A 119059-nucleotide genomic window follows, 5' to 3' on the forward strand; every position below is an offset into this window, starting at 1 on the left:
GATACGCGAGTAAAATGTATCGAGAAATCCTGTTTTCAGATGAAAATTTTTTTACTGTGGAGGAGTGCTGCAACAAACAGAATTTCAAAGTGTAAACCCACAGTAATGAAGAAGCTTGTCAATGTGAATCTCGAGTCCAAAGTGGCCATCACCCCTTATCAGTAATGGTTTTCCGGGGAGTGTCTTATTTTAGCCTAACAGAGGTGTTTTGCTGTGAAAAGGGTGTGAAAATAAGTTCCAATGTTTACCAAAATATGGTTCTGACAAACCTCGTAAAACCTCCTTTTCAGAACATGTTAAAAAATCAACACTGGGTATTCCAGCAGGACTCAGCAACTGCCCACAAAGCCAAGAGTATCAAAAACTGGCTAGCCGCCCGTCAGATTGACATCATTCGTCATGAAGATTGGTCATCTTCTAGCCCGGACCTGAATCCTCCGGATTATAAAATCTGGTAATATTTAGAGGAGAGAACCTGTGCTAAATCCCACCCAAATTTGGAGTCACCCAAAGCATCCATTATTAAAGTAGCTGCTGAAATAAACATGGACATGGTGCGTGCTGCGATAAACAACTGGCCGCGGAGGTTGAAATCTTATATCGCAAAACATGGATGCTATTTTGAATAATTTTTATACGAAATTATTAAGTAATATGTAAGCTTTATTGCCACATATAAAACAATAAATATATAAAAGTAACTTTTTGTTTATTTAATAAAACATATTATGTGACAGAACTTATGACCAGACTAGGTATATACTTATGTAGGTATAAAGCATTTGAATGCGATATATAAAAAGCGAAATATTTGTCTTTTTCAAATCTATATCAAAATATTTTAGACATAAAAATATGCGCAAAGATCGAGATTTTTTGTATTAGGTTTCAACAGTCATTAATTGTTATCACAGATTAATAAATAGTTACTACGTAATTATTAAGAAAATCTAAGCGTAGAAAGATAGGTATAAATAATCAAAAATCCGTTAAACGTGTTTGTTTTATATCTAACACAACTTTCTTTTTTACATTAATATTATATTTTATAGTTGAGAGAGTACGATAAACTTCTAGTGTGTCTATTGCGTCAGACCGTTTCATTAACTGCCCCGTTGTTTAAACACGTTCAGGACAGCAAATACATATATTTACTTTATTTGGCCTATACAATAATATATGAATCTATACTATACAAAAATATTGAATTTTATTGTAAATCAAAACAATTTGATATAGAACATAAATTAGAATTTCCAAGCTTAGCTACGGGCACTCGAAGCTTCATTTAAATTCTTCTCTCAACTCCTCGTTCCGCTGACCGAGTCTCCTCTTGCCAAAATAATTATAACATTGATTTCTTTCGATTCTCTGTGCGCCACTATATTATTAAGTTTTGTAAAATATTACGCAATTTTGGTTTAGAATTACCTCAATGTTGATATGAAAACAATTTTTGAATGGTAAATAAATTGTGAAAATATGTATTAAATAATATATTACTGAACTTCACAACATCGAATGCTTACACATAATCTTTTTATAGCAATAAAAACGATTGGTAGATATTAACAATTGTTTAATACTTTAAGAATTCGTATTTTTCAGATTAAATATTTTCAGATTTGTTTTACTTAAGTATAGAATGTTGTTAAAGCAAAACGAATGAATAAGTCTCATTACACATTGAATCTGTTTAGATTTAAGTATTTGGAAACAGACTTCATTAATTAATCCCTCGTCACATTGTTATTATTCATTAGCTGCTTGGCGTCACTTTCATTTCTTTTAGATTTAAGGTTCCGTAGTTAAATTGACATAATTATTCTTAAATAACTTGCTTATCGTAACAACAATCAGCAAACGCTAGGAATAGTTTCTGCACTTAAACTCTCTAAATTGTTGCGAGAATTAGAGATTTCAAAGAAATGGCACAAGTTATTTTCAGAAAATAAAAACAAGTATTGTATTTATATGTATTGTATTCTGTATTCTAATCACCTGGTTAAATATTTTAAATTAGTTATAAAAAATAATCCAAAGTTATTGTAAATGCGAAAATCTCTCCGTACTTATTAATGCTTTCACGGCTCAATTGAACACCGATTTTAATGCAATTTGGTACTGGAAATAGTTTAAAACGGAGGATACTCATTTAAATTCTACCCCTAAAGAAATTAAACAATTATGTTATACTAGCTTTCCGCCCGCGTCTTCACCCGCGTTTTCAAAGAAAAACCCGCATAGTTCCCGTGGGATTTCTGGGAAAAAACCTATCCTGTGTGTTAATTCAAGTTAGCCTCTATATTATGTGTCCTAAATTTTATTGTAATATTTGCGTGAAAGAGTAACAAACATTCACATACATCCATCCTCACAAACTTTCGCATTTATAATATTATACGATAGGATAGGATAGATTCACATAAAACGCGTAAAATAATTCGAATTATTTCTAAGAACCAACGAAACACGCTTTGTTTGCACCCTTCAGAGTAGTACAGGTAGGTACAAGTATCAAAATGTGTACCTATTTAGTTCTATATAGTTCCTCCTTTCCTCCCCCCTTTTCAAAAAAAAATGTGGAACATTTTTAAACAAAATCAAATTAAATTATCTTTATTTAGATTACTAACTCGCACAACGAACCCTAACAATTCTGCTGACAGACAAAAAATAACAATGTGAAACATAATACAAGATTAGTTCAGGAGTCGGTGAAACATTTTTATAAACACACGAACATTTATTTTGAAAAAGATACTTAACATATAAAAATTACTAGTCTGCAGCCATGGTGTTTGATATAACGTTATGATGTCCTCTCTTGGCATCATTGCGGCCATTTGCCAGCAATACAATCTAATAAAGTCCTACGATCGAACAACATAACATTACATACACACAAACATTATAATGTAAAGTAACATTATTAATAAAAAAAAATACGCAATGTATAATATTAAGGTATCATGTACCTAGTACATTAACATGCAAATAAAATCATTCACAATTAATACGAAAATATAATTAAAATTGTTCCCGTCTCTTACACTATGACGATAGATACAATAACAATGCAATATATGAAACGTCATGACATTAAAATTTTAATAACACACAAAGAAATATAACTTACACGTTTGTTAATACACAACTTTATTTAATTCTCGTGTTCTTTCCACCTTGATTTCGGGAACAGATAAGCTAGTAGTACTCATAACTTCTTTTTTAAACCAATTACTAGCAACTTTAATACACTGTTGTTTCAAAACACAACAAACAAAAATAGTTAATATAACTGCAATGAAAATTATTATGATTCCAAATATAATATTAATTTATTTTCCAGCTTTGAAACATTGGAAATACTTTCGTTAATGACAACACTTTCCTTGGTTTGATTTAATCCCATAGTAAAATTGTAAAATATTGTATATAGAAAAATAATTGTATAAAATGTATATATTTAGTTGTATATAGTTTGAAAATAAAAATGTTGAATAAAATATTTAAATATAACCATTCTTTAAATTCAAAGAATTACGTGACCTAAAACAACAACATACAATTTGCAACTTTGCATGGTTGCAATAACAATGGCTATGTACATGATTAAAACATAAATTTACTTGGCGTTTTTCGTATTCGCCCTGATCGTGTAACATAATTTTTACAGCTGGATTTGTCTGTCTCAAACGTTACCTTTTTAATTACCTTTTTTGTATGTAGCGAATCATTAATTTTACTATCACTCATATTAACAGACTTACCTGTGAACTTAGTCACCATACTATTATCATCAGGTAAAACGTATGCAGGTTTTAACCTATCTACTGAAACGTTAAGTTGTCTGTCCATTAATTGAATTTTAAAAGTTTTATCCTTTCTACTAATGACACGATATGGCCCATCATACGGCGGTTGTAATGGTTTCCGTACGGTGTCATTTCTTAAAAATACATATTCGCAATCAATTAAATCTTTATGAATGAACATTTTACACGGTAATTTATTAATTCTAGGTACCGGTTTCATACTGTGTATAATCGACCTCAATTTATCAACATAACTATGTTCGTCACACGGTTTTATATTACTTGTGTCATAAAAATCACCAGGCAGCCTTATATTACTGCCATAAATCATTTGAGCTGCAGTTACGCCTGTGTCTAATTTAACAGTTGTGCGTAACCCTAACAATACTGTTGCTAGTTCATCAACCCATGAATTACAATTTAAACAAGCCATAAGCGCTGCTTTTAAAGATCTATGCCAACGCTCTACTGCACCGTTGCTCTGTGGATGATATGGGGTGGTCCGCAACTTTTGTATTCCCATTAATAACATAAGCTGCTTAAATAAATTACTTTCGAATTGTCGACCTTGGTCACTTGTAAGCCTAAGGGGACAACCGAACCTACAAATCCAACCCTCATACAACACCTTTGCCACAGTCTCCGCAGTAATTTCTTTTAAAGGAAAAGCCTCGGGCCACTTGGTGTACCTATCTATGATTGTTAGACAATATCTAAACCCTTCTGATGAAATTGGCAATGGCCCTACAATATCAATATGTATATGCTCAAAACGGTTCGAGCCTTGAAAACTTCCTAAATCGGATACAGTATGTTTTGAGACTTTAGCTCTTTGGCACTTGATACATGTTTTAGACCAAATTCCTATATCCTTATTCATTTCTGGCCAAAAATATCTATCTGTTACTAATTTTTTTGTGGCTCTAATACCCGGGTGACTTAAATTATGCACAGCATCAAAAGCTAAACGTCGAAATTGTTTAGGTAAATATGGTCGAATTCTATCTGTGGATGTTTCACAATAAATTTGTTTATTACAATCGAACATTGCAACACGCTTAAGTGTAAATTGACTGTTTACGTTTGACCGGTGTCGCATTTCTGCAAGTTGTTCATCCGTTTCCTGCGCTCGGGCGAGTTCTGCGAAATCTAACACGGTGGGACATGTTATTGTTTCAATTCTCGATAACGTGTCAGCGACTATATTTTCCCTACCTGTTACATGACGAATATCTGTACAAAACTCACTAATAAACATAATTTGCCTAGTTCTTCGAGCAGTTTCCCTATTTGTGCCTATTTTACTGAATGCAAAACAAAGCGGTTTATGATCTGTATAAACTATTAATTCGCGCCCTTCAACCATGTTGCGAAAATGAATAATTGATAAATATATCGCTAACAATTCTCTATCATAGGTACTATATTTACGCTGAGCTTCCGTAAGTTTACGTGAAAAATATCCTAAAGGTTGCCAAATATTGTTAATTTTTTGTTGTAAAACTGCACCTATACACGTATCTGAAGCGTCAGTCATAAGAGACAATGGAGAATCTAAGGAAGGATATGTCAACAAAACTGCATTTTTCAAATCGATCTTACATTGTTCAAAATTTTTTTCTGCTAATTTATTCCAATTAATTTTACTTTTGTCTTTCCGTTTCGCACTACCAAGATATTTATTTAACTCTGACTGATGTTCAGCCGAGTGAGGAATATGAGATCTATAAAAATTTAACATGCCTAAAAATCTTCTAAGTTCTTCTATGGGCTTAGGAAAATCTAAAATTGCTTTAACCTTGTCTTCGAGCGGCTTAATGCCCTCGGTAGAAACTTCATAACCTAAAAACTCTAATTTTTGCTGACCAAAACTACATTTTGAAAAATTGATAGTTATACCGAATTGATTAAAACGATCAAAAACTTGCTCTAAATGTTCTCTATGCTGACTTTCTGATTCTGAACTGATAATGACGTCATCGATATAAATAAATAAGAAATCTAAACCTTTTAAAACTGTTTCTTGCATGAAACGTTGGAAAGTTTGCGCAGCATTTCGCAAACCAAATGGCATACGCATAAATTCAAATAAACCAAAAGGTGTAATAACTGCTGTCTTTTTTATGTCATTTTCTGCAACAGGCACAGAATTATAGGCTCTATTAATATCTAATTTAGAGAAAATTTTCTTATTACCCAAAATATATGTAAAATCATGTAAACGTGGTACTGGATAACGATCTGGTTTCGTAATTGCATTTAAACGTCTATAATCACCGCAAGGCCTAATATTACCATCTTTTTTGGGAACTATATGTAGTGGACTTGCCCAAGGACTACTACTCGGTCTACAAATCCCTAACTCTTGCATAACAATAAATTCATTTTTAGCCTTTACGTACCTGTCAGGAGGAAGCTGCCTCGCTCTCGCATGCACCGGCGGTCCTGTCGTCTCGATATAGTGACAAACATCGTGTTTTGGCGTCTCTTTGTAAGAAATAGGTTTAGTTAAATCAGGGAATTTATTCAATAAATCGGAATATGGACATTCCATAATTGTTTTTAAAGTGGGCACAGTAGAATTTGAGATATTTCCCTTAGTACTCAAATTAGTTACTTGATCAATCAATCTACGTCCGTTTAAATCAATTAATAATTTATGATTAGCTAAGAAATCCGCACCAATAATTGGTTGCTTTACATCCGCTAATATAAAAATCCAACGGAACGGTCGTCTCAGACCCAAATCTAGAGACAAAAAATGAATACCATATGTTTTAATTTCCGTTCCATTAGCAGCAAATAATTTATATTTATTACCTTCTGCATAAACCTTACCATACACCACACTACGCGGGATGACGGACACATTTGCACCACTATCAACTAAAAAGTTTAGTCCTGAATTTCTGTCCAAAACACTGAGACGGTTATTTCTGTAGACTCGGTCGCAGGCACCCGTCGCTGGCTGCACCGATGCTAGTTTTCCGCTGGTTTCTCACGCTGACTAGGTTTCCAGTTGCACGGTTTCACACATTTCGTCGCTTTGTTTTTATATTTGTAATGGTATTTACAAAGCCAATTGGGATTATGCCTTTGATTATGTTGAAATCTACCTCTTGACCTGGATCGTGACCTCGTTCTAAAATTTGATGTATTATTTCTTATTTCCAATCTTCTCAGTCGATTATTTAATTTTTCTATTTCACCAATCAAATTATTTTCTGGACTGTTGCTTAAACTGGACTGTTGAACTGCTGATACCGAGTTTAAGGGTGTCATGCTCTCCATAACTTTATCTGCTATTGATGCCAAAATATCTTCACTTTTACTCTCGGATACGGCTAACACAGCTCTTATTGCCGGCGGTAATAAATTTTGCCATAAAACTAGAAGTGTTTCTGTTGTTACTCGTCCACGCGCCAAATCTTGCATTTTCCTCATTAATTGTGACGGTTTTTGATCACCCAATTCCATTTCGCCAATTAATTTTTTTATTTGTCGATCTTCCGATTCTTCAAAAATTTGTAATAATCTTTTTTTTTAATTTTTCATATTTTCCTGTCTCCGGCGGGCTAATTAAAATGTCCGTGACTTGCTCGATGACTTCTGGCGTTAATTTAGAAATTACTATTTGGTATTTCGCTTCATCTGACATTTTCTGTGGCGATAAAACTGCCTCCGTTTGAATAAACCATATTTTCGGCGATTTCTTCCAAAAATCTGGGATGCGGGACGTAATGGAGATTGACGATAAATTTGCAAATTCTTCTTTAACCGGTTCCATGGTGATATTTAATTTTTATATGTACTTTTATGTGTTATTAAATTTTATTTAGTTATTTAAATTTTACCGCTGCCACCGCCCTGTAGTTTCTTCTTGAGTTGTCCGTATATATATTTTTATATTAATTTTGAATATTTATTCTCCCTACTACACACTCACGTCGATATATCACGCCGGTCGAGATCACGTCGGGGTCACCAATTTAGTGTAGCTGTGTGTAGGGAGATGAAATTAAAGATAGCGGCCAATTAAATTTTATATTTCTTCTAAATTACACAAAAATATACTATTTATATTCACTAACTACAAAACGTGGGTCGGTGGCGCGAGCTATGGGACAACTGAGGGGCGACGCTATGTGACTGTGCGACGCGGCCGAAAATCCTGCGTCAGCACAGCACCTACAATATATTTAATTATCTAGATTAGTATAATAATTGAGATGAACTGATATTAAAAGCTTTTATCAGTCCAAATATAGAACGATTAAAACAATATGGACGTAAGAACTAAGAAGTGGTTTGACAATTAATATCCACTCGTGTCGGTGGTTGCGGCCGCTCCGACGCGTGACGCGACGAGACAATGTTGACATCACGGGACGTCAGCGACGCGCGCCCGTCGGCACAACAACTCTGTACAATGAGCTGTTTAATTACAGATTTTTAAATCAATCTAGGTATAGCAAATATAAAAACAAATTTTATAAATATGTTTGAGTTCGCCTCAAGGTGAGACAGGAGACTCAACAGCTGTGTGTGTTGTAATAGGTAACGTTCACAGTTGAAGTGAAATTCATAGGATTCAGCGACAGTAATAAATAATAATGCTTATAAGAGACATTCTGAATCAATAACTAAACTCACTACTTATGAAAATTTGGTAAATGCCCTAACTTAAGATATATTTAAAAATTAGATCAAAAAATTAATAAAATACAAAAGCATAAAATTACTAATTTATTCTTTGACAAAGTGCTTGTCGTTGCGTAGCCTCTACGTAGCCTCTACGCAATGTGCTCGTAGAACAACATTTACAATTCTTGTGTTTGCAAATTGCGCTTTCAAAACTTTGTTGTTAGAAATTTATTTATTTTGTATTCTTATATTTTCATGTTACAAATGCAAAAGTGTATTTCGTTTGTTTGTTTTATTTTTCTTTCACGTCACAACCACTCACAGCGATGCGATTTTATGGCATGATTTTTAGGGTAGGTGTTCTACGTGGATAATTTTTCAATTTTTTAAATTGACTTATTTGGTATTATTTTACTAGTTATGTATTTTTATTTGTTTGTTTTGTTACTGTGCGTGTTGAGCTTTCCCTGAACATGTGTAAGTTTTTTTTTATTTTATTTCAAACAATGTAGCTACTTATAGTATCAATTACATATAGTATATATATAATTGTAGTATATGTCGCGATATTCATTTCATACTTGCTTTACTGTAGCACCGATACTTGTAGCATCGAACATTTAATTGGTTCGATTTAATTGGACTCATCATATTGAACGAAACCAAAGTCCTAAAAAAATGCAATTAAACAAGCTTTATTAAAAAATTTCAAAATCGTCATAATAATGCTATAAGGCTTCAAACCGTATCATAAAATCATTATCTGATATTTTTTGTAATTAATCGATTGGACGTTTTTGAAATAACACTTAATCTAATTTTTAAGATAAACAAACAAAATACAAAATATCAAGTTATATACTAATTAAAACACATTATATAATATTTAAGTATCAGAATTATATTGAGCATTGAGTATATAAATCTGAAAAACTTTAAATTTCACAGGCTGCTCACACGTCAAATTTTACGCTGTAGAAAATAAACGGCTCTCACTTTAATATTATTATTGAAATATTTAGTCATATACATTTTTTAAACTAATATACATATATGTTTTACAAACGTAATCACGGTGATATCAGAACAAAAGCAATGGGATGAACGGGCTTGTCTTTCCTACACTGTGGGTACACGGAGCATTGTGTGGGCAGCGGGCTGGCGCGTGTTTAGCGAGTCAATATGATTAGTTCCGTTTATTATGATGAGACGGGTCAAGCGATCAATGGTTATCGGTCTCTTTATCTTACGATCTTGTATGTTTGTTCACAATATTCAATACTTATGAACATACAGCTTACAGATAATAACGTAATTCGAAGATAAAACTACAAGGACCATACATATTATGTAATGAAAAACATTTATTGCAGAAAAACGTCTAGTCCGTTTAACACACAGTTAGAAAGCTGTGTCGTGGAGTCTGAGATCGGTCTTGAATAACATAAATAATTTTTTAGTTAGATAAAAATGGTTTCATTCTAAATACGCTTAATGTGGCACTTAACAAATTAATAAAATTTTACTATTTTCAAAATATAAAATATTTTTCAAATTAGAAAATCACGAAGGTCAAAATATATAAGAATATATAAAAAGGAGGATGGTTAAAAATAATATTTTTATTAGCTCTCATCGCAATTGCTATATACGTGAATGAAATAAGTGTGCTTTATCGAGAGCCCTTCACTATACAAACATAATTTGGAGGCAGACTTTAATTTAAAAAATACAAAGAAATGTTCGAAAGCAGCTTATATGGCCTGCAGACGAGTAGAGTTCCAGCGAGCAGTGAGCGTGAAGCGACTAGCGAGGAGTGAGCGTGGAGTGAGCGTGGAGCGTGGTGGAGCTTTCAGTCGAAGCTCGTCGGAGCGAGCGCGACCACGTGCCGACTGCGCAGTGCGCTGCTCCAACTCGCAACTTTGCGATGTCGTACGGCGGAGCGAACTATCTCGATTGTGGTTTTTGCGAACAAACACAAACACGCGCGGTTTGATCAATTGCTGTAAGCTGAAACTAGTAAAATTAAGTTTTTAATTGTATAAAAATACTATTAATACCTATAATAACCATTACAAAAAATTTTTGCTCGGTTTATTTCCTTTATAACAAAATTTATCATATTTTTTTATATGTAACTGATTTTCTTTAAATTTTCATTTAAAAAGAAACAAAAAAATGTAATAACTTTTCAGTTCATAGGGCAGAATTTATTCGTGAATACAGTAATGATACAGTACTTCTTTCGATATAATATTTAAGAAGTATAGCAGTGGCGAACGTTTTATAGAAAATCAACACAATAAATAATACACAGGTTTCTGATTACATTTTTTATTGTATTACAATACATATATAGTTTCTATGTAAATTATTTGTTTCGATAACTTTAGTCGCAGTCCTTAAATTATCCGCTCGGTTGAGTTCACCCACAGCAGTCGTTCAAGTTTCACATTTAATTTGCTGTGCGATTCCAAACATTTTAGTTTTTAGTTTCGAGACTATTCACTAAAGACCAATATTGAATTTGATAATTTCAGGTGAATTCGCACCTGTACTTTTGTGAGTTAATACGTAGATATTGGCGACACCAACTTTCAGTAATTCTGGAATTACAAAATATAAATAATTATAAGAAAATGATTTGAGTCGAGATTTTTTGTTATACTAAGTGAAAAAAAAAACGAATTTAGAAATTCTTGGAACAAAAGATTGATATTAGGTTCAATATAATATTTAAACTAAAGCAATAAATAAGAAGCTAAAGCTAAATGAAATAAAATTTATATTTACAAATTACGCACGAACCGCTCTACCATGATTTATTATGAATCTTTCCTATTGTGAACGTTATTTATATTTATTTAGTGCTGAGTTTTACAAATTTCGCAGCTCGTGTAAAAGATGCTTTCGTATTTTATATGAGCTTATCCACAGCCGAGAAAATATAAAGCAAATCAAAACGAATCTCTCGCTATACGCTGTACGTTTATATTTGTCACGAAAACGGAAATTTAAATAATTTAATTCTATGAATAATTGGGAGTACGTTACTAAATTAATTTATAAGTTATTTACTGATTTTTTTCGATTATAATATTCATACGTAAATTTACGATAATTAATTATACGAGGATTATTTCCCACTAATAAGAAATATAAATTTGATATTAATCATCTATATTTTTTTAATGGCCGTAATCTTAAACATTTAGCAGAAATAATTGTCATTTAACTCCATACGAAAACATTATTAAAGATGAGAAGCGAAACAGTGTCGAGTTAACACGTTTTGATTTGCTTTGTATTTTCTCGGTTGTGGATAAGCTCATATAAAATACGAAAGCATTTTATACACGAGCTGCGAAATTTGTAAAACTCAGCACAAAATAAAAATAAATAACTTTCACAATAGGAAAGATTCATAATAAATCATGGTAGAGCAGTTCGTGATGCAACTAAAAGCTTTTAAAATGGAATTTAGCCTTTTTATTTCGTTTTTATGTTTGTTTTTATGATCGAAATACTTCCGTACAAGGATTATAGATCCTAATGACATTTTTATGTTCAAAACATTATAGGGTTTTTAAAGCCAACTCTTAGAATTATTTTTATTTTTGTATCAAATAAGATGAGTGGCTTATAAGTAAACAAAACATTAAAACATTTATATATTGACATAATATGAAGTTGGCACCCTTTTAGGTATAAAAGTATAAATCAGCTTTTAACATCGAAACTTTCCATGTAACATTTCCACATGAAATGAAGTTTATTGTTAATAATGTCATGTCAAATGTATTCACAGCTTCGACGATTATAATTCAGCGAATAGATTTAAATTTTAATTCATAAACGAATATTAATTCTATGATGGTAACTCGTAAGGTGCTGATGAATTGAGAACATTTTGAATTTGTCTGATTTTTTACTTTCGCTATTCGTTGTGTGCGCGATGACAGTGCCCCTAGTGGCCGCAACTATTCAGGACTTGTCATCTGTCAAATCATTTCAACTGATGTCAACTAGATGATAAGATATTTTTGTGATATTGATTTTCGACTAGTTTTTCAACGAAATTGAAAAAAATAGTGTAAAAGTGAGTGTGTATATTATACCTAGCGATTTTCTTCCTGGTGAAAAATAATTTTTTCTCTTCACAGCAGCTATCCATTTTTGTCTTTACTGTAATGTCCACTTTGAGGTTGGAAACGAATTAAACTTGCCATTGTTTTTACAATTTACGACACAGCATGTACCTACTATGACCCATATCGCTAATTTTTATGTTTTTACTTAAAATTATAAAGGAAGTTATGAAAATAAAGCAATTTGACAAATTACAGCCCAGAATTAATTCACATTTCTGCCACGTCGTGCGCTACGGTCGATTTGCCGTTCCCTACCACCCACTTCGCACATAGCCAATAGGGGTGAGAGTGGGTGAGAGTGTACGAGTAATGAGGATATATTGTGTTCAATGTATTTATTCAATATCCATATTTCATTTGTTGCAAAGATGTCATAAAATAAACATAATTTCTAGTAATATTTCCTAGCAGCTTTCTATCTCGCTAGTTTTAAAAACTGTTTTTATGTCGACGGGTAAGTTATAACTGATAAGTATTAAGGCAGTGTTAAGTCTGTGGTTAAACTTATGTAAAGTTTCCTTAATGAATGTAATCTCGCGTCGTAGCGTTTGATTAACCCAGCGCGGGTGGCTGCGTGACGTCACCAGCTATTGTTCACCAATCTGCTGAAAATATCATCTCACTCGCGTGAGATTTCGCTTCATTGAGTCAAATATGTTCTGTATATTCTTCGTAGGTATTATAATTTGATGCGACTAAGGGAGAGAGATGTAAAGATGTAAAGATTGTATATTAAAGAGGATTGGATAGGGGTTGATTTCATTTGGTTATTACTCCATATTGTTTTGAGTTGACTGTCCATTTAATAGTGGAAAAGGAAAGCTAGAAAAGTATCGTACAAGCTATACGGGAACAAAGCCAAAGAGAAGTTAACATAGTAGAAGTACATATAGGTACTTTATTCATATAATTATTAACTCTGTTAAATTATATACTTTTAAAAGCTGAGAAAAGCTATATCGTTTCATTTTAAAAGCGTTTACAATTTATTAATTATTAATTACTTAGTAAATGATACTTTATAAATAAGACTATTTATGTACACTAATTTGAAGTTTCAGACATACATGACCACTCGTATTTATTTCAGATTATCCAAAGATCAAAAACTAAACGTAATTAGCACCTTTTTAAAAGTTGGTTGTTCTTGTTGTTGGTAATTTACCAATGGATATGATCGCTTAATCTAAATGGACAATGGTTCATGTTTTATTACAATTTGTTAATCATGAGTTCGCGAGTCGAGCAATGTATAGCTTTAACATACAGTTTGCCGAGGGAAAATATGCGTCTACGAGAGACATGAACGCTCAAAGTATGCAGAGAAATTAAATTACATCATTTTATATTCAAATAAAAATCTCTTTGAACTAAATCACATCAAAGTTGCAATGAAATGTAGTATATACAAATGCCAGCAACCGAGGCTACGTGCGATTCGGAGCTCTCTGCTCTCACGGCTAAGGCATATGCGTTCGAATGAGATTTTATTTTTGTAAGCATCTTTTATTAACACGACTTTAAGATATTTTCAATATTTGTAGATGTAGCGATTTGCGCTAATTTGTTTGACGAGAAATCTTATAAACGTTCCTTCTTTACGAGTGGTTTCAATTACGGTCGAGCGCCGGTCAAAGGCAGAAGTAGTAAATATTCATTTACAATCTTTGCTACCTATGTATATTTATAAATTTTTAATGAATGCCTTTCACTTAAGTTTGAGACGGTGAAGTTGTATGAAGCTTTAGCTTAAGTCTATAGTCAATACATTTTCTCAGCTGTAACTTCAATGATCATTGAATTAATTAACGACCGCGACGTAGTATCGTTAGCGGCTTGAACATCCGAATAGATCTATTTGTAGAGATCTTCGGCATTTATTTCAACTCAATTAGACAAGGATTTATGTTAAACGGCTATTTAAGTGAATCCTGTACAAATACGGGTTACTTGTTTAAATAATCTCTCCTGAAAGGCATGCAGGCGAGACTTGCGGAATATTCTCAAACTTTTTATTACTACTCAAGTTTTATTAAGACGTTGAACTGCAGTTTAGTGATAAGTAAAAAGAAAATTTCAACTTCATCGCATTAAGCAGCAAAAGATCTTTAATGTTAGTTCATAAAGTTAACTGTTGAATCGATGTCGTAAATTCAGTCGTGTCGTCTACGATGATCAGTAGAGTATCTAGATAATAAATAATTATTTTCTTTATAATTTATAAGTTTAAGTAATAGTACTCTTATATTGAGTAAGCGCGGCATACCTATAGAAGTTTGAATTCAAGCTCTGATCGGACGCCATAGTTTCTGGTATTTTCAGTATCGCAAAAATTTGATTATGAAATTTCTTAAGAAAACTTTCGCAGGTCTTAGTCGAATTTTAATAAATTTCAGTAAATCATTTAGTTCGAAACCTTTCAATTCTAGGCCTCGTCATGAAAAACAGTGACTAGTGCTCGTGTCCCCAATGTTTGAATTATAGTTGAAAAGGATAGAACATTGTTAACATAATGACTCGAGTCGACACCGTTCTGAAGACACGACGACGATACGAGTAACTTCGACATGAATTTTTAACAGTGCTCATTGTTCGCTCACTCTACAAATAAACATTTGACAAAAGTTCGTTGGCTACATAGTGTATGGTTCGTTTATACTCTGCGCTATATTTATGAACTAATTCGAAATTGATGAATACTCTGTGAGTAATCATGAACGATGCGGTTATGTTCGAAGCGTACATGAAGTGTAGGGTGACGGCCAGATCGTACTATGGACCATATTCGGTGGTAACTCGGGAGCAGTGAACTGTCTAGTGTACGGCGATGTCGCTGGACGCGTTGGGCGCGCACGCGTCGGGCGGGAACGCGTCGGGCGGGAACGCGTCGGGCGCGCACGCGGGCGGCGGGAACGCGACGGCGCCGCTGTGGGAGGTGGCGCCCATGGTGCTGGACGTGTTCTACCGGCCCGACGTGCCGCTCATCGTGCTGTACGTGCTCGTGCTCACCGCCTCGCTGCTCGCCAACACGCTGCTCATCTTCATCGTCATCAAGTTTCAGTACATGCGCAGGTGAGTGCCATTACGATACTGAAACGTATACTGATATAGGTATTGATATTATTATATTAAGGTTCACTGTCTTTGTCGATAAGTAGTACATTAATAAATAATAGTAATAATGAATACGTATAGTAAAAAACATACTTTAATAAGATAAAGTCATTAAAATATTGTATTGTCACCGATCCTTGATAAATGTACTAAGTTTGAATTAAAAATTTCTGCGTTAAGTGGTTCAAAATCGAGTCCAAATAAGTTGATTCAATTCAAGAAGCTATTAAAAATTGTTTATTTGATTGTGAATTTTAATGGTTGTTGAGACAGAAAAACATGTTTGAGTATACTAACTCAAACATGACAACCTACAGACTAGTGTGTTAAAGTTAACACTCCTCCCTTTAGTACTAGACACTATGAAATTAAAAAAAAAAAGCTGTATTTAAATTCATCGTACCTACTTTGGGAACTACCACTGAACAGACAAAATAAAAAGTTGTATAAAACAAAGGATATTTTAAAACGACCGCCAGATTACATTACCGATGTGCAGGTGAGCAAACATATGGACAGAAAGCAACTTGATAATTAGCGGTTGCTCTGCGAAGTTTTTACTTTTTACAACAGAATTTGCACATTATTATTGATAATGGACTTCACCGAGTGGCGAGACGTCAGATGTTCTAAAACTTTTTAAATTGCAGATTAGATTAAACGTTTTCTTTTATTCGATAAATGTTTTTTGGTAATGGAAAACTTTAAGGTGAAAGAAAACGTTTGAAGGATTTAAAGCGCGGTTTACATATTATAATTATTTTACCTGACGTTTGGAGCACCCTGTAGTGATCTTGACCACTGGCAATTGGACTGTATGATCAATTAATCGAGTTTGGAGTTCGCTGAAAGGTTTGCAATTTATAAACTCACGCAACTCGCGTAAATAAAAAAAAAAAACAGATACACAACGGATACCTGTGAAGGTCAAGTTTACTAAAAAAAGTTCATCTTTAGTTTTACAAAATGAAGTTTCGTTGAATTGAAACAAAGTCTACAGTGAGAACATAGTCAGGCCCGTCTTTAATTATAAAATCCTTCAATAGATGTTCAAAGGAGTTCAAATACGTTAAACTAGTTTGAGCGCCAGACATTTAAAATATACAATTAATTTTCAAAGGCTGAATGACCGTTAATTTTGTTTGTTAACAATGTCTAATGAAGTCGTGAACTGCGAAACTCATTAAAGGCAGCTGAATAACGTCCCTCCGTTTCACAATTATTTATCGTCACAGTCGAAGTCGCGATCGGATTGCGATCCGTCAACGTGATTAACTCGAACACGGCAGTCACTTAGCGCGGCTCCTGTGATGCCAATTACCGCCCCAACAATAATGCCTACTTACCGGAATACAGCATTTTCTTCACTTAACCTTCATCTAAACTTAGAATAATTATAAAAAAAAACTGAACTTCTAACAAGAAAAGAAAATCCAACTTTAAGTTTTCGTCAATAGCGATACAATCATAAGCATTGTAAACTATTTACATAAATTATTGTGACTGTCGTTCTGTCACATAATATGAAAGATCAGAAACCAAGAAAGCACTCTACGTAATATTGTTTTTGAAATTTAAGTAAGAAAATCGTATAATTTTCAGTACTTACCGATGGTATGTGATTCCATTCGACTTAAAGTTACTGGTTTCACTTCGGTTTTACAAACTTTACCGGAACAACACGGCATTGTCAAATAATACCCGGCCGACGGTCGAACGTCAATTGAATGCAACAAACAGCATGTGTTCATGTGTTTCTGTGAACTGTGGATACAATGGACTCCTCCTTTCCTCTTCCTTCATTGTATCGATTTTTTGTTTCATTTATGGTCACCCGTAGTAGATAAACATTTATTCAGACCTAGGAAATAATAAAGTAATATCAATTATTGTTTACCAAAAAAATCTATGTATAAAATAAAAGATAAATAGAACTAATTGAAAATTAAAATGTTAAAATAACCAGGCGCTTAATTTGGCGCTATTTAAAATGCTGTATCATACCAACACTCCTCCTACTCTATAGACAGACTCATGTTCCAATATTAGAATTCGAATATGTAATAAATACCAGTGTCTCTAGTATCTTAATGTTTTTGTGTGAATTTATTATATTGTAGCAGAAAGATTTAGTATGCGGTGAAAAAATGTCTGGCAAATTGTGTTTATTATTTTAAGTTATTGCTATATGAATTACCTGAGGGGCTGCGAACATTATAAGAAATCACATTTTGTTTAGAATAGTAATTTATAAAGAAATAATATAAAATATGTATGTTACTTAAATATAAAGTTTTTCTAGCAGAAAGAACTATGTGACTAGTGTATAGATTCAACGATATCATTGAATATGAAGTATGCACTGTAATAGGAGAAAACAAGAATTATAATTAAATTTCGTTTATTTTAAGTAAAAGGCAATGATACCTACTGCTTACCGAATCGGTGGTAAATGTTAAAAATATGTAATGACGATTCAAAAATGCTTCTAGACGAAGTCTAATTGAATACATAAATGTTTGAGAATGAGTTTCAGTTTTATGTTTTATTGAGAGCGAATTAATAAATACATCTATAATACCATAATAGTATTTTTATGTCAAATCCTTTTTAATGATTATTAATAATTATTACATATTTGCTAGATAACAGGTTTTATCTGTAGGTGAGCACGAGTATACATACAAAACAAAAACACATATGATTAAATTTAATTATGTCATGATAATGATGGCTAATATAATTTTATTTAATTTATATCGGTTTGAAAAGCAGAGTCACTGCAAAAACTCACATTTTTTCCACGTCTATTGGATTATTTCAAAGATCCTACTAGGTAATCACGTAGATGTGGATCACTTGCATGATTGCGTCAACGTAGAGGTTGTTCCCTAATAACCGAGGTTGGCACGCGGCCATAGTTTCTTGATGCAAGCGCAGTTAGCGGATTGGTTCTGTACACAATTACGGTGCAATGAAATGCAATGCAGCTCCACTCGTGGCGAGGCTCTCAACTCATTTTTCGCTCGAATGGTCTAGGATTGCTTTGAATATTTCTTCTACAACGATTGAGAAAAGGTTTTATATATCTTAGTCTTAGAAAATTTATAGTATTCTAAAGTAAACATAGGAATACAAAAATTAACTTATACTACTTTGAACTGATGCCGTAATTAAAATATACAAAAATCGCTACATAACGTGGAATTAGCAATTAATAACAGTTAACTTCAATTTTTTATACTGTACTTGAATATAATAAACATACGTGTAAAATTGATAATTTAATAAATATCGAATGATCAAACATCATAAGTGAACACATTCTGGATAATAAATATAAAAACTTAATAGTTTACTGTTACGTTAAAACATAATATTTTCCGACATTCGAATATCACAATATTAATTATTATCGTTCAGTCTATCGTAAAATCAAATATGCCTAAAACGATAATGTAGAGTCTATGTGGCGGTCGTGGCGGCTCACTTCATAAAGCATTATGCTAAAAAAGCTTTTGATATTATGTAAATATGTACTAGACAATGAATTATGGAATCAAAGTCATGTATAATACAAGTAGCACCCCGCGGTTTTACATTAGGGATTATACGTTACGTAGGTACACTGCTATGTTAAGATGATTTATAATACAAAAAAAATCTTAAATGTATAAGTACAATATAGTGCGATATTTAGGTATAAAAATACATATATTATGTACTTGAAATAAACTATATAGGATGTCATCTGATATGTTTCGTCAAAAATAATAATGTTACAAAAATTTCAAAGATGAAGATTAATTACGTAACTCTTTTTGTTATAATAAACTATGATTGTTAAATATGTTAAATAACTATTATGTTATATAACTATTATGTTGATAGTTGCTACTATCAACATAAAACCTATCAAGTATTTAACGGTATTCAAAAATATAACAAAGTAAATAAATATAGCCCACCTCTCTGGTTGTGGTTAGCGAATCGTTAGTTTGGACAAGCCTTTCTGTCTGATGCTGTGGTGGTCTGTGGAGGGCACATTAGCATGCAAATTGTCCTGTCGCTGCAGAGTTCAGATGATGTGTCACTCTAATGCTATTCAGCGATGATGTCTGTACTTAATGATAATGTTATTAATAGAGGTCGTATTACAAGCGTCTGGTAGACTCGTTTTGTGTACATTTGGTTTATTGCATTTGATACTCTAGAGCCTAGGCATATGAATCATGTGCTATATACCTAATAATAATAATTAATAATATGTTTTGCGAATTAACAATATTTTTGTAAGTAACTATTTAATTTTACATTGTAGTAATATGTAACAGTAAATAGATACATATAGTAACAAATCAAGTAATTTCAGTTTATGAAATTACAAATCAATTAGCATCAGAACTTTTCAACGTCATCAAATTAATAATTTGAAAGAAAAACACAAACTTTAGTAATCAGGGGTATCTCCAAACAGAACAGATTTGTTTAAAGGTCGAGTGATCAATTCCACTCGTAGGTCCGGAACTGGACATTCCAAACCGAAGTTATGTAATTAAATTGATGCGTTAACCCGGAAATCCAATTACATGCAATACAAAATGATGAGTGCAAAAATTTTAGTTGTAATTTGTCTCGATATTCACATAGTTATTTCTATTGAAAAAAATTGTAGTTACGGATTCGATTGTTTTTCAAATTAAGCCAAGTCAATATACCTTACCTATTCTAAATAAAACAAATCATAAATTCGTTAAAATGTTTATACGCAGTTCTAAAATAACCTATTAGGACTAGTAAAAAGTTTCATTTCCTATAAAATAAGTGATGGCGGCGTCGTAAATGTGGATGTATTTCATTTGTAGCGACTATAAAGTGTCCAATAAACGCGTGCTGAGATTCGATCACCAGACGGCAGACACCAACCAACAACCAGGCGGGGTTATTTAAATCCATCGTCTGCTTCATGCTGTGCGGTGTACGGTCACAGAATATATTATAATAAATAGTACTACGGTACGGTGGCTATGTATTGCTAGCCGCACTATTTCGTCAACTATTTGCTAACTAATTCCTTTCATAAATTCATTAATAAATGCTGATGTGTTAATTGTTTTTAATGTATTTGTTCATCGTCTTTAAATTTATATCTTCTTAGATAGAATAATGGAAGAGTCTTTAATGACTTGTTCAATTAAGACACGTTTCACTTGTCTCTAAACGAGCGAAAATGTATAACTAAACATGTAAAATACGAGTTAATAACAACGTTACTGGAGCTGAAAATGAGGAGTATCACTGATAAGGGCAAATTTCCTGACGAGGCGGCGTCACCCGCCAAATTGCTGCGTCACTGCTCTGCGGCGCCGGAGTCATCACTCCGATAGCTGGCTACAATCACACCTGACTGGCACACGCAATTCAATTTGTATTCAGCGACATTTAAAGCAATTAGAGCAAAGCAGAAACCATTGTATCGTTAGTAATTAATTTCACCAGTAAGGACGAGACCAAAAATGAAATGCGAGCAAATAAAAATAAAAATAATAATTTACCTACTAAAAATTTAAGGAAGAAAGAGTACGGGAATTTTGGGATTTCGTCTAAAAGGACAATGTAACATTTGAAATGCATTTTACGGCTGGGTAAATCCGAGTCATACTTTATGCTACAGCGTGACTTGACTACCAACCTGTCTCCTTATTGTCCCTCAGTACTGCAAATTTTATTTATATTATTATTTTGTCCTGTTCATGCTAGCCATGTGCAAATGTGATTCAGTATAGAAACGAAAAATGTGAGATTCAAGCTTTATTACATTCAAATCTATCAGAATACAAGATTATTTTGAACATATTATAGCAGATAAATTAAAAGTGCGTGCTCGTTGAATTTCTATACTTTAATAAACTATATTTCATGAAGTCTAACCATACGATACCCAATAAAAGTAATACAATTGAAGAAGATGGTCCTTAAAAAAATGTTGCAGAAAATTTATGAAATATTCCCTCTATTACACTGATCTCGTTACGTGGACTACAAAGAGAATAATAATAGAAATTGGATTTTAAAATGTTGGTATAAAGAATAAGGGTGCGCAGCGATAAATCATTTGGGCCTTGCAAAGTGATTTTAGCGAAATAATAAATTCTAAATGTATATTATTCTCAGTTATTCCGAAATAGTATTATTGTCCATTGGCTGGTTTGATTAATATCACTGATTACAATTTTGTACATTAAGGCCAAAATCACTTAGGAATTGACTAGGCCCAAATGTTTTTCTATATTCTACAAACGATATTGACTCTATTGAGAAGAACAATTTTGTATGCGTTTAAAAAGCTCGAATAAATAAATATATGATTGGTGTTGAATCTAGACTCTAGATTCTTCCAATAATATATTTCTATAATGATAGATTGTAGAATGATAAAGGATATAAACAGAATAATTTACAAAGAATGTAGAAGCGCCCTGCATTAAAGTTGTATGATATGCGTAACTTTTCTTGTTAAAACTCGAAGCTTAAAGGATAGGATTAGTTTACATCTCGTCAAAAAAACTATCGTGAAAGCGACAAATGTAAGAATGGGCAGGTAGACCGCTCTTTAACTGTAAGCAATATTACCAAACCATAAGTTTGCTTATGGAATTTTGTTCATTAATATATTCTACATTGCAAAACACACGTTATCCTCTTCAAAATATTTGCGGATATTGGTAAATAAATCTTCAATACATTACTGGCACATCGAATTTAGGAATTTGCGAAAATTTCCGTTGTTTGTGACATCCCCATTTCCCATCGCCAACAATGTGGGTTCGAGAGTAGGCCACGTTCAAAGCTTATCATATTTGTTAAATATATCGCACGATACTGTCTAGTACGTTATTTTTGATTCGTTACAAGTAAATATTATGATACTGATGTTTTTTTGGTATTTACTCTTAATTTTTGTTTTATATAATGAACTTATGTGTTAAATTGTAATTTAGAGGAATTTTTCGGGGCTTGCTATTCTTCTTATTTATTGGTAAATCTTATCTTATTAAATAACATTCAAAATCTACTTTATAAGCTTAGGCAAATTAATTAACTAGCGGTACATCCACTAGATAATTCCATTAATTTTCTTAATAAAAACTCTCTTGGCACAGGAGTGAAGTAAACCCAATCATAAAATCCCTCGGTAAATGAAAAAAAAAAAAAAATAGTTTCAGAACCTGAGGTAAAATCTAGAAGAAAGTTTATTAATCTTTTGATAGATTATTACCTCGCAAGAGTTGGCGTGAGAAATAATAAAGATAACTTAAGTTTCACATCTCTGATTTTAATGAGCAATGTTCGTGCCTTAAATTCCTTCTCGGTTACACGTTAGTTTTACAATGTATCTGGGAAAATACTGCAGTTTATAGAAAACATTTTGTCAAGGTGTATGCCATCATATGATTTTAAAAACTCGCATGTAATATGTAGGTATCTTTTCTATATAGATATCCAGGCAATTCAAGAATAATGCAAGTGCAGGATTACGGTTAGGCGATTACCGTTTACCGATGCGTTACACAAATACACACAATGAATAACGCGTCTGTTTGTTGAGAGAGAGCAGCCGGCTGCGTGAATTACACGTTTTGGCAATAACTTTGTTTATTCTGACGAAGAAGTGTTCGTATTTCGATTGTCTACATTCTGCGGCTTCAATGAAAACCATTTTATTGACACGATATCTATAAAAAGAGATCCACAACAATGCCGTAATTTGGTGATTATGTTGATTACGATGCATAAAAATAACATATTATGAAAATAAACTTTCTTCTTTATGGGAGACCAGTTTTTATATACCTATGGTTCCGACGATCTTGCACTCGTAATTTTTATTGTATTTCATTACTATTGTTTAATTTCGGGACTGTTTTGAATCTAAGTTATTTATATTTGTGTTTTAAATAGTACGTCTGTTTCGGACTCTTTCACAATAATATTAAGAAATATGTAATAATAATTTGTCTATTTTTATAGAAGGTACAAAAAGACAATTAAACAAAAACCTATAAAAGGGGAATTTACCCGTTATAAAGCTTTTTGTTTGTATTTGTATTGAAAATATAAAATTATAATAAGAAGAAGAACCATTATCATGAATATAAAAGAGAATTTTATTTTAATTTTAAGAATAAATTACTTTATAATTATTGGTATTAAGTATCAAAGATGAATATTAAACTTTTATTTTGAAAGTTCGAGACTCATTACGATTGAGTAAATATTACTTTGATGGATTCCATCGGATCAAATAGTTGCACAGAGAGTCTACAGTCTACAGGTCATCGTGACTACAGCGCGGTATTTTTACATTTGCGACAATTGAACTTCTAAAAGGGATAACTAAGATGTACGTGCGTGTACCTAACTAATATTTTAATTTTTTTTGTAAGGTATTTAATAATTTGTAGAAAACGTTCACGTTGACATGTGAATGCGGTTTCATATAATATTTTGCATTCAGTATAGAAATTATTATTATTGGAACGAAATGGAAATGGTAATGACCAAAAGCCGATTCTATAAATACAATATGAATATGAAATTACATCGCGCGTTGCCTTTTATTTTTAATTACGTACAGAAAAGTTAGTTTAATATTGTATTTCCATTTTAAATAATCTTAGAGCTCGTGGTATATTATAATTGTACACGCAAAACGTAAGGTGTCATCCACAATGAAGCATATTTTCCATTTAAGTGTACCTATTTTCATAACTGCTAAGATGCGTTTTAACCTGTGTTTTAAAAAAAAAGAAGAAACTTGAATATGAGCGAAAAACGAGAATATTAAGCAATTAAATTAAGCATTATTAATGTTTTCATGAAATTTTCATTGCAATATTTTTGGACGAGATTAAATTTTTCATATTTTTTCTTATTTGTTTCTTTGACACCAATTTGTATCCACTTGATTTCACAGATTATACTTTAGTATACTTGTAGTTAGATTGATCAGTGCTGATAGGATCACTTATAAGCGAGTTAGCGCTGTCGACTGTAAGCTGATTAAATTAACATTAAATCGTTTTGGGATAAGTCGGTGCTGAGAATCTTATCTATAATCCGAGAAATCGGGGCTGCTGTAAATACTGTGCCTAGAATTAGACATTCAATTTTAGAACTCGATACAATAATTCCCTCGTGGACAATCTTCACTTTAATTTTAAAAGATTTTCAAATCCTTGAAGTAAATTTTGTGAAGATCGAAGCTGTATTATTATATAGTCCATTATAATATTAAATTGCTCTACGCAAATTCTTCATAGATATAAAAAAGTTTTCAGGTTTCAGTTTCCTAATATGAATCCATCAACACATTTACATAATATACATATCTGCCTATAGAGTATATTACTATTATTATAGAATACAATATTTATATTCGTATCTGCGTATAAACAAAACGAATGATGTGACTATAATATAGTTTAAATTGCGTGATCACTCGCAAACAAACGAGAGGGTAAATAAAAGCAAATCAATAAACAATTGAAAACCTTTTAAATGCCCCCAGGCAGCCCCCGGGCTCAGTGATCGGGCTGGATGTCCACTCAAACAGTTCCAAGGAGCTTTATTTGGGATCATTCAGAGGACTAACGGGCTCTTAAATGTTCTTATCACTGCGGACTGCGGTGAAACAATCACTTTCACAATGCGACGGATATAACGAAATAATTTGGTTTGATAGGAAGTATATAAATAATAAATATATTATGTAGCTTTTGATTTAATCCTTTCATATAAATAAAACTTTGAGACGATTGGTAATCGTTTAAACCATTTTAAATGTAATACAGCTTGGTCCGTCCGTAATGATAATTGTATATTAAATTCAATAAAAGTCTTAATTTGTTGCAACAATGTATTCCTGTTGAAATTTTATAAAATTTTTCAATTAAAATAATTTGTGTAAAAGAATAAACTGTCTATAAATAAATTGAGTCTATCAAGTTCTACTTCATTACACACTTTAAAGTATTTGTGTGATAAAATAAATGTTCTTTTTAAACCTGAAGATAAGGTAATATAAACATGGAATTATATATTTTTTTGGCACAAAAACAAAAAATATGGATTTAAAACACCTAATCTGTACGGGGGTGTTACCGCACCGCCCACGCCTGCCTCCGGGCTGCTATTGAGATTACAAAATCGCCAACAAGACCAAGAAGCTAGCTTAAGCTTTCGTGAATAAGCTATTTATAGTGTCTTTGCGTGTGATTTTACTTGAGTATTTAAAGATGATAGGCATAATAATAAATCTTACTCCAAAAAGGGAGTCAATAAATGGTTAAATATATTACACGGATATATAATAAAAAAAATAAAATAACGAGCGCTAAAATATTATGCAAATACGAGCATTGAACATAATATTACATAAGTCTATTATTTGACCTCGCTGGCAACGTAAAGGTTCACTGTAGTGAGATTAACTTAATGCAAGAGAACGTTCACGGTTAAGCAGTTTCACAAGTTATTTCTGAGACTTAACTTTACGCTTACTTAGCGTGGAATTTAATTTAACTTAATTGAAAGCGTTATTCATAACCTGACTAATTGAGGGTAACTTTCGTCATGTTATGAGGTACTTATCATAGCTTCCTGATACGTATTGTTATACATTATATTTTCTAAATTATTTCAAAATAACCTTAACTGTTAATAAGTTTATAAAAATATCTATGTATTAAGTAAAGTACGGGACAACAATATTATTATTATATATAATTCAATTTTTTTTGTTTTTCTGTCAGAGTTTTCCGATTAATTTCCTAAACAGCTATGTTGAATAATGACAACGATAGAATTAATATATAATACATAACATTATTGATCGGGCTGGATATTTTTACTTCTTATTATCAACCGGATCATTTTTTATAATTTCTTATTGTTATAAATTTAATTAAGTTGGACCTTAAAATGTGGACACTGAGATATGTTGCTAAATAAATACACTTGAGAAGGGTCTGAAACCGTAACATAGGTAACGTCATGACATATTAAACCTAATAGGTACTCGCCATTAATATTAATAAGACAAGGACTGGGATATAATTGTGTGCGATTTTATGGGGAAGTCGAGTGTAGATAATAATTCATACCTAGGTACATAGTATTTTAAACTGACTGATGATCATGAAAGCAGAATTCAAGAACTTTTAAACATAACTTAAACTTCACTCTGTGTGCGCCTAAGGATTTGTACGAAGTTTTAAGCCATCATCCAATGTAGTCGGTTGCACGGTAAAGTGAAACTTTTTTAATTTTTCACAGACAACTATGTGATTAAAAAATCTGGAGTTTCTTTTATTGTTCGAGCCTGCTGAGCCACAACTGATCTAGCTTCATGTACATGTACAGAATAAATATATATAAATATCCCTGGCATGGCCACATAATATTTTTCAGGAAAATACCCAATTTTGAATTATTTAACGAGTAGCTTTACGAGGCAATAAATAGAGTAAAGCATCACCTTCATAAAATAACAGGAAATAATATCCGTGTCAAAACACGAACGAATTTGAAAGGACAAAAGCCTTTCGTTTGGAAACATGGAAAAGTTCAAAGAAGGCCATTGTGATTGTCATTCGAAGTTTGCGAATGTTTGCTGTCACCAAATGATTAGTCATTTTGTATTTTTACCCGCGACTTGAAACCTTATATCTAATTCTTAATTGACAGTTTAATGCTTTTCCATGAAAACTCTCTTCATTATCTCTTTAGTTACAAGCAATTAGAACCCCATTTCCGTTTGATTCAAATGTTTCTATCGTTTCTATAATCCGTTTATGGAAAACGAAACTGTTGAATATTTTTTCATCTCCGTTTGCATAAGCAGTGCAAAACAAAATAAAAATCAAAAGTAATAGCAGATAAAAAGATATTGACATAGCGTCGACGTTGTTATAGAAACCAAAAAGCACCGTGTCTACTTCTTCTGAAGCGTAAAACGTGTAAACCTCTTTAAACAAGTATATTTTGTGATTTCGGTATTAGCTTAAACTTTGTTCTAATGTTGTTTCATCGACGTGGGTTCATTAAAACCCTTCCGTGACGTATTCTTATATACATGTAATGAAACCTGTCCTTCAAATTGTGCGTAGCCCGACTTGTAAAAGTTTTAATTAATTTTCCCGTAATTTGTGCTCACGGAAATAAAGTAAACAACCAAATTATGGTTATTAATTTAACCCTTTCGCTTAAGCCTTTTCTGCAACTTTTTTTCGTTTTAAAAATAGCATTTAAAAAATTAATCAAAGTGAAGGGCCGCATAAATAGAGTACTTGCGGGTTACGAGCCTGCATCATTTAATTAACATTTATATCCGGATCGTATAAAATCAATCTAACGTAAAAACAAAATTGTCGTTACTTGATTGTATTAGTTAATGGAATAATTAACTACACACTCTAGTTCAGGATGTGATTTGTAATCGAATTCCTTTAATATTTTATTAATTTGATAGCTACTTTAACAAAATAAAATGTTATTGGATTTCTGTGCCTGTAGGCATGTTGAAAAAATTAATACTTTACATTACCTACGTTAAAAGGTGAATGGCCTGATCCCTGAAGGGTGATCACATTATAAGCAAATCAGAGCCAATGCGGAGGTTTTGAGAACCGCTCAAGTCGTGATTGTAGCAACACAATGCTTCTCTTGAGAAGTCAAAGCTCTCGCAAATGTTAAACTCAATTGGGTTGGAAATAGATTAACAAAATAGAAGTCAGAGGTTTTATACTTCTACATAACATACAATTTAACTAAAAGCAAACTTTTTTTTGGTTGCAATTTCAGAAGTAAGTGATGGCAATAAAGCTGAAGCAATTGGTAATGCTCTAACGTTACACGTTTAAATTGGGCATTAATTTTTTAAGAAGGGAAAGTAAATTTATTAATTATTATTCAACCCTACGTTACAAACTTAACAGGGAGTTTACAGATATCAAGTTTAATTATCAATATATAGGTATATAAAAAAGTTCAGCTGACCAAATATTTTTTTATAAAATAGGTAGTAAAGAGCGAAACCATAAGAAAATAAGTACCTATATAAAGCGGCTCTATTAGCAGATAAAACTAATTTTCCCATCGAAGGTAATGAACGCCCAAAGTAAAGTAAATATACATTTAAGTGTAAATAATACGATAATGGATTCCACTCAACTGTTTGTCAAGCTCTGCTAGGCTTTATATTGTTATTCATTATCTTACAATCGTATTATAATTAGTAGATACGACAGAAGTACTGAGCATAACACATAATTATTCTGGATTATAATTATGGAAATAATAAGTAGATTATATATTTTCTTACATATTTACATGATTCTCAGCTCTCAGTCTCAGCCTGACAAAGATTTTATATCGAAAAGAATAAAAAGATAAAGTAAAATTGTATTAGCAAGTTCAAATTAATCGGAACTTGGAAATAAAACGCAATAAAATAATCGTATTTTACAATTAATTATTTTCAAAGAGCGTGGCTAAAAGCTTTCTCTGGGATTTTGATTTTATCGACTTCGGTCCCGCACTTAATTGTATCCAATTCTCTTGAGATTTTTATGGTATCTTTGTAAAAATAATATTTTGCGATTGAAATTTGATATTTTTGCATACATTGAATTTGTTATTGTAAATAAACCGATTTGAATGTATGTGTTTAAGAAAACAGACAATATGGCCGTTTGTCGTATATAATATTATGTTTTCACATTAAACTCCTTGTTCACAGTCAGTTGCTTATGCTTGCAAACCTGAGACTAAATCAAATCAAGGTATGCAATGCATTTGAAACTAGTGGTAGGTTCTGATTGTACTTCGATTCCATGTTTCTCACATTTGTTGTTCTCTGATCATATTATTGATTTTGTGTTTGAAATGCACATTGAACATCGCTGTTAATATTTTGTGTTTTTTTTATTCCTCATCAAAAAGTTAGCTTTTAGCAGAAAGCTTTTAAAATGAATACCGGTCGTGGATTACGAACAGTTGTTTGTTGGACTCACGCTGCTCTTCGCGAAGGTTAACGAGTTGCTTTGGAACTTATTTTTAGAGCTTAATTTAGAGTGTTTTGCGTGAGTTAAATCTGTATGCGAATATATTAGTGGTTGACTTTTACAGCCAGAAATTATTTTTTTAATCACAAGCTTATTAACTCAAAGCGATTTATGAGCTCGTGATTAAAGTAAAAATAAAAGAAGAAGTTAAGAGTTATTTTTATCAAAATATGTATGTCAACGTGTAGAAATACATATCAGCCGACTACATTTAGACAGAGGATGGAGGTATTAAGTATAATTTCCAAGTGTATGTGATGCATTTGCTCATAAAAGCCAATAAATATGAATTTTATTTATCCATAATATTCTTTCGCTTAATTTCGAGCACACATTATTATCGTCGTAACGTAGCAGATTCCGAAAGATGACGCAGTTAGACGTTACTCTTTATGTTGCCGTTAATTTTATGTGAAAATAAAGCGGAATACTACATCATTATTGTATTAAGGTGCCATCTGCAAGCGTCGTTCATATTGTAGACGGTGGTTTCAGATCATGTAGACTTTGTGCAAGCTAGTTTATGTTGAGTTGCATACAATGCAGGTGCGTTGGGGATTTGAAGGAAAATTTAATGACGTGAATGTTGGTGAACGAATTTTATGATTTGATATTTATAGTTTATAATGTAGCTTGTTTACTTTGCCCAAGTAAAAGTTCCAGTGTACTCTGTTCTCGCATAAAAGTTTAGTGCAAAATTTTCTTTCGGATTTGGGAACCTTTTGCGCGTAATATCGAGGGAATTTTTTTATCAATGCTTCGATGCGGCTTCAGGGAGTGATAAATGATAAGCAGGATTAACGACCTCCAGCGATTGAGACAAGCGATTTCTTCAAAACTCTTGGGGTTCAGAAGTTTTTTATTACAGTATGGTTTATTGATATTTTTTCAGACATATATGTAGTTTTTATCTGTGATAAATTCCTTTCCATTAAATGAAAGGTGAAGATCATTTTTTTGAGTATTTCTAACATACATTTTAGGCAGAAAAATATGTTAGTTCTGTAAGTTACCTGATAATATCTACCCGAGCGGATTTTCAAATAATAGATCCACCTATATAACTTGAAAAGTATGTTGTAGCTGAATAGTTATCATCGTATTCATATTTTTATCGACAAATTTAAATAACCATAATGTGATACGAGATCGGCAATAAATAACGAAGTGGCATGTGAGTGCGCGCAGAGAATATACGATATAAAATGCAATTTATGACTTACAATTAACCTCGGATGTTTACATACTTATTTTAATAGAGGAATTTTATCAATTGACTATCATTAGTATTATTTGGATGTCCCAACAATAATTCCAATACAACAGTATAATATGGTACCGCCTGTGATCTTGTTTCTTGATATAAAATGTGGTGATTGCGAATATCCTCCCATGTTTATTGCGTCTTAATTGTAAATTCGTGTGCTACACATGGTCGCTCTCGCTGCTCCAATTATGAAGGCCACCTTAAACTTAACAGGAAGCTACTCCACCGGCAAACGCACCGCACCGCACAAATTAGACAAATTAGACCGCTTTCCATTCAATATTTATAGCATGTCCTGCGTAACTTCGCCATTAATTGAAAAGAAACAAAACTTTTATCACCTTTAATTTTAACAGAAATCTGAAAATATATATTAGCAGGCTCTTTTTTCATAAAAAGGTCGAAAATGCGTGTTCCGTCTGTTAGTATCTCTACGGAGGTGAATTTAGAACATGCTTTATTAATACATACTGAAAAAAGTTGCAAAACGCAAGCTTTTATTTCTAATGATTTTCATACAAAAATGAACTCGAGAATTGTACAAGTTTATTTGAAAACAGTTTGGAACAAAATAAAAAACTATAAAAAGTTTAGTACGTAGTTAATACTCACTAGTAAAATTTAACCTTCAGATTGTATGAGAGTGTACATGCAAGTAAGGAACTACATGCATTTCATGTGTTGAATTTGAAATGTAATTAGCAGGATATTCAGATATTAAAGAAACTTAAAATATAATAAATTAACTCGAAATAAATTATCTAAAAATCTGTGGTTAGATAAAAAATCTATATTGTGTACAATCATTTGTTACAATAAACATGTAATACAAAATGTAGATAAAAACTGTGAGATAATCGAATGAAATTGTTATAAAGTATTCGTTTGTCTTTTTCTCTGAATAATATTTGTGAGAATTGATGAGAGAGATCACGCGCTCATCTGTCACTGAACTTCGCTCGTTGTCGATCGCTTTGTTCGCTCATCCAAGGGTCTAAACGCTTAACCACTATTAGGTATTATTAGGTTTTGCGAAGGTGCTAGAGAAATGATAAGCTTATGGTTACTATGTTTATAAAACATTTACATTTTCAGGCTAGGCTAGTGCTAAAGCTATAAACTATAATTGAAAATCAAACGAACTTACCAAGTGAAGTTCGATGACAATTATGTGAGCAGCTTCATTCGAAGCGATTTATATTGACGTGGTGTAGTAGCGTTCCTAGCCTGAGCCTTGCACGGGTTTTTTAAAGGTATAAGTATTATTGATTTAAATTTATACTTTTATAATTTTTAAATTATACTTTTTTTTTTTTTTTTGTGGCAACACTTTTTACCCCTACCATTTACCCCCATCATTTCTCAAACGGTTCGTTACGATGTGTAGGTCATTTGTTGAGAGATATTTCACATTTTGTATTTATATAGGGCAGGGAATATATTAAGATGTTATGTAATACGTTTGTTGTCGAATTAACCGTAATCTTAGGGTGGGTATCTATAAATCGCTTCGAATGAAGCTGCTCACATAATTGTCATCGAACTTCACTTGGTAAGTTCGTTTGATTTTCAATTATGTTTCGCAGCTTCATTCTTTGCGATTTATATTGACGTGGTGTAGATGTTTAGAGTAAATAAAATGTGAAATGGTGATAAAAATTGAAAAACTTATGGTAAGTTTCATATTTTTATTTGCAATAATCAATTAACTATAAATATTATAAATCACACATTATTTTCATAATTTAACCATTAATTATTTTTCTTGCAGGTTACAATCATTATTAGATAACAATGTTTTAGCGAAGCTGGTAGGATCAGTAATTACATGTCTATTGTAAAACTTAGCAAATACTGCAGAAGAATCAGACCATCCCGCAGTTTTGCGTATAACATCAATGTTGACCCCAAGTCTATTGGCAGTGGATGTGGACGCATGGCGAGTACTATGAGCACTAAATATAGAAGTATCTACTCCGCTGTTATGAAGCGTGTCCTTTATCCATTTACTGAGCGTCTGGGAGGTAACTTTTGAGTATGGTTTTTTAAAACTAATAAATAAATGATCATTATGTCGAAGTGTTGATGTTTTATTTATGTACGATTCTAGACATTTGGCTGGACAGATTTCCGAGCGACTATTGAAGTAAGGAATTCTTAAAAGAGGCTGTAACGAGTACGGCTTAGAAGTTTTAATTAAATCTGAAATCATTATTATTATTTCACTTGTGCCTCTTATATCAAGGTCCTTTAATTTAATAAGAGCAAGTGTTTGTACTCGATGCGCTGTTACCAAAGCCAATAGAGTTGCAGTCTTTTTGGAAAGAGTTTCCAAACTGAGTTCATTATTTGGCCACTGTTGGGCTAAATGTTCGAGAACTATACTCGGATCCCAGGTTATATGATATTTAGGATTTGTTGGCCTCGATTTGAAAACTCCTTTCATAAAGCGTTTTACCCTATCATCTTCTAAATTAGATAAAATTAATGATAAGGCAGACTTATAGGAGTTAATGGTACCGTATTTAGCACCTTTATTAAATAAATCGGTAAGAAAATGTAAAACTACAGGGACAGATGCAGAGATGTAGCTATAGTTGTGGGTACTGCAGTAGTTTATCCATGTCTTTATGCAGCCATCGTATTGTTTGTAGGTAGAATCAGATAACGATGATAACATTATCTGTACCGTACTTGGTGACAAGCCTTTCCTTAGTAAAGCTTGCCTGAAAGCTTCGCGGCAACCAACTTCAGAGTTCTGTGTAGGTTGTGGTTGATCCTGAAGGGAGAAGTTAATAAATTAATATCAGGTGCAAAATATATGGGCTTGGTTGTCATTAATTTCTGAAAAATTGGGAACCAGGGTCGCGTAGGCCAATACGGTACCACAACTATACCCTCTGCCTTTTCTTTTATAATCTTTTGCATTACCTTTGTTATTAAACAAAAGGGGGGAAATGCGTAAAAGAACTTATTTTTCCATGAAACCGTAAATGCATCTATCGCCCATGCATCAGGATCGTTTTTCCAAGTTACATAGGTATGACACTTTGCATTACATCTACTTGCAAACAAATCTATTTTAGGGACACCAAAATTAATAGTTATCTCATCGTATGCATTTTGGTTTAGTTCCCATTCTGTATCGTGAAATTTCTTCCGCGATAATTGGTCTGCTTCACAATTATCCTTTGTATTTATATAGGATGCAAAAATAGTTATTTTACGCATTTCACACCACTGCCAGATTTCTCTGGTAACCACATTAAGGTGATCATATTGAATACTACCCATTCTATTTATACAAGAAATTGCGGTGACATTATCAATTCTTAGCAAGATTCGAGAAGAACATAAATTCTTCGCGAAGGATTTAAGGGCAAGAAAAGCTGCCTTTAATTCTAACTCATTAATATGCAATGTTTTTTCACATTCTTTCCAGTAGCCAAAACATTTATTGTTATTACAATAGGCGCCCCAACCGGTGTTAGATGCATCTGAATAAATCTCTAAATTAAAATCTTCAATCCCGAGAGGACAATTACCTATATCTATATTACGGATCCACCAAAGCATATCCGATTTTAAATTATCTGGAATTTTAATTATCTGTTCGTAGCTAGCGTTTTTAAGCAAACACATATATTTATACTGTTCGAAAATTTTAGTATATAACCAAGCATATTGAATTGCGGGACAAGCTGAAATTAATAAACCGATAAATTGAGCAAATTCTCGTAATTTGCATTTTTTAGTATTTAAGACGGTGGAAACTTTTTCTTTAATTTTTAACTTCTTATCGTCGGGTAGTTTTAATAACATATTATTGGAGTCGAATACAAAACCTAAAAATTTGCATTGCATCTTTGGTACTAACGAACTTTTCTCTAAGTTAATCAAAAAACCTAGTCTTTCAAAAAGTGTTTTGGTCAAAGTTATGTTTTCTTGGCATTCTAATAGTGTTCTACCAATACAAAAGACATCATCAAGATAAACGACTGATATCATACGATGAGTTTTTCTTAAAAATTCAAATATAGGTTTTAGAAGTTTTGTAAACACGAACGGTGCGGTGCATAAACCAAATGGCAAACAATTAAATTCGTAAAGGACTCCATCATATTCAAACCGTAAGTACTTTCTGTGCATTTTATTTACTGGTACTAAAAAATAAGCATCTTTTAAATCGATAGTTGCCATGAAACAGTTTGGAGTTATCAACTTTGACGCAGTACGATAATCCTCCATTTTGAAATGTTTAGTTTCAATGAACTTGTTAAGGCATTTTAAATTAAGAATAAATCTCTTGTCACCATTTGGTTTAGACACTAGGAAAATAGAGGATAAAAACTCGCCCGGTTCATGGTTACAATGCGATATGGCATTTATAGATAATAATTTCGACAGACACGTATCAAAATCTTGTCGTTCTTGTTCCGTTTTAGGATACACACTAGGCTTATCGGTTCCAAACGGATAAGACTTAAAAGGTATAGAATAACCTTTAACCCACGATAAAATGATTTGATCATTAGTTATATTACGCCAGTTATTAAAATAATGCTGGAGTCTTCCAGCATATCGCACCTGGTCGATTATTGCCTCCGCTGCGGAGCTGGTGTCTTCGAAGGCGGGTACGTCCGGTCGGGGGGTCGTCGTGCACTGTTGCTCGGAGGTGGACGCGACGCTATGTTGGGCACACGAGCGAAACGGTTGTCGTGGCGTTTGTTGTCCGCCTGGCGCTGCTGAGGAACATAGTTCAAACGGCCCTTGTTGGCTTGATTAGTCGCCACAGATACACTAGGTCTATTTTTAGGTTTTTGTATATTCTTTAAAGATTCACCTGACTGTTGGATAGACTTGGCCGCTTTAAGTTTGTCCGAGATATTCTCACCGAACAGTAACGCATCTCGTTTCGTTTCTATTAGGGCATCTTTTAATTTGGTGTTAATCGAGGATATTACAAATTTTCTTCGTGTCCTCGTTTCAGCATGATGGCTGTCACACAGTAAACGACACGCATCACTTAAAGGCTTTAAAATTTTTTGTTTTGACGTCTCATTCGCTATGACCATTTGGGTGACTGTTGCAAGAGCCGACAGTGCAACCCCAAGTTGTTTTTGCCTGTAGCTGAGCGAAGTCTCTTTTAATTAAAGCTTCAGGCAGTGCAGCCTTTACCTCCGGGTTGAGAGCAGGGGCCAGCAACAAATCGCAATTATTGGGAACTAGATATTCTTTGTAAAGGATATCTTTTATTTCCTTAGGAAGTCCTTTGGAAAGGATGTCCTGCCATCTGCTGGCTACATCCTTATGGATCGCAGGGCCGAGCGAGGTGTCGGTTTTTGGAGCGTCTCCTAACAATTGAAGGACGTCTTCATCCAGCTCCAGCTCTTCATTTTGTTTATCATTGTCCACCGATGTTCCCGGTTGCGGTTCAACAACCTCATCAGGTCGTGGCGAGTCGGGACGTGGCGCGATTTCTTGAGGTGACAAAGGCGGACATGGTGATAACGGTCGAGGTGCCTCATCAGTTTGGTGGTCCCTCAGTGGCGACTGGCAGTATAAAGACCCAGGGGATGGCACATCCAATGGTTCGCCTGCAAAAACATTTCTATATAGCAAATGTTTTTTAAAAACAGCGACAGTATCAGCCCAAGTATAGCAGTACGCGTCGCTTTATTTGTGATAGAAGAAACCCAAGTATGGTATCCTCTCATCACTAAGCATTGATTAATGTTGATGATAGTAACAGCCCAATTTTAGCAGTACGCATCACTAATTAATCAAAACAAAAAACCGTTGTATTTTTTAAAAATTACCAACTTACTTATCATATTTTCTTCCGACGAATCGCTTGTAGATTGATTTGCTCTTTTGGCAAGCCGATTTTCTAGTTTTTTAATCTTTCGTCTAATTTCTTCGTCCGTCTTTTCATGTTTCCTTTTCTTCCCCATATTGAGCACTAATTATTTTAATTTTTTAAAATTCAAAAATTATTTTATCGGAGACGTGCGAAGGCTTGAGCACGGAAACGCAGAATGACCTACACATCGTAACGAACCGTTTGAGAAATGATGGGGGTAAATGGTAGGGGTAAAAAGTGTTGCCACAAAAAAAAAAAAAAAGTATAATTTAAAAATTATAAAAGTATAAATTTAAATCAATAATACTTATACCTTTAAAAAACCCGTGCAAGGCTCAGGCTAGGAACGCTACTACACCACGTCAATATAAATCGCAAAGAATGAAGCTGCGAAACATAATATGCAGTACGTATAGATTTAACAGAACCTACTGTTAAGAGAAAGGGGAAACCTAATGGTAAATAAGGTAGTGCTTGAGCGTAATACCTGCGGCTCAAATCGAAGCCAATAGCGTGCATATTTTTTTTTTTTTTTTTTTTAAAGTTAGGATTAGGCAAGCATTTGACCATCGCTTCGCCTGATGGAAAGCGACAAGCGTGGTCTAGGATGGAGCATGTTTGCCTAATAAGTGTCTATTCACATTTCTCTTGAATAAATCCAGATTGTAGTTTCTGGGAAAAACGGAAGCCGGAAGATTGTTCCACTCCTTACCAGTACGCATAAGAAAGGAAGAAGCGAAACGCTTAGTGCGTATGGGTGGGATGTCGATGACATAAGGGTGGAGACCGGCCCAGCGTCGAGTCCCTCGATGATAAAAAGGAGCAGCTGGCAACAGGTTATGCAGTTCTTCAGCACATTCGCCGTGAAAGATTCTGTAGAAAACCGCCAAACTGGCTACGTTCCGACGATGTTCTAGACTATGCAGTTTGCATGCGGTTAAGGATTCGTTTCCAATGAGTCTAATCGCTCGTTTTTCGATGGAGTCCAAAGCGTTGAGTTGATATTTAGCTGCCCCTGCCCAAAGATGAGAGCAGTACTCCACACCGGAGCGAACCTGGGCTTTGTATAGGTTTAAGAGCTGTTCCGGTGTGAAGAACTACGGAGCATACCAAAATCCATGACGTGACGGTATTGCCATGACGCGGATAAGGATTTGAACATGAGAAGGGCTGCCACGAAAACAAAAGTTTGAAATGTATTTTATATGGGGAATTTAATTTCCGCTGCTGACAGATCTCTCATAGCATCCCTTCGGACAATATGAGTGATGGAATACGGCACCCTTGTTGTCGAGTTCATTATAATATTACATTCTATACCTCTGCTCATGTTTTATATCTCCTTCGCAGTTGATTAGTCTCCGTCTAAAAAAGCACAGAAATTCGGTTCTTTGGATTTTATACGTCATTTTCATATCAAAAACTACCCACTAAACTCGACAAAAGATGCTTAATGGTTTGCTTTATAAAAAATGTCACGCGAAATTAAATTTCTATTTTCATAACAATTTTCTCTCGCGGGATTTAAGTTGGAATTGTGATTTGAATAGTTATAATATGATGTTGGCGAGATGAAGAAATTTCTCATATAATTTATTCCAGGTAACTAATCATTCTTACTGAAAATACGGGTACATTTGGGACGTTTAACCTACTCCTTTCTCTAAGCCGATATCAAGAAATTGATTTAACGTAATTGATAGAGCGCTACAATCTCTATAGTATTATATAATATTATAACCATTATAAAACATAATTGAATTTTCCATTCTGTACGGGCTAGCCGTACATCCTGACTCAGCGCTTTACACGATCCTATTTCATTACGGTGACAAGAACATCTTCACCCAGTCAGTCTGCGCTCGCGGCTCGTGTAAAGCGCTCGGGGTGTATGCGCTATATCAACTATCAATTAATATCATCAACTATCAAATATCATTAATCATTTATATCATCATTAGTTTAGAGTATCAATCAACAAAAAAGTACCTAGTGATCAAAAGCTAACTGGTTTTACATCATCCTATCAAACTATCAATCTATCAATTTATCAACTAAAGGAGTGTATGGGATATCATACCATATCAACTCAGCAGCCCATACACATTCTGTCATAAATGTAATACTAAAACTCACTCCTTGTATTATTAATTTGAATTTTTTACGCTACGCCTTATAGTAGCTGTAAAAGCTGTTGGTCCAGATTGTATCGGGATTAAAAGTGTGTCTTAATAGTCGAATTAAAATTAAATACAAATAATTAAAGTACATAAGAGTCAACATCTTAAATAACACCTTATGTTTATCAACACGGTGACCTAATTACAGGATGTGATGTAACGACGCAGGTACTTAATGTTCGGCTGTTTAGATGCGTTACAGGTTTACGAGGAAGATTCGGGGATCACGAAGTATTAAACGTTTGTACGGTTCACGAATTAAGATTTTGTAAAATTAACAATATATTTAAAGCAATATTTTTTAAACAGAGTTGCAGAGGGAGCAGCCAAAAAGCTTAAAAATGTCTGTAAAACAAATCACTTGATTATTTGACGAATGTTGTCTGATTTTAGCGAGAATTGTATATTTTCCGTCATCTGTTTTGTCGAAGTAAATGAAAAATGAAGTCTATTTGAATTCAAGTAATTCGAAAAGCAATTGAAAATCATGTTCACAGCTGAATGAATGAAAGATAGATCTCTTGACACAGCTTCGTTAGTATGCTGGAGGCTGGAGGCTGGAGAGCGTCGCGGCAGATTGTATTCATCTTTGGAAATTGGGAGCGCCACCGTACGGCGTACATCACTCTCGCCACTGGGAAATCAAATGGGTTAGCTTACTTTCAATCTTTCAAGCATTGGCCTTGAAATTTTGTCTCATTAATTAGTGATATCGGTTAGACATGATCCTTACCTTTCATTCCTTTTATGTGAATATGTTACAGGAAATGTATGTAATCCGTCATTGTATACAATTCCTAGGAAATGTATACAATTCCTAAAATCGTACGGAAGTGTGTGAAATAAATTATTTTATACACATTTCCTAGGAAATCTATACATTTCCTAAATAGCTATCGGAAATGTAAAACATTTAAGATATTGATATGTCGCAGGCAAGGGTTGGACTAAAGCAAAGGGGGCGCAGGACTTAAATTTTTGATGGTGTTGGTGTCATTATAACACCTATTTATTATTGTTTTATCGTAAAGATTAGGCTTATATAAGCATGTTTTATAGGAACAACTTTTCTCTAAAATCAAAAATAGCCGAGATATTCGCCCTCAAAGTTAGGTTAGCTTTAGGTTAGGTTAGCCGTTAGGTTAGGTTAGGTTAGGTTTGTTAAAAAAAAAACTACACAGAAATAGGAGCCCCGCGAAGCGGGGCTCCGTCGACGAAGATCGAACGATCGAAGATAATAATATGAACATAATATTATTACAATTTTACGGTATGACTGTTACCCGATTGTATCAATAAGAGCTATAATAAAAAAAATAACAACGTGTTTTATTAAACTCAAACTCAAACTCATTTCATTTATTTGGCACCAAAATTTTTACAGGAGGGGAATTAAAACAAACAAAAAGGATAAATACAACATTAAAGAACAAAATTAAAAAACAACAAAATTAAAAAGACAAAATTAAAGAAAAAAAAAATTAAAACTAAAAAGAAAAAAAAAATTAAATATAATTAATGATGCCAAAAGGGTCCCCACGTCAGCAAAAGTCACAGAGTGTTTCTGCAACGCTGGTTTTCAGTGAGGACCAGTCTACAGATGACTTTCGGCTCAAATAACAGAGCACGACTGCCAGTCAATATAACCTGAACGAATATAAATACATATTTATATAATACATATATTATACAACAAATAATCGTTTATACATAATACATATACACATACATACACACAACATATACACATATATACATACACATATACACAAATATATGAATTAGACATAGAATAGATACTTAATATATATATTGTATATACAACAAGCACAATTTACCACCATCAATTGCACAAGAAACAAATAAATAAATACGCCCTACCATAGACACTGATGAAGCAAGCAGGTGCAGCAGTTATGTAATATACGCCGTGTAAGTGGGAAGAACGCGTGAGCCAGGAGGAAACTGTTTTTGGTGATGAATTAGTTTAATTTTTAAGTGTTTTTTAAATGTAAGAACAGATCCTAAATTACGAATGGGAGGTGGAATGTTATTCCAACACTTACACGAAACGTATTTAAAACTACCTCGAAAAGCCGCCGTGCTATACCGCTGTAAGCGCAGTGCCGGGTTGCTCACCAGACGAGTGTTAACAATACCGCTGCACCATTCCAGTTTTTCGTAGAGGTAAGTTGGTTTTTTACTGGTCACAACACCGAAGAGCAATGTGGCAATGTGGAGTTCTCTTCTGAGAGACATCTTTAAAATGTTTCTCTCGTTGAGGTAAGGTGTCACGTGAGTGCGAGGAGGAATGTCGAAACAGTATCTTGCACAAGCATTTTGCACTCGCTGCACTATTCGCTCTGTTCTTGCAAGAAGTCGAGGCCCGTATACACAGTCAGCATAATTAAATTTAGAAAGTACAAGAGCCTCGCATAACCTAGTTCGAATATCAGTGCTAAGAAAGCTACGAATTTGATATAGAATTTTTAAACGATATAAACAGTTCCTGACTAAATTTTGTATGTAAGTTTCGAATCGAAGCTCTTGATCAAAAATAAGTCCTAAATTACGAACCTCTAAAACTCTTTCCACTGGAACACCTTGTACCTTTATGTCCAAATTATTACAAACAATATCTTTTATTTGTTTTTTAGATCCCAATACCATGAACTTTGTTTTACTAGGATTTAACGCTAAAGATACCGAATCTGCCCAGGCTGCTATCCTATCCAGGTCTTCATTAATTTTTACCACGGCCCTTTACAGGCATTACAGAAAGCATTAATTACTTTACACATTTCCTAATACGATATAGGAATTGTATACAATTCCTAGGAAGATTATACATTTCCTAGGATATGCATGCATTAAATAGTTTTTTAAACAATATTTTATACATATCCTAAATGGTATCGGAATTGTACACATTTCCTAGGAATTGTATACAATTCCTTGATTTCATACATTTCCGGTAACAAATATACCTAATACTTAAACAAAATATTCAATATCAATAGAGATATTGTGTATCAAACATACAAAATACGAAAAATAATTCGGGTTCAAAGGTTATTTTTCACCTCATTAGTTCGAAACCGTAATGACCATAAAAGCTGCAGTGAGCCAGCAAGTTCATTGCATTCAATTGAACAATATCGGTGAGGTGTCCTAACATAACATAGTTTGACCCTGAGAAAATAACTTTCCAATTCATATGTTAAAAATACTTTCTTATTTCAGGCGATATTTTGCCGACATAAACAAGAAAAGTGTTTATTTGTCGCGAGTAATCCAAAGAAAATATATTATGAAAATCCCCTCAAAGTAATATATTCTATAGTGTAACCTCGGTAATGTATATCTGTTTTCAAAGAAAAATATGTTTTTCAGTTTAATATTCATACATACTTACTATAAAACAAAGTCACTTCCCGCCATCTGAGTGTCCCATGTATGCTCAGATGAGATAGAGTGAGTTAATTAGTATTAATTTAGATAGAGTTTCGAGAAAGGTGTAGTATATATTTAGCAATGCGGGCGAAGCCGCGTGCGAAAAGCTAGTAATAATAATATAGAAAACTCTACAAATTTTGAATGTAATTCGTATTGGAAGTGAAATTGTGCGACATTGATCTTTATCAGGTGATTCGACTATACAAAACAGGAACTACGAAGTAATGAATATGATCTCACAGCTAACAGTCTTTTAGAATATGAGGAAGAAGCGCATAAAATTTCATGTCGCCAATTTCATACCCTGAGTACTTGAGATAATCGAAAACGTGCAGATGCATACTCTTGCCTGTTTTTGGACCCACATGTAGTCTAATAACGTCATATTAGCTTTGCTATTAAACTTTTTCTTCACGCGATTTCTTTGAAGTAAGTTTGATATACAGATTCCATCAAAGCGTTGAACTGAACTGAATATTAAAGTAATATGATCGAAAACAACTTAATGTTATATTTATTATAGGTTAAAATATAATAGATTTAATTCAAGGTGCTCTATCGGGAAACTTCAGGCTGTATAAAATTAGGACAATGGTATTATTTTAGGATGTGTTCGAACTTATAAAATAAATACTTCCCTACTACGTAAATATACAAGAAGCAAACACGCAATATATGTGTCGTATCAATCTTTCGCGTTTCGCGCTCGGATCCTCTGTCGCATGAAACAAGAATTGAGAAGCAATCTAAAGAAGGCGGCATTTCGCAATCGTACAACATAGCGCCGATACAGAACGATCGATTCGCTCCGACGGATTCGCGGGACATTGTTCCGATGTCAATGAAGGCGCGAAATTCAGTTATTGGAATGAATTCAATCATCAGTCTAGGAATTGAGACGACTAATGAGATTTATATAGGTGTATATTATATATTCGGTTATTAAAATAAAATTAAAACTTGATTTTTAAGGTTGGTGATATGATTTAGGTACCGGTATATTATTATTTCTGACGACATACACATATTATATAGTCCGTGTACAAAAAGGGTAACTGAGAACGTTGATGATAAATAAACTCCTTCTTGAATTCATCAGGTAAGTGAAAAAGAAACCCTGTTAAATAATCTAAAACATTCTTGAACTTCAATTCCTAATAGTTTTTTCCATGAACCGATGTGGAACTTCCTAATAACTTAAGTGAAAACAAGTTGAAAAGTTTATCTTTATACAGTTTTGATTTCAAGGAACTTTCAGACTGTGTTATTAAATTTATAATGTTTGCGATGAAAAATTTGTAAACTTTTATTTGAGTGAAAGCAGTATGTAGCACTCCTTGTGAATATTGTCTTGTAACTTATCAAATAGAAGCAATAATGTAGAGAGAAATATGGGGTATCTAACACCACTTCAAATTTTACAACTACATATTTCCGACCCGTCCCAAAAAAAGGACACGGCCCATTGTTACATGCATGCAAATCCTGTTTCTGTGATCTGTGATGCAAATAATATTATTTGTATTTGGCCGTGACAATTCTTCTTACAAGAGTTATTCATAGCTTTGATGTCACTACTAACAAGCTATTTAATACAGAAAATGATTAAGGGTTATCTAAACTGTAGGAAGAAGTAAAAAAAGAAGTGCTCTGAGTATGGGAAAGTTTTAATGGCTTCATATTTCAAACCTTTCGTTTTTTTCAACATGTAGCTAAATCTGGAAGTAATGTTTCATTACCAACGATAAGGCGGTTGTATGCTTTTCCTTTATGAATAATTGGAATATTACCATTTCTGTTTGCTGTCTACATATTTATGGTAATGTTGGACTACATATCTTGTTACATACATACCCATATCTACCCATATCTTGTTGATCGCTCACAAAGGATCTAGTGGTTCAAATCATAAGAATGGATTAAAGAAACATGTTTGCTAATACCCGCCTCAATTTATCGCGACAAAAATCAATTTACTAATCTCATTAAAACAGATGAAGACTGCAGATGTAGAACGAAAATTAATTAGCTACAATTTTTTTTATTTCTTTTAAACCTTTTAAACAATTGTACATAGATACATTATACCTAAATTTATACGGGTGAATAAATTTAAGCATATTACTAGATTATAAAACAAATTAAATCCCTACCTGATGTACAAATGTGGTGATTTGAATGCAGGCAATTTGTTTAGGAATCAACAACAACCTTCCTGTTCGTATCCAGTAATCCTATCTCGCTCCCAATCGTTGCTGCCAACACTTCGCAACGTCCCGGTTTACGGACCCTTGCCGTCTGCTATCAGATCACGTCTGCCTATTTATTACGAACCTTTTCGCTGGGAAAAAGCTCAAAAATCGTATGATTCGTTGTTTTAAAGTTGTGTAGATTGGTATTGGTGATAACCTTTTGATAGTTGTGTTTTATATGTTTATTTCACTGTTACAGAAAAACGATAAATGCAATAGTTATTGCATCCTTGATTTTTTCTAGCAATTAAGGAACGCTGTATCTCATTAACAGTAACGTTCTTTATGGACTAATAATAACAATAATTATTAAATAGGTGGGTCCATACAGAGCGAGCAGCCTCGCTAAGCAATAGCTCAACGAATCTGCTCGATAACTGTGGACGTGGCTCGGTCCGCGGCTGAGGAAAATTCGCAAAATGCGAGGCTGCTCGCTCTGTGCAGAACCCGCTATTTACGTTTTTTGCAAACTAATAATGACTGTAAGAAAAAATGTAAAGTAAAACATTATTTTATTCTTTTATGTTGCTCATTTCAATTTTAATTTTTTTCACTTTGTGACATGTGTGTTATAAATTTACGGGTAGGTACGTAGGTTTATAACGAGAACGATGCAAATTTTTATTTCAGACATTTGCCGTGATTGATTTACGATGTAATGAAAAAGTTTGTAACACATGTTTTGACGGCTTTAACGAAGATTTGAGGGAACGGCGGCATTAAATTTAATATTTCTCAATTTTGTAGGAGCACATGGTTTAATAATTAAAAATGATATTGCACATTTCTGGATACATGGGTATTGAAAGGGAATATTATGTTTTGTTTTCAAGAATATGAATTATTTCGAATTCTTGGCTTGGATTAATCACAGAAAATACTTATTTTAAAAACTTTAATAAAATTAATAGATACGAAATAAAAGGCTTTCTTACACAGACCATCCCTTATCTCTAATAATATATAAAAATGAATCGCAAAATGTAAGCGCATAACTCGAGAACGGCTGAACCGATTTCGATAACTCTTTTTTTATTATATTTCTTGAAGTACGAGGATGGATCTTATGTAGAGAAAACGTAAACTAGTTACTACTTGTTAGTTAGTTAGTTAGTAGCTAGTTACCCAATAAAGATCAATTTCTTTCAAATTCCACAGACGTCACAGGCATTTTGTGCTGACACAGAAAGAAGCTTAAAGATTTGAATATTTCAAATCGGCTCAATCGAGCCTTTGACAAAAGTATAGATTGTCGACGTCGTCTTATCGGTTTCGCTTGCTTCTATTCTTGACGTTGAGGAATTTCAATGTGACATTATAATGTGTTCGTTAAATGCACAGTTATATGCTATATTTTTACGTATTAGATACTTTGTATACATTTGCCTAAAAGCAATCTTATAAAGAGGTACATCATATTTTTCACTAAGTAAGCAATATGAGTACACACAGCGGTTGCAGCGATATACAGTATTGAAGCTTTTAAGGATTATGCGGATTGTAAAAGGCCTGCAATACGCCCACTGCTCGTTGTGCTTTTGGGAGCTAACGGCTCAACCTTTGTATCCATTGAATACTTATAATGGATTTTGTACACTAACAACTCTTGACTCTATATTTTCTATTTGTCTATTCGTTATTGCATTTGCTATTTGGACACGAAATGTATTATTGTGCATCACGATCAAATTATAAAATGTGTGCTAATACGGGTAAGTCGTACATAACGTACACAGTTTATAAGTTTTAACATGATTAAAAGAGCACCCCAAAATTAAATTTCTATTATTAAATTTTCTATCAATTTTAATGATTCTGCTATATTAATTATTTTGTAATAATTTACCATTCGGAAAAAATGAATAAAATACGAAAGTATTTTACGCAAAACAAATTTTAATAAAAAAAACAACAAATTTAGATAATCGTAGTTACTTTAATGTCCAGTAATCTAAAATGATTTGTTTAAGTTGACCTCTACTTGTAAGTGACTCGCGAGCAGCTGTACGTGCGACATCTGCACCAAAAGTTTTAACAAGTCGCGACTTGTTATTCTGATGTTTTAATCTTTTGTTTGTTTTCTGAAAACTTTTGCGTAGCTAGAACTTAAAAGCTGTTTCTTAAATTAACAGAATATTTTTTTTTATAAACGTAATAAGAGGATAAATAGAGCATATATATATTAGCATTGTGTGGTATCTAAAAAAAATACATTCAGTAGAAGCGATACATTTGATCTTCATTTGATAGCAGATAGCTGCTGATTTATCATAAGTTATTATGCATTGTATGATTTTCATTTTATGATTTTTTATTATTATGATTTCTTATAAAAATGAAAATATAAAAAAAAATAAGCGTTGATGCGTATTCCCTAAAATCTTTACATAATATTAATGTCGTCTATTTCAGAATCCTCAAATTTGAATTTGAATCCTTGAATTTGATGCAAAAAAATCTCGAAAAGGAAGATAGAAGCAAACAGTTTTAAAAATACTTACACGAATAGTTGGACGAAGTTTCTGATCAATATACTCTTTGGTATTCGATTTAGCCACAAGCCATGTCCAAATCTCACTTTGTTTATTTTCCGGATACGTACAACTTTTGCGGAATTCAGTTTTGAATCCAATAGATTGTCATGTTGAAATATTCAAATTCGATTTGAAAAAACTGTCGGATTTTTAGAAAATGTCCAGATATAGATCTAGATGTTGATAGATTTTACCCCCTTTTAAATTATTTTTAGACGTCTGCTTCTCCATGAGTTTATTCATCGTCTATTTTGGATTGAAAAGAAAAAAAAAATCACATTTGCGATAAATTTTGAACTTTATAACATTTTTCTTAATTTTTTGGTAATTTAGTTGCAATAATAGATAAGCTGTTCCAATAATCCCCAATATAAATTACAAACAATGTAACTAATAGGAAAAGGGTTGTTTTTATTAAGGGTTATGAAATACTAGTTATTACAGTTTCCGTATTGACATAGGGTCGGCTCGAAGCATGGCGCGTGTCACTGTAAAAACATTTTTCCTGATATCATGCTTCCTGAGGATTAACCCTAATATACTTTATTCACATCATTTTCTATAACACTATAGCTGACCCGGTGAACTTCGTATTACCTAACAGTCAATAAATGTCTTGTTACCTTTCAGCTTAACTAATTTAGGCTCCTATTTCTATGTAGTTAAAAAAACACGAACCTAACCTAACCCATCTCCTTATATCCTAACCAATTGACTATACAATGACGTTCAGTAAAAATGATGATCAGACAAGAGGTGGAACGTTACATTCAACAACTTGACGAGTTCTTTTAGTCATTCAATTTAATGTCGTCATACAATGAAGGCGCTAGTCATTCAATCAAATAGCAAATTCAACCAGATGACTGCGAAACATACCTACATAATATGAAGTAGGTAGGTATGGATTGCACTTAGAAACTACTGAACCGATTACAATAAAATTTCCTATTCTGGGTCTTGTGCTACCTACATTCTACATACTAAATTTCATTGGTATTTCCAATATTTTATAATTAATACAATCACCTACGTCATCAAAATTCTGCAGTATTAGTATCTCGAAGGCAGTCGATTAGCTTAAAATATAACAAGCAAATTAATGATGTTTATATTTGAAGCATATTGTTTGCAGACATTTAATATCTCTAAGGCGAAGAACATGCAGGTCTTCGTTAATAGCTGGTTGGGTTTCGTTAGTTACATTATATAACAGATTAGTGAAATTCAAGATTTAAAGCAATATTTGTTAATCGACATTTCTAACCAGCATAAGGTACTAAATAACTGCCTTTTTTCTATCAATAATTCTTCGTGTGTGAATATTAATTTTATGTTACGATTTGTTTTTATGTTAATTCGAGACAATTGATAACATAATCTTATCCTTTTTTAGTGGATATAATGGCATGTATTTTCTGATCCACCTATTAAGTTGATACATTGAAAAACATATCTTTCAACAGCTATGCAACAAGGCTACCATATATCTGCTACTTTTTACTATAAGTAATAAATTATACAATTAAAATTTAAATAGTGCAAACCGAACCTAAACCAACTAATATTATGAGAGTGTTCGGAGCAAACAGGCGCGGGTGTAAATATTAGTTATTAATCAATCGCCACGTGTAAACCTCTAGCAATTATATTATAATCCAGTAATTAGATTTTAAACGGTCTTCATCTCAAATGTTCTTAACCGATGAGAAGCTCTTGTTCTAGAAGCTTCTGTTGATCACGAGGCGCGATTTAATTTCTTCAGCCAAAGACATATTTTCAGTGATAGCCTTTAAATAGATTTTATGAAATCCTGTTTAGAGCCCTTCCGAAGGGAATATCGTCATTACGGGTAACGGGAGTCGACAACTTGGTGTCATCCTTTAATAATTCACGTCCAATCTAATATTACAGACGGTGAATGTTTCGCTTGAATTACTTCAGTGGAAAGAAGATACAGATCGGCTCTTTATTTAGCTTATTTCCTCATGGTCATGACAACCTTTCTCGGTCTATCTCTTAAGAATATACAATATAAGAGATTAAATATCTTATCTATGTATAACTATTACACGAAGAGTCCGATGTTTAAGGTCGTTGTAATCAACGGAATTCTACAATTTTTAGTCCCGATCCAGATTGGCCGATATAATAGAATCTGATAGGAGAAACCTAATCTTCATTAGCTTTACAATTAAATCTACAATACCTACGCTTATTTAGTAGAACCATTATTATTATACTTTTTGTTAAAAAAATAAATTTATTTTATTAATTTAATCTTGTTGCTCAAACCATTTATGTCGGATGCTAAACAATACGATGTAGCAAAATTCTATTCTGTAAAGTAATGTATACCGTAGAGATAATTTATGATAATATTTAATGTTAAAATATTTTCAGTGACCGGAAAGTTAAAAACGACGTAAATAAAGTGACCTAATATTAAAGATAAACAAGGCAAAACAACGGCAAACATCCCTGACTTTCGTGGTTAATCAACCGCTTGATTGAAAAATAACGTAAAAAATTATTATTTAAAGCATTTGAAACTTCCATCGCTTTTTGTACAATGTAAATATGGATTAATAATAAGGATAACATAGGTAATGGATTTTCTATTTAAGTAAAGCAAGAAAAAGATAAGATAAGATTATCGTTTTGGGACGAATTATTTAAATTTAATAGATATTGTGATATTGTTGTATTGCCCTGACGTTGCTTTTGTACATTTTAATATTTTTATCCAGCGTCGTAAAAAAGAAAACATCGCATGAAATCGTAAAGTTCACTTCAATTGAGACGATTATATTATTATGCTCTCAAATCTCAATATGCGAGGTAATAGCGACAACCTTTTCCTTTTGTCATTGGGCCGCCGGCCGTGTCCCGCGAAGTGTGGAGTGGACGGTAATGACTTGCGGAAGTCAACGGAACTCTCAAATATAGCCATAAGTCTTTGTTTCGCAGTCTCCGGGGAATTAAGAGCTTTTCAATGACTTTGTGAATTCCGTCCCGGAGAGTTTTTAATCAATTCTTTGATAATTCAATAAATCTTCTTTGCATCCAATTATTTTAAATTGATGATTTGTATACTTTGTATTAAGTTAAAAAAAAAACAATTAAATAGATTATCTGACCCGATTCTTTTAGGCCAAGATCACGTAAATGTATATTGTGTACATGTCGAGTGTAGACGAACATCAAACAAATAATACCTACTTACTTTATGAACATAAAATAAAATACATTTAATCCAATCTTACGTTACATCTATAGGAGGTATATTTTCCAGACTGATCTTTCAGTCTGCTATAATAGATATCAGCATTGAGCACAAAGCCAGACTCATTGATAGTTTTATATACTGTACTCTATGAAAATATAATCTAACGAGTATACAATAAGATGATCAATATTCTGTTCGCTAACATATTACCAGCTGCAATTCAATGAAAGCAGACAATTTGGCGCGAAAGTATATCGCTCTCCATCAAGCGTGTTAGTTCCGACTTGACTGATGTGTCGGCGATGCGATACTCCTCACCCTGGAAACTATTCACTAAAGCCATTCATTAAGAAAACACTTTGTTACTATGTGCTGTTGTATGGTGTTAAAATGTTTCTGGTCAGCTTCGATGTTGTGTGTGAACTGTGACTTTTTCAATTCTTAAAAATTCTTACAATAAAATTTATAATAAACTACATAAGCGATTATTAAATTAATAATTTCATTCTGTGATTCACAATGTTTGTTTCATTGATATTATAGTCAAGTATCAATCATCTCTCATAACTTTGGTCAATTAAGGATATGTTAATCGAAGAACTCAAAGCTGTCTAAAAATATTGTTACCAAACAAAGATATGAACTATAAACAACAACCCTATTCAGATTCCACAAGCGAATTTCACATTAAATATATTCATTGCTTAAGATTATTATCCGGTAATTACCTCAGATTAATAAGTGTACGTGAAACGGCGCCTTAAATTACATTGTAAATTTTATCGCTACAATTATCTGTATGTAAGTGGTGTATATGCTTTACAAATTGCTTCATTCAACAAACGAAGGGAATGGTGTAATTATAAGCTAATATAACACGATGAACGTAAATTAGGTGGAAATTGAAACTGTTTACCGACGCGATGTAGCTGCTGGCGACAGCTTGCCTATAATCGTTGGATAATGTGTACACTATACTTGTCGTCTATTATAATGGATAACTGTGTCTGTGAACTATACGTAAATATGCTTGACATTTTTTTTTGGTAAGATGTATTAATATGATATGATTACTATATATTTCAATACCGAAGAGCACGAATAAAGCTTTAATCTAAATGCAACCAAAAATAAATAATAATGAATTAATCTCTACCAGATTAAAAAAAGCTAAAATTATATATCAGTGAAAATAACATTGATACTGCAGAACATATTTTTGGTTTGTGCAAATATGTAACGCTTTATCATATCACAGTTCCACATGTAATTTATTTTCAATTCCGACTTTTCAATTATAAAATACATATGTACGTATAGAAGTATCGTAATTTTGTTTAATTGGCAATCCCACATAGGTAGATCAAAACCAGTTGTTTGCCCTTTGGAGTCAATTTAATATCGGAATTCCCTCCGCGGCGCCCCGGTCGTGGTCCCGGACCCGCGTCACTCGCTTCAGATGACGGTCGAATCTTATTAAGCTCTTAGCTCTGCATTAAATTGTATGTAAATAATCCAAATAAAAGTATAACAAACTGAAAAGTTTATTTATTCAGCTGGACTTATTATAGTAGCGATATTGAATCATCATTATAATGCGTGATAAATGTTTAATTTAATTTAATTTATTTAATTATAGAACATGTGGCTTACAGACATGCCAAAGCACCACAATGCTATACAGTACAAAAAATTATTATACACACATTACAATAATTATACGTGATAAAAAACACAAGAACATTGAAAGGAAAATACTTATAACTACACTTCATTTAACATTATGAGAATACAAACAATAATAATACACGAATACGATAGATAGCTCAACAATAAGAAAATTAATAGAAATCAATAGAAATATAAGAAATAAGACAAATAACAAATACATTTAATTAGATTACTAATAAGAATTACCATCAAGATAATAAATGGCGTAACGAATAAATACAGTCAAATTATCTGCGAAAATGTCAAAATGTTGGTACTGGGCAAGCATGTCTCCAAGCAACTTTCGTGCTCGCGCAGTGGGCGCGTTCCTAGCGCGGTGCGTTCGCGTGAGCGGCTGTGCCAAGAGGCGGTGTGGCCGGCGCGCGCTAAGCGTACCGTCCCCACCACCCCTTGGCAGACTGAAGATCATTTGCTCAAGCACATCGCGGTTATCAATTTTGTTATTGATTATCATATAATAATGCACCACCAAAAGAATCTTTCTCCTAAGTGCCAATGTATTGAATCCCACCATACCCAATACATACATCGATGGATAGAGATGTGGGTAATATCCATAGCGACGTTTGTATATCCATCGCGCAAATTTACGTTGGATCCTCTCAATCATTAAGGAGTATGTCGTTTCATAAGGGTCCCAGATCATAGCACCGTACTCCAATTTGCTACGCACATAGGCATTAAATAGAAGCATGGCAACTCTATTGTCAGTAAATTCTGAAGAAACTCGAATAATAAAGCCAAGCGTTTTATTAGCTTTCTTGCAAATATCCGTCATATGTGAGTGAAAGTCAAGTCTACTATCTACGATTAATCCTAGGTCACGTATTTCATAAATTTTTTCCAGTGGAATGTCAAATAAATTATAGGTCATATAAAAAGGGGAACGGGATCGCGAGAAAGTCATCACTTTACATTTGTCGGTGTTGAAGGGCAGGTGATTTGTACTGCTCCACTGAGCTATAGCGTCGATGTCCTCCTGGAGAACTTCAGCGTCAGAAGGATTGCGAACCCTCAAAAAGAGCTTTAGATCATCCGCAAACATAAGGCACCTCGCAGCTCGTACGGTACTGGGCAGATCGTTTATCATAAGCAGAAACAATGTTGGACCCAACGTACTTCCCTGACTTACTCCAGAACGCGTATAGTAATTATCTGATTCATGACCAGAAATACGCACAAACTGGCTACGGTCCCTCAGGTAGCTTGAGAAAAATTTTAGAAGCTTAGGACTGAAACCTGCTGCAGCCAGCTTCTGGAGTAAAATGTCGTTATCAACCAGGTCAAAGGCTTTTTTAAAATCAAAATAGACCGTATCAACTTGGTTACCAAGGTCCATTTCAGAGGCAACATAGTCAATAAAGTTGATATGGTTGGTGTTGGTAGACCGGTTTTTACGAAAGCCATGTTGACAGTCATCCAGGAAGTTAGCTACCTGTTGACTAATTTGGTTATCCAACATTGATTCAAAGATCTTAGCAAATACAGAAAGCACTGCAATGGGCCTGAAGTTAGAGACATCGATGCTTTTATCCGTTTTAGGAACAGGCGTGACTCTAGAATTCTTCCAACGCTGAGGATATATGGCTTTTTCGAGGGACAAATTATATATGTGTAAAAGCGGCTCTTTTAACACAGATATGCAATCTTTGACAAGAAAGGTAGGAACACCGTCAGGTCCTATCGAAGAGCGGAGTTTGAGCCTTTTCACTGCAGCATCTATATCCTTTTCGCGAAGACATTCAATGGTAATCCGCGTTGAGTCTGGTGAGTAAAAACTCTTTGCTGTTTCAGGATCAAGCCGCGGAATACTGGGCTGGAAGACTGACTCAAAGTAACGAGCAAATGCAGCGGCAGCTTCTGCCCCTTCTACCTTTATTCCATCAGACATGAAGGATTCACACTTGCGTCCGCTCTTCCTCTTATCTTTTACGTATTCCCAGAACTTGGCAGGGTCGTCTTTGATACTATCCTGTGTTTTTTTAATATGCAATGAATACGCATTATCAATTAACATTTTAACATGTCCCCTATAGTATTTAAAGAGTTCCTTATTAAAAATTTTACCCTCAGCTTTGTATTTAGTAAAATGAAAATATTTATGTCTGATATTTTGAATGATCTCTGGAGTAAACCACGATGGATAAACGTATCGGTCACGTAAACGGGGCTGTTTTTTAAGAGGCACGTAAGTACTAATGCATTCATACATTACCTGGTAGAAAGTTTCAACAGCACAGTCAACATCTGTAGTATCTTTTAATTTCGACCAGTTTAATTGGCTTTTGGCCGAGTAGAGTGCACTAAGATCGGCTTTACGAAAGTTCCAGTTTGGTGGTGCATTAAGACGGGATGTCGAAGGAGCTGACTGTACAGATGGTAATTCACAACGCAAAAAAGATATTTGAACTAATAACGGTGGATGATATGCGTCTGGTTGAACCAAAGGTTCAATATTTCCTGAAACCGAAATATAATTAGACCCGAGCCCGCTCAGTACCAAATCCAATAATCCGTCATACTTATTACATACATTATTAAATTGAGTCAATTCACAAAATTCACAGAAGAAGTCAAAATGATTTTTTACATTTACACTACATGAGTTAAGATTAAAATCTCCAACTATTATAATTTCAAGGTCAGGATATTGACATACAACGTTTTCTATACAATTCAGGATACTTAAATATTGGTGATCATTATAGTTGGGTGGAAGATAAACAACACATAACAAAAACTTTACATTTTTCCAACCAACAATAGCAAATATTATCTCCATTTCCGACGTAAGCCCATCAACATTTGTAAGTCTGTGTAAAGTATAACAGTTGCGTACGGCCACTAACACACCACCCCAGCCTACGTCACCAGCACGGTCCGCGCGCAACACTTCGTATCCAGGGGGAAATAGCTCACCGGAAAGTACGGAACTGGTTAAGAATGTTTCCGTGAGAGCTATTATATCACAATCACTCATCAACATATTTCTATTAAACATTGTCGTTTTTGACCGCAAACCACGCACATTTTGGTAAAACACCTGTATAATTTTAGTTTGCTTCGGATTTTTGCTTGACACGAAAGTTCTGTCTCCAAGGTTTGATACAAATGTCCTGCGCCCAATTTGATGGGGCCATTACAGACTCAGCCAGTTTAGATGGGACGTCTAGTTTAAACGACGCATAGTGGCCGCGAGCTTTAAGTGCCTCTACGGTACAAACATCTTCTCTACATATGTTCACGAGATGAGCACGCACCTGTTCCTCAGTAGTACCCTCACGCACATAAAACAAATGAAGGTACCTTCGACGCTCAGCAGCGTGCAACATTGTTGCACCAGGTGCTGCCGTACCTCTAAGCACGTCCCTAGATAGTCGGGATGAACGCTGGCTACTTTTGTGACCTACTTTGACCCAATCGGTAGTTTGCAGATCTTCAACGGCGGTCGAGCGCTCCAAATTGACTATTGTCTCATTATGGGGTGGAGGTGAAACCGTCAGTTTCGATCGGGTAGGTAGTGAGCGTTTAGCGACATCCTTATTCGGACTTGGTTTGTCCTGCAGAGGTGTAGATGGTGACACCGGTGGTACCGCCTTCGATTTTTGTTTAGAGGCCGATTTAAGAGTTTGTTGTTCGGTTTGTGCCGCTTTAATGCTGCTATCGTTCTGTTTTGCTGACAAGTTGCAATTCGATTTGTCAATTGGTTTTTGAATTGTCAATTTTGAGACATTCATTTGTTGAACTACTTCACTGATAAATGAATTAACAAATGGACCACTAAAAAAACTTTGCAACTCCTCCCTTATAATATTTCTTATTTCATTTTGATCAATACAATTACATTTATTTGTTGTACTCGGCTCCTGTATTTTTGTTTTTGGTTGTTGAATATATGATTCCGGATTATAGTTATTAACAATTTCAGAATTTATTGAATTTATTTGGGCTCTGGCGCGACTACCACGGGTCATATTTATAGTGTCCTTCGGTGTAAAAGTAGCATTTAACCCAGAACCACTAGTCGATCTAACCGGGGTACTACTGTTGTCACCCTTAGGTAGAGGGCACAATGGACACAACCATCGATCCTTAAAGTGGGTATCATAGCTACTGAAGGTTGTGTGCGTTAAATTTAGACACGCCAGGTCATATAATTTCTTGCATTTACAACATTCCATAAATTCAAGTGTAACAATTCGCTTACCGCATCCACTGCACGAAGCGGACGCCGACATCGTTGTATTATTTAAATGTACGTTGCGATTGAATCGAGTCCAAAGTTCACCGCGCAAGCGATAGGCGCACGCGGGGCGGGACGCTCGGGCGGCGAGACTCAGCTTAGCGGAACGTTGTGCTAGCGATGAATCACCTCGGCTGCTTACCGCGTATTGCAGTGATGAATTGGCCGTTACGAGTTTGGAGCGATTGTTTATTTTCTTTGTAGTTTAAATATGTCTTGACAATTATGTGAAAAATTTGCACTGTTCGTTAGCCAGAAAAGTTTACTTTATAAATTAAATAATTAATGTTAAACATTTCTATCATAGGTTTTTAAGTCCCACTGATAAAATAAGTAATATCAGACAAAAAGAAAAAGACCTGAATTTCAACATCTCGAATAATAATAAGCAAGCGGCATACTCATAAGATCAGAAATTTCAAAGAAAACATTTTTATGTAAAAGAGAAACGCTTTGTTGTTCAAGAGATGTATCATAATAAATTAGATCGGGCGGCGAATTGGTATGTTACGTTTATCGCATTTATTCAATAAAAATCTCGTGTCTCAATGTTTGACTATGCTAAATAATTTTGTGTATTATGTATTTCGAATATGATTTGATGAATATGATTTTTTTATGGCTTCAACAACACTTTTTATTTCAACTAAAAATAAAGAGAAGAGAAGGTAGATTATACTAAAAAATATTATTTTGTCGACATACACCGGTGCATCATAACATACAATTACATCGGACATTCACAGACATCTTGCTGTAGCAATACCACTCGTCCCGCGCTGTCCCCGCGTACCTTCCAATATCTTAAATGTTTTACATTTCCGATTGCTATTTAGGAAATGTATAGATTTCCTAGGAAATGTGTATAAAATAATTTATTTCACACATTTCCGTGCAAATTTATATAGACTCGACAATATAGACTCGTTTGTTATAATGTACCTGAAATATATTTCATTAGTTTCTGACTGATAACAGTCTCAGTCTATAATAATGAACATTGTTAACCAGAACAAAGGAATACTAAATAAAAGAAATAGATATGTATAAAAGTGGAAAAGGTATCATATTTATATATAATTTGACAATTCTAAGAAATCATTAACAGGTGTTCGTGCCATAGATATTTTTATGTTTTTCTTATTTCTCTGACTCGTAATAAATGTAGCAAATAATGAGAATTGTTTTAAAAAAGAGTATGCAAAGGATATTATGTAGCCGCTCATAGCAGTAAACGTGACCAGAAAAACTTTGTCATTGTGAGGACATTATCCTTGTAGTTTTATAAAGTTTGTTTGCGGGTAGGAAAGTTGCAAATTATATGGATCTTTGACATCACATAAGTATGTCATATTTTTAAACAGGGCATCGTTAAAAACTTTTACCCTAGTTTCGGTTTGCCGTAGGTAGCTAATTATATCATGTTTTCATATAAAGCGCTAAATATCGATTAGCCTGAAGAACATAATTTTAACGTTTATATAAATATATATTAAGTACGCCATACTCAGATTACTACCACTAGTTTCCTTAAGATTAAAGGTACTTAAACAACTTGCGTGCAAGTAATAATCGTATATAGTAAAAGTTTACGTTTATAGTTTTACGCTAACGGCAGTTTGATTAATTTTCTTGTTCTTGTTGGTCTAAAATATATTACCAAAGTATATATTTCGATCACGAAGCACGAATGTTCGTTTTCGGATGTATATCACGAATTAAGTAGTATATAGGTTATTAGGGAACTCTCCTCCTAGGTGATCTGAGGGCTTAGTTAGGACAGCTGGACGCAGATGGATGGGTAAAGTTAAACAGTGGTCTTATTTCGTCTCGATGGATGGATGGAGCTACTTAAATATCGACTTCTTATGGAAATAGTTTATCCTACGTAGAACGTAGCTGGTATTAAGCATGCAATTTTCTAAAACGTAAACGTTAATATTAATATGTTGTTATAACGCTATGTTTTCTATTATATCTGGTGGTAAATGTTAAAAATCTAGAACAAGTCTAATTGAATAAATAAATGCTTAAGTTTTGAGGTAATCCACTTTTGTAATTATGAACATCGAAAAACAAAACTGTACTTACAATAATCAAATGTTCAAATAATACGGGAACAAGTGTTGATAATTATTAAAAAAACAAAATACCCGACTGCACACTAAAAAAAGAGTAAAAATCCTATATTAATTACTCCCGTGATTGAAATGAATCTAATGATACCGCATACATATTTTTTTAAAGGGAAATTTAGAAAAAATATTATTATGTCTTTATCCCGTGGGACTTTTAGGATAAAATGTATCCTATGACACTCCCGTAATCAAGACAAATCTAACGATACCTCATACATCAAAATCCATCAAGCCGTTTAGGCTACAGGTGGTCACAAAGGAAAAGACATACATACATACTTACATACACTCGAAAAACATTACCCTCCTTCTTTGGCAGTCGGGTAAAAAAGGAAAATGGAGTAAAAACACTTTACAACTTATTATTCTTAATACGCCCTGATTATCACTAAGTTTTCCTCCTTGTTTTGAACGTTTTGAATAACAACGACTACCCGCAACAATATTATAGTACTCTTTGACAACAACACGGAACAGTGAAGACAGAAAATGGCCGCTGATTATAAAAGCCGCGCTCGTATCACTTCGCTTTGTTGAATATCTGTCCTAATTTTTTTTAATATTCAATTGTCCATAATTATGCATATCTTTTTTAAATGTCAGCATACAGCATTAAAAAATTGGTTGTCTGTAAAATCGGTTTACTGACGATAGTTGAACGTGACAACGTCCGATTGTGCTTCTTTGTCGCTCGTTCCGCGCTCTCGCTCGCACTTCAAGCCTATATGGAACGCCTCAGATTAGGCCTCAGATGAGTCAGAGCGAGGTAACGCCGCATGAGTCATGTCTTTTCGCGCGTGCAGCCGGCTTTATCGAATTATAAGACGTTGTCACGTCAAAAAAATAAAATTATTTTGCATATTTTAATACATAATGCCACCTGGTAATTTAAACAATAAACTTAGGATCTTATTTTAATTCAGTCACTTCATACAAGCTTCATATATTATTATATCGAAAATAAATTAATTTACAAATTGCTAAAAATTGCTTTATTATAAGGTTTTATATTTTTTTGTTAATACATTTAACTTATCTGTGGTGACAATGTGCCTCATCTTATCTATATTTTGTACGGACCAATGAGCAGCTCGGAATCCCTGGCGGCAAATGGAAAAAAAAGATAAAATTTGAAATTGGAACGGGTGGAACAAACCTCGCCAAGAGATGTCGTGTGATTGATTAGATTGTGATATTGATTAGAATAAAATAATTTAAAAACTATATTAATTAATATTATTTAGAAAATGTTTAAATGCATGTGTGTGTTATGTGTATTATCATAATGAATCGTAGCGTTGAAGTCCCTAACTACGTTGAATTTTTCATCGAGAATACGAACGTGAAGGTATGTTTTTCTGAGGTTTTAAATGTTATTAGTAAGCGTTTTTTATTTCGAACCAGCCGATTATTGTAACAACAATATTAATACTAACATCTATGAATATTTAAAACGTGTTATATTTTATAATGGATGGATGTGTACCTTTCTGTCTGATTTTTTGTCTGTGGATTTCCCACTTGGGTGAGATAAAATGTTGTCATAATATTATTATCATCAAATAGAGTACCTAACCAATATTTTATTCGAATTTGAAAACAAGCGCTCAATATAATACAATATCCTGTAAATCACAATAATGTATAAATATTAAATATGGAGTCCATTTCTCGATTGGCGGAGTTGTAGCAAGTTTGGTGTAGTTCCGTGTAATCAGGGAATTCGGATTGTTGACCGCAGGGCTCGGCGGTATTGTTCCTCGTGCCACAGATAATAGCTGTGTTTTACCTGAAATAAAACACATATTAAATACTTACCTATATTTGAAGCTTACTTATTGAGAAGGTACCTAGCTTTTTCCGCCTATTTTCCCTCTCTTTCTCGTTGTATATATGCTATCTCTCTCGCACACGGCACACCTCCCACCAGGTGGCGCGGCCGGCGCACGATAATGTGCAGGCGCTAGATCTTCTTCATTGAGTCGAAATACTCAACAGGTGGACGTTAAGTGTAAGCTTCAAATATAGGTAAGTATTTAATATGTGTTTTATTTCAGGTAAAACACAGCTATTAAACACTTGACCGTAATTTGAAGCTTACTTATTGAGACCTGTTTGTTACCCACCTGGTGTACAATATATGGACGCCAATGTGAATTTGAATAGGTACATAAGTAATTACTTATTTCTTTATTTGAAAGAGTAAGGTGTGCAGATAGTATACCAATAAATCACACAAATTTTTAAATTTTTATATTATTTATATTAACAATAAAAAGTTAATCAAATAAGAACCAAAAAGTAAATCATAATGATTAAAAGTATTAGAACTTATGAGATTGGTTTAAGCGTACCTTAGTTAACCTTTTGGGCTTGAAAAGTTAAAGTTACTACAATTTCCACTATCTTTAGCGTAAATCTGCGAAAGAGCAAGTAACGACTTTTAATTACGCATTTAGATGTTACTTACAAAATTAAGCAACAGCTCATCACCGACGAGGCAAGAATACCTCAAACTCAAACCTTTATTTATTCAATTAGACTTCTGTAGAAGCACCATTGAATCCTCATAACATAGATTTACCAGCTGTCTCAACTCACACAGTTCTAACCCAACCTGCTACTAGCGGACAAGTAGAGACCTTGGTCTTTACTTTTAGGGTCAAATAAATTAAAAGGTCATCCCTTGGATAAGGTAATAAAATAAACCAGGTAAGTGGTTTAAATTATAATACAGATAATATGTAACATCCAACCAAAGCGTGCGGTGTCTATTAATGTTTAGAGCCAACGCCACCGATCATAATATAAACATGGCTGGTACTTTCAGTGCAATGCATGAATTATTTATTTAAAACTGATAGGTTTTAAACTCTGTACTGGAAACATATAATGAACTCAAGAAGTTAGAGACTAAAATGATAAGAGCTTATCTGTGTCCCAAACCTGCAATTACTACAGCTAAGTACGTTAAGTTTTAATCAAATTAATTTTAAGGTATAGTTATGGTTTACATCAGAACTTATATACCAAAAGTCTCGGGACTACATAACGTGACTTATTTATAATGAAAGTGTTTGTGCATAACATCTAGGCCATCAACAGCTATATGAACGTCAGATAGGAAATGAGCCAAATTTATCCAGTAAGTAACAAAGGTTTTTAATTATACTTATTCTAATTCAACCAACTTCTACTAGCTACTCCGTATGTCTTTTGGGTAGACGGAGGCAAATAGGATTTTTCTTCCGACTATAACATTTGATATTTGGAAAATGTATACATTTCTGTATACCTTCAGAGTCAGATTCTAGTGGTGCAGCACTAAACACTGTCTATTAGGTGAATGGTGCTGCTGACCGGGCCTTCAGTTCTGCTTTCCAGAATACCTTCGCCCTTCTCGGTGCTACTACTACTGAAATAGCAGTACTCTTACACGTCGTTCAGGCCTCGAACTGACTAGGATTTCTCATATTATCGTTACAACCCTCGCTCGCTCTAACGAGAACAAATTATCGCTAAGGAATTCTGCTGCAGGACAATGGCAACAGATTAATATGCATTATTATGTTCAGGAATATGGTGCGTTCTGAATACTATCGTCGTCTGAAGGTATCTCCTTTCGATTAACTGCATTAAGGGTGCAGATCTGATCCCATTTTTGTTCCGTAGGAATGCTACGACTGCCTAAACGTTAAACTGGACAAAGAAAGTTGCCCTGAATATGGTCGGTTGTTCCAACATCCCTAATATGGCTAGCTTACCTTAGTTACCCCTTGATTGTAACTGCTACCAATGGAGGCACTGCTCGTGGGTTGTCCACAGTTTTTCGAGTGCAAAAATGAAGAACTGAACTCGTGGGGATCTATGTCGAATGAATCTGTTTTAAGATTATGAAAGGACAGTTGGTTGTGGATGCGAAGACAGGACGTTACTTTAGTCATCTGTAACCACCACGAGAGGCAGCCACGGACAGTGATATAGTAAGAACTAAACTAGCAAAGTTTAGTTGGCTTACTAGACTTTGTCATGTTTAAAATGCAGTATATCATCTGTATAGAATTGCATTTATGACCATTGATAAACTTAATTCAACCGCAACCACGAGAAGCAGGCACGGATATCGATATAGCAAGAACTAAACCAGAAAGGTTTAGTTCGCTTATCTGGTATATTTATAATGTTTCAAAAGCCGTATAGTCTGTATTGCATTGCATTTATTGCCCCCCCCCCCCCCTTCAAATCAAAGAAATGTGAAGTCATCTGGCAGAGCTTTCTCGTGAAGGGTAGGGGTTCCAAGTAATATCTAATAATACGAGGCTTTTGTTTGGAAGGATTGACCTTCCGTTATTAATTATCCTCTATCCTAAGTAACTCAATAGTCAGAATTCACAGCACTCGTTGAGTACTTAAACGTTTTACGTTAATAGTTGCATATAAGTTTATTATATGTATAATATAATAATCCTGAAGGGATGACAAGAAACTTGTCTAAGCAAATGATTATCCTAATCCCTCAGCGATTTATTGTTTGAGCCCTGAAGAAAAACTCATGGGTGCCATAATGAGGCTAAATGGGTTGATAAACAAGTCGAATAAATTGCCTACAAGACCGGGCAACTAAAGTAGGCCTATGAGAGGTCAACTATACATAACCAATCGTAATTTGTTACATTCAATCGCTTTGCGATTAAAAAATCTCTTCAGGTGATTTTATGTGAAAATTGGTCGGCTAGTGCCATGGAATTACGATAACAAATATACCATTGACACAAGGCTTGGTGACAATCCTGGAAACCACCGCCACAAATCATCTGCGAGATGATATTTGATCCGACTCGCCTCCCTTTGTTGTGATTCTCTGCATTGTGAGGCTCTGCATTGGTAAATACAATTTGTTCAAGTCGCAATTTCCATAATTGATAAACCAATGGTGGTTTCCTGATTAAATAAGCGTAAGCTAACCTTTTAGGATACAAAGTATTCATTTCATGCGTCCATTATTTAACGTCTCTTACCTATTTTATTGTATTTATTAGGTTATATTACTATACTTATATTGTATAGATGGCCCACTGTGAATTAGATTTCAAAACCTTTTTCTACCTACCTTAGAAGAGTGAAGATCCGTTACTGTCATCTCTAACATTTTCGTGGGTCCTCGTTGACGAAAGCAAATATCTATGATCATTTTAATGATCAATCCTTTGTATATTTGCACCAACCGCAATCAAAGCCCCGCGAGGGCCGATATATATTTGCACCATTTCCCCGTGAGGGACGGTCGTAATCAAAGCCCCGCGAGGGCTGATATATATTTCCACCATTTCTCCTTGAGGGCGGTTGTAATCAAAGCCCCGCGAGGGCTGATATATTTGCACCTATTTCCCTGCGAGCGACAGCTGCGCGAGGGATGTTTGTAATTTGAAATAAGTAGGGCCTTCCCAAAAATACTTAATAGTCACCCTGCGAGGGTGCAGGGTTTAACCTGGCTAACGAACCTAACCTGCGAGGAGTAGCGGTTAAACCTAGCGGCCACATTTATGTAATCTGCTTCGAGCAAGATTTAAGGTGCTAATATAAAATTAGAAGTTAATAATCATTTAAAGTAATAATATAGTAACAAGGTACTTTAACTTATTTTCCAATGCTAGCAACAGCTGTCCAGGATGAAATAAGAATTGATTTGACAATGGTAATTAATTGTTATGTATATATAAAAAGAAGTCTTTAACTATTTAATAAAGTCAAAATTCAAATCATTTACACAAAATTTTAAAATGAACTTCGATTCATATTTAATTTAGTTCATACAATCGATGTCACATTCAGTTGCTTTATATCCGTTAACATTCCTTACGAACGCAGCCATACGTGGCCATACCATCGTAGGACGGTTTTATTGCACAAAATAATCTCCGCTCACCCGCAATTTTTTACTTTTTGTCAAGGTGTACAAGTTTATAATATTATTCTAAAACGTTAGAATATGTGAATAGTAAATCCTTTGAAATGTCTCTAAATTTAATTTCTAATTAAGGTATCTCGATAACTATACGATAACGTCTCTTTCCAAACTAGAAAATTTAAATGTAAAATTTTGGCACTTACTCGTTTTAACCAAAAAGTTGCATCATTTGAAACATAGGAAACGTAATATAAATAAAAGTAATTTTCAAACCAAAATTGCTGTGTGTAATACCTATGTCTATTTTCGCTTATATACGGATCAGATTAATACTCATAAAAGGACACGTATAGACTACGGATACTTTTTAATGTGTGGTACGTTCATGGTACCTACTGAACATGTGCATTGTGCGTATTCCATCATTATTCAGATGAGCGGCTAACTCCCGGACGATTTATAACATATCTCGACATGTTCGGACACGTTGTGATTCGTGCAATTACGCTAACATCAATTTGTTCCTGTTATAGGTAATACCTATATAATTTGTTCTTTGAGCTGACTCATCTCGTTCGATAATTTTTAGTAATAAACTATACTCCGAACCGTTCCTAGTGATAACGACAATGTAATAAAGTCGTAGCAATGGATTGCATGCCTGTTAAGCTTTGAGTTGGCTAATAGGATTAGCCTTGGATTTATCCATACATACTATTAATATTCACTTGTAACCTTGTAATAAAAACACATTAAAAATGAAATAAAATAAAAATATCTATATAAAAGAGAGGGTATTTGATATATTTAGTCAATATCAAATAATCACAAAAGTAATATTAACGATACGAGTAAAGCCGAACGGTAAATCCGTTAAAATCTGCTTTACTCACAGTATTAGAAATTCAAATATTCATTAGTATATATTGCATTACTTATAAAATATTTCAAAAGAAAAGTTACTATTTCACGTAAAATGTAACGGTTGTATCGTTAATTTTAAATATCTAACATGCTATTAAGTATTTAAAGCATATTGAAAAATAAACTATTGCTGAAGGATTCACTAAAAGACCTCAGCATTTTAAATAAAGTCCAACGGATATACCGTCGATTTAAAAGATTTTTGCTCATTTTTAAGTAAAATGTCATTACAATAGATGTAAAAATAACTCACTGTACCGATCCGACGGGATACACTTTTTCACACTTTTAGCACTTGCAATATGCAATACTTAATACCTAATAGCACCAAGGTTGTAGTCTTGTAGACAACCTTCTCGCGGCGGAAGCTAGACGCCAATGAAGAAGATCTAGCGCCTGCACATTATCGTGCGCCGGCCGCGCCACCTGGTGGGAGGTGTGCCGTGTGCGAGAGAGATAGCATATATACAACGAGAAAGAGAGGGAAAATAGGCGGAAAAAGCTAGGTACCTTCTCAATAAGTAAGCTTCAAATTACGGTCAAGTGTTTAATATTATAATACTCGTGCGAACAAACTTTGGGCGGGAAAACGCTGATTTTGTTAACGCCGTTCCTTATTAGGGTCTTTTTTGTATGAACCGTTCGTTGTATGTTTGCATAGGATTAGAAACAACCAATAATAATATGTTAACCATAGTTGAGTAGACGTTGGTATGGTAGGTATAACATTGGTGAACATATTATTGCATATTATTTGCACATTAACTTTTAATTGCATATAAAATCATTATTAGGTATTAAGATATACTATATAGCATATAACCGAATATAATTCAATGTATATTAAGGAGCAATCTTCTTTTTAACAAGAGTAAATAAAGGAATTTATTTACTTTACAAAGTAAACAAAAAATGAGTTCAACATTCACCTTCCAATAAACATAAAAATATATCAAAATGTTGGCTGTCATTAAGAATTTCTTATCTTCAAATTCGAGATAAACTATTGGTTGCAAACACATTTATATGTTTTGTTCTGAATAATTGAGCACTAAAAGCGCTGGTTTGTGACTGAATAGCTGCTCTCGTGCTGAAATTTTTATTAATTCATTGAGTATTCAGTATTCACTTAGAATCCATAAAAAATTGCAAACAAATTATTTTGACTGGAGACATAAATATTAATTTAATTAACAAAGATAATGAAAGTTTTCATGATAAAACTAATCGACTTAGATATTTAAATATGTTGTCAACACATGGTTTACTTCCGGGACACATAATACCCACGAGAGATAAGAACTGTCTCGACCATTCTATGTTGAAAATTGATCCTAAAAATAAAGCTTCTATTGCGGTGATAAAAACAAGTACCTCGGATCATTATACAATTTTGTAAAAACAAATATAAAAGTTCTTTGGATTATGACAATGCATTAAAAAGCCTTCAAAATTCTAACATTAATGATTTATTTTTATGTCTTGAGCTAATATTTTGGCTCAAAAATTAATAAATTTAATACAAAAACATATAATTGACAATCTTTGGTAAAAATTATTCCGAATGTGCAACGTACTATAAAACCGTGGATGACTCAAGGGGTATTACGATGTAGGTATTCGCAATAGAAATTATTTACAAATAAAGCTACGATCTGACCCACAAAATCATGTATTGCAAATCACATACAGACGTTATAGGAATTATTGTACTAGTCTCATTAAAAAGCTAAAGCGTAGATATGAACAAGAACAAATAGCTAATGCTGCCGGAAACCCTAAGATGTTCTGGAGAACCATAAATAATATCACACAAATGGAAGACATTGCATAACAAAAATGTTGAGCTACTATCTATACAGACAACCCCTCGTAAATGTGTTAACCTCGTCAATGATTTCTTTGCCAATGTTGGAAAATCACTTGCAGAGGAGATTCTATCCCGCCCAAGTTATAGTACTAATTCGGCCACATATTTGACTTCGAGTTCCCATGGTTCATCTTTTGTTTTGTTAGAGGCAGATGATGATGAGGTTAAATCTGTGTTAATGAGTCTTAAAACAGATAGCGCACCAGGTTACGATAATATCACTACTAAATTTTTAAAGCAGGCCGGGGAAATAATTGTGCCTATAATGACTCATCTGATAAACCTCTGCTTTACAACAGGAGTCTTTCCGGACGCTCTGAAATTGGCCTTAATAACGCCTGTGCACAAGGGTGGGAATAAAGACGATCCCAATAATTACAGACCTATCTCAGTCCTCCCAGTAATGGCAAAAATTCTAGAGAAATTATTAAATAACCGTTTAACTTCTTACCTACAAAAATTAAATTTACTATCTCACTCGCAATTTGGTTTTAGACATGGTATAAACACTGAAGACGCTGTTACAGCTCTGACTTCTGTAATAGTTAATCAAGTAGATGTAGGAAACAAATGTTTAACTGTATTTCTAGATATAAAAAAAGCATTTGATAGTGTCTCTATCCCCATCCTTGTGCAGAAGCTAGAGCAAATCGGTATACGAGGTACTGCTTTAAACCTATTTCAGAGTTACCTCACTGATCGTAGACAAAGGGTCAAGATAGCAGAGTATTGTAGTGACGAATCTAAGGTATATTATGGTGTTCCGCAGGGGAGTGTATTGGGACCCACCCTCTTTTTGCTATGACAAATGGATGTGTGTTTTCTTATGCGAACGATACAGCTGTTGTATTTTGTGGAAGAGATTGGGAAGAAGTACAAAATAGTGCTGAAATGGGTCTGGCTAAAATCGCACACTGGTTAGAAATGCATCTCTTGACTCTTAATATAGCTAAAAAGTAAAACTAACTATATCTGCTTTGCAAATTATATTAGAAATCAACCTTATATTAATATAAAAATTCATTCTTGCCCTAACCTTAATAAATTAAATTGTTCATGTCACCAAATTAATAAATTATCTAGCACAAAATATCTCGAAGTAATCATAGACGAACGTTTGTCGTGTCATCTCCATCTAGAACTCCTCATGACAAGGACTAGAAAGTTTATATGGTTCTTCAAGGCTTTAAGACATGTTGCAACGACAGATTTGCTGAAAATTGTATATGTGTCACTTGTTCAATCGGTGCTAACATGGTGCTAACATATTGTATTACCGTATGGGGAGGGGCCAACAAAACAAAATTCCTAGATCTAGAGAGGGCACAAAGATCTTTACTTAAGGTTATCCATTTTAAACCTTATAGATTTCCGACTCAAGAATTATATTCGGTGTGTGATGTTCTTACAGTTCGTAAGCTGTACATATTAAATATTGTTCTGAAACAACACAAAAGTTTAAAATATGATCCTAACCTTGATAATAGAAGGAGGAAAACATGTGTGGTTCCCAATGTATATGTTAAAACCGCATATGCTCGAAGACAACAGGCTAAGCAATCTTCTTGCCTATATAACCTAATAAATAAAGCCTTAAATATATATCCTAAAACAGCGAAGGAGTGTAAATTACAACTCATTAAATGGTAAAAATATAAAAATTATGAGGAAATAGAGGAATTATTAAAATTAAATAAAATATTTTTTAAATAAAGCAACATATATAATATATAGTATATACACATTACACACACACACACACACACACACACACACACAGATACACACCCGTTCTGTTCCATATAGTAAGTATATCTGAATAGTTATCTTTATATCACTTTTTACTTTATTGAACAAAATGTTATTCGTGTAACAATAAATGGTAATATTGTACTCTAGGAAGAGCGAGATGTTCTATATATAAGAATTTAAATGCTTAAAAGGATGTCTCAATGACTGGTATAATTGTAAACATATTTGTTACTGAATAAATATTTTTGATTTTGATTTTTGATTTTGATTTTGAATACTATGACTGCAAGGCTATAGCAAAATAAATAAATTTAAATTAAATTAATTTATTTTCTCATCACAAATGCACAATCAACACATACATTGTTAATCTATATATCTTAACACTAATATTTGTGAGAGACTGGTGCCCGCGATAAGTATAAAATACGTCTTGCGTTACAAATAAAAAATTTATACTTAAAAAAATATGTACGTAAGTTTTTATTTTGTATAGATGTATGTTTTTGAATTTTGGTTTTGAGAAATAAAGCATATGGCGGATGTGTTTTTAATTTGTGTCACTGATTGATTGTCTACACTGTAGACTCTACAGAAGCAGTAGGTGATGATATTTTGTTATTATTATCTCCAATTTGGAGCAAAACCAGAATCTATTCGTTTCAACATACGTACCGTACGCTACCGCGAAATTAGTAATCGTGAAAAACCACTTCCAACGCGGTTCTATTTCCTAATGGGGATTATACAAGCAGCTGCTGTGCTGCGCGCTTTTACTCGCGTAGGAACCCGCAGGCAAAAGCAAGAATTTGTGCCAAGTATCACCACAAAATATCATCAAAATCCTTCTAGCTAGTAGTATTTATATGAAATACTTAGTAACAAACATAACAGTCATTACATACATATCCTCACAAACTTTCGCATTTATAATATTAGTAGGATATTGTGACACGTTGTTAATATGAGTAAACATGTCGGCAGCGTGACGAACATCTTCCTGGTGAACCTGTCGGTGGCGGACCTGCTGGTGACGCTGTTCTGCATGCCCGTGCAGATCTCCAAGTCGGTGACGCTGCTCTGGTACTTCGGCGAGGTCATGTGCAAGACGGTCAACTTTCTGCAAGGTGAGGAAGGAATTGTGTATATCAATGAGTGTACTAGTAGTGTATCAATATAGTGTATGGCAGTATCAACACTGGAGAAATTGGAAGTTCTAATTGATATTATGTATGACGTTTTCTTATACATAAATTGTGAGAGGATTTTATAAATGGGCTGACGAGGTAAGAAAATATCCAATTTGATGAAAATCGGTTCAGCAGTTTTTGCGTGAAGGGAAGCAAGCAAACATACAAACTTTTTCATTTATAATATCAGCAGGATTTATCTCTGCATAATAATGCTTTTATTTTTTCGAAATGAAGTAAATTTACATAAGTTGTAAGCTGTGGTTGTAAGATGGTGGTACAGTGGAACATAGAATGGCTTTCTTTTTGAAGTTATCTAAAAAACTACTATTAATATATAAATAAACTAGCTTACCGCCCACGGCTTCGCCCGCTTTCTCTAACACGATTTGAGATTTAAACTATCCTATCTCTCAAGTTGGATCGAACTGCACATGGTGTGCGAATTTTATTATAATCGGTTAAGTATAAACCGTCACAACTTTCCGGTTAAAATATAGGCAATTTGTTTTGAAACAACAAGTTCCACAGCTTTCGATGCGTCTGTAACGAATAAACTAATAGTAGATATCCATTTTGATTATTTATATTAATTCATAATATATATTAATTCATATTATCTTTTATCACATATTACATATCCATTCATATCTTTTATTACATGTAAGTTTATTTATTAAAATATTAGCGTATTCATTCAAGTATTATGGTATCTTATTTGTGTACTCGAATTACATATATTTATTTATTTATCACTTTGTCCTTATTTATTATTATTATCCAGTAAACCAGCTGACAATCTGGATGTCGTAAGGGGTCACTGAAAATCAGTGCTGAGGTATTATGCCTGTATCCTGAGTGGCTTCCTTTTTTAGCGCATGCAACCACACGTATATTTATGTTTTCTATTACATATTATTTATAATTTAAAATGCTATTTTATATGTGTGTTGTGTGTGTTGGAATAAATGGTTTTTCTTTCTTTCTTCTTTCTTTCTTAAGTGGTTTAGGAGTCCATTGAGGACAAACATTGTGACACGAGATTTATATATTAAGATAGATAGGATTCGAAATTTCACACATAAATTGGCCCATTAAAGGGGAATTATGCGAGCACGTGAGGTTTCCTTGACAATAGAATATTCTAGTATTGTTCACATTAATATATGTATGTATGGATGCTTGAATTTATATTTTTTTTGTTTTTATGGCATTCAAATGCTTTATAAATATAAATTTATAAAGAATAGAAAAAATTTATATTTAATTATTAACGAATTTTTTCTATTCTTTATAAATTTATATGTATGGATGCTTGTCACAATATAGCTTGGTAACAGAATTGTTATTGACAAATGCTACAATACTGCATGTATTAAATAAGTAACTGTCAAAACCATGACTACCACCTTGACTACCACAAACAAAGAGCAAACAATCCTACGACTAATCAAATTTTCAAAATAATAAACGTTAGTAATTTGCTTACAGATTATAGGAATTTAGATGTATTCAGAAGTAATTTCGAAAAATTATGACCTAACTTATGAGTTAGAATTTAAAATTAATTAAATAGACCCAAAATTTGTTCATTAAATTACTTCATAAAAGTTTCGAAATATAAATGATTTTTCCCAAATGTTTTAATTAACCATCTCGCCAATATTTAATTCCGACCACTGGATCATAAAAACTCCAATCAAATATTTGACTTCCAAGTAATTTGAAATGAAACAGACACCAATGACCTTTGGAAAATATTTCTGGCCGGAGAAGTAAACGAGTTAGCGCCAAAACAGGAGTTGTAAAGAATTGTAAAACTGTCGCGCTCACAGTCGCAGCGAATTAAATATATATTTTACCATTGTTTCCCATTTTTTGACCTTTTGCTTGCGAGTTGCGAAGTAATGAAATTATTGTTACTTTGCCTCTTGTTATTCTCGGAGAGATTTATTTCTAGCGAATGTGATATTTGGCGCAATGATATAAAGACCAGTGAAAGATAAAATAGCCGTGCTATTTGGTGAAACATTTATAATGTATTTATAGTGATCTTAACGCGATGAGAGGCGATAAATTGATACAATCTCATGTTCGTAAAGCAATTAATGTCGGTTTTAACGGTTTTTATAGTTATCATCGATATTCATGTCGACGTTATACGAGGTCAAAGCGAACTATTTCGTGCCATCCAATTTGTAAAGACTTTAGAATTCCGTAAAAATCCGCCGAATAAATTGGGTGAGCGGGTAACAGATCAAAGACTAAGTTTTCTTGTGGAAAAAGGCGGCACTTAAAGTAATCCTTGTATAAATATAAAGTATTTATATTTACACTTTTCCTCCTACATTCAATACGGGAAATTATTACAATATTTTGGCCGCCTAAAGTGGGGTCGGAATGCGAAGAAAAGTAATAGAAATACGCAATAAATATATTAGAAAAATTTCATTTTTGAAAACATTTTCACACTTACGGATCATGCACACTACCTATTCAGCCGTTTTGATTAGTTATTATTATTTCTGTCATGATATTGCTGATACTTTGTGATTGATTGTTTTTCAAGGTGTGCTTATGTGCGGGCAACTAAAATTGCTCAATTCCAGTCAAGATTCGTCCACTAAGCGCAACTTGAGGCAAAAGTATCATTAGGTGCGCTTACATGAGGGCAATAATTGCTCGGCAACACGAATTGAGCGATATTGAGAAATTTCAGTAAATTATAGCGATATTGCTTCTCCCCGCAGAAGTAAGACCGCAAGCCACAAAGCAAACAAGTGCAAGAAAGATAGATAAAAAAATTGCCTGGAATTTCTAAGCACAATGGATATTCGGCAATTCGAATCTGCGACATTGAGCAATATGAATATCTGGAGCAATTATAAGCAATATCGCTGAAATAGTTGTTGTAATATATTGAAATTTCTCCATATCGCTCCACTTATTTCACTAGATCGGTCAAATCATGTTGCCGAGCAATTAATTATTCGCTCCTTTAAAGAGTTTTCCGTGAAATTCCCCGATCTATTAAAATACGAAATACAATGGCAATTTTTTCTTATTCAAACTCAAACATTCTCAAACATTTATTTATTCAATTAGACTACTTTAAGTAGCACTTTCGAATCGTCATTACATAAGTATTTTTAACATTTACCACCGATTCGATATTAAAAACATAATATGATGGAATATTTTTAAATTTCCACAAATAGTGAGTCAAAAATGATCATCATCATCATGCTTAGTTTTTTGATCAGGAAAATTAAGGAAATCGCGGAGGAAACAAAATAAACGATGTAATGACCCAGATTCATTATAAAGGTTTTGATAACGACCAAAATGTGGCTAATTTCCAAATCACGAGGCAAATTGCTTTTTGATTGCAATATTGAACAAAAAAACCTCATGAATATTGAATTATAAATCTTTTATAATTTTTATTATACCTTCAACTTAACTGTGTAACTGTAATTTAAAGGTACGACTTAATTAAGAAATTACACCGTGAATGTAACGTAATGTATGTTAAATAATAAACGTGGTTCAGGCGTGGCGGTGTCGTCGAGCGTGTTCACGATAACGGCGATGTCGGTGGACCGGTACCTGGCCATCACGCAATCGCTGCGCGCGCCGTGGCTGCCGTCGCGGCGCGGCGCCGTGGCGCTGCTGGCGGCGCTGTGGCTCGTGGCGCTGGCCGTGTTCGCGCCGCTGCTGGCCGTCGCCGCCGTGCAGCGCGAGCGCGTGCCCGTGCTGCTCGCCACGCCCAACGGCTCGGTGAGTGCGTGCTATACCCGCGCTGTAGGTGGCGCTGCTGGCGGCGCTGTGGCTCGTGGCGCTGGCCGTGTTCGCGCCGCTGCTGGCCGTCGCCGCCGTGCAGCGCGAGCGCGTGCCCGTGCTGCTCGCCACGCCCAACGGCTCGGTGAGTGCGTGCTATACCCGCGCTGTAGGTGGCGCTGCTGGCGGCGCTGTGGCTCGTGGCGCTGGCCGTGTTCGCGCCGCTGCTGGCCGTCGCCGCCGTGCAGCGCGAGCGCGTGCCCGTGCTGCTCGCCACGCCCAACGGCTCGGTGAGTGCGTGCTATACCCGCGCTGTAGGTGGCGCTGCTGGCGGCGCTGTGGCTCGTGGCGCTGGCCGTGTTCGCGCCGCTGCTGGCCGTCGCCGCCGTGCAGTGCGAGCGCGTGCCCGTGCTGCTCGCCACGCCCAACGGCTCGGTGAGTGCGTGCTATAAGCTGCTCTACCCATTGAGATATAGGTACATAATATATCGCCGCTTTCCTCGGCCGAGTCACGTCCACACGTTATGTTCTATCTTACGAGATTATAAAGTAAAATACAGTACTCCAAAGGTAATAATGCGCATAGAAATCTTCGTCACTGTTCGGCAACTGTCATATTCTCGGAGCGTCCGAAGATGATATCTATATAGAGCGGTTAAATGCATTTTCTTCATGCATAATTAAATCAAAATATATGTTTTGTGCTAAAATAGATTAATATGTATTTGTAGGTAAGTAACGATTTTGTTTCGATAATTCCTTGTAAGTAAATAGCGAGTATAACCCCACGATTGCGAATATATTATCTTTGTTGGATTGATTTACTTGGAAAATTTTATAGTACCCCTAAAGTGTCTTACTGAAGCTGGTGTAATGATGGAAGAAAAGAAGGTTAAAATAACACAAAATTTATATTGTATAAAGTATGGTTTTCAAACACAGGTTTATGTAAATCTTATCATTAAAATCTCAGTTCAAATGTATTTACAGTACTGATCATTCTTAAATATTATGACAATTACAAAAAAAAAAACAATCAAAAACAGGGATTATCTTTATTTCTGACATTTTAGATACATCGGAACTCTTCTTCATTTTCACTTTCCCTACTACCATCACCTGTGTAAATCATTTCATCGATTAATTCAATTCACCTTTAAAAACAAAACCAAGAAGGGTACGTAATAGCAGCTCTATATAATTCCACACAGAGAGAACACGTGCAGTCACCACCAATATTTTAAAGACATCTGACGGATTTTTGAGTTTTTTGACTGACAGGCTATCGTCACCTACCGCCCGATTTGTTTTTGATTGTGTATGACCGTGAATTGGCTATTTCTTTTGAACAAGGTGTAAAATGCAAGTTCGTTGTTTAGGGCTCTTACGATTCAATGATTCGAGTGTCTTCGGAAATACGACAATTAGCGAAGATTTGCATGCGCATTATTAATTTTGGATTACTGTATATGTAATAAATAAAATATAATTAATAATATATCTTAAAAAACATTATGTAAAAAAAGATTATGTAGATTGTAAGTATATTCACTAAGTACGCCTATACCTACTGGTATGGGCATACAACTAGATTATTAAAAACTAAATAGTAAATAGTATTAATTATTACTTTTAATCAGTTTGGATGACAAAATCTGAAGCTGGATAAACCATCATACATATAATAAGAACATGAATTTAATCTTTATATTGTTTTCTAAATAAACTAAAGACCCAGACGAGAGCTTGTATCAAGTTAACCTTCGATTTAAAAGTCGCCATTGTTCGGGCAGCTAAGTGAATAGCAACTGTCTCGCTTTTATTGTCACTAATTTACTATTGGACTCTGTTTGAAAGAGAATTTGTCTAGCTCTTAGTGTTTGTTGATTCTATTATAGGTCACAAAGTATATGATTCTTTTCAAATTAAATTAAATAAAAAATAAAGCACAAATCGGCGCCAAAACAGATATCACAGTGAGGAGTCAAATATTTGTAAACATAAATCAAAGCAATTTATAGAATTTGTAGTCAAATTTCAAACTTAATTAATAGATCCGTTATTTTAAATATTTAATTAAATTGTACAGAGGACCTTCAGATAAGTGGACGCTTTGGATTTATAAACTTAGCTTGATAAATTGCTTTTACTTATTTTTAAACTTGTTAATACAAATTTCTACGGATACAAATGAGATAAGTTCTCGAATCAGTGAATAGTATTTACTTAGAGAACAATTTCAAAGGTTATTATTACGCTTAAAGTACAGATTAAGTTTTTCAGGAAGTTAAAAGTAATTTAGCGTAGTTTGAATAAGAAAGATCTTTCGTTCCAAAGCTTTTGCTTTGCTTTTGTTTGAGAGAGATCAATTTGACGTACTGTGTCACTCATTTTTCTATAAAAATTCTTCATTTTTACTAATTTTGCTGTGTTACTTATGCATTAAAATGTTATAAAACTGATAGCTTCCATTTTAGTGGTGGAAAATGCTGACCTTTTCGTGGATATAGAAAGCTTTAAAGCTCTTCGTCCTTCTTCGTTGCTAATCGTGAAGACATCTAATTAATTATAGCTTAAACTCAAACTCAAACTCAAACATTCATTTATTCAATTAGACTACTATTTAGTAGCACTTTCGAATCGTCATTACATAGATAAGTATTTTTAACATTTACCATATAAAAGCATAAGAGTACTGTCGTTAGTATTTTGTATCACGAGAATAGAATGGCATAAGGAAATCTAGATTACATTGCTCTTATTAGTTTTTTTCAATATTATGGAACAAAATAAATATAAAGTATAATATTTATAATTAAACAATTAACAAAAACCTGAAAAAATTCTTGCGCAGACTTGAAATCAAAAAGAACTCGGCGACTTCACTTTCACTTAAAATTGTATTCGCGTTTAGATCTGAATAAAAATAAGTTGATTACATTTATTATCTAACCGAATCGATACTGTTGCCACAGATTACTAAATAGTCACTTCTTTAGTTCGATAGCAATTCATTAATTCCATAAACCGTTACCTGTTATTGATATGCAAAATTTTCAAAGTAAATCATTTTGTCAAATGTCAATTAATAAAAGGTCATTGACATAATCTTAGTTGGAACGCAATAAATGGGTTTATAATATTAATATGAATGGAATGAGCAAAAAAAGGAAATGAAATATCCTAGCGCAATTCTGAATTTCATTGTGGCATTTATGAGTTGCCCGGGAGATTTTAAAGCAATTTATAATTGAGACTGTCGGTTAATTAATTTATATCAATTTAAAATAGAATTCAATGAACGATTTTATAGATAGTTCGAGTTCGTTTGCTTTTAATTTCATATTTGCTATTGGTTGCAAACATTTTTAGACTTTTTATTATCGTTTTTTGTAGTTTACTGTTTAAGTATTTAATATAATCTGCGAATTAGATCATAATATAATAACTATATTACATTAGCTAATTTACAGATTTAATGTATTTTTATATTATTTATGTTGGTGAGATTCAAGCATATTATGAAGAAAAAATAAACAGAGCATCTGGTACCACGAAAATAATCCCCATAGCGCAGATAAATAAAGGAATTGAACCCCACATATTCAGTACCGTAATAAATGCCTATGTCAGTCTCTGAGGTCCTAAAATAATGTATAGAGCGATTTAGCCCATTCTCCATTCTCCGAATTCTAAGAATACATTTATGTGAAATAATGTTTTGTTCGTATTTGTAGACCCTATTTTTTCAGTTGGAAATGATATTATGAGGTCCTAGAAAACTTAAGATTTTAGTAGTTTAATACTGTATTATAATCCACGTATTATAATAATAATTGATATGCTTACAACGTAAACAACAACAACGTTACATAATATGTTCAATCTGAAGTAACAATAATTCCATTGTACATAAGACAATCTAGAGCCCGCGCGTAGATTGAGTCACAAATTGTAACGTTTGATATCCGATCCATAAGGGTACAGGGTACAAACTACACAATACGAATATTCAGAGGTCGTAACATGAACTTCAAACCCTGTAATATACACATACGTATATAGATATTATAAATTTGAAACAAAAGGGTTGTAGATAAATTCGCGTCAACGTACTATTTTGAACTTTATTAGTATTTGAGTCCTTACCTTTTATTTTTTATTAGTGGGGTAACTTGTTCCTTTGTGGTTTCAGTCGAGTATATATCATTGGTCTTTACTAGATTTTACAAGTTCAAAAGCAATTATGACAGAAAAATGTATGTCCTTCAATAATTCCATTCACAGGATCGAAAGTTTATATTTTGTACAACAATATTGTCTACACTCTACAGAATAAAATCGATTCCACATTCAACATGACAAGCTTCTGATGAAATTTCCCGCCGTAGCTGTTAGAGAATGTATAAAATGAACGATTTCATTCCACACACTTATGTGTGTTACTTTATATGACTTTATTACTTTAGTAATGAGAATATGATCTGTATGATGAATGTGTAATAAGGTTAGGTACATTTTTAAATGGCGTTGCGATCCCAAAAGCGAGGGGGCTTTTTAGTTAGAAGAGTATACCGTTCCCTTTTGATTAACGTTTTTAATGATGAATCATGTCAAGTCAGTTTACAGCAAATAAGATTTATTTTCGTAACTCACGTCAGTTTTGCAGTAATGAGACAACTCTCGGTTAAAATTAAATCTTTATTTGTAACTCGAGTGCTATTTAAACAAGGCACTTGTGATAAAATTCATTAGAAAGTTAAAATGTAACTTTGTATATTTATAATGAAATTAGTTTGACGCTGGGCTTTCTTATTCAAATTTAAATTATTAACAAGTGAATATCGCTACTCGAGAACATTAATTTATTTAAATTTATGATGTTAATAATATGACACTGTTCAGTTCAGGGTTCTTGCGTGATTTAATGATATTTACCAAACTTATAATGAAGTTAATTTTCGAGCACAACAAGTTTGTGTTTCTTCTATAACATTTAGTGAACTTGAACTTCAGTTTTGTTAGCCTGTTCTATAAGAATTTATTTTACCAAATGTCGTCGAAGTGTCGAGCATAGAAAGTTATCTTTTTATCTATAATTATTTCGCTAAAAGATCTAAAAATAAATAAAAATAATACGCATAAATAATTTTTGAACAATGATCATCTTGAAACTTGGGCGTTTTTATGGAAAATGTGAGAAATATATATTAATTTCGAGATCGTGTTTCATTCGAACGAAGAACTCTTAAGCCATAAAAATATGCGGTAAATAGAAAACTCGAATACTTAAAGATGAGAAATTGCTTGTCTTGAGATATAAATTTTGTAGATTACAACTTACGTTTAGAACTTTTACTGAATATTAAAGTATCAAAGTAGAATATTGAATACCTATTGGCTATTACCTATATTCATATATCAAAGGGTTCAACGACCATTTGTAAGTAAAAAAAAAATATATTTAATGTAAATTACAATTAGATTTTATGTTAAAGTTTCGAATAGTATTTGTATGGAAGCAATCAATGTTAGGAAAATGAAGGTATAATTAGGGTTCCAAGCTTGCTATAATAACTTTTGGAACCCTTTTTGTAAGTAAAAGGTGAGATTAAATTTATTATTCTTTTAATCTTTATATATTTTGATGGCATAGGGTCACAAGGGTCTCATCAATCATAATCAGCGTGTTGTGCTTCTTTATCTACTATAAATGTTTTGAGTAATATCGCGAAATTTTGTGAAAAATTGTTTACTCGAAATCAATTTAAGATTAAAATGCTGCCCTTCCGAATTTCAAACTTTATTTATTAGAAAGAAACGGAAATTATGCAACAGTGGCCATTCGTCGTGCGTAACATTTTTTTAATTCATTGATACAGCCGCCACATCACTTACTCATAATTTATTATTTTATAAAATGTTTCTAGAAATTAAAAATGATTTTGTCCTAGAAAAGAAACTCGACTAAAATGTATTTTGTATCTTGAAATAGGTACTAGGTAATTTATTAGCATGAATGTAGAAATAATGTAGACTACAATGTAATGTTGAGATGAAACTCACCCGCTCGTCGAGTTGAACTAGATTTATTATAAGCTTTACATGATTTCGCATTTCATAAGAAAATGTGACATTTTTATATGATTTTTTTCCTGAAATATAATATTTTATTATAACAGTAAGTTTTAAAAATTCAAAAATTTAAATTCATAATATTTCCAAGTAGAGAAAACTGATAAGAAAAACAGCCATTTCCTATAGTCATAACAATAATATTTTAAAAACAAATGCAGAGTACTAAAGTATAGATGTTACTGTAAATACGAATTAGTTAGTGAAGATGTGTGTGTCCAACTGTTAGCTCGACAAACAGGCAAACCTCGTGAGCACGTGTTTGCGTTGGAATCAACTCGATTGCATTCTGAGCTAATTAATCATGCGACTTTGTGCCTGGAGATTATCTAGTTATACTGATATCATTCATGCGAAAATAAATCTTTCTCTAACGTTTTTACGTTACAAATTTGATGGAATAATCGAGCCTTGTAAAAGAACATAACCTTTTGCCTTTGTGAAAATAGATAGGAAGGCTATCGTATGATAATGTTGCTGTGGGCGATGATACGCGAAAATTTGTTATTTTATTTCCAATTTCACGTATGTAATAAAAAAGATTAGAATAAACACAATAAGAACATATTGTTTAGACTGCAGGTAATAAAACAAGTTTCACAGATATAATATTATCTTAGTAAGTGTAGTGAGCAATCTCTGTAAGGGCGGCGACTGGCGAGTGTTTACTTCAAATATTTTCAAGATTTTTATAGTGTTCTCGATTTTGATATAATATTAACATCATACATTGTATTTTTCTTTACAAGAGTATTGTATGTTTTGAACTCATATATAGGATACATTTTTCAATAAACAATACTTTGATATATTGTAATTTCTGTTTGCCAATCCAATCTGCCTATGTCGATATCCGAAAAAAAAAAAAACAATTCAACCAGGCTAACTTTTGCACAGGTAACCATCGTCGAGCAGCCATTTACGAAATTTGCCATGCCATACTTTTCAGACAATTCCAATTCGGGCTATCGGTAAATTCTATAAAATTGTTGTGTTACAAATCGTTTGACTTTCGCTATTTATCCGACGAGTTCGACTAACGCCCACGCGACCAAGCCGCCGGTACCAGCGTTCTGACCATCTACTGGTTTGCTAGTTTGATATAAATGACTGACCGGATACGCACATTACTGATTCTGCTTCTTTTTGACCATTGTAAATTATGATTACCTAAGCATATTTTGATATACGCCTTTTACAATAAGATTTTTATGTCAATATGTACAACAAACTTATCAAATTGCTTATTACTTTCGAAGCTCAACTCAAGTGCCTTAGAAAATCAGTCACTTGGAATAATTGAATGAAACGAATGAAATTCAAGTGACAATCAGAATTTGTGTATCTATTCGTGCGCAAAATATCCATTCTTTAAAAGTAGGCAGTGACATGGAAACTTCCCAGCCTTAAAGCCCGCACAGAATGAAGCCTAGATCATTTATCGTCTGAGATTTTTTACAATCAATTTAAACAAAAACTTATTCAGTATTGATAAAATAAATCTATATCCAGAAATTTACATACCAAGTATGTATATTTTGTCCAGTTCGTATTAGTTCTGTAATATGTCGCTAGTTGGTTATAATTAGCTTTTTAATCGAAATTAAATAATAAGAGGACGTAGCTCTACTTTACTCTAGTGTTCTTTTTGTAAAGATTATATCAATCACAGCAACCAGTATAACTTTTGTCGCAACGTGACCACTTGTGAAGTTGGAGTTTTATGTAGAAAGTTCCATGTCATCCAGTGCCTATTTACTGGTATAAAGTTTAATGACAAAAATTGTAACGTAATAGCCGAGCCTTTGACCTCGATAAAAGCCTCGTTGAGTGAAGCTTAAGTAGTTTAGCGAGGAAATATGTCCTTACATTGTGAACATTTGTGTTAATGTTTGTTTTTTTTTTCAAATTCAAATAAGTATCAGTACATAATTATGTGATTTTATGCGAATAGTTTTTTTCACCATGCAAATCTATAATATCATTAAATTGTTAAATAACAAGAATTGTAATCATCATAAATACCGATAGTGCCGATAGTCAGTTCCCTATTTCAATTTCATAAAATCTTATACTGAAATGTGTGCTATAATCTAAATTAATTGTAGATGTTTCATATTTTAATCTCATAAATGCCAATACCATACTTGTTTACGTCTTCAGTCGCTTCATACTATTATTAGTTTAATAGATGAGACACTATAGGTACTACTATACTACGGCCATAAAACGATCCAATACAATGATATAACTGAGTTAACATCTACTGTATTGTACTTTATGTTATTTCAAAGTTGTTAAGGAAGTAATAATAATCTGTAGCTCAAAGTTTGTGCTGAGTTCTAATTGTATAATTGTGTATCGACAACTGAAAACGGCTTCCAAATACTCTCTCCCTATTGGGACCCGTTTTTAACCGACTTCAAAAAAAAAGGAGGAGGTTATCAATTCGGCCGGTATGTTTTTTTTTATGTATGTACACCGATTACTCCGAGGTTTCTGAACCGATTTACGTGATTCTTTTTTTGTTCGATGCGGGATGGTGTCGAATTGGTCCCTATTGTTAGTGGATTTGAATTGATTCTCTTTATATATAAATTTATGTTTTAATTTGACGGTAAAACAACTATAGGTCAGCATACACTCTGATAACCGCACGTATGGAGCGAATAATATAACAACACGTACCAAAGAGATTATATTCTAGTTTATATATTTTTAAAGCTGCGGTTTGTATGTTTAAATATCTAATCCAAAGTTACTTTGAACTGCCAGAATATCATGGTTATCATGGTTAGTTATTGCGAAGGATTACTAAGATATTATATTAGTTAGTGAAGATAACAATTTTTATCCAAATCGCATGGTATGAAGTAAATAAAGTTATTTTTAAACATAATGAAGAGAATACTACGTTTATTAATTATTGATACATTAATAAACGTAGCCGCAAAATTTTTCTCAAATACATCTTGTTTTTCGTGCTGTGAATAAAATTTAAATAAAAAGAGGAAGGAAGGTGGGATGTAGCCTCGTAACGAAAAACAACATAGCTATGTGGATTAAATGTCTTTCATTAAGATAAGACGACATTACGGGCCATTCGAATGGATTTTATTTGAGACTGATTGTTCGTCGCCATTTTCTCACTACAGTATTGAGATAAAAATATTGTATTTCAATGTTTGACAATTTTCATGCAAATTTCTTCAGCTTCTTTGACGTTGTTAAGAAATATAATATAGAGACATTTTTGTATTACGATAAGTAAGAAGAAAATATCGAGGTTAACGAGCTTATGTTATATTCGATTACATTTTTTCAAACAATATTCACGAAGTGAGGTTTTACTTAAATAATATATTAAACTAGCTGTTTCCCGCAGCTTCGCCTGCGTGGAAAAGAAAAATTTTCATGGTAATTATTTTCATCCCCTATTTTATCCCCTTGGGGTAGAATTGATCAAAATCCTTTCTTAGGGGACGCCTACGTTATGACATCTACCTGCATGCCAAATTTCAGCCCGATACGTCCAGTGGTTTGGGCTGTGCATTGATAGATCACTATATCAGTCACCTTTGAGTTTTATATATATAGATTAATTCCGTATTTTGCTACAATTGTAAAATTTGAAGAGGTATGAATGATAAGTATTTTCGCACACAGAGCATGTGTACAATGAACAATAGGATTTAGGAAATCCGGCGCGGTGCACGCTGCTAATGAACGACAAACACGTTGCCCAGTGATGGCTTATGTGACTGGCATGAGTTATCGCAGCACGGCTTATTGGACAGTGCAGATTTAATAGGCATGCAGCGCTGATATGTTCGAGTTTCGTTGTAAAAGACCAATGCATATAACAGCGGTATTGGGACCCTCGTATACTTTAACGATTACCAATAAGATTACGGCCACATTACGACTTAGGACTTAACGTTTCTATTTCAACGTTTTTGGAAAAATTCCACTTGTTTACGTTTCTTGGAAATAAGTAACCAGTTTAATATTTACGTAGTACCTAAATATTTAGAAATCTGTGGTAAAATTAACAAAATTAATAACCAAAATACAATCGTGGTTTACGGTTTTTATTCAACTCAATCACTAAGTGAGTCTGAACGTTTTTGATAAATGCTTCATGCACATTGCACACTTACAAATTTCCCAGGTTTAGAAAAACAAAGTTGCTTGTCACTAACTGCTACTTAGTACTAAAACTAGCTAAAGAGCAGTTTCTAACCAACATAGGTTCACGTTTTGCTAAACTTTTCCAATTACAGTTGAAGAAGAGAAAAAAAAGAAGCTTGATTGTTTACGTTTAACTAATGGACTGAAATGCACTTTTGATAAATGAACGAAGTTGGATATCTTAGTCATGTTTCGCATTTCTGTAAGTGATAATAATCATTAACGATTACAATTTTAAATTATATGATTTCTGCACAAAAGACCGTGACGAATCATTTTGATTTTATCATTAAAATGTTTATTTTAAATACTCATATTTTATTAATACAATTCATAGAAATCAATTTCTAAGCTACAGATAAGAATTATTGTATTGGACATAGAAGTAAAAACATCTTGTAAAATTTGTAATCTCTGGAACTACTGGTCCGATTTGAACAATTCTTTCAGTGTTAGATAGCCCATTTATCGAGGAAGGTTATAGGCTATATCACAGCTATATATTATCACGCTACGGCCAACAGGAGTGGAGCTACGGGGGTGAAAGCGCGCGGAGCAGCTAGTCGTACATAAAACTGTTAAATAAATAAATAACTATCTCCGCGTTAGAGGATTTACTTTTAATTGGGCTGAGGAGATTAGGTGTTATATATTTATGGTATGCAAGCGTACTCGTATTTCATACATTTTCGTATATTTATTAGAATAATCAAAAATATAAGAAGTGTTTAAATTAAATGTGCCTTTACCTGACAGTTCGCATTTACATAATTAAATTATTAGTACGACAACAAGCTTAGGACCTTTGATGAGGAGTAAAATATTTGTGATTGTATTGTCTACGGTTGCTACGAGGTTGCTACGCCGTAGCGTTCGAACAAAGGGGATTATGGACCAATGATATTTATTACTAATTCCGATATGAAACGTTGAACAAATATAATTCAATAGATACAATTGATGGCTTTGTATTATTTAATATATTTCGTAATTTCCGCTCTTATTGATGCATAATATAAAGCGTTTGGGGACTGCGGCTATTTGAATATTTGATTTAGTAATAGGAACTGTTAATTTCGTAATTAATTTCCTTTATTCAAAATAATGAAACTGTGGGTAAATAAACCAGTCAAAGATATTAAAAACTAAATAACATACTGTCTTTAACACTCTTGCTTACAAAATAATGAAGTAACAATCACACAATTTTAAGGATTTCCAATTCACATAAGTTCCAGCTAATAAAATATATACTTGACGCTCGTTTCAGGTGTGGGAGGAGAGGAGTGTGGAGTTTTGTACGGAGAAGTGGCCCGACTCTATTAGGAAGGAGTTATACGGGACCTTCAGCTTCATTATCGTGTATGCGATACCAGGTAATAAGTTCATTAATACAACCAGCTGTGCCCCGTGGTTTTACCCGCGTTACTCAGCTCCTATTGGTCTTAGCGTGAAGATATATAGCCTATTGTCTTCCTTGATAAATGGGCTATCTAACGCTCAAAGAATTCTTCAAATATGAACCGTAGTTTCTAAGTTTAGGGCGTTCAAACAAATAAACAATCTCTTTAGCTTGATAATATTATTGGTAATTGAGCAGTATATTAATTTTCTTTATAAGGGACAAAGGAAATTCGATATGTGCGGCACGCGTTGTGCGGGGCAGTTTGTCAAATCACGAGATTTAGGTGACATGGGTTATATTTTAGCATTAAGGACATTAATTTCTTTTTTGGTAGGTAGGCACATGCCGGTCATATTCTCTGTTCATATAATAAAAATCAGATTTTGTCAATTTTATAATCTTTTTACTCATAGATTCTATTACTAGGTCACAGTTTAAAATAATTGCATTTAATTGCAGACTTAGTGAGTTTAAGGAAATAACAAGGATATATTTTAAAACCTTACAATTACTTTTGCTTAATTGGAACATTTTTTATCAAGCTTTACAGGCTCTACTTTTAACCATAATTTATATTACATTTTTATCATATTAGTGGTCGTAGCTATACTCATATTCGAAAGTATGTGTATCATACGTCAAAGCTGAATAATTTCCTATACATAAATATATATAAATTAAATTTATAATATATAAATATTTTATTAATTTTATGATTCGCTAATATTCGTATTCTGTTTACTGTGGTCATGTCGTGGCCAACATAGTTTGATCAGATCGTTAAATCGTTAATGTTTCATAATTTTGTCATCCACACTTGGCCAGATCCTATAAAATATAGGGAGTCCTTATAATATTTAAAACATTCAGAATATATTTTAAGAACTTGTCATTTAACTGAGATTGAGTGAGATTCGATTGTGTGTACTTGCACCATTGTGAGCAAGTACACACATCTTATATTAATAAAAATAAAATGACTAATTATAAATGGTAAAATATTTAATAATGATAATATTTAAATTAATGTAAATGTAAACTGTATAAAAACAATGTAAACTAACATAGTAATTAAGAAATTATACTCACAAGTGGACCTCTGTTGTTCTATTAATAAATAAATAAATAATAAATAATTAACTTAGTGCAAGTGCCAGAAGCGAATCGCGAATTTAGAAAAGAAACAATTAATGTAACTACTTTACGATATGACCAAATAATTTTGATCATTTCATGAAAAAACCCCGCGTCTAGTTGCCCTTATCGAGAAACGATTTCTTATCATTGATCTGCTCAAACCACATCATGATGTATCCAATATATAGACATTCAACATAAAATGATCAATCATTTCATGAAATGGCAAATCTACGATATGGCCACGACAGTAACACGTACCTAGATCGTACAATATTCCACAAGTATTTTGTTCGTACTATTGTCCAGTTCGTATTGTATATAATATGTGTTGTGGGGATGTACTGTAGTGGTGTGGTGTACTGTGCGCAGGGTGCGTGGTGGTGGTGTCGTACGCGCTGATGGGGCGGCGGCTCTGCTCCGTGCTGCCGCCCTGCGACCTCGCCGACGGCGGCGCCGCCTCGCACCAGGTATACTTGCGTTCTACGCGATACAATAGGATATGTAAACTGTTTCAAAAGAGCAACTACGAAGTTTCTCGACAGTCTCGGTAAAAACTGCTTTCCGAACAGGTGGTAAATCATTATTTTTCTGAAATGATGTCTAGCTGAATTATTTATATTTATATGTTCGAGTTTGAGTTTTGAGTTTGATCGTATCAGCGCCAACTTCAACTGATTATTGACAAGTATTTGACGCATAATTGTCAGTGACGTTCAGTTTTATCGCATTCAATCGCATTTTTTTTTTTTTTTTTTTGATATTACTGCGACCAGGCAATCTGTTAGGTAACAATTGGCCTTTATATTGTTTGGAACTCCGTCCGGGAACATGATATTGTTTCAAGGGGCTCGTCCAACGACTCCACCCTTGTAGTCCAGTGTTATATTTGTTTAATTTTTATCTATTTTAGAATCTTTTAGCAAGGTTTGTAATGTCCTGTCTTTTTAGCCTGATGTATTGTTGGCCTCCCTCTCCACTTAACGCTTGAGCAAGGTCGTTGGTGTGTACTGTTAGCCTTTCCTGATATTTCTGGCTGCTTTCGACAATTTGTTTTCGAACTGTGGCTATACCGAGGTCAAGGTACATGTATTTATTTGCAATACATTTGGGGATACCAAGTATTGTTCTGAGAGCCTTAGTCTGGAATCTCTCTAGGATTTCAATGTTGCTATTGCTGGCAGAGCCCCAAAGCTGTATGCCATAGGTCCAGATTGGCTTTAAGATTGTCTTGTAAATTAGAATTTTACTATTGTCTTTCAATTTTGAGTGGTGACCTATCAGCCAATTTAGGCTACGCAGTTTTCCATCAAGTTGCTTTCTCTTTGTCCATATATGTTTTTGCCATGTCAGTCTTCTGTCTAAGTGCATACCCAAATATCTAGCACTATCTTCTTGGGGTATTTCTTTGTTGTTTAAGGTTACCGGCGGGCATGTTTCCTTTCTGAGCGTAAATGTCACATGCGTGGACTTACTCTCATTTGCTTTTATCCTCCATAGTTTTAGCCATGTCTCAATTACAGTGAGGTGCTCTTGTATCATGAGAGATGCAGTTCCTGGATCCTTATGGATGGATATCAATGCGGTGTCATCAGCATAAGTCGCAATCATTGTTTTGCTGTTCGCGGGGATGTCAGCTGTATAAATAAGGTACAGTATCGGTCCTAGGATACTGCCCTGTGGGACACCAGATTTTATCTCGTAGAGTTCGGATAGATCTTCGTTGCATTTCACCTGGTAGCTTCTTTTGGTGAGGTAAGATTTGAGAGTTAAATAAAAGCAGTGAGGGAGCTTCTCTTTCAATTTATATAGAAGGCCTTCATGCCACACCTTGTCAAATGCTTGACTTATATCCAAAAAGACAGCAGAGCAGTACAATTTGTTTTCAAGGCATTTACTTATTATGTCTACAATTCGGTGGACTTGCTCTATTGTTCCGTGGTTTTCACGAAATCCAAACTGATGGTCGGGCAGTACAGTGAGTAGGTGTTCCTTAATTCTGCTGAGTAGTATTCTCTCGAACAGTTTTCCAATAATTGGCAGCAAGCTAATGGGTCTATATGAGGTCGTCTGATGCGGCGGTTTACCTGGTTTAAGCACCATCACCACTTGTGCTATCTTCCATTGCCCTGGGAAATGTTCGAGTCTTAGAAGAGCGTTGAAGATGTTGACAATTTTCATAATTCCTTTAGGTGGAAGATGTTTTAACAAAGTAGCATCGACCATATCATATCCAGGTGCCTTACCTTCTTTGAGGTTTCTGATTTCTCTAGCGACTTCTTTTGGACTAGTGCTTTTAAGAGGAAGACACATCTGTTTTGCCGAGCCTAGGTATGTATTCACCTTTGCCGTATGATCAGGATTACTCTCAGGGTGTGGTTGAAAAACAGTGTTTAAGTGTTTTGCAAATGTTTCAGCCTTTTCTTTGTCCGATCTAGCCCACCCTCCGTTGCTGTTGTGGAGAGGGGACATATGAGCTTTAGGGCGTTTTAGGGCTTTAGTTACTTTCCACAATGAATAATCTGTGTCAGCATTGGGGCTTAGATTTGTAATACGATTTTGGATGTTTTCATTTTCTAGTTGGCTAATGTAAGTTTTCAGTTCCTCCGAGAATTTGTTGAAAGCTGTTTTGTCGCTCGGATACCCGCTCCTGTGCCATATTTTTCTAAGTCTGCGGCGTTCTTTGATTTTCACTTTGATTTCTAGTGGATAAGAGTTTTGTTTTGGAGGCTTACCTTTCTGTTTTGAAGTGGCAATATTTGCAGCATTATGAATTGTCATATTGAGTTTTTCTATTTCATTTTCTACTTCATCCGGGGTTTTAAGTTTGCATTTCAGATCCACCAGTGTGTTTATTATGTCTTGGTACTTACGCCAGTTCGTGTTTTTACGGTTATATAACTTAGGTTGTGGTTGCAACAGAGTGATTGTTGAGCTTATGTTTAGGATGACAGGAGTGTGATCTGAAGTGAGGTCGATAGGTGATTCTATTGAGACGTAATTATTATCTATATTTTTTGTAACAAAGAAATCAAGCAAATCAGGTATCCTGTTCCTGTCATTTGGCCAATATGTAGGCTTGCCACCAGATAAGTATTCTAGATTCATTTTTTGAATTGTTTTCATAAGTTGTCTACCTCTTGGGTTATAGACTCTAGAACCCCAGTGAAGATGCTTTGAATTCCAGTCCCCTCCACAGACAAATCTTTTATTCAAGGTCGCAAAGTAGTTGTTGAAGTCTTGTTCAGATATTATATGTCTAGGCGGGCAATAGACGGCTGACAGTACAGTTTCCAATTTATTGTCTTCGATTATTATAGAAGTTGCTTGAATTTTCTCTGTGGAATAGTTCTCAATTGGGTAGTGCTTAATATTATTTTTAACAATAATGGCACTTCCTCCATGGCTGTTTCCAGATGGGTGATTAGTTGCATACATTTTGTAATTGTCAAAAACTGTGTGCGATTTAGAAGTGAACCTTGTCTCAGATATAAGTGCTACGTCAATAAATTCTGTTTTTAAAAATAATTCAAATTCTTGACGTCTCTCCGTCAAGCCGTTGGCGTTCCAAGTGACCACTCGGAGGTTTCGAGTCATTTTTTAACAAGGCTGCTGACTAGCTGGACCATGCGATCCATCATTTTGTCTACCATTGTTTCAACCATGGTCATTATTGTCTTTTGCTGTTTGTCAAGCATAGTTTCCATAAGTTTCATGATGTCGTTAAGGTCTGTTGTTTTTTCAAAATGTGTGTCTGTTAATTTTGCCTTGGTAGCCTCTGCATATGTTTTATTGAGATTGGGTACTCTTGAGTCATAAGACTCAGTTGCATAAATGTAGAAGTTACGTTTTGTGATGGTGGATTTACTTTTGGCTTTGGTGCACTCTTTAAGATCCGTTCTTTGTATTGCTTGTAGATGCTACAACCTTTGTAGCTAGCCGGGTGTTTCTCTTCACAATTCGCACAAGTAGCTTCGGTGTCTGGTTTTTTAATGCAAGATGAAGTAGGATGATCTTTACCACATTTAACGCAACGGAATGGTCTATAGCATTGGTTCTTTGAATGACCAAATCTCTGGCATCTTTTACACTGAAGTATTTCCTTTTTTTTATATGGCGCTTCAATTGTAATTTTCATGTTATTCAAGTATTTTACCTTGAATATATCTTTATTGTTGCTCTTTGGTTCCAGGTCAACATAGAAGGTAGGTAGTGGCTCTTTTGTAGCCCGGTGCCTTACATTCACCACTTGTCTGACTTCATGTCCTATATTCGACAGCTCTTTGGCTATCTGTGCAGTGTCTTCTGATGCATGTAGCCCGCGCAAGACAACTCTATATGCTCTCTCGCACTTAAGCTGATAAGTATAGTGAGAAATATTGTTCGCTATAAATTTCTCTCTAATAGTTTTATATACCTGGATGTCTTTAGGCATGATTTTTATAACATGTCCAGATTTCAGGGTGGTCATAGTGTATGAACTATTGTCTACTATTTCATTTAAAACTTCCTTGAGAGATGTAATATTTAGGACACCTGTGACAAAGATAGGCTCAGGTTTAGGAATGTATACTTTTTCTTCTTTCTTGTTGTCTTCTAAGGTATCTTCATTCAAGATTTCAAAACTATTTTGTGTGGGTACTGCAAAAACGGAAGTATTTTTCAGTTTTTTATTTGTGTCGTTTTGTATTGGGCTAGTTTCTTTTCTTTTATTTCTCTTTGTAGGAATTTGGTCTCTTTGCCAGTCCACCTTATTGTTTATTATTTCTAAGGGGGGGCTTTCTGGTCGAAGCTCTATCAAAGTCTGATTACTTTGTTCTGAATTTGGTTTGTCTGAAATTCTCTCTTCAGTTATCAGTTTTGCTGGTAAAGAAGAAGTCGAGTTGCTTCTAGTTCGAGTAAACATACTTTTGTGAAAAGTCTGTTGAATCATATTATTTTGGTTTATGCTTTTTTTTTGTTGATTGGTTTCGCTCATTTTGTTCCCACGAGTAGGGTCGATTTATAACCGTCACACTAGGGGTGACGCCCATTCCCCAGTGAAGGCACGTATACAACGTCGTTAGCCGGGTCCGACGAGGTTGGCGCTAGTAACTTGCCTCCCGCAAGCCATGCATCTTATTGGCGCGTATCCCACCTTAAGATTGGGGTGACTTTTTAAAGAGGTTTTCTACCTCGTAGCCCGGGCGATTAAGCCAAGGCCCCCGATTCCATAGGAAAAGTACTAAGAGTTGCGGGTTGTGAAGGTCATTTCCTACCCTCACTTATTCAAGCTGGTTAAGCTATCATTGTCGGGTTAATTAACCGTCGCCCGATACTCGACGTTGACCTTTTACAGCTGGCTCGGTCACCTCTCAGCCAACCCTCCTCCTTTTGCATACGGGCTTGGGACCGTCATTGGCGGAGTTAATCGCATTATACTCGTAGATTGTAACCACACATTGTAACGTTGATTGAAACGTTACTGTCTTTTAGGGCGGCCGTACACAGACCACTTCAAGCAGTTGACACCGACGGCTTGAAGCCGCGACCGCGCGGTGAACTATGGACATTTATAACTATTCATTCACTGTCGTACACGGACTGCTACTGCTCGAGCCGTCGCGACCGCTGCAAACCGTCAACCTCGCGGTTTGTAGCGACAGCTCGAGCAGTTAACGACCGACCGCTCGAGCAGTCCGTGTACGTCACTCAGCCGTTAACTGCTCGAGTTGCCCATGTACGGCTGCTCTTATTGATATTATTAATTTCCGTGTAAACTTTTTTTATATAAGAAGAGTAAAAATGAAAAATATTTTACCAATTGGGATGTTATTTTCCAGTTCACAATCACAGTTATTTTAGGGCATTGGCATTAAAAAAAAACTAGTTCAGTCGGAGTTGAGTCTGGTGGAAAATTTATATAACGAGTTAATATTAAAACAAGCTCAGAGTATATTAATTGAAAGAAAATAAAAATTTAATTTTGGTAATTGTAACAAATTTTGGAACTTTTATGTAAGAGTATTTTACCAACCGATGCAACGCAAAGATTAAATTGTTCCAATGATTTCACGTTTCTTGTAGCTGTTTTTACATGACATTATAAATTCTGTTAATCTGTTCAAGAGTTAACGGTCTCGGCAGTACTATAATAGTTTGAATGCATATTTCAGCTTTTCAAATAGTTAGTTTTGTTAATACACAAAAGTTATTACATGTTACCATAATATATTCTGAGCTATAAGTTTAGGTGACTTCGAGTGTAATGCAAATGAGATTCCAAATAAATAATAGGCCATCAAAGGTACAAGTAATTATGACAATATCGCCGTGTTAGCGAACCTTGCCACTCACTGACTCACCGATAGTTGCCAACTTTGTGGCTTACTTCATGAATATTTAACGGCAGTTCAACTCTCTAAGGAACCACTTGCTATTCGACTTTTAACCGAGTCACTGATTTCATTTCAAACTGTTTGACGGATAATTGAAATAGCGTTACGTGTTGAACGTTATGAATTGGAAATTAAATGTTTTACTGCTGTTTATATTACTTGCTAAAAATAAGATTAGGTTCCTGTTGTTGTCAATTGTATATATTCAAAATTATAATTAAAATTTTGACCAAAAGTTTAACTAAATTGCAAAAAAAAAATTATAAACAGAGGACTATTAAATAGTAGGTATCAACTTAAATCGACACAATATGGGCGGATAATCGTGGTGTGAAATTGTTCATGCTCGCGTGACTATAAATAATACTTTTAGGCTTAGATTACTTCCAATATAAAGTCACCAAAACATATTATTCAATATGTAGGGTTTTGAATTCAAATAACAAGCATCTCGCTAATATAATTTTCTTTACATTAATGGATTTCATACACCATTCTCTATACTTCTTTATATAAACCTGTCTAAAAAATGATTTGATAGCTTCACACTTCTTTATAAATTGTTTGGTCAGTGGTTTTCGCAAAAAAATATATTCCACACACATTTACGAGTAGAAAAATTATTTTAGCTGTATCCTTTAAGAGGGAAATTTAATTTTCAGTGTTAAAAAAGAAAATATGACCTCACATTCAAATTCAAATTCAAAATTCAAATTAATTTATTTGCCAAATTGCCATTATTGGATTACTTTAAATTCCACACGTTTGAAACTTTAAAAGGTTAAAAAGTGCAGTTTCTCAAGATATCGCTAAGGGGCTAGATAATTATGCGAGAAATCGTTCATCATAAAATTGAAGAAAAAGCTTTCACGGCTTAATTCCAGATTTCATTTGAATACATTTTCTTGTGCAAATATTCTTAAAGATCGTAAGCGTGAGGCTGAGGTAAACTTTTGGATAAAGGAATGGAGAATGATGTTTATATTATTTTAAAATTGTATATCTATTCTCGGTTGAAATTTAGAGGGCCAGTTTCAAAAAAATACATCAATTATCATAAAATAAATTTTTCATAATATAAAATTAGTTTTTTCTTCATACTTTTTCTGTATTGTTTATATTTCTATTGTTTTTTTTTGTGTGTGTTGGATTAAATGTTTTTTCTTTCTTTCATACTAAATATTCATATATTTAGTAAAGCGAGTCATGAAAAGAATATACAATGGGCAAGAACTTTCTTCAGACAAATTTATTCTCAAAATTGGAGTGAGATGATAGTTTGTTGTAACAATATTTTCGTATCGGTCAGAAGCGCATTGCAGTATGAAGTATCTACTCTCTCGTATTTAGTCTGCAACTGTTACATAATACATTTTACAATCACTACACTTTAATCATCGATAAGGAACCTTACACATAACGTCGCATTTCTAGCTTAGCGGATAAACTATAGCATTAGTTAAGAAAGTAAATTATTACCGCAAGTATGCAATCGTTCAAGGTTTCTATTGACTTATGTTTACTTTAATTTTAAAAGTGCCACTTTTTCAACAGCTTTCACAAGGTTATGCTATAAAAACAGAAACAACATATATCATGAAAATAGTTTTGACAAAACGTAGACAAATGTTAAATTAATTTTACATTTGTAATATCATCAAGCATGTTTGTTTACTGGATAACTTGTAAACAGAGAGGCTTCGGGATATATTTTTCTTTGTAATAAGAAAATTATACAATTCTATGATAATACAAAAGAGGAATATTAATTGTACTTTTTAACAATAACGAGCCGTGAACTGCAGAGCTTCTTGCATCGAAATATATTTTTCATCAAGCGGCCATGTTTAAAAAGTTTTTACATTTCGTCTGGCCACAGGGGAAGAGCTTATAATTATTTTATAGCGTCGAATTGAGCGCAGTCGATTCTTCTATATCGCTGTATATCCATGACATATAAAACCTACCGCCTGGTAAAAATAATGCTATCTCAAGTGTGTTTGAGCATAATTGTTTTGTGACGTTTTATTTTTGTTATAAAAAAACATAAAACATTGTTCGACGTGTGCCGTGTGTGACGTGTGTTGTGGTGTGCAGCGGCTGCGGCTGGTGCGCGAGCGCAAGCGCGTGGCGCTGGTGCTGCTGCTGCTGGCGGTGCTGTTCGCGCTGTGCTGGCTGCCGTACCACATCCTGCAGCTGCTGCTGGACGTGGCGGCCGTGCGCCCCGACCGCGCCGCGCCCTTCCTGCCCTACGCGCTGCTCGCCGGTCGGTGCACGCCGCACGCCGCGATACGTCACGCGTGACACTCCTTATTGTATAACTTGCATACTTGGTTAACGAAAGGCGTGGTGTTGTATATTTGGAGCGTGCCCGTCGGCCACGCTTCCTCCGCAGGCTGCTGCTACTTTGTCAATAGTAAATCCATATAGAACGCCATAAACTACGCGAGGAAACGATCGCCAAACGAGCGCTTTTTTGAATGATTTACGTCTATCTTTTGCAGATGCTAATCAAATTTAAATCTAGCAATGCTTTTTTGAAATTTTGCAGTAAATTTATTGTATAAGCGGTAGAATAGGCACACGGACGCCAGATCACGCCGCAGTGCATCGACCATATCGGTGAGCTCGAGATTGTTTATGATTTGCGTCGTTCGATGTAGAAGAGAATTTATTGAATTTAATTTAATCTACTAAAGATCGTCGACGATATAATAATTTCATTATCTTATCTAATCATCTTGATTTAGATAGTCAGGATTCAATAATGTTGTATAAGATAAAGTTAAATAAGTTGAGCATATCATCAAAGTGAGTTTATTCTGTTTCCGTACACTGGTCAGGTCACGCGAACTCGGCCATCAACCCGCTGGTGTACTGCCTGCTGACGCGCAACTTCCGCCGCTCGCTGCGCAAGCTGCTCTGCGCCGACGGTAACGCTCACTCTACTACTCACTTCCACGTAAGTCCACACTTTATGCTCTTTTGGTTTACATGCACTGATATTTTTGGTTATTTGCTTTGCTTTGTCGTGGTTACGTTTATGGTTGCAGTATTTAGTTGGTTTTAACCGACTTCAAAAAAAAAGGAGGAGGTTATCAATTCGGCCGGTATATTTTTTTTTTTTTTTTTTTATGTATGTACACCGATTACTCCGAGGTTTCTGAACCGATTTACGTGATTCTTTTTTTGTTCGATGCGGTATGGTGTCGAATTGGTCCCATAAAAATTTTATTCGGATAGGCCCAGTAGTTTTTATTTTATGAGCATTTTTGTCTGTAGGTATTTGTAAATTTTGCAAGTGCAAGTTTGAAGTCGGTTGTTTTTAACGCAGTTATCACTTGTTGTAAATATATCTTGCTTTTAGTATTTGTAGTTTCATGATTCATCATCTATTTAGTTGTTAAAAAACCATTCGTTGAGATATAAAAAATAGTTATCTATTTCTTTATAAGATCGCGAGGGTTTTGTTCTTACCTGTGTTTCATAATATTATATTGCAGGGCGTGCATCGCGCGTGTAACACGTGCAGCGCGCGCACGACGCTGACGGGCCGCTCGCGCTCGTGCCGCTCCACGCGCTCCAGCCGCTCCACACGCGCGCGCCAGCCCGACTTCCTCTAACTGAGTGTTACCATTGAGATAATATTACTACGTACGGAGGAGACACCACGAACAAAATCTGTGCGCCATTTTTTGCTCTAACCAAGTTTTAAAAATTATTAATAAGTACCTAATACTTACCGATGAAAGTTATTCCTTTGCACTTTTCCGTATTATTATTTGTGCAATATCGTAACACACACGAAGGCATATTTGATGCGTTTCACTTTAAAACAAATAAAAGAGCGTGCAGTTACGCCATATGGCGTATGTTGAGCGAAACATAAGTGACATAGGCGGTGTCGCCTCCATATTATGTATATCTCAATGCGTGTAACACGTGCAGCGCGCGCACGTGCGTAGCATATGAGTGCGGAGTGCAAGAAATTACCCGTCAGAGAACGCGTATTTAGCGCGCGTCAGAACGTCCGCGTCAGTCAAACAGAGCGACGAAGTTACCGCACAGTACAACACAATTCGGCGTCATCGAGCGCAAGCGGAAGCACTCTGACGCGCGTTCAATTCTATTTGGCGTAGCCCATTTTTTTTAGAAATTGTTAAATTGCTTCATAAACTCTTTGATTTAGGAACTATTAAGAATTTACGATAATACAATATTTGCGTTATAAATAATATTGTTTCTTAAAAAAAATTTTTTTAAGAAATAATGTCGTGTGCTTTTTGCAACTTTGTTACGCTTTAAGTACATATCGCCGCCCAGGAGAATAAAATGATAATCGCCATTACCATAGTTTTATTGTTATGCGATATTTGAAGCCTACGTAGCTTAATACATCTATACAATTTTTTTTTGTATTTTTTCTCCTGTTATCCACAAAGTTATAGGATATTACAATTGTATTCACTGCTTTTTCCCAGAACATATTCGTACTAGAAAAAAAAAAAGATAGTAATATGATAGTGAAAAAGTTTCTTCACTCTTTATGTGGTAATAACTTTTACAATAATATTCTCGGAAAAAAGAAACGGCGAAATAATGACGAACGCCTATTATCATTTTATTCTCGTAAAAATATGTTTTGGCGCCATTCGTATGATCATGTACATTATGATCACGACGTAGATCAGGAAGACTGATTTTAATTATTTTTTAGTGTCTTCATTTTTTATGTAATAAAAGTTGATTACTCTAATATTGTTTAAAAAAAAACAGAATAAAAGTTCATTGGATATTATCCATTAATGCATATGTCCAATATAAACGAGAATAAAATGATAAGTGTGTATTAGTAAATTTACATTCCAGTCAAATGCTACTAACTTTTTAAATTTTAATTATCTTCAGTTCTCTTAAAGTTATTAAAAATATTTTGAAACATAATAAAAGGTTAAAAAATTAGCTACCACTGAGCCTTTTTTTATCTCTCTACGTCTATTGCTTTGCGAGTTATAGACAATTATCGGTTTTTTTATTTCTCCTGAAAAGTTGTGTTTTTGCTGTTATCATTTTATTCTCCGGGGACGGCGATATAACCAAAACTGGGACACAAAGAAATGTTAGCACCACAGTTAGCACCCAGATATATTGAAGAATTTTCACGTATTTAATGATAAAATATAATTATATGCATGTAACGTAATGTTTGTTATAATTTAATATAAAAATAATGAATTTATTCTGCGCGTAATAAATATTTTTTTAAGTGTGCGCTGCAGCTGATAGTTAACAATTAATTTATTATTAAGTAATTATTATTTAATCCGATTATACATGCATGCAAATGTATTATTTTTTAAGTAAGGAGTTTTGTATGTAATTAAAGAGTTTTTTTTTTATTTAAAAATATTATAAAAGTATTATGTATTAAGTTACACTTTTTCTTTAGCGCTCAAATTAAGTAGTAACAATACGAATTGGTGTGCTTGTTTTTCGTGATTAAAATAATATATTAAGTATATTGTGCTGTATATATTGTTGTAAATATAATATTTTAAATTTAAGGAATGAGATAACATTTTTACTGATGTATGAACTGTGTCAAATGAAATATTTTGTATATATCGAAACGAAATTAGTAAAATTAATTATTTTAGCTTTAAGTGTACTCACTTAAAAGTCTTTATATTGAATGTAGTCTTAAGAATGGAACTGTTAAATATTTTACTTTATAAAATTATATTGCACAAGTAGACGAGTAGATTTTAGTTTTAGAATGCTAGTTCTAGTTATAATCTATTAATAATTATGTTAGAAATGTATGTTATTTTGTTAAATTTATGATGTAATTGGTTTCTGTAGATGTCTATATAGTGCTTTTTATATTGTAAATAAAAATACGTAAATAATAAGTTTCAGACGGTCTAGTCATTTCTTAATTATTTTATAAAACTAAATTGGGTTTAAGAAATTATTGTTTATTTTATAAACAAAAAATAATTAAATTTACACCTTGTGTATTCTATGATCTAATTTAATTGGATATTTTATTGCTCAGTAAATAACAAAAAAAAAGCGAAGTTTAAACTTTAAACAAACCTTAAGAGGTTTTTAATAATAAAATTGTTTATTTTTATATATTTTGATAATGCGATTTGTAACGAAGAAAATATTTAGTTAAAAAGTTTTATATTATGAAAAATTTACCTGAAAGTTAATGTATTACCTACTTACTTTGTATTTATCAAAAAAGAAAATCATTTTCATATTATCCCTTATTTGCCTGAACTGGCATAATAGTGCAAGGTACAATCGGCTGAGTACCTATTTTAAATTCAAGACAAAAAATTAAAATATGAAGTCGTTTTCGTTTATAACATTTATAATAACGTATGCAAAATGTATCGTAACAACTTCAGCAAGTGCGAGTGAGCTGACGTGTAATAAATTGTACAATGATATTTATTTAAATAAATGATGAGTGAGAATATATCTGTTTGTTTCATTATATCTAGCCTACCCATATTTTTATTTTTTAATATTGAATTGAATATATAAGATGGAAATAGTAACTGTGATGGAAACTATGTTAATTTACTCAAGTTTGTATATTCAATAATTTGTCAAAGTATTTAAGAGTAGGTACAAAGATTGTTGTTTTTTATAAGTACACATTATTTCAGTGGAATAACAATCACGAAATTTTAATTCTATTTTATACAACGACATCTAGTCACCTGATAGGTAACCTGCAAAAAATTGAATTTCAAACAAAATTTTCGTAATATGGTTTTTCAATTCAGTTTAATTTCAGAATCATACAATACAAAGAATAAGCAATAGAAATGTTTTCTCTAATCATTATTATTGCTTCAAAATGTGTTTTTAAGAAAAATATTTTGATTTTACGCCATCTGCTAGAGTCGGAAAAGTTCAAGCTTTAGTATATAGATGGCATAACTAGTGCGAAATTCATGAAAACCAACCATCTCATATCTTTTACAGATTACAATCTATACATATAATAAATCTGTAGAAGGGTCAATTCTGTACATTGAAAATATTGAAAAAATAAATAGCAGGGGGTGTTACTGGATCGATACCAAACCCAAAAATATGTGATTAAAAAAATTTTTGTCTGTCTGTCTGTCTGTCTGTCTGTCTGTATGTGAAGGCATCACGTGAAAACTAGCGGTTCGATTTCGATGAAACTTGGTATAATTATATCTTATTATCCTGGGCGTAAAATAGGATACTTTTTATCCTGGAAAAATACGTAGAAAAAAAATAATCTTAATTTTTCAGTTTTATCCATAGACGTTGTTCCGTAGAACCGCGAACACACGTTGCGTATTATTATAGGCCTAGCCGTATTTGGGAATTGGGTCCAATAGATATTTATAAGATTTTATTGTCAGTACCTACTCAAAATGGAGAAATAAACCATCCACGCGAAGACCGACATCCGCGCGGACGGAGTCGCGGGCGGAAGCTAGTAGATAATATTATAAACAATACATTTAGTTTTCTTTACATCATAACATTAATTTTTAATTACCTAATACTAGAATGGCAGAAGATTTAAATTTTGTCTCCGCTCAGCTTGATAAGCTTTTATGTTATTTAAAACTTTCAAATAAATTATTTATACCTTAAGTTGTAAGCTTGTTGTAAGTATAATATATTTTAAGATTGATTATTGTTAGGAAACAATTAATTAGTAGAGTGATAATAGACACCTACGTCTTACATTACCCGATTCTGCTCATCGTTATTCACATCATAATATTCATAAATCATTAAACTTGAAAATTTTAATTAATCACTCTGTCTGTCATAATATTTATAATTTAGGTTCTCATTTAAATCCTCATTTACATTACCTTTAATCAAAAAATAATACCGAATGAAAAGAAATAAGGACGAGTTTGATTATGGTTTGATTTCAAATTCATTGAATACATCATAATTATTATTAAATAGGTATGTACATGTGTGGCAAAATATGGCAGCCACCTTATTTGCACGAAGCTGCTGCTGTGGAAAATACTTATACCATATTACTTATTTATTGAAAAAAAAAGTTATTTATATAGAGATTTATTTCGTTTATAGTCGATTCGGTTGGAGAAAGTGATATTATATAGTAGGTACATTTTGTTTCACGTTGCAATATATCGCGTTGTATTAAAACCATTAATCTCTGCGTGTTTAATTAAATTCTCTTGATTAGAGTTTACCTGAGAAACTCAAGTATAAACCAGTAGGTTATTCAAGTAATTATCTCGATTGAGAAGAGAGTATTTAAGCAACTTTCTATAGGTATGAATTATTATTTGTTTAACATTAAATAATTATACATTTGAGTTGTAGTTACTTATTTTTATAAATGTATTCTGAATATTTTATAAATAATAAAATTAGTTTAAATTATTTACATTTTATAATGATTATAAAAAATTACTTATTCAACCGAATAACCTCAAGGGTACTACATCGATTTTATTATACATTTCATGGAAGGATAATATAATATTCCCTTAATTATTTGAGTTATCAGACAACGGAAGGAGGATATCTTACTGATAACAGGTGATTAAGGAAAATTATTTCACGGGAAAAATATGACAAAGCAATATTATTTACCCCTCCTATAAAAATTCTCACAAACATTACATTATATAAACATATTCTAAATATTTAATTATATATATTATAATCGAAGACTATTTGTTAGAATTTGGTTATGTCAACTTGTCAAGGTTACTTCGGGTCAAATGTTAAAGGTGTATTGGATCACAACGTGGCAACTGTCACACCCTTGTTAAACATTTTAACTATATTATAACATATATTGACAGGTTATATAGACGAGTGAGGGGCCGGGATTTAATTTCTAAAATGATTGGGATCAAGCTTAAATCTAATAGACTATTCATTTTATTTATACGTATTAAATTTAAAATTATTTGAAAATTGCAAGAATTATTTTTACAACATCATAAACTGAAGATAAGGTACAATAAGCCTTGCTACACTAGGTACTGTATGTATAATGTTTTATTAGTAACAGTATATCAGCTGCTATCGAAGCATTCAATATTCACGAGTCAGTTTATAAACCCCGGCTGAAAATACCAGTGGGGCTTATAGATAGCCCGATGCTTTGACCTTAGTGGTTTGTGGTTCATCCAAAGCCGGATTTCAAGAGCTTTATATCAAGACTTCAATTATAACAACGAATACCTATAACGACTTCTCCAATGTCTTTGGATTATTGTAGCTTTAAACTTGATAGATACATACTACTGGGACAAAAGTTAACAAGGCGAGCTTAAGCTTCTTATTTTTAAATTTAATTTAATATTCTCTCAGTAAATTGGTGAAATGATATTGAGGTCGTTTGCAATCCGACTCAATAGAGTGTTAGTGTTCGGAAAAGCAATTTAAAAAGTGATTTAAGGCTGTAAAGGGAAATTATTTGAAGTGAATCCCCGCGGAGGTCGCGTAATCGAAATCAGTTGGTTTGATATAACGGGCTTAACGAGGCAAAGGCATGGGATGCCATGCAGAATTAACTAAGGATACAGAGTTGAACAGAGGCTGAAAGCACATAATGAATTAAAAGACCGAGTTAGACAATAAAGATTGATGTAATTTGAAATAGTTATGTTTAAAATAAGCGATTTTTTTTCAGTTCTACGACACTTTTAGTTGTACTGATATTTATTACCTCATAGACATAAACGTCTATTTTAATTGTGTTTGTTCACCGTATTGATTTATTAACTATTTCTTTGAAATGTATTTTGTGTCTGAACAACTACTATGGAAAATTTAATATAGACTATTACATTTTTTTAATTATAAGTACATCTTATTCTTTTGTGTTTCTATTTTTCCTTGCGAACGTTATATTACTACTTAGGTTTCTTTATCATTTTTTTGTTTAAGCGTTGAAAAGAACGTGTTTTATCTTTATATGATACAGTTTCATCTAGTTTCATATAAGAGTTTCACGCTCGGAGTTTCATATAAGATATGTTGCATATAACGTGACTCTTTTCATAGATTTAATAAGATTTGTATTTATTCATAGAGTATTATAGTAGATAAGGTACCTACAATGAGAACTAGTAATGTTCAAAAAAATCAATAACGAATATTACTATAAGTAAAATAAAATTGTTCGCATATGTTTATCACCTATTTCTTAGACATAATAATCAGTTATTTTTCCCATCTATTTTCTTACGTAAACCCATTTATGTTTTCATGTAACAAGTCTCAGACGACTTAGACCTTTATACTCATAATATTCGTTTTCTATAGACGTGTTGAGCTTACGCCTAATAAAAAGTGTACTTTCCCAATTTTCTTGGGGTTAATAACTGGAAAATGTGCTGAACAAAATACTTATAACTAGAAATGTGTTTCACTTTCATAATTCTTTTTCGTAAATAAGACTCAAAATTAAATTCTTATATATTTTTATTTAAATAATGTCCAATATTATACATGCAAGCTACAACATACAACCATACATGTTTTACAAGCTTTTTTTTGTCTTTATAATTTAAGCAAAATAATATTTTTACTGTAGTCTGTCAATTGAATAATTTGTTCCATAATTGATTTTAAATGCAATACATTCATACCACAGTTTCATGAAGATTTTCAGTTTGAAAAACATTTAGATTGTTATGGATAAATCCTGTGCTTGTTTATTATTTCACTTTTGTATTACTGACACGAATTACATGTCCCGCAGCCGGAGGCCCCAAAAGAAAACTCATCTGAGTTATCATTTGAGTCATTAAATGTAGTTTCTAAGTACATCTGTACTTAGAAACTACATGTAAACTACACCCATGTCTGCACGATGCAGACCGGAGTCAAAGAATGAATTTATACATTTTAATAATTATAAAGACGTAAGCTTGGATGCTAACTAAGGGAAATCGCACCCACATTCTATTCCCGTGCGAACGGCGTATTCAGCAGATTTGTATGAAGGCAGGGCCGTAACTCACGTCGTGTTCTTGTTGGCTAACTATCATCAGAATATCAATGCTTAAGTTTTTGTTATACCGATTCTGTTCAGTCTTCAGTGTCCATATAAATTGTTATTTACATCGTTTCCTCGTTAACGAAAAAAAATATTCTATTTAAAATTAATGTTAAATTAACATCGGACTAACTTATTTTCACGGTGCTAACAAGCCTTTTCAATCTTTCCTCATACAATATTTGAAATACCATAAAAAATTCCATATTGTTTACCATCCCTGTAATGAAAAACATATTGAACAACAGCTACTGACATAGCGTCGCATTGGCGTCGCACAACAAAGCAAATTAAATTAATAGCTGTGCTGTCGCGGCGTTTATACAGACACCTACGAGCCTGTCATTTTTAATCCTGGTGGAATATAATAAAAATATTTTATTTGTTGACAAATACTTTGCATAAAAAACAACGAGTGAAATTTTACAAAAAAAAAAACAATGTGGTACATGAATGAATATTTACTTACGTAGTAATAAGTTTCTAGTTTAGTATTAGTATTTAGTTTAGTAATCTATACTTTTGTTAGTTATTTCTTCTTTTAATAATTAAAACTAGTAAAGTCTTTATCATAATATGAGTTTACAATCAATAAAAATACAAGCATTTGGTAAATAAAACTTTAATTTGAATAAAAACGAAAATGAAACGCCATCATGAAAATATTATGAAATACAATGAAATACAGTTATTTATCAAAATAGAAATTCCTGAAGTTAATTTTATATAGAGATAGGTAATCATAGGAAAAAAATCGACCACCGTTTCGTCGATCAATAAAGATGTAATACGCTTTCTGAATATTAAATAAATAAAAGTATATATTTGAAACAAAACCGTAACCATTCCGTAAAATTTACATTTGACACGATTAGATTACTCTCTGGAATTTTCTAGATTGAACGTCGTTGGAAATTTTAAGGGTGATACTATACGAGCGGTTTTCCCGCCGCGGGAATCCGCTCGCCAAAGCTGCCGCAGACCATTAAACTACACGGGACGCGGTTTATCGCTGTTTTCTGTTCATTTGAACATCACGAGCGAGCGCCAAGGTCCCGCGCCGAATGATGTAACGTAGCGGGAAACCGCCCGTGTAGTTTAAAGCGCCGGTTATCAGCGGCGGTTTGACGCTGCATGCGGCGGTCGAATTTGTCCCGCCTGTGAACCGCGACGGGAAACCGCGCAGTGTAGTATGCAGCATACAACTTTCATATTAAATTGTGACTAGTGCGGTTCAGAAGCGGATTCCCGCGGCGGGAAAACCGCTCGTATAGTATCACCCTAAGAAAGAATTCCATTCCTACGAAGCATATCGCTGTAGAATGTAAACAAAATATGGAATCTAAATAACATACTTGTATCGAGAGAGTCAAGTTTATTCAATTAGTATAACCTGAACAACGATATGAAAAGAAATAATGTAGTTGTTTCTTTATATATTCTATACGAATTTACACTTCTTAACGGATTATAACATGCGCCCAAATTAATAAATTGCATTTTTAATAATGGAAAACTTCTTTCATTTTTATAAAAGTAAATTGCAATAAAATATACAAGAAATGTTAAAAAAACGCCACAGAACATTAAGTTCAATTTTATTTAATTGTATAAGAGTGTAAAATATATAATATGCATAATATAATTATATATAATATGCACGAGTTTCTCAGATGATTCAATTTTATTTAAAACTAGCTTACCGCCCGCGGCTTGGCCCGCTTTGTCTAAAACCTAATAAATTATATACTTAAACCTTCCTCTTGAATCACTCTATCTATTAAAAAAAAACACATCAAAATCCGTTGCGTAGTTTTAAAGATTTTAGCATACAAAGGGACATAGTATATAGGGATATAGGGACAGAGAAAGCGACTTTGTTTTATACTATGTAGTGATGAAGATGAGTTATTTTATTTTGGTGGTAAGTCCAATAGATAATCTAGAAACATTTAACCGTTTAACGTCGCTATTCACGAGCGCTATTCATTCTGAGAATGATAAAGGAACGAGGTCCTTTGAGTTATCCATTGGTCATTTAGACATTTAGTGACCCTAAATAGTTGGAAAATCTAGTTAGATCATTTGTAATGTTGTGACGTCGGTGTAGCTTTCTCTGAAGTACTAAATCGATATTTGACATTGTGTTGATTTGTCTTTTAACATGGCGTTCTCGTGTTCACTTTCACGTAAAGGAGTTAGAACTCGGTAACTCTACCTTTACATTACTATATACATAATTACTACGAGCAACTACGAGTATATTATTACCTAATGTATCTTTTATGTGTTCTCAGTTCATACCATATTAAGTTAGTAAAATTGTGTTAAAATCATGCAATAAATTAATAAAATTATTTTCATTTCATTATAACAAGTCTGATTTATTAGGAATCGAAGCAAAGCCCTCCACATATCTTCTAATCTTTCGTCTTAATGTTGGCGTCTGTATGGAGCAATTGGTGCTATTTGCGTAGTTTATGGCCGACCCAATAACGCGCTGTTGACCTTTGCGACTAGAAGTTTACATAAGACAAATTAGGTTCCTGAGCCTCTCATAATATTTATATTATATTATATTAAGTCAACAAATTGTAGAAATGTCATGTGTGAAGATTCATAATAACTTAGTTAAGTAATATAATTCAAATTATTAGTTATTAGCTCTACGTCGTTAATTATGAGAGTTTTTATATTAGTTGTATTAGAGATTTTTTTTAAACGTTTGTAAATATATATCAATTAATAGCCTCAAATAATTTTGATATGTAGTGAATAATAATGATATTTTTATTTAACAACGTTGTAGATGAAATTATTACAACGAAAATTTTACATTCAGTTCCACTTGTACAGTAAAGAATAATAACAGATGATGTAGAAAATCATTACGAATATTATAAGATCATGTAGCGCCTTACTGACTAATAAGCTAAAACTAATTCAGTCCTCTCATATTTACAAGGGTCTATTTAAATTTGTTAAACACTAAATATACGTAGACAGGTCGTAAGAAATCACTTTTTAAATATTAACTCTCTTTTAACTATAAACTCTAGACAAACAGATACACCTGGCCAATCTCCCACATAAATTATTACACGCACACATCTCCGTGGCTATTCTCTGCCAGATAGTGACCATTAGGATCAAATCCCGGCCCTTGGTTACTTACGACGTCATCTTGATACGGCCATTCCTCTTTTGTAATGTCCAAATCTTAGAACATTTCCGCTATAAACAAGCTAAATGAAGTAAGTAAAAGTACACATTAAAAGTGCTATGAAAATAACGTACTTTTTTAATTAGGTATGAAAATAATCACTCACTCACTCACTTTAACAATGAAATAATAATGCCCTATTTTTGTTATTACTTATATCGGTTATTTGTTAATATATAAGTTTCTCAGAAACAATAAAAGCTACAAGAATATATGCTACTCAACTATTTATTAAGGAATCTACGCCTGAAATAAGCCAAGTTCATTTCATCATTACCGGTTCGTAGCACACGCCTCGCTACGTGCTACGCGTGAATGTGTAAACCAGGTATAACATTATGTTCCTGTACATTATAATAAAATAGTTATCTATGTCTAATTGATAAATCAACGCAAATCCCAAACTACTAGACCGATAGGAATGCCCAAGGAATTAAAAAAAAATATGAAAGTTTGTTTCATGAAAATTTAAAACATATATTATAAAGCTACTGATATATTATATGTGTGTGTGTGTGTGTGTGAAATATCTCATAATAATACACAATACTACACAATTGAAATCTCCACGTAAGATCTAACAGCACGTACCTTATTGTTATGTTTACGGCCGACTTCAACTTTATTGCCAGTATCCCGTCCGATACTCTGTTTTATTGTAAGTGTTTTTTTTTTTTTTTTTTTTTTAATCTTTATTTAAGGAGCTTAGTCGAGAGTCGATTATGTCGCTCCGTATGTCCTCAAAAACATTAAATTAGCTCTGATTTAAATACACATTACCTAGCTTATATAGTTGTCTGGCATTGTCCGACATCGGAAATGCCAGACAGCTATTACAAAATCCAACCTTAGTTACATAGTCATCTGGTAGGGCTCTTTTTCGTTCAGTTTGGTTCCGGACACACTCCATCAAGACATGGTAAACATCCTCAACCACTCCACACTGTGTACAATTCATTGTATTCGATTTACGCATAAGATATTTAAAATGATTCAATGGAATGTGACCGGAGCGAAGACGTAAAGCAATCACAATTTCAGGTCTTTTAAAATCACATTTACAGATCCAAGGACATCTTAAAGGTTCCGACTGCATGGTTCTATACCAGATACCCTTCTCTCTAGATCTACGATCAAAGTAGTCTTTCCACAAATTCTGAATAGTTCCTTGTAGGTATGGTAGATACTCTGTAAAGAAAGGTATAATATTCAAAACCATGCCGTCAGAAGCACCTAATCTCGCTAATTCATCCGCCTTATCGTTGCCTATAATGTTCGTATGAGATGGAATCCACTGCAAAATGACTTCTCTTCTACTTAATTGAAATTTATAGATTATTTTCAAACCCTCATAGGCTGCAGGGAGACCTCTTGCTGAAGAGGTGCATTGAGCCAAGTGGTATAAGGCACTCTTGGAATCAGTATATATAACTGTTTTTTTAGTATTAAGAGAGTAGACATAGGACAGGGCTTCAACAATGGCGAGTAACTCTAGATGCATGGTTGAAATATTAACATTATCTATCACAGCTATTCTAAATTTCATAAACTCTGAAGTCTGTTCATCATAAAAGGCGGCACCAAGACCATAATTGTGTTTGGATGCATCCGTATACACCTTATAATAATTCATATACCCCCCACTAATAAAATCATTACAAATGGCAGACAAAATATTTCTATCTATTTTATGTTTCGGTCCGCTTACAGATGGAATGTTAGTTTTAATAGCATCAACCAGATTAATATGATTTATCCAAGTATCTAGACTATATCTCTCTAAGACATCGCTAGAAAACATCACCTTATCCTTAAACAATGTATAAGATTCTATCAATAGTGGTTTATACTTCCTACGCCAAAGATTATTATTGTCTGAACATGCAATTGATAATTCGTTTAAAATATCCAATAGATTATCATTTCTAGATTTAATTTTTAATAATGTTTTACCAGATAAATATTGACGCCGTATATGCAATGGTTGTAAACCAAGTTCACTTTCCATTACATGGATAGGTGTGCTTCTAATAAATCCTCCAATAATGCGCATAACTAAATTTTGAATTTTTTCCAACTTATACAAGCTGGATCTACAACCATCCCCATACAAAAAGCTAGCATAATCCAAGCGACTCCTTATCAGTGAAATGTATAATGTACGTAGATATTTTGGATGTACACCCCAGCTACTGCCTGCCAGAACTTTAAATAATTGAACAAATCTGGACACTTTACTGATAGTTTCATTAATGTGTTTATTCCATCTTAATGACTGATCAAGCCATAATCCCAAATATTTAACTTCTTTAACCAGTGGCACATTAAATTGATCAATATTAATCGAAATAGATTTCTTATTACATCCCTTACTAAACACACAAATCTTACTTTTATTTGGTGATATTTCCAGGCCTATATCATGAAACATTGAAATAACACTATTTAGAACACTCTGTAATTTGGACTTAGCAATATCTATATTTTTCTCCGTAATATAAAGAACAAAGTCATCGGCAAATTGGGACATATGAACACTATTGAGCACCTGACAAATACCTAATGTGTAAACATTAAACAATAATGGGGATAATGAATCGCCTTGAGCTAAACCTTGGCTGGTTTTACGTTTTATAATAGAATCATCCACCTTCACAACTAAATTCCTGGAATTAAGAAAACACCATAAGTAATTGCATATTTTTGATCCCACCCCCATCTGATCTAATTTTTTTGTCAAAATTGCTAAATTTACATTATTATAGGCACTGTCAATATCCAAAAAACAACCAATCGTTACTTGATTTTTCGTGAAACCTAACTGAATTTGGGATGCAAGCTTAGAAAGACAGTCTAAGGTTGATCTGGACTTCCTGAAACCAATTGTATCATCTGAAAAACATCTCTTTTTTTCAAGAAACCACTCTATTCTATTATTTAAAATGGTATGAAATATTTTACACAAGCAAGATATAAGTGATATGGGGCGTAAAGCATTCATATCATTCAGGTCTCTTCCAGGCTTAAGTATGGGTATTAATAAAATATCTTTCCATTGTTGAGGAGTAATACTGGAAGATAAAATTTTGTTGTAAATATTAACTACAATTTCTTTTCCTTTTTTTGGCAAATATTTTATCATAGAATATGACACTTCGTCGTGACCTGGAGTAGTGTCCTTAACCTTAATAGATTTTTCAAACTCATGTAAAGATATTTCTGCTTCAATTTTTTCATTAAAGGAATAGAAATCTGGTTTATCTGGGCTTACAAAATAGGGGCACAATACATTTAAAAGATTTTCAGCTTTCTGTGAGTCAACATGGGTTATCTTGGCTGGAATACCTTTATACCATTTCATTCTATTCCACATATCACGTGATGAACAAACGTCATCAAAAGAAGAACAAAATTTTTTCCAATGCTCGTTTTGTGCATTCCTAATGAGTTGTTGTGAAATTCTAATTTCATTGTTTAAAACATCCAAGTTGCTTGGTGTTGGATTACGCCTAAATTTAGACAGGGCTAAACGCCTAGAAGCAACTGCCTTCGATAGCTCCGGGCTCCAGTATGATTTGGGAACGAATTTAGATTGTGGTTTAAAGCAAATTTTAGTAAATGGTATAAATTTATCTGCAGCTACATTGACTGTTTTTATAAATAGGTTATATAATTGTTGTACATCATAATCAATATTAAAATCAAAATTCAAAAGTTCATTCCTCAAAAAATTTGTGTAACCCGGCCAATTAGCCAATTTAAAATTTCTACGCTTAATATTTTTAGGTGCATATGATATGACGGCTTTTATTTTAATTATTAAATGATCACTCCCCAAACATTCATTCGATACATTCCAAGAAAAATTCAAATAAATATCATTCGAAACAAGTGTAACATCAGGTGATGATTCTCGTAAAACATTCTCAACCAATTGAAATCTAGTAGCTCTTCCATCATTCAGAATGCCTAAATTATTATCAATCAAAGAGTCAAACAGTCTTACGCCCCTCATATCGGTCTTATTCGACCAAGCCGAATGATGCGCGTTGAAATCGCCCATTACGATAGACTTATAATTCATCCTAGCGAATAACAGCTCCCACTCATTTTGTGAAATAGTAATATTACTTGGACAATATAAGGAGTAAATATTTTCAACGTTATAACAATTCTTCACTTTAACATGTATTATTTCTAAACCTAACGGAACATCATTAATAGGTACCTGGTATGCATCAATTGACTTATGCGTTAAAATAGCTACGCCCCCATATGATGAGTCCCTGTCCTGCCGAAACATATTATAGTTAGTCACTTTGCATAGGCTTCCAGGCTGTAGCCATGATTCACATAACGCTACAATATGTACATTTTCTTGAATTAACAATAACTCCAGGGTCTTAAGCTTAGGTCTCAAACTTCTAGAATTCCACTGAAATAGATTCAATGTTACATTGTTTGGTAAGCTATCCATTTTTAACAAACATATTGCAATTAATATTCTTAAATATTGATAAATCCGAAAAAAAGTCTACTACTACTAAAGTCAGCCACTCAATCACAGTCTTAATTACATACTTAATTTTATCAGATAAACTATTTCTTTTATTAAAAATTATCGTTTTAATTTTAGTAATAAGCTCTTTAAAAAGGCTTTTATCCTTTGTTGTACCTTCACCGTCATTATGATTTTTTGAATTATTAAAGCTACACTCGTTTATACTGTCAGACTCAAATTGATTCCAGTCAAAAACCTCCTTTTCTTCTTCTACTTCCTGTACATCCATAATATCAATATTCTTGTAAGATAACTTTTCCTTTTTCCTATTAATATTATGCTTCGGTGTTTTAAGAGATTCCGCATAACTTTTATTTGAATTATTAGCGGACGACGCCACATACTCGTAATTTTTCAGATTAATTTTATCCGAATTATCCGGTTTGTCTTTATGCGTGTCGTCAACTTTTTTATAATCTACTCTATGTATAGGCGTAGGAGGGACATACATAGTTAAAGCCTTTCTATAAGTGACGTTAAATTCAGACATTAATTCTCTCACCCGCTTTTCTCTCGCGTAGGTAGGACATATTCTAGATAACGCCATATGACTTCCCATGCAATTAGAACACTTGAAGCTTGTACTATCACAATTTTCATGTTGATCTGCACACTTTGGGCATATTATTCTATTTGCAGGACAAAACTTTTTTGTATGTCCGAACCTCCAACAACGCGTACACTGAGTCACAGGAAATATATACGTATCCACTTTTACTCTCAGCTCGTATATATAAATATAAGGTGGAAGCGTAGGACCCTCAAACCCAATTCTAACGCATTCGCTGGGGATCCATTCATCACCAGACCTCCGGTTTAAACGCTTGATATTGGCTATTTTAACCGGGCTATCTATTGATTTCAGTAGGTCTTCGTCTGGTAGATCAGCGTCAATGTCCTTTACAACTCCATACGAAAACCCAACTTCCCACACTTTCGACGAGCTCCATCCCATCTCAACAAATGCTTCGCAACTCAAAAATTTTTCGGCACAAGTCTCCGTAGAAAAAGTAATAATAATTTTGTACGGGTTCGTATACTTTATTCTTAAAATACCATTAATGCAGTTATCTTTAAACATATTCGCTAATGCATACTGCTTCGGAAATTTATCCTTGCACGTAACGCTTATTTGTATGTCCTCTAATGCTTTTTTTTTAATTTTTCTCGAAACTTGGGTCCATTCTTCCTCTTGTTCATCGTCTGATTCTCTTCCACGCTTTGTTGGTTGTAATAAAACCGCATTCCTCTCGTCGTTCGATTGGTGTAAGTCCTCAATAGCAAACATATTATTCAACTCATAATTCTCATTACTAGGTAGGTCAACATTGCATTCTGTACTCTCCGCCATGATTCATAAGGCGCATAATGCCACTCGCGCACAACGCGAATCTCGCGCGAACGCGGTGATTAGTTATCACAGAAATACGTATAATACAATAGTATAATTCACACGTGCACTCACAAAGAGATAAACGCTCGAACTGAACTGATATTGTAAGTGTTCTGTGTGTATAGAGATACATATTGACAAGATTTGAGAAAATATAAGGATGAACTTTCATTTACCCCCCTACATTAAATAAAACTATATAGAGGCCTTTTTCAATAAAGCTAGAAAGATATATTAAAATTTTATTGGTTTATTTTATTTAGTTAATATTATTTTATAAGTTTTCCAAGAGTAAAAATGAAACAAGCGGAGCCCAAAAAAATTCCTCAGATCTGATTCAAACGTTAAGCAGCAAACAGATCGTTCTCTACTAATACTTATCTAGATACTCTACAATCTACATATTATACATGCGGATTAAGGTATTCGTAGGATTATGATTGATATTATAATACTATAATAACATTTTAGTAAAGCCTATTATGTCTCGGTATGAACTAATGCCCGGTTCCTATATTTGAAAAACGATCCGTTTTAGTTACGAATAGTAGTATAATTAACCAAGCGTAAGCGAAAATCGTTCCTATAAAAAACGTCTCGTCAAGCAACTTACCGACGGCTTCCTACTGACGGATGGGAGGGTTACTATTAACGAACGGTAAGCATATTGTATGGAGAAGACAGTTTATCGCGTTCCTATAAATATTTTTAATGTCATTATGCTGTCAAAGTTACTATTCGTATAGCATTTTGTTTACCCGTCGATTTCGGGCGGTTAAATTCTTACTATTTCATTGTTTCCGCTTCAATATCGAAATGTGGAGTTCAGATAGTGATAGAGAAGTGTTTAATATTATATCGAATTTCGGAAGAAGATAGTGGGCGTGAAAGAGTATATATTATAGAGAAGGAGTGGATTTTTTTGCGACCCTGGATTCTCACGAATTTCAATTGAGATTTCGACTTGATAAAGAATCTGTTGAACAATTACTTCTTGAAATTTATCCAGACGTACGAATAAAAGGAGCCAGGTTAGTTTAATGGAGGCATTAATATTATACCAAACACGTCTAACCTTATTACATAGCTAATTTATGTTGTCATTTCAGGAATCATGGGGTATCTCCATAACATCAATTACTGTTGACGCTGAGGTTCTATGCTTTAGGCACAATATCGATATCAGTGGCAGGCCTATTTCCCTTGGTCACGGCATCACGCGTGAACGGGTGGACCGATTTCGATAATTATTTTTTTATAATGTTCCTTGAAGTACGAGGATGGTTATTATGGAAAGAAAACATAAACATGTACCAAGGGCGAAGCCGGGGCGGACCACTAGTATATAATATATGTGTCTATGTTTGCAATGTAGAAATCAATTTTTTAAACATTGTATTGTAAAGAATAAAAAATAAATAAAAGTACATAATAAAATGGAATAAAAGTTTTATTTCTTTATAACTATGTTTAATTTTACATAGTAATATGTAACTACATAATATATGCCAAAGAACTGTCCTGTGATTCTTACGCGACAACCCTCCATCGATTATCATCTTCTATATTATATTCCTTAACGCTGTAATAGGCTCTCTGAACTAAATACATTTTTTACATAAGATTTACATTTAGCACTAACAAATTCTTTTTCTACCGTGTGTCTAGATATATTGCTTAATAATATACAAAAATTAATTAGTTATTGTGTGTTCAGTATTTCAAGGGCGAAGCCGGGGCGGACCACTAGTATATTTATATGTATGTCTATGTTTGCAATGTAGAAATCAATTTTTTAAACATTGTATTGTAAATAATAAAAAATAAATAAAAGTACATAATAAAATGGAATAAAAGTTTTATTTCTTTATTACAGTTTAATTTTACATAGTAATATGTAACTACATAATATATGCCAAAGAACTGTCCTGTGATTCTTACACGACAACCCTCCATCAATTATCATCTTCTATATTATATTCCTTAATGCTGTAATAGGCTCTCTGAACTAAATACATTTTTTACATAAGATTTACATTTAGCACTACCTAACAAATTCTTTTTCTACCGTATGTCTAGATATATTGCTTAATAATATACAAAAATTAATTAGTTATTGTGTGTTCAGTATTTCAATTATTGTGTGTTCAGTATTTCAATTATTTCTTCATAATATTTGTCCATCATCCTTATTATGTTTGAATTTTTTGGCTGAAAATAAAAAGTTTTCCTGGTAGGTATTTGACCAATTTTTGCATTAAATGTGTTGGTCAACGAAGTCCAACATTCATCCTTTAATTTATTCGTAGAAGCATTAGTCTCCTTACTGGTTATAATAATTGAGCAATCTCGTCTTTACTCATAGCCTTCTTCGATTTCTGTAAGAAATATATGTTTGACTTTAAAAGTGTCCGAAGCAAAAAGTAAGCGGCAGACGATTTTAAAGAAGAAATATAAAGGCGTACTTACCGGCGTAATATCCATTTTTAATAAATATATAAACAGTGGTCGTTGTATTGTTATTCTTTAATCTTTAATTATAAAACTTGACAATGAATCATCAATCAACAATGAATGACAATAATTTGACAACTGACAAGCAATGCACGCGTGCGCGAGAAAAACGTTCCGTTTTTGCTTTCTGTGTAACGCATTAGGTTGTTTAGAAGGAAAATTATCACGCAGATGTCTACAAATATATAGTTCTTTAGTATTAGTTCTTTATTAATAAGAAAATTTATTCTTAAAGTTTATAATTCGGCTGTATATTTAACTTATTTTGTCCTGAATTTTGTGTTATTTTAATTTCAATTTGGCTTATAACGAAATGCACATCTGTGAGTGAAGAGGGCTCGGTATTTTTATGACCAACGGATGTCCGTCGATAGCACGTCAAGAAATAAAATTGTGGAACGGTAATAACGACTCGTAGTTAGTTCTAGAAAAACGGATAGTAGCTTTGATACTATGACGATCCGTTGAATATAGGAACCGGGCATAAGCCGACAAACTTCAATGTCTACAAAAGCAGATAAAAGTCGCTCTAGACTTCGATATTATTTTCGTTTCGATTTTATATTTATCTTCTAAAGGTGACGATTGGCAGAAGACGATGTCTTAGTTTTGTAAGTAGGTCGTTTCATCTGATACTAAGAAATACTTATTCAGATTTTGCTTCAATAACGGCGGATAAATTTTGATATGTGTTACATATTATATTTTTCTTTGATCCAAGGCAATAAAGAAAAATGCATAGTAGCTATTGTTCTAAAACCGGACAACATCAGCTCTGCCTGCCCAAAGATAAACTAACGAAACACACTTGCATCTCATGCATGCATCAATATACATTTCCCCATCGAGGTGTGAAATGAATATGATAATGATCCAGCAATAGCCACTCTATATGCCATAGCTTGTCAATCCCCTGGGAGTTCATCCCACGACGCCACGACAGTGTGACACGACGTGAAGATTACTCAGGCATGTAGTCTGAAGTATATTGTGAGGGAAAAACGTCTCAAATGGTGGATCTACAATAGGCGGCTTCTTCGTAAAGTAAGAATGGTTGAAATTAGAAAGGGATTATTTGAGAAAGGTTTTATTGCTTTTTATTAAATATCGTGTAATCGAAATATTATGATTTAAGTCTTCAAATGCAAGGTCAACCGAAAAAATAAGAAAAATTATATGTATACAATAGAGCTAAGAAGCACAGACTCATGATTTATGTCGAATATTATGCGTACGTTTCACTTTCTTTTTACGTAAAATTTATACCACCCACGTGGCGTGGTTTCTTAAACATAATATTTTTTAGTTGGAAACACTCATACTACATACGACTACATTGTGAACGTTTATGGGCAGTACATTATCTTTTAACATCTTTCGAGTTTGTTCAAGTGCTTTCCAATACCCGAAAAACATTCTACGACTTTCTTTCCTCGTAAAGTTTGTTTCATTGATAGAGTTGATTGATACTTTGAAAATATAAACACCTAAGATTGTTTATTCATTAAAACTTATTTAAAATGATACCTACCAAAGTTAAAATATAATTCATAGCTAGAAAAAAATATGTGTGGTGCACAATTGATGTTTCAATTTGCAAATGGCAATAAAACACATAACATTATATTAAGTATGACTCATTTCTATTACTCTCCAGTTATTTACATTTACAGTGTATACCAATAAATTATCTCTTCTGAACTAGAATTTGAACATAATTTCCGCATTCTACGGAAATTTGAAAGCAAATGAAGTATTTAACGACGATTGGAAGAAAGTTCGCTAAATTCAATGTGATGTTGTACGTGTTGTGATTATTTAGAAGGCTAATAAAATGATACATTTATATTTTAATAAATCATGAGCTGATGTAATAAATAAATTAACACAGAGCGTTGCCAGCGGACCAGCTGTCTCAATAAGATAAAACAAACTAAAAACTGTCTGAAAATCGACTTAGTTGATAAATAATTCAAAGTCAAAGAAGACAATTCTGATACAGAACATTCTAAATAATTATATTTTAGATTTCGGATTTTTTATCAATAGCAAAATGAGGCACTATTAGTACTTTAAAATCCCGAGAGGTTTATAAAATTTCTATGAATTTTCTTGGTATAAATGGATTTAAATTTAATTCTGTCTTGGTTTAGATTATCTAAATGGCAATGGCCGGGGATTTATTATGTTTGATATAAAGTTTTAACCATAAAAATAAAATAATTATACGTAGTTCGTTTAAGTGGTTCTCTGTAACTTTGACATTCAATTATAATATATTTCATTATTTGACATACACAAAGAAATGTTCACTTTAAAATAAAGTAAAAAACATGTTTATACGTATTTGCTTTAAGTTGGCTTTATTACTGACAGTTTCGAATGAAGTATCTCATACAAAACCTTTGCTAGTATGTTCATATTTTATTTACTTTCATCAACACACTCACGCGCCTGTTTCTATCTCGAAATAAAAGAAGAAATATAGCAAAAATTAAAGAATAGAATACGCATGTTTACTTAAAGAACATACTCATATCACTACTTTCTTTGTGGAGCGTAATGTATGTTGTCAAATTGGCAATTTGTACAAAATCTAGAAAGATCTTCTTCACGAAAGTGCTCTTATTTTTCGTATGTTTTGTGAGAGTGGGCGAGTAAGGGTTCCCAATATGCATATACTTAACATAATATAATATGTCTAATATTTGATACATGATCGACTTATTTTTGAAATATAGGAACATAAAAGAAAAATACCACCTTACATTCATCACTTTGACTTTGTATTCAATATTTTTTGTATTAGTTTTATTTGAAGAGCTAACAAATTTTGTTAAATACTAGTAAGAAATTTCGAATGGACTCCTTCATTGCCTTCTAAT

General features: G+C 33.4%; 2 protein-coding genes and 1 long non-coding RNA gene across 3 annotated transcripts; 2 read left to right on the forward strand and 1 right to left on the reverse strand.

Annotated features, from left to right (window-relative positions):
• Window positions 1–15440: 15440 nt before the first annotated feature.
• Window positions 15441–97038, forward strand: LOC123692591 (QRFP-like peptide receptor). The gene is made up of 8 exons (XM_045637355.1): window positions 15441–15685; window positions 70185–70327; window positions 73944–74170; window positions 85767–85872; window positions 87411–87508; window positions 95513–95681; window positions 96259–96377; window positions 96919–97038. The coding sequence occupies exons 1-8, from the start codon at window positions 15441–15443 to the stop codon at window positions 97036–97038; spliced, it is 1227 nt and encodes a 408-aa protein (XP_045493311.1).
• On the forward strand, window positions 32594–33199 carry LOC123692922. The gene is made up of 2 exons (XR_006751617.1): window positions 32594–32793; window positions 32892–33199. It is a non-coding gene; the product is annotated as an uncharacterized LOC123692922 (long non-coding RNA).
• LOC123692921 lies at window positions 32795–34491 on the reverse strand. The gene is made up of 2 exons (XM_045637794.1): window positions 34052–34491; window positions 32795–33899 (listed from the first exon to the last, which is right to left on the reverse strand). The coding sequence occupies exons 1-2, from the start codon at window positions 34412–34414 to the stop codon at window positions 32877–32879; spliced, it is 1386 nt and encodes a 461-aa protein (XP_045493750.1). The 5' UTR covers window positions 34415–34491; the 3' UTR covers window positions 32795–32876.
• Window positions 97039–119059: the final 22021 nt, after the last annotated feature.

This window comes from Colias croceus, chromosome 6, assembly GCF_905220415.1.
Source record: "Colias croceus chromosome 6, ilColCroc2.1".
In the NCBI taxonomy this organism is placed as follows: Eukaryota; Metazoa; Arthropoda; class Insecta; order Lepidoptera; family Pieridae; genus Colias; species Colias croceus.

Bases quoted from the DNA above. Each gene is read 5' to 3' on its own strand.
- LOC123692591 (XM_045637355.1), top strand. From the start codon at position 15,441: ATGTCGCTGGACGCGTTGGGCGCGCACGCGTCGGGCGGGAACGCGTCG. The intron at 15,686-70,184 runs GTGAGTGCCATT...ACATGTCGGCAG, and splicing joins AAGTTTCAGTACATGCGCAG to CGTGACGAACATCTTCCTGG. The intron at 96,378-96,918 runs GTAAGTCCACAC...ATTATATTGCAG, and splicing joins ACTCTACTACTCACTTCCAC to GGCGTGCATCGCGCGTGTAA.
- LOC123692921 (XM_045637794.1), bottom strand. From the start codon at position 34,414: ATGGGTAGTATTCAATATGATCACCTTAATGTGGTTACCAGAGAAATC. The intron at 33,900-34,051 runs GTAATGCAAAAG...TTCTCCCTTCAG, and splicing joins CCTTTTGTTTAATAACAAAG to GATCAACCACAACCTACACA.